At 40.3% G+C, this 144,179-nt stretch overlaps 1 long non-coding RNA gene across 1 annotated transcript; it reads left to right on the forward strand.

Moving 5' to 3' along the window:
• The first annotated feature begins 20,205 nt into the window (after positions 1-20,205).
• LOC122465638 lies at positions 20,206-97,253 on the forward strand. Its single transcript, XR_006290625.1, has 3 exons — positions 20,206-20,310; positions 34,962-35,051; positions 97,025-97,253. It is a non-coding gene; the product is annotated as an uncharacterized LOC122465638 (long non-coding RNA).
• Positions 97,254-144,179: the final 46,926 nt, after the last annotated feature.

Consider the following 144,179-nt stretch of genomic DNA (forward strand, 5'->3'; position numbering starts at 1 on the left):
TATATGCTAGCACAGGCTCCTAAAGGTACCAACTCCATTGCGCCTGCTAAATAACATGGTTGGCAAACAGGAGAGTGTAACCCGGCAACCCAGTCAGAGAGTGGTTGGATTGCAGGCTCTAACCCTAAAAAGAAATGGGCCTGCCACTTGAAAGGGGTGCACTTGACAGACTGGAAGATGGTTTCAGCAAGAGTAGGCTATCCAGGGACTGTGACAGTAGCAAGTAAATGAAGCCTGATCAACTGAGAGGGGGGAAGCATTTTTAGTTAGACTGCTTACATTGTTTGGGCCAGATCCTGTTCTGTACCAGAGCACTGCTAGGCCCATCTGAGGAGTAACAGGGGTGGTAATCTCAGTGATCTCAGGGACATTCTGTGCTGGCTACAGTCCCCAGGGCAAAGCAGAGCAGCCTTGTGACTATTCTACATTACTTCATATGCCTGCAGGAACTGTTCTGCCAGGCAGAGATTCCACATGGGCAGGGGCATTCCATCCACATCCCCTTTAACCCATGGCCACTACACCGGCACCTACTATAGCAGTCCCACACTAAGGGAATGCTTAAGGCAGGTTTAAGTTTGCTTCCAAGGTAGAAGTAGCACAAAGCAGACTAGCCCTTTGATTTTTGTTCTTTTTTATTTTAAATTCAAACATCTAACAAACAGGTGGTTGAAAAAAGAAGATTTGATATAGCTTTGCAAGCCAATGCCAAAATGCTACAGCCAACTGAGTCCAGTATGTCTGCATATAGACATGCTAGATAAAATGCGCCCCCCCAGGACAGGATTGTCAGTGCTAGCTGCAGGCAAATTCAAAGTGATTGAGCATTGGCTGTATGTTTGGGTTCATGTGTAGCTAGAACCATCTACTACTAATGGGCCAAGGAACCAGCATCAGCTGAGATAGTGTGGCAGAGGAGAACTGGATGTAGGAAAAGATAAGGAGGGGGCACATATTCTGTTTCTTCTGAAAACAAGTTGATGTTTTCTTTTTGAAGTCTCAGGCTCTTTGGGCCTAATTAAATTTGAACATGGAAATGAGGAGTAAGCAAAATTCTTGAACAAAAGGCTGTATTTTTCATCCCTACTGGGAACATAAGGAGTGCATGAAAGGCAGTGTCAGGTGTTAAAGCAAAACAGTGTATGTTTTAGCAGCAGTGAAAGAATTATGAGCAAAAGGATGCAAATATTTCAGGAATGTAATTGTTTTATGAAAAACATACTGTTCAAGTGCTTTTACTAATTCTGTTCAATGTTACTTTGTGATTCGTGCCTTGTAAATCTTGCTACAGAGAGAATATACACTTGCATTTGAGATGATTAATATTTGCTCCATAGCGTGTCCTAGAGTTCTTAATAAGTTATACAAATACAAATAAGTCATACAAAGAGTTATACAAATAAGGGTAAGATCATGGCTTGTCCTACACTGCCCAGGCAAAGGATTAAGATGTACCTTTACTGTCTTGTGTGGGCTACCTTTAAATGTTGTTCACAGCACAGGAGGAGGAGAGGAGTGTATGTCCTCCTCAATGCATGGGGCAGGAAGGAAGCATGAATGGGAGGTGTGGGGGCAGAGCCTGGGCTCCAACCCACAGTGAGCTGAGCATGGAGAGGGACACAATCTACTATTGGTCCATGCCAGAAACAGATCACTTCGTTCCTTGAGCAAGAGGGGAATCAGAGACCGAACTATGATTCTCTACGTCACAATTTGTTCCCGGGTGTGCTCCACTGGTAGTGCAGCTACACACACACCCTTACGCAGGGCTGCCTTAAACTGACAAGCTAGCTCTAAATTATTAAGGAACAGCTGAGCCAAAAAATTAACTTTCAATTAGAAATCAACTTACTAGAGACTTACTGTATGTGTTTTGCAGGTTGCACATTCATTTTAAACAGATGAAAGACAAAGAGAGATGATTTGGCTAAAGCCTTTAGCATGCTTTTGGCAAGACCTAATGCAAAAACATTCAAGGCTTTTTGTAAGTGCCCTCCAGAACCTGCCTGGCATTAGTTCTACCTCTCTGTCATTCATCCCAAGCCCACCATCAGGGTATGAGTGCCCAGTGGAGACTTCATTAACTTTTTACCAAGAACAATAACAGAAAGGTGCCAACCTGGATTTTTCTGTGAATGCTTGAAATGGGTTCCAGCTATGTCACTCCAAACACAAACTGACAAATTATCCTCTCAGTTACACTGCTCCTGAGAGGAGAATTTAGACCAGGATGAATACTTTGTAGTCGCTGGAATGGAATGTGGAAAATGAGAAGGAAAGGTTGTGACAGCTTGAACCACTAATTAAAAAAAATTATAATCCTTGCTCTTATAGAAAGCTGAGACAAAGAAATGGGCTTGTGGGTAGACCTGATGACAGTGAGATTTGAAGTCCCTAGCTGCTCAGGACTCAGGTGTGAAGTCTCAGGAAGTCTGTTCTAATTCTATAAGATCTAAACCAATGTCACCTGCTGTGGACTTATTTAAGACTTGAATGTCAGTCTTAACTATCTTCAGTGACTATTTCATCTGCTGTTTCCATGTTTCTCAGAAATAAACACTTTAGCTACATTTTAAATGTACAGAAGGAAAATAAATACTTTAGCTTCCCTTGACAATGTTTTGTTTCAAAAGTTACATTTCTTACAAGGTTTTACTACTGCCACCTCATCAGCTCCCCCCTACATGCACACAGAGTTGGGGGTTTTATCTAGCTCTACAAGTGCAAAAACAAGACTAAAGTACATGTACCTGGTTTAAGACTGTCTGAAAATTGAATGTAAGTCCTTCTTTACTGAAAGGACATCTGAATTTGTAGTGCAAGGGGCACTTAGCCCTGACCAATGGTATATTAAAGCATAGGTGATGGTCCAATAGTAGAAAAGTAGTATAGCATTATTCACTTCAAGTAAAAAAAATTACTGGTCCTTTAATGACATGTGTATGTTTAATAGAAGGGGCCTACTGTCAATGTATTACTATATTTCAAACTTTTTAAATAACGTATAATTCATCTGAAGAAAGTTATTCCAGCCTGAAACCTGGCATCTAAATTAATAAAAGTATATATTTTTCATTTATAAAAGTGCTCTAAGATATAAACGTGTGGCCTCTAAGCTCTGTACAAAACCAAAAAAAAAAAAAATTAAAAGCCAACAAGGCCTCAAAAACAAAATAGCAAAATGAGCACAAAGAAACTGAACAAAAAAATACAAAGAGTTCCCCAGCCTCTCCAAAATGCAAACTAAAAAGGAAATATCTTCAGACATCAGGTTAGCTTGAATATTTTTGACTAGCAAAAATGTGAAAGCTGATTTTTACTGATCAATTTTTAAAAAGGCTGTATCTAAAATTACGGTATTTTTTCCCTTCTTCAGACACCAGTGTCACCCTCTGCTAAACAGATGCAGAATGTTGTGGCCTTGTAGGTCAGCTTCCCAGTAGAGAAAAAAAAATAGTGAATAGGAGTCTGGATGTAATTTGCTTTATTTACACATATCTACTACTCCTGGAGCAGAGGAATTGACAAACATACAGGCAAGCCCTTCTTCCAGAAATCTCAGCCCAGGCACCAGTCATGGTTCCCAGGAAGCTATACTGCTGGAGAAATGCCTCCAAATGTTGAGACTAAACAGAGAGCAAACTCTCTTCTATCTGCCACAACTTCTCTCAAAAGACCATTGCATAACAAAACTAACAATACAGCATTTCTTCAAAAACTAAAAACTTGCTTTCATATTAAGGAAAATAACTTGCAAGACTATGCGTAACAGCACCATCTAGTGACTTCTGCCATAACAGTATTATTGTGATAGTACTGATGGCGGATATCATGGTACTAAAGTGTGTATATATATGCAGACTAAGAACTTTCAGGAAAGTGAACTATTTCAGTCTCCAAGTGAGAGCTAGAAAGACCTATTCACCTACTTCTTGGATCTTCCCGTCCTAACTGCCTCAAGAGGTCTTAACTTTCAGAGGTTACAAACACAATTAAAAGTCTACCAAATGAAGGGAGTAAGAGGAGAATTACTGGATCAAGGGACATCTTAGCAACCATACTAATAGACTTTAATGTAATACATATTTCTTGAAAGAAAAAGAAAGGAAATTCAGCTCATCGTTATTAGTTTGTCCTATGGAGAAGGGTGTTCAAACTAACTAGAAACTTGGACTTTCTTTAGGGACCCATATTCAGAAATAAGCTACTTAGAAATGGGAAAAAGTTTGTCTATTTGTGACATAACAGATCCTGTGGGGGGCGGGGGGGACTGCAGAATACAGTTCTGAGGTGAAAAATTATCCCTTCCTAGAAAATATAGAGTAATCCTGATTATATGATAATATCCTGATGAATTTCATGCCATACCATTACTAATCAAAATAAGATTTTATCATCAGTCCTGCATGATTACCTTAGCTTATAAAATTCAAGATGTTTTCTGCTTTCATACATCACAGACAACAGCCAGATAATAGGAAACGTTCCAAATCCCCAATGATTGTTTTGCATGTGAACCATAAATAGGAAATATTAAGAAGAAAGACAACTAAAGTTTCTAAACTTAGAGAAATATGCAGGGTAACAAGGAAAAGTATGTTTTGACTACAACATCCATTAAACTGCACAGAGGGGAGAAACCATAAAAAGATCAGGCATGAAAATTCAAGATGAGTTTTTTTCCAAAGCAAGTTTCACTTCACTGGACTTTGAGTAATGAATGGTTTCTAATCACCTTTATAGGAATAATCCTGGGCTTTATTCTTAATGAGGGAGTCTCTCTGTTGTCTATAATTGCGTACATGTGACTCTCATTAACATTAATAAGCATTAGGGAGACACATATAACCTTAATGTAACCAAATGCAACCCAAGTGACTTTGAAAGGGTTGTGTCCTCTTACACCACGTCTGAATTTGACCCATGGTTTCTGATGAAAGAGAATTCTGAGCATGCAAGAAATTCAAGTTTGTTCCTTGGTGGTGCATCAAGGCCAGAATTACCTCCTAATGGGGGAAAATCCAAAGAAAACTGCAATCACTCAAACATTCTCAAAATACAGTGCAATTATGATGATGATAATGGCTATTGCTCTAATTTCTGTAAAACTCAGTCCTATAATCACAGGGAGAAAACACTTATTGAAACCTAATGAAGTTTTATAGGAGTAAAGATTCAGCTGTATTAGTCATTTGTTATCTTAAATACCGTACAGTCAGACAAGTCATGAAGTTTTATAAACCAAATTTGATGATTAAAAAAACAGTTATTCAGGATATTTCTGCTATTTGTATTTTCACCATTTTTCATGTTATTTTATGGTAATTATTTTAAATAAATGCAACTTGCAGAAAAATCCCAGTGTACTGAATATATGCAAGATAATTCAATATTTTAAAAATGATTTATTGCTGGAAATTTCTGAAACACTGAAAAGCTGCATTGATTTTTTTTAAAAAAAGAGGTTTCCGTAAAATACATCCCCAAGCCTAATTACTCACTTTGACAGAGCAAGCTCGAAATGACAGATATGTTCTTGTACATTACCAATGGGCCTGAGAAGTGAAATTCAGAATGGGATTTTGAACAATACTAATCTTGAGGGTATGTGAATCTGGGATTTTGGTTTGATCCATTATAGTGAAGAAGGCTAGATGTAAAATTTGGTTCCAGATCCAGGTTCAAATCCCAAACCTTCTCAGAGTTCACGAGTTTTGGGGCTTTTGTTCAGCCACACATCATTTAACTTCAATAGTCTACAATAAAAAGGCTATTTTGTGTTTAAAGTATCAATTCTTCCTGAGATCATGGGAGTTTTCCATTATTATTTTAAAATTATATTTTATTTTTTAAATAATATGCATCTATTGTTATACTTTGTGATTTTGTTTTTCCCCATTTTTATCTTCCCTTTATGGTTTTTCCCCATTCCCCAATTCTTTTCTGGTGGATTTTTTTTTTTAAATGATTTCACCAGACAGCCTAATCCACATGGATTTAATTTGCAGTATGGAGACAGTTTGCTGTATTTTCATAGATTTCAAGGCCAGAAGGGACCACTGTGATCATCTAGTCTGACCTCCTGCATAGCACAGGCCATAGAACTTCCACAAAATTGTTCCTAGAGCATATCTTTTAGAAAGACATCCAATTTTGATATAAAAATTTCCAGGGATGGAGAATCCATCATCTGTACCACCACTAAATTGTGCCAATGGTAATTTACCATTATGGTTAAAAATTTATGCCTTATTTCCAGTATGAATGTATCTAGTTTTCAACTTCCAGCCATTGGATTGCGTTATACCTTTTATACCTGATATACTGAATAGCCCAAATATTCATTGCCTATGTAGGTTTTTCAGAGTAACAGCCGTGTTAGTCTGTATTCGCAAAAAGAAAAGGAGGACTTGTGGCACTTTAGAGACTAACCAATTTATTTGAGCATGAGCTTTCGTGAGCTACAGCTCACTTCATCGGATGCATACTGAGAAAACCTGGATTTGTGCTGGAAATGGCCCACTTTGATTTTCATGCAGGTTGTAAGGAGAGTGGTCACTTTGGATAGGCTATTACCAGCAGGAGAGTGAGTTTGTGTGTGTGGTTTTTGGAGGGGGGTGAGGGGGTGAGAGAACCTGGATTTCTGCAGGAAATGGCCCTCCTTGATTATCATACACATTGTGAAGACAGTGGTCACTTTGGATGGGCTATTACCAGCAAGAGAGTGAGTTTGTCTGTGGGGGGGGCGGAGGGTGAGAAAACCTGGATTTGTGCTGGAAATGGCCCAACTTGATGATCACTTTAGATAAGCTATTACCAGCAGGAGAATGGGGTGGGAGGAGGTATTGTTTCATGGTGTCTGTGTATATAATGTCTTCTGCAATTTCCACAGTATGCATCCGATGAAGTGAGCTGTAGCTCACGAAAGCTCATGCTCAAATAAATTGGTTAGTCTCTAAGGTGCCACAAGTCCTCCTTTTCTTATTGCCTATGTAGGTACTTATAAACTACAATCAAGTCACACCTTAACTTTCTCTTTGTTAAACTAAATAAAGTGAGCACTCTCTCTCTCTCTATGTGTATGTCTAAACTGCAATTAGACACCTTGGCTGGCCTGTACCAGCTAACTCAGGTTCATGGGGCTCAGCCTAAGGGCTTATTTAACTGTGCTGTAGATACTCAGGCTTGGGCTGCAGCCAAAGCTCTGGGACATTCCCACCACACAGGGTCTTAAGAGTTGGGGCTCCAGCCCAAGTCCAAATAGCTAAATCACAGTTAAACAGCCATTTTGCTCAAGCCCTGTGAGCCCAAGTCAGCTGACACACACCAGCTGCAGGTTTTCAAATTGCAGTGTAGACATACCCTATAAGGTATGTTCTCTAACCTTTTAATCATTCTCTGAATGCCCTCCAATATACCAACAACCTTCTTGATTGAATTGTGGACACAAGAACTGGATAAACTATTCTAGTAATGGGTGCACCAGTGCCAAATACAGAGATAAAATAACCTCTCTACTCCTACTGGAGATTCCCCTGGTTGTGTATCCCAGGCTCACATTAGTTTTTTTAGCCACAGCATCACACTGGGAGCTCTTGTTCAGCTGATTATTCACTACCACCTCCAAATCTTTTTTTTTTTCTCCAGAGTTACTGTTTCCCAGCACAGAATCTCCCATTCTGTAAGTCTGGCCTTTGTTCCTTGATGTATACATTTACATTTAGCCATATTAAAGCACATATTGTTTGCTTGCACCCAGTTTACCAAGCAATCCAGATCGCTCTGTATCCGTGACTTAACCTGATTATTTACCACCTTCTCCTAATTTGTGTCATCTGCAAACTTTATCAGTGATGATTTCATAATTTTCTTCCATATCATTGATAAAAATGTTAATAGCGTAGTGCCCAGAACAGATCTCTGCGGGACCCTACATTTTTCTAACTTCCATGTGAATTTTAATATTGTAATGGTTTCCATTTTTAGAAAGCCATTTTCTGAACTATTATTCAGATTTGAATCATCTGTAGATAAATATGGTTTTAGCTTGGCATCAGTTATTTTCTCTGTAGCACCAGACTTTGTTCTTGCCCTAATAGCTTCTCAGTCATAATTTTCCCCAGATTCTGATAATACTAAATTTAGATCACAACAGATTGTTTTTATTATATTCTCTAGCATCTTTTCACCACAGCTGCTACCTTATTTTAGCCCCTGTGACTTAGTAGTAGGGCTGGCTTGAGGGGATTGTGTGGGGATTGTGTCTATGGGGATGATTAGATATCTTAGATATCTTTAAAAAAAAAGTGGGTGTGATTGGATGATTATCAAAACTGAACTTGAACATTCAGAGTTTTCTCCATCTGAAAACCTTCCATTTGTGCATAAGGCAACATGAATAGCATCTGGATTTTGGTTTGTTTTTTAATGTTGTATATGTGTAATGTTTTTGCAATGCTGATGCTGGATTTTCTGCACAGTTTTATGTGCAATAGCAGTACTGAAGCCAGTGTCCTTCATACTTGTACATATGCTTTTGGAGTGCTTATTCCCCCAATCCTCCCAGCCTTTTATGTTATTCTCTGGTAGTAAAATTGAGCAAGGAATACTTGAAGGGATCAATAAGAGATTATTTGTTTAAGTTTGAGAATCTCAAAAATCACAATAAGCAGCAAAATCCTAGAAAACAAAAAGTATTCAATGTTCTCAACTGTGAATCACAAATCCAAAACCCACAAATGGCTCTATTCACTTTAAAAAAAATGATTTTTTTCAAATTATTCTTTAATTTAAAAAAAAATTAAACCATTTTATTGTTTCAGACTAATACTCTGATCCAAAGATCACTGAAGTCAACAATGACTTCAATGGGCTTTTGGATCAGGCCCTAAATATTTCAATACTCTTATTTTTTTAAGCATTTCTTATATGTTATTTTCTGTTATGCATTCAAATATTTGAAAACAATATTTCTTTCTTAACTGTTTTTTTCCTTTTCCTTTAGTTTCTTTATATCACACCAGCCAACCCACACACTTTGCTTCCTTATGAGCAGAAACCTTGATGATTCCATCAGTGTTATTACTGCAATTCTTAGAATCAGGTTTATTTTATGGTTCCTCTGATGATTGATTGTCTTTAGAGCACACTAGCAAAAATATTGTTAGGTTGTTTACATATAAACAGTCCCACTGATTTTTATAAAAATACATTTTGGTAACAAAGTGATCAATTTAAAAATGTTAAACAATTATAATGATCATTTTTAAACCAAAGGTACTTGATGGTGCCCCCTACCCCTTTAACTAAAAAGGTACCTCAAAATATGTCTTATGATTTTATATTGCATGGAGATTTTTCCATTACTCCCCATCCTCTTGGAGATCTTCCAACCCTCCAGTCTTCTCATTTCCTTTCATTCCTGGAGTAAAATATGTAAGGGAAAATAGTGGATAGCATATTACATTATTTGTATCAATACAACTTGAAGCTTTATTCTTGTGAATGATGGATAAACCCTACCACACTGGATAAAGTGTATAAGATAGATGTTTCTTTAAAAATAATCAGCAATGAATGTCACAGCATGCACCACTCACTGCTTGTCTGGCACCTCCTCCTGTTCATTCTCAAGTTCAATACCCCGTTCCATGGTTTGTATGCCATCACGCCATCTCTGCAGCTCCTCTCTCATCCCAGGAACCACAATGTCGTTTTCATGACTTGGCCCTCCGGCCAGGTCACTATCTGTGTTTCCCCCTTCTGGGGTATATCAAAGTCTTTCTTTCAGAGTCCTAGGCAGTCTTCCCATTCACTGTCTCAGGTGCCACTGACTGCTGGAGAACTTGGGCCCACCCTCTACTCCAAGTGCCGGTCCATGTACCTTCAACTGAGAGTTCTGGGCTTTCTCCTTCCAGCCCTCATTGGTCCTTCCCTGGACTGCTTCCTACCACTCTGGTTGTCCTCCTCTCTGAGTGTACCAGATCCAAACTCCATTCCCTCTTGCCAGGGAGTGATTGAAGCCTGTATGCTTCTGCAGCTTCCAAACACTACTACATCTTCCCAGGGAATGACTGCCCTTTCCTAGCAGCAGCCCTGGTCTGTTGCCAGTTTCTTGGCCTTATATGTCTCGCCTATTCCTGCCCAGCAGAACCTGCTTGCAATCAGTTCCTGCTCCCTGGCTCTCCCTCCAGGTGCAGCCTGTGTAGTTAAAAGGCCTACCTGGTCTACTACTGTTTCAGTCATTATAGTGCCAGTCTTTTTCAGTGAAATTGGTTCCTCATAAATGTTTTTCCTATCTTGGTATGATAATAATCAGACTAGTGCCTAGACCAGGGATCGGCAACCTTTGGCACATTGCTCATCAGGGAAATCCGCTGGTGGGCCAGGCCTGTTTGGCCAATCACAGCTCCCACTGGTCGCAGTTCGCTGCTCCAGGCCAATGAGGGCTGCGGGAAGCGGCGTGGGCCGAGGGATGTGCTGGCCGCCATTTTCCACAGCCCCCGTTGTCCTGGAATGGCAAACCGTGGCCAGTGGGAGCTGCAATCGCCCAAACCTGCAGACGCTGCAGGTAAACAAACCAGCCTGGCCCGCCAGCAGATTTCCCTAACAGGCCGCGTGCCAAAGGTTGCCGATCCCTGGCCTAGACGCTTCATTGAGAGACTAGTTTCCCAGGGTTTATACTGGATATACCTTTCGGACACATAGTTACTCTTTGGATCTGAAACTAATTGATATCATGATTGGTGTTCCATAACAATAGTTTCTTTGCTATATCCAACACTGTCAATGCTCAATGATAACAGCAATCAATAATGTAGTCCATTCCAATAAGCTATCCTTTCCTGAAAACATTTGATATTTCTCTTCTCTTGGCTACGTACATGACAATCAGCATAATGACTGTAAGGGTCCCTCTGTTTCTGCATAGTAAGTAAATGTTTTATTCCAATAATTCTCAAACCATGGAAAGCTAAATGATACAGAACAAACTCAGTTGCTCGATAGACACTATAAATCTCTCTCTTTCTTTTCTTTTGCCAATATTCTCATCAGCGTGTTTTTGATCATACCTAACTCACGACACTTTTATGATTTTTCCTGAGCTGGTTTATTTCCACCATAATTAATCTTTCTTCCTCTTTGAGGTTCTAAGACTCCCACTATTCAGTAAAATTGATGGCATCCACACTTCTTGCAAACTGATATCGATCTCAAAGATTCTCATTTACTTTCCAGATGTTTTTCACCAAATTGCTACCTAATCAGGTGATGTTTTTATAGCCAACCAAACATTTTCTTTAAAGGGGAGTCATTTCCACAAGAAACATTGGCAGATACTTCACAATTTCTATTTTTGTATGTAGTCTGTAGCGTATTAGTCAAAATAATAAAACAATGACTCTCTTATAGTGTAGTTTTTCAGCCTTTGACCTTGAGGTGTCTACAGACATAAAAGCTTAGAAGCATTATCCTAGAGTTTTATTCCTTGGCTTCTCTTAGGGTTACAAACTCTGGGTCTGGGTTTCTATGATATTTCAGGGTGCTCAGGAAGTTGCAGGAGGGGCTTACCACCTAGCAGGTGCACAGATAATGCCTCCAATCTGCACATGGAGGGATCTTACTTGGAGGCCTCTCTTCAAAGTTCAGGGATCTGTGCAGAATGCAAGGATGATGACTGTGAAGGCAAGGGGATCCTGATGGGGATTTTCTTCCCCTGAGCTTCATCCCAAGGGTTTTACTACAGAAGAGGATGATCTGGACCAGGGTCACATCCTCAGGAATGACCAGTCATTTATAAGGAAGGATATACCAGGCCTGTGGTGTGTATGGAACAAAGCTATTTCACAAGGGGAGCAGATGCGTCCATTCTTGATTTATAAGTATAGCTTTTTTTCTTCCTCAGACAAGTGGTAAGATTCATATTAACCACCATGGACATCATTATGTAAATTTTTAACAAATGAGTTAGCTGTGAGCAGGATGAATACTAGGGCCACAATGCTTTTATATCACTCCAGGAAATTCTGCCTTTAAGAGATTTGGACATTTTATATATACAAGTTTTTCTTTGCTTATTGAAGCAGTCCACACACCTATATGTATTTGCATGGGTACACCAATGCAATGATGATTGAGTTTTTGGTCATAAGCATTCTATACAGATAAACATCACTAACATATCAACGGTTAGCAAGGTCTAATACTATTAATATGGTTGTAGATATCAAAACTCTCCACTGACTCATTTAGCAACAAAAATTCTCTGGTTACTGGTAGCACAACATCCTGTACAGTACCATCCATCAGGTCAAGAATTCTGAATCCATTGTCTAAACTACAGTCCATTGTTACGCCTTTGTTTTCTAATGTCTAAAGCATCCTGCAATCACAGATTAGAGGAAAGTTTGAAACGGAGCATTGTCAGGCATCAACAGTATAGCGTCACTCCCTCTGCATCAAGATGTCCTTCTGGAGACAAGGCTGAATCTGATATTCATAGCTAAACTATACCACAGTACAAGGAATTACCCTTCTATAAAACCCCATAACGTAAATGATTGAGGATTCAGATGCTGATGCTGGACCAATTTTTGCCTTCAAGTACAGTCATGCAACATCAGTTTTTGTTAAAACAAAGTGTGAGAATTGACTAGAGGCACCAGTTTCTCCTGCTCCACCCCACCACCACCAAGAGATCCTTACCAGCCATCTTGCACATCTGTAAGCCCCATAAAGCTCTTGAGGCTCATCCTTTTTCTTCATATTTAAAAAACAAACAAACTCTAAAGCGTGCTTTGTTGTTCTTAGCCTGAGTATTTTGGCCCTGTTGGAGCACTAAGATCAGTGGAACTCTGCTCACTGAAGTTAACAATGTTCTGTTGATATAAATCTGGCCCTCTAAGTGTTCAGCTTGATCGTAAAAGGTTTGATCCAAAGCCCATTGGGGTCAAGAGTCTTTCCAAGTCAGTGAGCTTTGGATCAGGCCCTAAGTGAAAATCCTGTTTCAAACCAAACAACTGACTTCTGAAATGTAACATACAAAATAGGGATATGGGTGGGGAAAAAGGCTATGTTCTAAGGATGCCTTGTTTACCTTCGAATCACTACTTATGGGTTAGTTTGAGATGGAGACTGGTCAGACAAACAATACAGTGAACCTGCATTTGGTTCTGACTTATCCTCCGATAGTAAACTTGGATTGAAGGCAGCCAAGATGGTTGCTGCCTTTGTAATCTGTAAAGTGATTGGTTAAGAGTAACTGAGAGTTTTTTCCCCCCTGTCATATTTGACATTCTGCAAACTATACTTTAACGTTTTTTATTTAGTTGTGCTTCTGCCATCTTAAAACTGGCATACCATTTTATGAACAGGCATAATGCCATTCTAGCAGATTGCTTAACAAATTGAAGTCACATTAGACCCCATAATCTTTTTTCTTACTCAAGTGCTAAGTGTGACACTAAGAAGAAACCACAAACATGTATTATCAAGAACTCTATTAGTGCGGGTCTGCAAAAATATTGGAATATAGCAGATGATGCTGACAAGCTTCAATCTATCAAAATCATAAGAAAACTGTGAATATTGAGATAAAGATCTGTTTAAAGCTTGAGGCACAATCAATAGAAGAGAAAATCAGAAAGATAAACATGTTGAAATACTTGGACAGTTAGGTATTTTGAGGTAAGCTAACTTAGCTCTGAGTACTCTTTGAAACCATGAAAAATACAAGCACATCATGCAATGTCAGAAAGCATTTATTAAAAAAAATCTCAAGATTATAGCATACATTATGGATAATGTTACAAAACTACTATATAAAATAAAAGTTCACAAAGGGTAGATCATGAAAAAAGTTGCAAAACAATAGCTATTCTTATGTGCTGTCAGTCATCTGAAAATGTCCATATCTTGAATACCATTTCACTAACCATAATCATTAAGTCCGTGATTTATGCTATACGTACAGGGAACATCTCACAGATTATATACGGCTTCAGGGAACTTGGAAGGGTGCTGAAGTGATCCAGGTGGGCCCAAGTGATCTTCTCAGAGATTCTTCCTGTCCCGCAAGTGAAGACAGACAAAAGGCAGAAGACTTTGGAAGTGTATTGCTAGCAAGGTGTATGGGATAACATAAAGGGCTTTGGTTTTGTGAAACACTGGACACTTTCTATGGGGCAAAGGGTCTGCATAATTTGTGTAGCCTCCATTTCAGCAGAAGGGGAACTAATCTTCTCAGAGACAGACTGGCTAAAGCAGTCAGGAAGGCATCAAACTAATAACAAAAAGGGAGGGTGAAAAGAGGGAACAAATGAGCTGCGTGATCATGGGGAACTTCAATCTGAATGACATATGCTAGAGGTCTCATGCTGCCAGTTCTAAAACATCCTCGGAATTTCAAAATGCTATAGAGGATAATTTCCCAACTCAAAAACTATTGCATCTGACGTGGAGAATTTTATATTAGACCTCATCTTGACATTTAAAGAGGAATTGATCGCAGACCTAAAAATTAGTGGTGGCTTAGGTACAAGTGATTGTAACTTTATCACATTGGTTATGTGCTTTAAAAGGCCCAATTTCACAAAGCTGAAAACAATTATGACTCAGATTGATTGGCAGAAAGAATTTGAACAGCAAAATGTGAAAGATTATTGGGAATTGTTTAAGAACATTTTACTGGATGACCAAATAGTCACAGTTCCACATTCAAGAAAGAAATTTGCACTGGTTAAAAAAACAATATGGCTTAGAGGGAAGTGAAGGCTGCTATAAAAAATAATATAGAACAAGTGGAAGAATGGAGACATTTATAGTAATGAATATAAATCAGAAGCTATGAATAATAGAAATTTTACAAGGAAAATAAAAGGTCTCATGAGGAAATCTATGGCAGTAGAGTTAAGAAAAATAAGAATATTTTTACATATATTAAAACCAAAAAGAATGATAACAATGGTATTGATCCATTGGCAGCTAGAAATGGTGGATTTGTCCATAATAATGTAGAAAAGCCAGTAGTTCAATAAATATTTCTTTTCTGGAAAAGCCAGATGGTGTAGTCATATCATATGATGATGAAACGTTTTCCATTCTTATACTAACTTAGGAGGATGTTAAATAGCAGCTACTAAAATTAGACATTTTAAAATCAGCAGGTCCAGATAATTTGCCTCCAAGAGTTTTAAAACAGCTGGCCAAAGAACTCACTAGACTGCTGGTGCTGATTTTCAATAAATCTTGGAATACTGGGGAAATTTCAGAGGACCGGAAGAACTCTAATGTTCTGACAACCTTTAAAAAGGGTAAACAGGATGACTCAGATAATTATAGGCTTGTCAGTCTGACATCAATCCTGGGCAAGATAGTGGAGCAGCTGATATGGGACATGATTAATAAAGAATTAGATCTTGTTCAACTAACCTGATATCTGTTTTTGATGAGATAACAAATGTGGCTGATAAAAGTAATAGTGCTGATGTAATATACTAAGATTTCTGTAGAACGTTTGACTTGCTACCACACATTTTCATTAAAGTACTAGAGCAATAAAAAATTAACATGACACCCATTAAATTGATTAAAAACTGGCTAACTGACAGGTCTCAAAATATAATTGTAAATGGGGACTCATCATTGTTTCTAGTTCTTCAAACTAGGCCATTTAACATTTTTATCAATGACCTGAAAGAAAACAAAATCGTCACTGATAACGTTTACAGATGACACAAAGATTTGGGGAATGATACAGAATGATCTGGACAGATTTATAAACTGAACACAACCAAACAAACGTGTATTTTAATACAGCCCAATGCAAAGCTATACTTCTAGGAACAAAGAATGAAGGCCATATGCCAAGGTTCCTCCCCCACTCTGAACGCTAGGGTACAGATGTGGGGACCTGCATGAAAACCTCCTAAGCTTATCTTTACCAGCTTAGGTCAAAACTTCCCCAAGGTACAAAATATTCCACCCTTTGTCCTTGGATTGGCCGCTACCACCACCAAACAAATACTGGTTACTGGGGAAGAGCTGTTTGGAAACGTCTTTCCCCCCATATACTTCCCAAAACCTTGCACCCCACTTCCTGGACAAGGTTTGGTAAAAAGCCTCACCAATTTGCATAGGTGACCACAGACCCAGACCCTTGGATCTTAAGAACAATGAACAATTCTCCCAACACTTGCACCCCCCCTTTCCCGGGAAATGTTGGATAAAAAACCTCACCAATTTGCATAGGTGACCACAGACCCAAACCCTTGGATCTGAGAACAATGAAAAAGCATTCGGTTTTCTTACAAGAAGACTTTTAATAGAAATAGGAGTAAATAGAAGTAAAGAAATCCCCTCTGTAAAATCAGGATGGTAGATACCTTACTGGGTAATTAGATTCAAAACATAGAGAATCCCTCTAGGCAAAACCTTAAGTTACAAAAAAGATACACAGACAGAAATAAGAAAAGGAGTACTTGTGGCACCTTAGAGACTAACCAGTTTATTTGAGCATGAGCTTTCGTGAAGCATCCGATGAAGTGAGCTGTAGCTCACGAAAGCTCATGCTCAAATAAACTGGTTAGTCTCTAAGGTGCCACAAGTACTCCTTTTCTTTTTACGAATACAGACTAACACGGCTGTTACTCTGAAACAGACAGAAATAGTTATTCTATTCAGCACAATTCTTTTCTCAGCCATTTAAAGAAATCATAATCTAACACATACCTAGCTAGATTACTTACTAAAAGTTCTAAAACTCCATTCCTGGTCTATCCCCGACAAAAGCAGCATATAGACAGAGAGAGACCCTTTGTTTCTCTCCCTCCTCCCAGCTTTTGAAAGTATCTTGTCTCCTCATTGGTCATTTTGGTCAGGTGCCCGCGAGGTTACCTTTAGCTTCTTAACCCTTTACAGGTGAGAGGAGTTTTCCTCCGGCCAGGAGGGATTTTAAAGGGGTTTACCCTTCCCTTTCTATTTATGACACCATACTTTATCTTGGGAAGCAGTGATGCTGAAAAACATTTGGGGATCATAGTATTCTGCTGAACCAGTGCAACACTGTGGCAAAAAGAGCTAATGTGATCCTTTTATGTACGACTACGGGAATCTCAAGTAGAAGTAGGGAGGTTAAATTACCTTTGTATTTGGCACTGGTGTGATTGATAGTGGAATTTCATGTTCACAGTTTAGACAGGATGTTGGTAAATTGGAAAAGGTTCAGAGAAGAGCCAGGAGAATGACAAAGGGTTGGAAAACATGTCCCTACTGATAAATTGACAAGACTGAACTCCTTGAGTCTAACTAAGAGAACATTAAGGCAGGACTTGATCACAGTTTATAAGTATCTACATGGGGAACAAAAGTTTGATAATGGGATCTTCATTCTAGCAGCAAAGGTATAACAAGATCCAGTGGCTGGTAATTGAAGTTACGCAAATTCAGACTGGAAATAAGGTGCAAAGTCTTAACAGTAAAGGTAATTAACCGAGGGCTGTGGTGGATTCTCCAGCCCTGGAAATTTTTAAATCAAAATTAGATGATTTTTTTCTAAAAAAGATATGTTCTAGATCAAACAAGAACTAAGTCAGGGAAGTTCTGTGGCCTGTGTTTTACAGGAGGGTCAGGCTAGGTGATCCCTGTGGTCACTTCTGACCTTATCATCTATGGCTGTAGTGAAATACATCCACTGTGCTGCATGTGCTATGGTCAAATATTCAAATATGGGTCAAATATTCTAAATGTCAGGCATGTCTCCCAATATTTAATCACCTAAATAACTGGCCTGTTTTTTTTAAGGTACTGAGCAGCTCCCATTAACTTTGGTGGAAGTATGGATGCCCAGCACCTCTGAAAATCAGGCCAGTTTTATTAGGGTGCCTAATTATGTATTTAGGTGCCTATCTTTCAGCAAACAGGTTTTCAAATTTTGTCCTGCATATCCAAACATATTAATAATGTAAAAGGACAATCCCAATGGAACATCAATAGCACAGCAGCTACCATGGAAGAACACAATAAAAGAGTTGGCACCCTGCACAAAATGTGCACATGAAGGCTCTGAACAATGAATTTGAAATGGGGGGTAGCATTTGAAGAGGAAATTTCAAGCCTTCTCTAATACATAAGCAGTAACATCAGCATCATTCTGAGGCTTCCAGGAAGTATCTTTTGTTGAGTAAAGTTTTAAATTGATGCAGAAATATACCATATAAAGGGGTGAGTTAAGCAAAAGAACAAGTTTAGAATGGTAGTGAGTGGTGTCTAAGCAGAAACTAGAATCTAAAAGGGGAAGGAGAAACACTGAAAGAGGCAGAAAGAAGTAAGAGATAGAGAAAAGGGAAAGAGAGGAAGGAAAGAAGTAAGGGATGTCTTGAAAGGGAGAAAAAGTAAAAAAGGGAATGGGCTCAAGAGAAATGAGAGAGAACCTGAAGCAAAAAATTAGGTTAAACTGTGGAGAAGAGGCCCAAATTAAAATGTAAGAATATGCAGGAATAGAGAGAAGAGAACTGAGAGGATATTGCCGTGATGAGAATGCTCAAAGAAACAGGAAAAAAGGTGGAGCTAGAGGGAAGAAAGCCTAGGGAAAAGGGGGAAAGAATGGATTGGACTCTAGCAGAACAGAGGCAGATACAAATCATACTTCATCAGATTTGAATGAAAGTCTGCACTAGCAACATACCAAGAGAGCTGGAAAAGTGTTAAAAAGTGAAATAAAAATGCCATGACCAAAGGTCACTTTGGGGATTCAACTTTAAGCCCCAAGCTGATACCATGGATGTATTATTATTATTATTAATAATTATTATTTGTATTATAGTAGTGCCTAGAGGACCAATCACATTAAGACCCTATTGTGATAGGCAAATATGAGCTTCTTTAAGAATGTTTATAGTTTAAAACAGTGTTTCCCAGACTTGGGACGCCACTTGTTCAGGGAAAGCCCCTGGCGGGCCGGGCCAGTTTGTTTACCTGCCGCGTCCGCAGGTTCGGCCGATCGCAGCTCCCTCTGGCTGCGGTTCGCCGCTCCAGGCCAATGGGAGCTGCGGGAAGTGGCGGCCGGTACGTCCCTCGGCCTGTGCCGCTCTTGCAGCCCCCATTGGCCTGCAGCGGTGAACCGCGGCCAGTGGGAGCCGCGATCGGCCGAACCTGCGGACGCGGCAGGTAAACAAACCAGCCCGGCCCGCCAGGGGCTTTCCCTGAACAAGCGGCGTCCGAAGTTTGGGAAACACTGCTTTAAAATATGAATCTATTTAGACTAAAAAGGTTTTATTGTATTAATATTGAAGAACAACTATATATGTTTAAAATAACAATTTTTCCCTAAGTGCCTAAAACCTTTCAAGGTTCTGACATCCCTATAATGAACACTAATAAAAGGTGAAAAGGCAGCTGTTGTGAATGCTTGGAACTAGTATAAGCAGCAAGAAGAGAATTTCCTTTTTCTTTTTTAAATAAAGCTGGGAAGTACGAGGCCTTCTAAATAATAAAAGAACGTTCACCTCCCACCTTTTTTCTTCTAACAACAACCCTGATGCTGCATGAGAATAATTCTGCTCCTCACAGGCACATTTCAGCTGAATACATTGTGTTCAGCGGCCGCAGGAACATTGAGTGGCATGACGCCAATAAGACTTGTCTACAATTTTTGGATGGAAAACAGACCCATAATTCACCACTGGTACAGCAACACCAGTGACAGCTGTAGCTGAACCCTGCCCAAGGGTTAGATGACTTGGTGCAAAGCACCTAAGCCACACAACAGCTTTCACCATTGCTGCCACTGGTGGCGAATTACAGGTCCATTTTTGCCAGCATATGTTCAGCTTTAGATGGCACAGTAGTGAGAGGACTGTGGAAAATGGTGAATTCTTTGTATTATTTTTCTAAATATCATATGCCCTATAGCATATCTATGTTATTACCCTGCCCGAATGCCTAGTTAACGGAAAAGGAGGTTGTTAAAGAAACCAGACAGGAAAAGTACAACCATGGCGTAGATAAGAAGTATCTCCTAAAAACGCAATAGCCAGGTTTATAGCTGTGAAGTGGGACTCCTCAGCCCCAACCCTGGTGACAAGGCTGTTTGAGTAGGCTGAGAATCTGAAGATGAAAAGACTCTAATTGGTTAAAGGATCTGCCCTACAAAGGAGGAGGAGGAGGAAACTGTAAGCAGCTGCAGGCTGACACAGAGATTGACTGGGAGTGAGATGTCTGCAGCAAGCAAGTGGTAACTTGGTGCCCTGAGAGAATGGAGAGGCATTGGGGGCTCAGTCAGGTCTACCCAAGGGCTCGAGGGGAATGCCAAATGTGAGTATGACAATATGCTTGTTGTTTTTTGTTATTTGAAATCCACTTCTCTAAGCTCTATATACCTTTTGGCAAAATAAACCATACTTTGTCTGGAAGGAGCTGCTTCTGTGTCACTGCATACTGTTGCTATCCACCTGCTCCTGGAGGAAAATTCTTGCAGGTGCCAAGCACACTGAGCCTGCTAAATAACATGGCTGACGACCAGCAGAGTGTAACCCAAAGAGCAGTGGCGGCACAGGCCAGCCATTTGGAAGGGGAGCACTTGGGGAACTGGGAAAAGGTCTCAACAGGGGCAGCCTACCCAGGGAGCATTACAAGGGTAATAATTAGTAACCTTTTAGTAAATTAAGGTGGCCTCTGCTCTTTCCAGGTTCATTAGAAACTGCCATCAGTCAGTTGCTTTCGCTTTTTGGTCCTATTTCCGTTATTTCATTCAGTATTTTTTTCAGATTAGTTTTCATATAGTAATGTTGTATGCAAACCACAACTTGCTTCCTTTTTATCTCAGTATAACAATCCTTATGTCCCCCATTTAAGTAAAATTTATTGGTAATAGTTTGAATACAGCATCATTTTTCTCTGATTTCAGGCAGTGTAATTAAAATGGGGTAAAGTATAAAACAGCCTTGAATGCATTTTTATAGGGAAAAAAATAATTAAATAACACAACTTACATCAAAGGATGGAAATACAATATTGTTAAGCTTTGGGCCTCACAAGGTATTTTCAATTAAGAATTACTTTGCATATGTTATTTAAATACGGCAAGGCCCTCAAGTTGGAAGAGAGTTCCACTGAGAATGCCCAATGGGAGAAGAAAACAAGTGAACACTAGCCAGCAAAAGATTGGCTTACTTAAAAACCATTAATAAGAGATCTTGTGAAAAGGGCATCTGTCTGCAGAGTGAGTAGATACAGAGCATTTTCATCAGATACTATTTTTTCACATAAGTAAATCACTAATGTAAACTGAGACTGGAAAAATACTGGTTAGCTAAAGCAGCTCTGGTCCAAAATTAATTAGTAAAAATAACTTAATTCTACCTCCCATAAACTTGTGTTTATGTTAAAGTTTTTACCTATTTTCTAAATGGTCCCAAAAAGGCAAGCAACCCCACAGTTTGTTACGTGAAGTGCCTGCTGAAACATGCAAGTAATAACATTGTGAAATTACATTATCTGACAAGTATCAAAAGCTTATTGAGGTAAGCCAATGAAATCTGCAGGGAAATGAAGACAGGATGACTTTTCACTAGTGAAATTCCATAGCAGTTTACTGAACACTGAAAGAAATGTCAGCAGTAAAACAAGTGTCAACAAACTTCATGCTTCGGTGGAGAAAACTGCAGCTACTAATACGGTAACATCAGTTTATTACAAATAAACCATGAGATAGTCTCAAAAGGAGTTTATTGTATCAATATGTGCAGTCAAAATAGCTAAGGCATCTTTGTTGCAGTCCAGAAATGATAAAACAGAAAAGGTTTTTACCACATGCTATGTGAAATATGCCTGTCAGGTCCAACTGCCAATATACACACTTTGAAGGAAACCACCTGAATCTTCCATTATTTGATGGAACAAGCAGACAACAACAAGAATGTCTAAGTGTCAGAGCTTTTTGTAGAAGAAATTAATATTCATCAACACATCTTAATTCAGTCATCAACTCAGGCACTGGAATGAAGCATGTCATTCAGTCTAGAAGATCTCTAGTCCAAATCAAACAAACTAGGAGGGAATGTCTGGTTCCAGCAAGAGCTCTTGTTAAAAAGCTTAACTGATGTTTTCTCAATGGCAGAAAAACATTTTTATCACTTGATCAAGACCCAATTCTTGTACAAATTAATTCAGCTCAGGTAACACAATGAAAGCAATGTTTAGTAGTAAGAAGCAACTGAAGCACAAAGAGGGCTTGTACACATGCTGCAGCAGAGATGGATCAAAAACTGATGTGATGCTTAACACCTACAAGTTGAGCTAATGGCAGTCACATGTGACATAAATAAAACAAGGCCATTCAAAATGCACCATATCATTGCCCCTTTCACATTGTAGCATCAGTGATCCTGCTCTCAATTGCTTAATACCAGCCCAAATACGCATTCATTTCACACCCAAAACTGCCAATGAATGGAACAGAAGTTTTAGGTCACAAGGATATTATATTAAGCCTGCAATGCTTTAAAGGTTGGATGAGGTTGGAAAAACATAACTAAAGTAATGGTAAGCATAATTACTTCTTAATATTTTTGAAGTATTCTTCCAAGTTGCCTCAAGTGTTGCCCTCCCTAAACCTAATTTCCCAAGCCACCTTCACTCCCCTTCTAATTCTTCCTAGAAATCACATTTGCTGCCTTGTCTACAAAAAATGAGATGGGGGAAAAAAAACCAAAAAAAACAAAGCAAATGTAACTTAGCCACCAAGACAGGTACATGACTAAGATATATTATTGCAACTCTTGTCCCGCCTCTCCTTGTCCTCTCCTTTTGTCTGTTGACATCTCTCACTTGTTATTTCATTCTGATTGAGGGCCCTGATCCTGGAATGAAAAGGTACAGCAGCATCAAGGCCTTAAACTATAAGACCTCGGGAGCAAGGACTGTGTCTTTATGTGCATGTGCGAAAGTGAGTGTGAGAGAGAGAGAACAGTTGGCACCCACTTGGGTCAATAATACATAATAAAACTGGTTGGAACATTTTAGATTACATAAATTTTTGATGAAATATACTGTTTTGTCGAAGTTGAAACGTTTTGCTGAGACGTATATATTTTGGTTAAGTTTTTGTGGGGAAGGTTTTGAGAGTCAGGGAGCAAGACATGATGGTTAGGGCCGTGGCCAGGGATGTGGGGTACCCAGGCTCAAGTCTCTTCTCTGCCTGATTCAGAGAAATCTGGGATAAAAAAAATCTCTACTCTGAATCAGGCTGAGAACAGACTTGAGCTTGGGTCTCGCATTAACCACTAGGCTGCACCTACAGGTACAACCTTCCCAACTGAAAAGCAGAGGTTTCAGTCTAAAACAATACCATTTATGTGAAAAGATTCAAAAGGTTTAATTTTTGTACCAATGAATAATGAAAACAAATGTCAAAACCTTGAAAGCTGCCATTCAGCAGAATTGTCATCTCTAGGCCAGCTCTAATAAATTAAAAAAAAAAAAAGAAAAAAAGATGAAATGTTCAAAAATTTGTTTCTGATTTGCCATTTCTTTTTATAAGTGCAGTTGGAAGGGGCTAATGTAACATTCACAAAATAAGAATAAGCCATCTTATGTAAATGTAATGATTTATGATTCTGGAAAAAAGTATTTATATTCTGCTTTGCCCATTCTTTCCTCAGCAGCCTCCCAGCCCCAGATCTTGGCTGATTCAAAAATGCTAAGAACCAAAACAGTATTTTCCACCCAGTAATAAGAGCTGTGTAGTGAAAGATGTAGGTGTACAGCTGCCATATCTACCACTGCCTCTTGCTCCTTTCCCTTAGAAATCATTGTAGGTTGTTAAATTATTTTGCTCTTGGACATATTCATCATTCTCTACTTCCTGCCATTTTTCTGTTCTACATGCTTCTAGTTTTTCATTTCCAGTTCTTTGAACATTCCTTCTGTCAGATAAACCAAATACACAACCCAATAAACAAGCTGTAACACAATAAAATGTTCCTGTTTTTTTTAAATGGTGAAAATACCTGTTTAAACAGGGCATTGTAGGTAATTTCTATTAGGAGCAAAGGGAAGAAATGTGTGTTTACTAAAAAGCAAAGAACAAAATCCATAAGGGATCTTTTCAGACTTCTAAGAGAGCATCGTAAAAAATAGTCAGTAAAATACTAAACTTAAGTACAGATATCAGGGGTGCTGGAACAATTTGTATAGTGGGGGTGCTGAGAGCCACTGAACCAAACTGTAAACCCTGTATATGATGGAAATCACTTCAAGTCATGGGGTGTGGCAGCACCCCCACATGGCTACTTCTAGCACGTACGGTGGGTAGACGGAATGGAACAAGTCACCTTTGCCCATTCTGCTGTGCAAAGAGAGAACACAATCACATCTTCTGTGCTCCCAGAGTGCAAGAGTCATAGTGCCTCCTGCAGACTCCCCAAACACAGCAATGCCACGGCCTATGATTCTGCTCCCTTTTGCACCAGCCAACAGAAAGGGGAGTTTATGCTGAACACTCTGTAAGAGTGTATTAGTGGCTACTGTACCACGTAGTGTCTCTGGGACCTGCTATTGCATCAGAGCTCCTCCATGTCATTGAAAGCCCCAATCAAGCTCAAACCAGAGAATAGTAGCTGAAGTTGCTTTAATGTCAGAATAAACACAAATCAAATATGAAGCCTCACTTTCCAACTGTATTTTGCAATTACCTTTTATAGGACATTATTTCTATTTGCAACAAAATGAAATACCACATGGTATGTCTGCACTGGAGCTGCAGGTGTAATTTCCAGCTTGGTTAGACATAGCTGTGCTAGCTTTGATTGACCTAGCATGTTAAAAATAGCAGTGTGACTGGAGGGGTGCAGGTGATGGGAAAGACTTTCAGACAGGATTATACATATCTTGAGTTTCAGACAGGATTGTACTTGGGATGGTTAGTCTGTCCCAATGTCCTTGCTCCAGCAGCTACACTGCAATTTGTAATGTGCTAGCTCCATCAAAGGTAATGTATGTATGTCTAACCAAGCTGGAAATCAAACCTCCAGCTCAAGAGTAGACATACCCTAAGACAGAAATGCCCAAAATTCAGTCTCAATAACAGGCAGAGTCCAAACCTGCTCCCACAGAAACAGATGAAGATCAGACAGAGCTGAGACCACTAAAATCTTCCCTAGCATCGTCATCTTCCCTTTGCTGGTATCCAGTGGAAATAAGAACCAGAAAGACAGAAAATAAAAAAGGGTATTGAAAAAAACCAAACATTTTGGATTCTCTGGACTGATGGTAAAAACAATTCACCTATGGACACAAATAGTGCTAATTAAATAGCAACATTTGGTGGTTATGTAGATATTAGTGGATAAATAGCTATGCCTTATATAGAGAACAGGACTGAGCCCAGAATGTTTTGTTTATTATATTTTCAATCCTCAGGTATTGAAGGCATTTTTTACAGTACACCTGAAATGAGGTGTACCCACTGCTGAAACCTCTTTATGGAAAGAAGCTTCCATTTTGTGACAGCATACCATATGACATCAGCACCAACATGAACAAGTACCATCCTGTGCCACATTTCTCTTGGCATTCATTTGTATTTTCACACTTCCACTTTTAGAAGTGATGACAAAAAGGCTGAATATGAATTATGATGCTATTCAGCAAAACAGTAGGAACTTTGGGGGAAAAAACTTGTGGCATGGAAAGTAATTCCCATGTATTTTTAAACATTCTCCCCAAGCTCACTGACTTTGGATAAACTTAATTACACTCACTGAGAAATTAAGAGAAAGAAGAAAGCTCTGATTGAGATAAAGAATTGAGTCAATCATTTAATATATTTATAATCTGAATGCTCAAAATATGTACACATTGATAAAAGAAGATATTAAAAATATTATGAACAATAATGTATAGTGCAATGTTGGCTGCTGAAATTGGATAATGCTAATTGTCGCTCACTTAGAAGACATAGAATCTGCATTTAGGGATTTAGTTGATACATAAAGGTCATAATTCACCACCTAAATAGCTACTTTGATTGTTAGTTCCGGCAACTTATCTGAAAGAAGAGAAGCAGGAGGAATTCCACACAGCTAGAAGCTTCAAATTGACACCAGGTCCTCAATGTGCAAACTATGGAAGATACCTCTCAGGATTCAGCACGTCCAAGAGAACAGATGGATGTATGGGATACACATGTCGATAGCCCAATCTGTAAGAAAAAAAAATCAAGCTTCTCCATAAAGAGTTCTCCAGCCATCCAAGGAAGACTGGTCCTTGTTGGAGATTTAATACTCAGAAAAATCAAAACAACATGCTGCAAGGCACAGGTGGACAACAGGACAATATGCTGCCTTCACAGAACCAATACATGAGAAACCAGTCTACAATTGGGATAATCTTCTGAAGTCTATGAGTAAGGATTTATTGGTCATGGTTCGTTTCGGACACTAATGACACTGCTTCGCAGGATATCTCACAGGTAGTAAGAAACTCAGAAGTGTGCTGAAGAAGAAGAATGTCCAAGAAATCATCCTGTCCAACAAGCAAAGAAAGATAGAAGGCAGAAGATTCTGAAAGTGAATTGCTGGCTAGGTAAGTGGTGTAAGATGCAGGGCTTTGATTTTGGAGAACATTGGTCCACCTTCTATGGAGTGAGGGGGCTGAACGGTTTGGATGTCCTTCACCTCAGTAGAACATGGGCCAATCTCCTTGGGACAGGCTGGCTAGAGTAGTCAGGAGGGGATTAAACTAATAGCAAAAAGGGAGAGTAAAAAGAGGAAATGTTGGTGTTACTGAAACATGTTAGGATGATTCACACTATTGGAATGTTAAAATCAATGGTTATAACCTATTTAGGAAGGATCAAGTGGGCAAAAGAGGAGAGGAAATGGCACTCTCTCAAAAAATGGCATTACCTGTTTCCGAGTCACTGATAACTCAAAGAAAAATATCTTGAATGCTTATGAATCAATGTCCTAACAGATAAAACACAAGATGCAGTACTAGCTAATGTCTGCTACAGATCACCAAATCACATTAGAGAAAAGGATGACCACCTCTTTATGCATCTATGTGATCATAGGGGACTTCAATCTGAGTGACATATGCTGGAGGTCTCATGCTGCCAGTACTAAAATATCCTTGGAATTTCTAAACTGTATAGATGACTATTTTCTAACCCAAACAGTGTTGCTACCAACAGAAGGGAATTCTATATTAGACCATGTCCTAATAGATAAAGAGGAACTGATCACAGAACTAAAAGTTAATGGTAGGTTAGTTACAAGTGATCCTGACTGGATCACATATATAATGTGCAAGCAAAATAAAGTCCAGACAGGTGATATATACACCTGGTCCTTTAATAGGGCCAATTTCATGAAGTTAAAAACAATTCTGAGCCAAATCAGCTGGGAGGAACAATTTAAATAAAAAAATGCAAATGATAATTGGCAATCATTTAACAACATTTTACTGGATGCCCCAAAAGTCACAATTGAGGGGAAAACTGGTGCTAGTTAAAAATCCAACCTGGTTTGGAGGAGAAGTGAAGGCTTCCAAAAATGCCATAATAAAAATAATATACAACAAATGGAAGAAAGGGGAAGTTAATAGTAATGGATATAAATCAGAAGCTAGGAAATGTAGAAAATTGATAAGGGAAGCAAAGGGACACCAGGAGATATCTATGGCAAGCAGAGTTAAGGATAATGAGGTTTTTTTTAATTATATTAGGAACAAAAAGAATCCTGATAATGGTATTGGTCCACTATTAAATAGAAGTGATAGAATGATCAGTGCTAATGAAGAAAAGGCAGAAGTGTTCCATAATATTTCTGTTCTGTATTGGGGAAAAGATAGATGATATAGCCTCATCAAATGGTGATAACAAGCTGCCCTTTTCACTAGTATCTCTTGAGGATGTTAAACAAAAGCTACTAAAGTTAGACATCAGGTTAAGATAACTTGCATTTAAGAGTTTTAAAAGAGCTAGCTAAGGAGCTCGCTGAACCATTAATATTGATTTTCAATAACTTTTGGAACACTGGGAAAGTTCCTGAAGACTGGAAAAAAGTTAAAGTTGTGGCAATTTTTAAAAAAGGTAAACAGTATGACCCAGATAATTACAAGTCTGTCAACCTGACACCAATCCCAGGCAAGATAATGGAATGGATGATACGGGACTCAATTAATAACACAATCCAATGGCTGAAAGCTGAAGCTAGACAGACTCAGACAGGAAATAAGGTGTAAATGTTTAATGGTGAGAGTTATTAACTATTAAAAAATTATCAAAGGTTGTGGATTCTCGATAACTGGCCATTTTTAAACCAATATTAGATGCTTTTTCCAATTATTCTGGGGAAGTTCTATGGCCCAGAATAGAACTGTGTTGTACAGGAGGTCAGACTACGTGATCACAATGGTCCCTTCTGGCGTTAGAATCTATGAATCTGTAGAAGAATTAGGGCCTAATCCTGTTCTCATTTAAATCAACTCCAACAGGATATTGGTAGGGACTTAAAAGAATATAGGTCTATAACTCTAATTTTCAATGAGTTCTCAATAAAAAGGAAACAGGACAGGCAGAAATGTCGGTGACTGTTAGAATATAAATATCACAGTTCAGTGTACACCCACTTCTCCACCTGCATGAGAATCTCTGATCTCACAGGAAGCAAGGAGTGTTCTAAAACTTTCCAGTCCTGCTTTCCTCTATGGGACTAAGATATGGGAAATCTGCAGACTCTGAATTCAGTGAGTCCAGCAGAAGAGCTGCTAGATCCTTCTGCATTGGAGCATGCTATAGTCATTTTAGGAAAATATGCATTTTTTTTCCATTTTATCTCTCCAGCGTGCTCTGATAATCTAATTAATTTTAAAGATGGTTGCCTATTTTTCCTCCCCAGTGCTCTGTATTTCTAGTTTTCAAGTACTGTCAGGGGTCCACTTTTTCTTTCAAACTATAATAATTTTAAGATAAAACATTAGGCCCCGATCCTATAATCCCTCTATGCAAGTGGTCCCATATTACCTTATGGGGTATGTCTATATTGCAGCTGGGAGCAAGCCTCCCAGCCTTGGTGAACAGACTCACATTAGCAGGGTTTAAGCTATCATGCTTAAAATAGCAGTATGGAGGTTGCAGTTCAGGCTGGAGCTAGGGCTTTCAAGTCCAACCAACCCCGTAGGCTTCAGAGCCCAAACTCCAATCCCAGATGCACTGTCTACACTCCACAAAAAGGAAAGGAGTACTTGTTAAGGTGCCACAAGTACTCCTTTTCTTTTTGTGGATACAGACTAACACGGCTGCTACTCTGAAACCTGTCTATACTCCAATCGCTCCCAGATACAGTATAGATATGCCCATGAAGACCGACTTGCTTCAGGGGTCTGCCCACACAGAGAAGCTTGCAGAATTTAAGCCTTCGTATGCTAAGAGAAAGAGAGACATCAGCAGGGCCAATCTCCACAGTCTTTGAAATATATCCTTCAACCGCCAGTGGTTCCTAACAACATTTATCACTCATACATTTATCAGAATACTACTGCAGACTTTCAAATTCCAGTGTTGCTATGTAAAAGAAATTTTCAGTGTTTTTGTATTTTATTTCCAAGCATAAAAAAAAACCACGTTATAATTCCAAATTGACTGAGAACCCAAAACAAACAGAGTGGCAGTAAGACTTTTTTCCCTTAGCCAACAATATCTTTAACCAAACTTTCCATTTCCTTTGTTTACAAGTTCCCACTAATTCTCTTGTTGCCAGTTAATATAGATTTTGAGAGCACCCGTCATCTAGAAAATTACTCTTAAATGGGATAGAAAACATTTTAATCTGCAATAAAATTGCCATTGATCACTGGTCTCCATGCTTTCTCCCATAACTGTTACGTATGCATGTAAATAAGTGAAAGTGACAAAATAAATGTGGAGAGATTTGGTTCAATTTCTTTTTCTATTCTGCACTAAAGTCTGAGTTTTGCTCTTCACAAATATTTTCTGTAAGAAAAACTGAAATGCATATGTTGCAATTAAAATTATACAATAAAATTACAAATAATTCCTTTAAAAATAGATTAAATTAAGTGTTTGTGCAAATGGCAGGAATGGAAAATGAAGATGTGTGTTTAGCCTCTGAATAGCTAAACAGCCTCCAACATCACCTGTCAGCTGCCAGAATCCTGCATCCCTCTCAGTCAGGCTTCTTTTCAGGACACTCTACTGAGACAGCCTTTGTTGCTCTGAAGGATGTCCTTGTGACCATAGACAGGGGAAGTAAAATCTATATTCATCTTGCTGGGCTACATACCTGATACCATCAACCACCAAATATTCCTGAGCCACCTCTAAGGAAGTTCAGGGATGAACAGAAATGCCCTGAAATGGCTCATGGTCTCCCTCTCAGAATGGCTGGGCAGGCACCCCTTTCAAGGGGTGCACTAACTTACTTTTCCATGGGAAAAAGAGGGCAAAAATGGGAGGAACTGGGCCTCAGAGAGATGTCTTGATGACACAATGCTCTCCATGTGCTTCTGAATCACCACTCTGATGCACAGTACTCCCCTGTTGCCGTCCTATTCCAGAGCTGATCCTAAAGGTATACGCTAACCCTGAGTGGGGACAGGAGAAACACAGATATAAATAGTATTTGTGAACACCAGGCTTTTCCCTGAATTGAACAGATTCACTTGAAATGGAAACAGAATACAAAAAAGTTAAGGAAGCCATGAAACCACCACAAGCACTTCAAAGCAAAAGCTGGTTCGTTACCATACCTCCCCTCACCTATTCATGTGCTCAATAGTTCCCTTCAAATTATATCTAATTTAGCATCTTGTTTTTACCATCAAACCAATAAATAATGCTATATGTAACCAAAAGAAATGTAACCAAAAGAGTATCTGATTGCTGATTTTTACTGATGCTATGACAAAATATAAGAGGGCACATGATTAAAGCATAGAATTTTACAAGGAAAGTAGATCAGGAACTTCTATTTTCCTTGCATCAGAACACCAGAGCCAGGGGGCATTAAATTAAATTAAAATATGGGAAATTCAAAACTAACAAAAAGAAATACCTTTACATAATGTATAATTAGACTGAGGAACTCATTGCCACAGGAAATCATGGTAGCCAAGATTAACAAGGTTCAAAAAAGACTGGATGTTTAGAAGGTATAAAATGTATTCATAGTTATAATTAATTATAATAAAAATTTGCAGAAGGGATATTAAACATCATGCTTCAGTATTTACGCCAATCTCTAATTACTGGAGACCAGGATGAGACCTAAAATTGGGGCCAGATTATCCCACACCTTGCCAACCCTGGGGTTTTTCCACTTTCCTCTAAAGTAGCTGGTACTGCCCACTGTCAGAGACAGGATACAGGACCAAAATGACCTCGGTATGATCCATTGTGGTAATGTCTATGTTTCCATGTTCCATGTTCCTTTCGATAGGCCCTAAACACTGCTTTGGGGTATTTCTAATATAGCTCTTTCTGTCCCTACAGATAAGAATAAAATTGTAGCAGTTTCTAAATAAGAGCTAAAATGTGAAGCAAATGCCTTTGCCAAAAATATAATAGCTACCTCTGAACAGCGCCTTTAATTTAATCTCTGACTTCTTTTTAATAAAAACAATATTCCTCTCCCCCACTCCCCATTAAAAGCCATTTTGGCTTAGATCTGCAGCAAACACAAAGCAAAAGGCCCAAGCTAGGGTTGTTACTGAAAAAAACTGCCATTTCATGAACACAGAGGCTACACTGTCACCACACTATGGCATTCATCACATTAAATTTCATTAATCTGTGAGGTAATAAAACCCTATATGCTGCCTATTCCGCAAGAATTAAGAGTATTCATGCCAAACCATAAAGTTTTTTCTTACTTAATGTTTTTCAAAAGTAGTAATCCAGCAGCATGATTATCTCTTTGCTATAAGCATCAAAACTAAAATGACTTATGGCTCTAATTACAACCAGTTTTTAAAAATTTTTCACTAAAGGCACAGATGCTTTATAATGGGATTAGCCAGAGATGCTTTGTAGTGGGATTAACCAGTATAATCTTTTCATTCACCAAAGACAGGATCTCAGTGTTGCTTTAATTCCTTTCACCTACACAACAGTTTGCACCATAATATTTTGTTGGTAACACAATCTGTTCATTCCCATTCTATAAGTAGTGATTTTTTTCCTGTGGAATTAGAACAAGGGAAAGGGGGAGGAGGGGAAAAATTATGTTTATACACTGTTTTGGGATAGGTATTTGGGGACCTAAAAATCTTGCCAACTTCCAGAACTTTAGATTTTATTAGCACTGCTTGTTGTTCCTTAAAAGGTTTTAGGGCTTCATGTCAACTGAGCTAAATAAAAAGACCTCAGACTCTCCAATTAGTGTTCAGAAAAAACCAACTACTGGAGCATTGAGACATTTTACCTGCAGAGAAATATCTGGTTTCCATAACTGAATAACCACATCTTGCTTTTGTTTATTGTGTTTTAGAGGTTTATGATAAACAAAGTTGCTTGATTTCAGGAGAGTTTCACCAGGCATAAATTTGGCCCTCTAAGGAAATAATTTAGGCCCCGCAATTTACACCATGCAGACAGATTGCTGTAGTGACTTCATTGAGTTGCCTTGTGAGTGTAGCTGTCCATTCACTCATTGCAAATTACAGGACTAAAGCTTTAGAACTTAGATTTTAATTATTTCACTTCTGCTTATGTCACGTTGTAACATCAGAATATGTAATTATCATGGAAATGATGGCTGTGGGGCATTGTATTTGGTTACATTGCTGCTTTTAAGGACAAAACTCTCAGTCATCTTGATGGGAGCAGGAGCAGGCACTAAGTACTGTGGGCAAGAACATCCAAAAATGTGTCCATTCCAGGTGTCACTTGTAAGCGATGTGGCTTACAGCGTATTTCAACATATTTATGTCCTGGAATCTCTCCTTTCATATTTTATGGTATTGTTTCCTTTTTTGTTCTTTTGTGCCCCTCTTTTCATGTGGATGTACTCTTTCTCTAGGACAGAAAAGGGTTTTTTTTGAGGGGGGGGGGGTTGGACTAATTTAGCAAATTATTCACATTTCTGTGAAAGAAATAAGCTCTGTATCAATAGCCAAGTGAAGTAGCCCTTTCCTGGCAGCAGTTAACACCTTATTTTTTCTGCCAGAAACCTCTTTATGGTGATTCGGAATACAGTCATCTCATTTGCAGTGAGATAGTTCTTTCTTTGTTAGAATGAGAAGATGGTGTTTTAGTCTAGAAGAAACTTACACCAAGCACTAAAAATGTTGTGAAAAAAAAATCTAACTACTGTATTTTAATGTTTTTACTAATGAATGGAATATATGCCTAACCCACCCACCCCCCAAAAAATCACAAATTTTCCAGCCCAATGATGTAAGGATCCCCCAAATCAGTGCAGTATCCACTCACATGTTAAGCATTTAGATTCATTGATTGTGAATCTCCTCAAAAACATGAATATTGGATAAATCAGCCAGTTTCAAAATATCAGAGAGCAATGCTGGGTGGGGAGAAGAGTCCAGAAAGAATAAAAGGAGGAGTGCAGGAAAATAGGGTCCTGGACTAGGGAAAGAGATGTGGAATGGGAAGAGGAGAAAGGACTATAGGAAACTTGCAGAGGGAAAATGGAAGGGTGTGGGACCAGATGAGTGAGTTGGCTAACCTTGAAGGTTTCAAAACTCCTTGGGAGCCAGTTCCCAAGGGCTGAAGGAATGAGCTAGGCAGTCTTGAATTATTATCATCACCCCTGAGACATGGAGTAGTAGACCTTAAAGATGCCCATCCCTTGCTGAACCTCAGAAAGACAAAGTGATGGCATAGAGAAATAAGTGGAAGGGAAAAAAAATCCAGAGGGCAAATGGTCAGAGAGACAAAGACATGGAAGAAAACTACAATAGTGGTGGGGAGAGAGAAAGTGTGTGTATCGTGGCCAGAAGGGAGTTGATAGGAAAATTTTAAAAAATAGTACAGTCCAAAAGGAGGAAGAGAGATAATATGCAATAATATAAAGACCAAATGGAAAGAAATGAAGGGCAGAGAGGCAGAGAAGTGAGGAGAGACAGAGAGATATGAGAGAAACCAAGGGAGGTATGAAAGATTACATAAGTTTAAAAATTATGTACCATTTACTAGAAAAGCCAAACACTAGTCTGTGGTTCCAAAAAAAGTCAGCTGCAAAAGTTCATCTGCTAGAGCTCAGCCTTGTCCTTGTATATTTTAGCAGTTTTAATTAAAATGTTACATAATCCTAATTCTAAGTAATTTAACTATATTTTCTGTTCCAATTTCAGGCACTTAGAGAATGTGGAATCCATCTACTTCTGACTCATACTTCTGAAACAATCAGAAAGCTCAATGTAGAGTGTACTGTCAAAAGGCCAAAGCCATAAATCTCATGAGTCTGTAAGCAGTCTGAACAAAGCACCGGAAGTTACACTGTAGGGAACTGGCAGGAAGATGGACTGGATGACCTAATAAGTGTTTTCCATTAATTTCTATGAGGCTATTAATATAGACTAGTACTTGACCTTTCTAGTAAACTGTGTATCTACTGCTACATGGGTAGTCTGAAGAGCATTCAATTGCTTTTTAGTTACCTTCAAATTTTCACAGAAGTAATAGGAGGATAGAGTATTGGGCAGTTTGCCCCAGTCCCTTGTTGAGGATTGAAGGTGTAAAGAACTTTCTCCCACCCCTTCTATACTTCTCAGAAGGTCCAGGGACAAACTCACTCCTTGCATTCAAGGCAGCACACAACTGATCCCTCAGCAGTTCACTTTGTCCCAAAGAGGGCACGAAGGGACTATGGTGAGGCCATGCCTCCCCTCCCACATCACAATATCTTGTTGAACTGACTGCCTATAGAAAGTGAAGCATATTGCACTATCCATATTGATCCTCCTGTTCCTTTCATATGCAGGTGCAGAGCTCAATGTCCAGGTTCCATAACCAGAGTATGCCTCTGTATCAAGGGAGGCTAGGTATTGTAAACCACCCTCCAGATGTCCAGGTAAGCACTCTTCCACCATATGAGTTATTGCCTGCAACACTGATCATAGCACGGAGAGGAAACTAAACCAAACAGGTGCATAGTTGCAGGAACTCTGGACAAGCCAGAGAATAACCTGTTGATCCTGAGTGAGGATCCACAATCAAGTGGACAAAGAGGCAAATTCACTGAACTTAGTGAGTGTTAGACTCTTTCCAACGAATGCCTCCATTCTATAAGAACATAGTTTTCAGCTGCTTGGAGGCACCGATTGTCTACACATGGTAAAGTGACAGTAGCATTCTTGTCCAGGAGTGCATGAGCTGCCATAGCAAAGGGCTATCATGAGATCAGCTGTGGTGTCACACCCCATTCCACAGGAGTGGAATTCTTCCCCTGAATACAAAGAGACCTTCGAGTTGGTGCTGCATATTGTGTCCTGTCTGAAAATGAGATGTCAGCTGGAGATATAATAAATTGGTTTAATCTGTCACAGCTCTCCAGTCAGATTTAACAATAATGGCATCTCATCAAAGGCCTAGCAGAGCTGTGTGTGCTTGCACATACAAACTGGAGGTGGGTGTATAATTCAAGCAGCTGCTAACAACATGAGTGTCCAAATTCAACTCTGTCTTAACAAGCTGAGGATGGTGGCTGCGCCCCTAGACTGCGGAGCATTATTCATCTGGAGCAAATACCAGAGCTAATACAAATGTACACAGGATCAAAGGGTCTGCTCCCCAGGAGGTTCCTGATAGGACTGAGGTGTGTGTATACTCCCTAAACCCACTTGGGAGTTCCAGAAGTGACTCATCGCTTCAATATATTTGGATACTCTGTACATTTGTTTAAAATGTACCCTCCTTACTAAAAGCAAAGGATGTTGCAGACCTTCTTTGCACAAACCTTGTCAACAGTGGCAGTTGACAACCGAAAGAGAAACATTGTTCACCTCAGGATTGACAATCAATGTATCTTTTTCAAAAGAACACAATCATTCAATTGGTCTGAAATCAACAAGATTAAATTTAGTAAAGACAAGTGCCAAGTACTACACTTAGGAAGGAAAAATTGACTACAAAATGGGGAACAGGTAGGTGGTAGTATTGCTGAAAAGGATCAGGGTATCATAATGAATCAAAAAATAAATAAGAGTTAACAATGTGATGCAATTGTGAAAAAGGCTAATATTCTTTGGGGTGTATAAATAGAAGTATTGTAAGTAAGACAGAGACAATTATTCCACTCTACTCAGCACTGGTGAGGCCTCAGCTGAAATACTGTGTCCAGTTCTGGGTGTCACACTTTAGGAAAGATGGGGACAAAGTGGAGACAGTCTAGACGAGTGCAAAAAATATGATAAAGGGTTTAGGAAGTTTGACCTATGTGGAAAAGTTGAAAAAACTGGGCATGATTAGTCTTGAGAAAAGAAGACTTTGGGGGGACCCAAGAACAGTCTTCAAATATGTTAAAGGCTGTTACAGAGAGGACAGTGATCAATTGTTCTCCGTGTCCACTGAAAGTAGGACAAGAAGTAATGGACTTAATCTGCAGCAAGAGAGATTTAGGTTAGATATTAGGAAAAACTTTCTAACTATAAGAGTAGTTAAGTTTTGGCAGAGCCTTCCAAGGAAGGCTGTGGAATCCCCCCCTCATTGGAGGTTTTTAAGGACAGGTTGGACAAACACCTATCAGGGATCATCTAGGTTTACTACTTCAGTGCACCAGGCTGGACTTCATGACCTCTCAAGGCCCCTTCCAGCCCTCCATTTCTATTATTCTAAGATTTTCCCTTTCCTCAACCTCCACATGCAAAATAGATAAGTAGAAGTGGATGAATAATTCAAAAAGCAAATTCATGTCAAGAGTATTTGCCACATTCTAGAAATAGTTCGTAAACTTTTTTCTTCCCCCACCAGAATGTTTGTGGGAAGCAAAAGGTTTCTGAATATTTGTGCACATGTGTTCACAGGAAAATTCTCATCAAAAGTGCTAGGGTGGCTATCTTGAATTCTCATCCTGTGAGTCAGCACAGAAATCATAGCATGTGTCCTACAGGGGATGTCATTCACAAACCACAAATATCAATTAATTATTAGCTAAACAGTTGAAGATACAGGGGCAAACTCTCCACTCACTTATTTCTGTTCATTTAAATGGAGAGAATTTGGACCATGGCAAATAATTCACCAGTAACCCACAGGCAGAAATATGTTCACATAAAGTGTTTGTTGAACCAATTTGAACAACAAACAAACAAATTAAAATCAAAATTTATTTACAGATAATTTCCAAACAGGAAAAAACCTAATATTTCAAGTGCATTATTGTCTATGTAGAGTTCATCTAGCACCATTATTATCAACATATCTGTTCAATTTAGAATTGTCTCCCTCCATTAAGATGAACTTTCCTTAATAGCCTCTATCATGGAATTGTTTTGCCCTCACACCCCATGACTCAACTCCCCCACATCCTGAAAGGAAAACAGCTTCCTCACTCCAAACCCTTTTTACTGATCCAGCAAAATTATCGTATGTAAGTCCAGAGTTTTTTGTTGTTGTTTGATTTGGAGACCTAGAGAAGTTTATAGAATAAACCACCTTCAGTTTGAGCCTCTTGAGATACAGTTTTGATTCCTTGTAACCACAGAGAGTTACAAAATATCTTACATGAGCAGTTCTTGGTGGATCAGCTATCGGGCCAAGTGAGCAAAGAGGAGATTGAATTAAATGTTAGAACTCAAAATATGAAATTTCCTCAGCTGCCCACGATTATTTCCTCACTGCTTCCAAGTGAAGGCAGAAAGATAATTCCCCTGCAGACTGCTCTATGAGGGCTGGGTATGCAGCTGGCAGAAATTCAAGGCTATATTTAAAGTCAGGGGAGTGAGGGTGCTGAGGTTGAAGGGCTGTTTGGCGTTGCAGAGAGGCTTTTTCACCCAGAAAAACTGTTTTCTGAGGGGAGAAGGGGAAAGGCTTTACAGAGCACTCTTTCCAAGCAATAGAATCTTAAAATATGTAAAATCTGAAGCATGCATAGAAAGAAAATAAATCTTCTAAAACCCTACTGGCATTGTGGTGGTTTCTCCTTCTGTTGTGTAAGACAAAATCTGCGTTGGTACTACTAACATAAGCACTTCTTGGCTAGGAATAAAAAGGATGTCTTGGAACAATGGATGTGATTAATCAGTAGGCATTTGTGTGTGTCCAACACTCATTTACTGAGGATCTGCAAGTGGTTCGACATTAATTATTTGTTTAGATTAATCTACGTGGTATAAAAGAGTGTCCATCACAATCTTTGGTCAAGCCGTGACAAACTCTTAAAATATATTCAAATACGAAGTGTGAGACTAAAAATACAAAATGAAACAAGAATGCTACTGCCCAATGCATTGCCCTGGTAGGAATTTTCATTCTATGTACAAAGGTCAGTGAAGGTCTCTCCTGTATAATGTTGACCCCAATTGTACAGAACAGTAGACTACAGTAAATCTATGAACTATTCATAACCCAGCCTAGTTTTTCATTTATTAGACCTGAATTTACTGATCTTAACTTAAAATGCATGTAGAGTACTTAAAATGTAGTTCAGTGTATATCTTTTGTAACTGTTGCCTTATTTCCCCATGAGATTTCTGGAGGGAGTATTAAACTACCTGTGCTATTGCAAGATGCATAATATAAGAATTACGTGATCCTTTATATTACAGGAAAATCTTTAAATGGTCTCAGTAGAGCTGGGAGTACTCCCAGAAAACCCTTTGAGTGAATAAGGTTGTCTTTAATGAAAAGTTTTTAAAATCTTGCCAAATTACTCATAAGCCTATTCATACTTGTTTAAAACCAATTGAGAATTTAAAAGTGAAAGGAAAATTAATTTTGGGAGTAACTGTTCACAATAACTTTTAAACATTAGATGAGGAAGGGTCTAGTGACCTGAGGATAGTCTAGTGACCTGAATGCAGGTGGGGGAATTGGATACCAATGAGTTCTAATCCCAGCTCTGATACTTACTGTCTTTGAGCCTGCACAACTCACTTAACCTTTCTGCCTCTGATTTCCTGTCTGTAAAATACATCATTATACTAACTTACCTACTTGACATGAGTGTAATGAGGATGAATTAATGTCTGGAAAGGATTTTGAAGATGAAAAGAACTATGTACAAAGCTCTAACTATCATTTGAGAACTCTAAAGTAGCCCAGAAGAAGCCAGAAGGACTTGTTACCACAGACTGAAGGGGTGGAATAGTAATACAGTATGGAAGGATATGTGGGAATTCCAAAAAAGAAAAGCAGCAGGGAGTAAAGGAGGGAGATCCTGAAAAGACTCAATCTCTTATTTACAGAGATCCTGGACATAAGCTTGTGTTCCCATTAGTGCTGGAGGAATAAGAAATGCTGCCAATATATGTGTAATGTGAACAATATTTTAAAATACAACTTTTCCTTCCTATGAGAAGCATTTTCCAAACCCTTTATTGAGTTTCTTGCATTTGTTCTCTACTGTTCTCTGTCCTGCTTTTCCTATTTTTCCTCTGTTTGATACTCTTTCTTCCCTCAGGCTGTGCCCATTCCTCTGGTGTTTCTCTTTCAGGGCAAAGCTCCAGATCCAACTGAAGTCCATTGGAATTTTGCTACTGAGTTCAGCCAAAGCAGAATTAAATCCTGTTTCCATTGTATTATCCCCCCTTAAAACCATTAGTTAGTTACAATTATTTTTTCCCATTCAACTCTGGGGTGGAGTTTCCCCTGAGACATGTACACTGGACTTCTCTGTGCAAAACACTTAGTGGGAATATAATAAATAATTCTGCAATTTCCATGTTGTCTGATGCAATGAGGTTCTTCCTTCGGGAGAATTTTCCTTGAGATTAGGATTCCTTGGATGGCAGACTTACTTTCTACCTCTACCTTCCTCCCCCACAAAAAATTAGAACATGCAAGAGGGCACTGCATGTCACCCAAAGATGAAGGGCAAGAGACAGGCAACAAATCCTTCACTCTTAAACACATCAATAGTAAGCGGGGAGTCAGGTTTCACCAGCAACCAGAGATCCCAGGTAGATGATAGGTGTTGCCAACTCTCAACATTTTATTTCACATCTCTGGTACTTAATGGTTTCTTAATGCTGCAATTCCTGGAATCAGGTCATTACTTAAGAAGTTCAGCTTTCATTCTTAAAGTAAAAAGTGAATTTCTAGATCATACAGTTGCAGAGAAAAGCCTGAAAAAAAATTAAGTGCTCAAAAATCATTAAAAAGAACACCAAATTTATTATTATTATTTTAAATCTCAGGGTTTTGCAGGCCTGACTCATGATTTTAAATACTTGGGGATGGAAATATTACACACATCTCTCCAATGAGAGATGGTTGGGCAAATGCTACTTTATTTTTCTTCGCACTCCTTCCCAACAAGGCGAAGCGTAGAGCAACAAGCTGTGGGTCATCCTCTTCGCCCTTTCTACTGGATCCTCACACTAATTTAGTTCAGCACAAAACAGATTCACCTGTGCCTATTATCTTAAAAGCTGGGGATTGAGGAGTTTCCCAGACAACTCTGAGCTTGTTAGTTCTCACAAGTGAATGAGACTATACCCAGTGCATTAAAAGTGAGCATTTATGAAATGATGATGAAATAAAAAACCATAGGCTGACACCCAGGAAATTTGGCATCTCAATGCTCTCAAATACAGAGCTGGTCAGGGAGTTTTTGACAAAACATTTTTTTGTCAAAAAAGCCAATTCTTCAGAACTGAAACTGTTTGCTAAACAAGTTCTGTTTCAGTGAACCTCTTAGCTCAAAAAATGATGAAAAATAATTACAAAATGAAAAAAAAAACAGTTTTCTGATTCAAAAGATTTTTCATTAGACTAAAAAAAAGAAAAAGAAAAACAGTTGAAATACAAACAAATCATTTTGAAATTATTGAAACAGAACATTTTGATTGACCTGAATTTTTTTTCCAAATTTACAGTTCATGAAAATATTTTAGATTTTGAGTTTTTCCTCTTAATTTTAGACAGAAAAAAATTGTGAACTCTCAAAAATACCTTTACCTACTCTCACTCATATTCAGATAGCATACTCGTCTACCTATTAACAAATACACTGAAGTGCTTCAGAACAGTGGAGGAAAAGAGGATGGGGACTGATTTCATGAAAACTATTATGTGCCCATTTATGTTTAACCATCACAAACCAGAACAGTCATGGGCACAGAGAAATGAAAAATCAGTGAGAGGTCTAGGAAATCGTGCCCTGGAAATAGTTGTGGTTTGCAGTGATTGACTGTGGTGTTGGGTGCTGTGGTTTTTTTAATTTGTTTTTTGGCTTTTTTGTTTTGTTGTTGTTTTAATTGGCACATTTTACAAAAATAGAAATTAAAAGCAGTTGAGTGTCGTGGGCATATACTGGGCTTTCTAAGGTGGAAACAATAAATAAGCTGCATTTTGCAAGAAACTGTTTTTAAGAAGTTTGAAAGGGGCTCCCTGACTTTATACTTTATATATTCTCCCAATGTAGGTACTTATAGGCCATGCTAAAGTTACTTTTTAACCTTCTCTTTGTTAAAATAGATAGATTGATCTTCTTTAGTCTCTCACTGTACATCAGGTATTGCAGACTTCAAATCATTATTGTCACTCTTTTCTGAACCCTTTCCCATTTGTCAACATCCTTTTTAAAGTTGAAAGTAACAGACATGATCAAGTGACAGTCACATGATGACAGTCACCTGTAATTATGATGGAGGTATAACTAACCAGGAGGAAAAACCCTGAAGATGAGTAAAAATAATACCGAACAAATATTTTACCACAGAAATTGCCAACATCTAACTATTCGACTACAAAATATCCTAGATGCCAACTACAGCCGCTCCCAATTTATGGACAGCAATATTAATGTAATATATCTAAAATAGCCAAATGTATCACATATTAAATACCAGCAACATGATTGTTTCCTTTACCTTATTCCATCTGGCATCTGGATAGCTTGCTTGGTAATTTGCTGGCTGACTACCAGCATTCTGACTGGCAGAACAAGCTGCCTCACTCCAGATTGACCGATGGCCAACTGGTAGAAATTGCAGCCAACTTTTCATCTCCCTCTTTTCTGAATTCCCTTAGCTGTTTAGGAAACAGCAACACAATAAAGCAATAAGACTCCAATTCCCCACATTGGCAATATTCTGCCCTCTCTGCTCCCCAAAATGTGGGGTTATAGGGTGCCTTCCAGGGAATTATAATAAATAAATAAATATCAGCCGCTACCCTTATAAGTCACTGGCATCCTTTCCTGTTTATTCCCCTGGTTAAATTTCTTTATTCCCTTCTACATTGCTCTTATTCCAATTCCATCTTCAGTTTCCACCTTCTCCGCATTTTTGTCTTTTCTCCCTTTAAATTTAGTCTCTCTTTTTCTGTGTGACCAAAATATAATATTGTTTTACATACCAAAGGGGCTTGAGCTCTTCTTCAGTTTTCCACTGTAGTACTCTCTCTTCAAATTTGATCCCTACCCATCCCCAATTCGGTTCCCTCCTGTTTGTTCAGCCTGTTCATTCTGCTATATTGCTATCCCTTCTTTTCATCTTCCTCTTTCTCCCACCCTTTGTTTTTCTGTCCTTTTGACACTTCCTTCCCATATTCCCTGTTGTTCTTTTTCCCTTTCACCTCACTGATTGCTGGCAACCTGGGAGCACTTCACACAACTGGCCTGCTTCTTTCCATCAATCCCTCTTACTATCATCACTCCCTGATCTCCCTAGAACACAACACCAGAGTGGGCAGCCATACTCTGAGCAGAACAGCTCTCTCTTATGTTAAACAGAGTGAAGTGGGTTCCTCTGATCAGTATTGAGCTCTCACCCTGGGCCTGTGTTCCTGGAAGAGCAGGTGGCAATGATGATCAAAGGACAGAGGAAAAGAAACAGCTGGAAATGTGCAGTTTTTTCTGTACAACCAGTAAGTATGGGAAGATGAGGAGAAGCTTGGGATCTCTTCTTAATCAAGAGATAATGAAGGTCAGGAATTGGTCTTGCCTGTGAGGTAATTTTTCTTTCATGAGAGTGTTAGGTGGTGGTGTGTACACCCCCCCCACACACACACACACACACACGCCACTGCTGCCACCGCCACCACCTGCATTCCTGACTTGTCCAAGTTTCACATTAAATTCACGGGGAGATTTGGATCAGGCAGGAATGGGTCCTCCATTTCCACGTAAGGCGAGTGGAGCCCTAGAGTAGCCCCTACCAGTGTTGATGGGATTATCCCTAGGAGTTTCACATATTAATCAAGAACAGGGTATAAGTGTGGATTGTAAAGACGTCCTTTAGAATATGGGGCATATGTTTATATGAAGAATCCCATTCTTTTACTATTTCTACCCTATACCTCCCCACAGTGCTTTCGACTAATTTTAAAGAAGGCAAACGCTCCAAACGTTAGTATAAAATTCCTCCCAGCTTAAAGAGCTTCTCTAAATGAGCTGCTGGACAATCAAATAGAGCCAAATATTTCAAGCTGCTAATAATACTTTTACATTTTTACTGCTGTCTCTTGTACTGGCCCATCTTGGGAAACATGCATGTACTCCACAGCAAATACATTTATACCTTTAACAAGAAAATACAATACACATACTTGGACAAATTGTGGTTTCTCATATATAAAACTACTTGAAGTCAATGGAGCAATGGGTATAAAGATTGTATTTGGTCCTCTACATAAAAAAAAAAGAGAAGGTTGGTCATGTAGTTAAGGCACAAGACTGGAATCAGTAGACCTGAGCTCTATTCTCAGACTTCCTAATTGTGTTGGGCAAGTTATTTAAGGTACAGACGTGGGTATCTAAATTTAGGCACCTAAATCGATAGTGTGGGCCTGATTCAAAGCCCTTTGAAGCCTACAGCAAATGATTTTCACAGGCAATAAGCACCCCTATCTCCCACTGAAATCAGTTCAGAACCTCTAGCTGGCACTCACATTTGAAATTTTTGGCTTCAAATGTAAAGCACAACTAGTAGTATAAAGGAGGAGAAATCCTCCAAAACCTCAGAAACTTTGCTGTAGTTCTAACGACCAAAGATTAAGAAAAGCAAAATCTTTTAAATTTAAAAAGCTTTAAATTTATTGTTTTCATATCATGTGCCAAACATCTATCATGAAGTCATGGAAGTATAAAATAATGGTTTGCAGTTGCACCTTCCCAGATGATGAGGCAAGGATATGGCAAAGAGAGCAAGCAAGTTTTACTGAAAACATAGACCCTACCTAATTGGCCAAGGATGAGCAAACACTCCCCAATGGAATCTTGCAAACAAAAACTCTGAGCTTTTTAAATACAGCATGACAACATAATCACTGTTTCCATCACAATCTTTCCTATCAGAAAACTTGATTACTGAATGATAATAGATTGCAGTGTTCCACCTAACAAGAGAGCCAAAATTGCTTGGATCTTCTGTATCCAAAATTTACTGCAGGCTAAGCAGAGCTGAAGGCCAGTTGTCCAGGAATTTTTTTATTGTTAAAACACACTGAAACTATTGTTTAATACTCCTGCTTTCAGAATGGCTGGCTAAGGGGATAGAAATCCCCAGTCATGTTTATCTGTTCCTGGATCCTTCTTATGAGCCCCTGTAAATGCAGACCAGCATTATCACATTTTAAACACCTAGGCAACCTATCAGAGCTCCAGGAAAGTAACACACATGCTGTAAAGTCAATTGTGAAAAAAAATGTTCCTAATAGAAAAGACATGAGTCCTTTTTTTTATTCCAACTATTCCTTTTTAAGGAAGAGTCTTGTGGAAAAGCCATTTTGGAATATCAATTAGAAATAAAATCAAGTTACTGAGTGACATTTGGGTTCTACACAGCTGGAGAAAGAAATGCTTTCACCTGTGCACAGTCAAAAACAAAGGAGCATATGTTTTACGGTTAGTTTTACGTTTAGAGGGAGAGTACAAGGAGAGATGGGTTTGGAAAGAGTGTAAATTCAGGGACCAAAAGCCAAAACTGGGAAGAACTAGGGAAAGGAAATTATAATAGTCTGGGGAAATTGTCCCTTCTCTCCTCGTGAAAAAGGGACAATTTTCCATGACACTTACATCACATCTGAGCAGAGTAACAGCTGGATCCTACAAAATGTTAAGTCATCTGGCCCCATTCCAGTAAAGCACTTAAGCACGTACTTAACTTTAATCGGGTGCGTAGGCCTATTAGACTAATCACATGGTTAAATACTTTGCTGGTTTAGAGTAAGAGTTCTCAGACTATTACAGCCTAAAAGCCTGTGTAATCTCCAACAGGCAGGAGTAGTTACTGCTGTAATTAGAGCAGGGCAAAACATTTCATTGAAAACATGGCAGCTTTTCAAAATCAAAAACAACTTTCATGAAAAGGTTTGGCCTGTTCACCAAAACCAAAAATTCAAAGATAAAACTACAAATTTGTTTCCCCCCCATTTCTCGCCCTCTTTCCCTTTTTGCTATTAAATTCAGCAGAACAAAGAAAAGCTTTTGGAGGACAGGGAGAGTCCCACTTTTGTTTTCCTTTTTTCACTCTAATTTTTCAAAACTTCATCTATTTTTAATAAGTTACACAAAGGAAGAAGGTGGGAAAGGGGGAACCCACCAACCTGGACATTACTCATTTTACTGCATGCAATGGTAAAAGAGGAGAAAGGGGGAAAACTCCTCAAAATTAAAAATTTCAAAAATTTGAAATTAAAAAATGTGGAAAATCATTGCATTTCAAGCTCTGCAAAATGGGAACAACTTCAATTATTTTTGTGATTTTTTTTTATCATTTTTTGACCAGCGCTAGTTGTAATCATGATTGTAGCAAACTTTAATTAAAATGTACTATGAAATAATAAATATTAATAGCAAATAGCAACAGCACAAGAAGGATCTAGGCCCATGACTGCAACTCTGAGTGCAGCAAAAGAAACTGTCACAGGACCTGCAGCTTCTCCGGCAATTACTAAGCAGAGCCAGGAGCAACAGTTAATCCTTGTGGATTCAGATTCTCAGTCAACAGACATTTTTCCTTCCCATCATTCCACCAGCAGCTGATAAGCTGCCCTATCTCCTACCAGCCTGGGGGTATGTAGTTGCAACATAAGAGGGACAGAAACTGCCCCCTAAAAAGTCAATATGCTGATACTTCAGTATTTACATATGTAGGCAATGGGTGCATCATTGGTCATCTTCTGAAAAGATTACAGATGAATTCCATTTTATGTTCACTAATTATTCATAAGATACCCTATGACTATGTCTTTTCTAAATGGAGCTATAGACCAATAATTTAATTGTCCACCTGGGTGGAAGTAGAAGATGAGAAAAGAAATCTGCCAACCCCTTCTCACTCCAAACTAGCTGGTTTCTGCTTCTAAATGTTCAGCCGTCTACGAATTTCTTTCCTCTATATATTCTCTGTGGTTTGCATTAGCAGATGTTTAAATAGTATGACATATTATTCACTTCAGTCCACAGCTCTGAGAGTTTTGCATAGCATTCCCCCTTGCTAGCACTGTCACAAATAAATCATTGCTATAATCCATAAAATAAGTGGACCTATGGAGCATGTACATAGTGTTTTAAATTAATCTTTTAGGGGGAAATGTCACAGTAACCACCCTGCTTATAAAGTCACACACTATTCTAAATGGAAATGTGTAGTGCAAGACAGCGTGTGACATTACAATCCAGATGTGGAATTTAACTAGCACAGCAGCTATTTCTATAAGTGCAACATCGACCTCTTTACAAATTCCAAAGTCATGTCCAGGACACTGATTGCTTCTGACATTTGATATGGAAATCACAGAAGCCATTCACAGTTAGGGGTCCTTCGCCCCCATAGTTCTCTCATTGTCTATGCCGCCTTGAAATATTTAGGAAGTTTATGACTATGCTTTCAAATTTTTCGGGTTCAGTGGTAAAAATGTGTACTGAATCTTGGATTCTGTCTTTGAAAAAACTCATTTTGTAAAGTGACGTACGGATATGGAGCACAATGAACAGTCACGTTTTAATGAAAAAAACATGAAACAGCAGGACATTATTTTAATGCAAACAATCATGATTGGCCTAAGATGTAGTTATATATAATTTTTAGTATGATGTTGGATAATTTAGCTTCATGTGAATTCAATCTTCTGGGGTATTTGAATCACTTTTGATCTACATTTGGTTTGATGACATATTGAGGCAAAAAACTCTTAAATGCTTCTCTAAAGGAAAAAACTTTTTTACATGCTCTTCCAGCAGTCACTTCTCTTTTAATCTATTTATTTTCCTAGGAGATTCATTTTTGTGATGCACGTGAAATGGTGTTATTTAGGGATAAAAGCTACATGAAAGCATTCAAAATGTACCTGGGTAAAAACCCACAGGGCTAGAACCCAGGACCATAATCATTCTGGGCTACTGATGTGTCCAGACTAGACTCTTCTAGAAAGACCCTATTAGGCTGGGCTCAGCAGGAAGCACCATCCAGTAGGACATACCATCCAGCAGGCTCTGAGTGGCAGTTCCTCATAGCCCACTGATTGGCTGGCACCAGTACTTAAGCCAGGAAGCCATGATAAGGAGTTGTGTGAGCAACAGTACATACTCCCCACCTTTCTTGCTTCAGACCCTGTGTGAGAGATACTTCAGCTTCTGACCCCAGCGAGCCTCCTGGTTTATCCTCTGGCCTCTCTTGGACCTCCCACTAACCTGACCCTGCCTGCCTACTGACACCTGACTCCTTGCTTGCCCTCTGGCCTCTCTTGGACTCTGACCCTCTGGTACCTGACTTAGCCCAACTGCTGCTCCGACCAGTAGGTCTGACACTGCCACACACACACCTGGTCGCGACAATCAGGTTATCAGCATATTTTGTGCAAATATTTTCAGATTGGATGACCATTCTCTGCCAAAGAGTGCTTTGAGTAGGCAGACCACACTTTTGCCATATGTCGGAATGAGTTTGAGATCTGCAGAAATCCCTATCTTTTATTTATGTTGAATACTTCACAGTGTTCTAACAGAAACCCCTGGGGTTTCATCTGTTGTGCTAACTTGACACCATGTAAATATTAATATTTATTCATTAAGTTATAATGTTGCCAACTCTCACAATTTTATCACACGTTTCACAACATTTGGTGCTTCCTTAAAGCCCCAGCTCTGGGAGTCAACTGATTATGTGAGAATCAAAACTTTCATTTACTTTTTTTCCCAACCTTGATGATTGCAGAGAAAAAACTGAAAATATGACTTGAGTATACCCTATAAGCTCAACCATAAAACAGAAAAATAAACCCAAAAATCATTTTTAATCTTATTTTTAAGCCCTCCTCATGATTTCTGAATGTTTAGAGCGACAATATTGAGTTATAACAAAATGAAAATTACATTTTGGCCTCACTTGTATTCTACTTCTTTTTAAATCAATGGTAATTTCAATTGGTATATTCAGGAATGGTATATCAAAAAAGTACCAAGCAAAGAATCTAAAGCCTCTCTACTCTCTGGTTTTAGGAGTTTCTGATTTAATGCATTCCAGCAATGAAGCCTGATTGGTTCATGTGTAACTTATTTGATTTATTCCATAATTCACTTATCTAAAAATTCTTCACACATACACACACCCTTTCTGAACAGACAATTCCATGTTTATGAAAATGTTTAAACAGTTTGGTTTTGTTCCAATACAGAATGTAAACAATTTTGAAACCTCAAAAGTTGCTGTGAAACAGAATTGTGGTCCTTTGGTCAGCTCTAAATCATTGCTTCCAAGATCTTCGTTCAGCATAGTATTTGTCCTGATATTTTATATTCACCTAACTTACTAAAAAACCTTTTTCAGATCAGATGTGTGCTATCTGAAGGAGTTTTATTTTGGCCATCTGCCAAAAATGTTTGTGTCAGGGTTTCATAGTATATCCTGACCTAGAGAAGCTCAGTGATTCGGAACTGGATTTCTTCAAGGGTTCAAATAAATATAGTGTTTGTGTCTTTCTACCTCCTACAGATCTATGTGGCAAGCCCACATGCTCTATTTTGCTGATGCAAATGAATTGATGTTGTGAAAATTTAGTTTTATGTAGTGTTTTTAATTACAGTAATCATTCATGCAGTGAATCATTTTGATTGTAAAAACAAAACCAAATGCTAATGGCACAATAAAAAAATGAATCCATAAACTTACCATTTAGCTGTTCCAGAGCAGAAATATTCAATTGTAGTGCAATGAGATACATTATCACAGTTCTGTTCCTAGTACCTACTCAAATGCCATATTACAAAGTTTACCCTTTTCTTTCACCTCAAAGTGTGTGTGTGCATTTGTGTGAGAGAGACATACATAGATTCTCCTTGTGCTTGGAATGTCTCCTTGTGGTGGGTGTGATATTCTCAGGAATTCTACCTCAGTTTCCCACAATGATCTTCAGCCTACCCTGGCTGTCAACCACTATAAAAAGTAACAAGTCACTTAATCCAAAGCCAATAAACATACCTAACAAAAGAATCCCTATCCCAGGCAGGCTCATCCTTCAGCCCCCTTCCTCACAGTTGGGATTCCAGCTACAATGGTTTGCCCTCCTGCTTAGCGAGTGGCTCCATGGCTCTTTTCTAATCAGCCATCTGTCTCTGGTCTATTTTCTTCTCAAGGACTCAAGCCACAGTCCTCCTGAATCTAGGGACCAAGCCAGGCTCCTTTCCCCATGCAGAAGCAGCATGTCTGCTCTCCTTCACCAACAGCCCTCAAACTGCTTAGCTTTCTTCCTCTTAAGTCCAATGGCGTGTACAGGTGTAATGGGGTGGGACTAATTGCACAGAGCTCACTAGCAGGCTGCCCTATTACAGTGTGCTCTTATATAAGTGGATACTAACAAATTTCAGCTCAAAACAGAGACTGAGAATGCAAATTGTGGCCAAAGTGCCTTGTTGGAATTTTGCCCTTTCCTTTCTTTCTGGTCACAACTGCTGCATTTTAAATCTCTTCTTTACCCTTTTCTCCCTGGCTAGGAAAGAGAGTAAGCAGCCTTCTCTAAAAAATATGCTAATAAGCGAACTTTCTAATTACTGCCATATTACCTTCTCATTCGCTCACTAAGGGAAAAAGTCTTAACACAGGGCACATTCTGAGTAACTGGGGAATACGCTGGGTGATTCTGCAGGGGTTGGAAGAAAACAATCCCTCCCGCTCCCGTCTCTGAATTGACAGGACCATAGCCTGAAGTCAACAGTAGCTACTGCTCCCCTCTGTGCAGTCCCCTGCTGTCCCCTCTGTGCAGAATTTTGACCAGAGAACATGCTTAGCTATGTGCCTGCTAGTATCACCTCTGCTTCTACTTGACCCTTGCTTACCCTGGTCCTCTGACCTTCTGACATGGCTTACTATGCAGAAATGTACTCTGTTGCATGCAGAGGACCACAGAGCCTACATGTGAGCTGCTAGCCACATCCCACTACACAAGTTCTGTTGTGCTCAGGGCCCTTCATGCTTGAGGAAGTGTATGTGTTTGTGTATATACATTCTGAAGGGGGAAAACTGGCCAGATTTGCTAAGTACAGATCCAGAAGCAACTGACACTCCCATAAAAGCCTGCCCATCTTGCATATCCAAACATATCATGCTTGCAAATGTCACATTTCATCACAATGTGTGTCTATCAGGGGAAGGTGCAACCCACATTTTTGTTTTTGTCTATGAATATTTTTGATGCTAGTGTCACGATACCCTAAATTATTGTTTGTTTGGCAATATTTTTCTTGGTTTGTTTTTTAAAGATTATTTAGTCATTGCTCTGTCAGTGTAAGGATAATTTTCCTGGCAGCCCCTGACACTGTACAGTGCTGCTGCCTTGCTTAGGATGGGTAACTCATTCCTCAGCCACAAATGAAAATGATTGCCAAGATTATCATGACACCATCAATTCTCTATCAGAAAAAACAAATAAGCCCACTTACTTTCCTCCAGTATGACAGATGGACAGCTTCTATGATTGTGTGTGAAGCAGTCAAACCCCGAGACTTCATAAAGCTGCACAGGAGACAGGGCATGTATCTATTTTCTTTACACATATATAGTGCAGGGGATCAAGAACACATTGCCTCCTGAAATCTCAGTATCTAGGATCAACAGACAAATGTCATTTCCAAATCGCAGACAATGTTCTAATAAACAGTTATACTTTTCCAACTGCACTTTTAAACCCAATCTCCTCCCTGTAATGGTCTGGAAAAGACTAATGTATAGCACAAAGAAACATCAAGCTCCTCTGAAGTTTCTGCTGTGGAGAGCTCTGCATGGTTGGCATACTTTCTGTGCTGCTTGCACAGCAGCAAGCATCTCCTTTTGTTGATGATGCAGATTGTTTCCAAATTGCTAAGCATGACTTTTTCCTCAGCCACTTGCTCCTGAAACTTGAAAGAAAAATAGTTCAGATTTAATCAGAAAAATGCTTCACAGATTTCATAGGGACGTAGAGGGGGAAAAAGCTGTTTCACAGTTTTATTGGGGCCACGAGTGAGGGGCTAAACGAAACCTTCAGGCACTCTGTCACAAGTTATTTTCACTTCTTACAATTTGCACAACCAAGTGAGTGGCAACATGTCTATCTTCTCTTCTTGTTTTTCACCAAATGAAACTAGCATGACTTTTAAAAAAAACCATGTTTTTAGCTAATAGCACCCATCCCTCTATTATTTTCAGATTGATTCTATGTGCAACGGAACCAGTTTTCTCATTAAATACAAAAATAAATTATTATCCAAATGAGATTTACCAGTTGTTGTGGATTATGTTTGGTATGCTCACTGCATGGAAGAAGGCAGCGACACATGGTAGTGGTTTTAACTAGGCCATGTCTTTATTAGTCAAAATACATCCAAGGTTCCCATTGGGGGACAGCCCAGTGCAGTCACTCACACCCCATTGATCCTTTGCCAATTCTTGGGGTACTCCCACTGCAGGGGAAGCCAACTATCACACAAGGTGGTTTTTTGGGCGCCTCCACCTGTCTACTAACATCCCTCCCCCTTTTGGGGGTTGAGGCAAGGGGGGACCTTGGCCCCCAGGCCAGCACTGCCATAGAGCGCATTGGTGGGATTGCCCAACAAGTTCCTACACTGGGAATCTGCCTCAAGGAGGCACCAGCATCAGCTTGGCTGCCTCCAACCCACCCCACGTGGGCCACCTCAGAGTTTAGATGATCATCCAGGAACAAACTGGCACCTATGTCAGAGAAGTGAACTCCATCCTCTTGATCAAACTCAGCTGCACTCTGAATTATGCAGTCATATCAGATAACCAAGCCATCTCAGAACTCCAGACATTTCAATACTTTCCAGCTGGCCTTCCTCCAGGCTCTATCCACTTTTTGTGGGTGGACTGCAGTTCACCAAACCCTGCAGGCCAGCATCTTCAATCATAATATCCACATGCTGGGAGGCTTGTTTCCCAGTAGTCCAATATCCCACTTAGCCTTCCAAATCCATTTGAGCCTAGAGCATGTGCTCAGGGGGTTCTCGCTTTGGTGTATAACAATGGCGTCCAGCATGTCCTTACAGAATGCCAGCCCACAGAAAAGAGGCATTTACTTTCTGCAATGCCAAGACAAAAAAATCACATCCAGCACTAGGCCCAACTGCAAACCTCTCACTGAATTACACACTCTCTTGTAAACCCAGTGCACAGTGCTGTGCCCACAAATTCATGTGCTCCAACACATTTTATATAATAGATATGGGAAAGGAACTCAGTTAAAAACTGTGGCACTTACAGCCCCTCCAACTACCACCCTGAATAGCCAATTAGCTGTAGTGAGACCAGTTTGGGGTTCTGGTGCTAATGCTTGGAATCTGCTGACCTGCAGTGGAGAGAGCTTCAGCTATGCCGGTGTACAGCCCAGGCATATGCTTGGCAGTGAAAAGAACATTGCATGCACATTTCTGTTTGGAAGCATTAATTGTTTAACATTTCTAGACATAGGCATAGCCTTAGTCAGATTAAGGATTCTTTGCAGGTGAGTCACTCCTTCCCCTCTCATAAAAAGAGACAGGGAAGAAATTCCAAAGTTGAGCCATTTCCTCCATTCAGGAATCTGGTAATGAGTGTTCGGTTCACCCAGCAACTGACTAGTGCACTCACACTGCAGCAAGTCTGTGGGTCCAGGAAACACCCATCTTCCTGGAAGAATTCTGCGCTGGCACTGAGTGATGTGCTCCTGCAGGATTAGTATATAAGGACAGAGATGGACACACTGAAAGCCTTTTAAGGAAGAGTCTTGGCTGGGGTGGGGGATTAAGCTCCAACCTACACCAGTGCCTTGCATTGAGGCCCCAGTTAGAACATAGGGTTCAGGGGAACTACCACCAAAGTTTCCCATTTACACAAGACCAGACTGCAGCTGTGCAAAGCTGCAAGTTGCATCATGCTTTGAATACATGGCTCAGTCTCATGAGCACTGAGGGACAGAGATATGTCAAGGACTGCTATGTTTATCCACATCCCCACCATGGCAGAGATTCTAGTGCAGAGGTGGTGCCTTACTCAACAAGCAGAGTAGCTTAACTTTATAAGTGAGAGTTCAGTGGAGGGGAAGGTGTGGGAATGTCTCTGTTGAGACATTACACCAGCCAAAATAAGCTAACAACCAGTTCAGTTCTGCACAGCATCACATACAAGCCTATTCCCTGCAGCCCATACTAGTGTTTGCTCAATGTACAGTTCACAGGGCTGTTTTGGCTTTTCAAGCACCTTCCCCAAGATGATCTATTGTCTTGGCTTCCCTTGAGAGGGGTGGGGCTCAATAAGGTGTGGGAGTAGTCATTTGTCTTCCAATCACAGATAATAGTCCTCCCACAGCTTCTACATTAGAATTTCAAAGGTTGAGTTCTCATGGACAAAGACTTCTGCACCTCAGAGGGGGAGCAGAGACAGAGAGGAGACAGGCCCACTATTTTTTTGCGGGGTGGGAGGGACAGGGAAGCAGCTGTCATAACCTCTACCGTGCAAGTGTTGTAGGGACCATGGGATTTATATGCACTGGCAGACGAAATCCTGAGAGCTCAGTTGAAAGTTATGAACATAGTATGTTTAGGAGTGGAAATTTCCCATCTTCAGGACAGAACAACCATAGAATCATAGAATCATAGAATATTAGGGTTGGAAGGGACCTCAGGAGGTCATCTAGTCCAACCCCCTGCTCAAAGCAGGACCAATCCCCAACTAAATCATCCCAGCCAGGGCTTTGTCAAGCCTGACCTTAAAAATATTTAAGAAAGGAGATTCCACCACCTCTCTAGGTAACGCATTCCTGTGCTTCACCACCCTCCTGGTGAAAAAGTTTTTCCTAATATCCAGCCTAAACCTCCCCCACTGCAACTTGAGACCATTACTCCTTGTTGTGTCATCAGCTACCACTGAGAACAGTCTAGATCCATCCTCTTTGGAACCCCCTTTCAGGTAGTTGAAAGCAGCTATCAAATCCGCCCTCATTCTTCTCTTCCGCAGACTAAACAATCCCAGTTCCCTCAGCCTCTCCTCATAAGTCATGTGTTCCAGTCCCCTAATCATTTTTGTTGCCCTCTGCTGGACTCTTTCCAATTTTTCCACATCCTTCTTGTAGAGTGGGGCCCAAAACTGGACACAGTACTCCAGATGAGGCCTCACCAATGTCGAATAGAGGGGAACGATCACGTCCCTCAATCTGCTGGCAATGCCCCTACATATACATCCCAAAATGCCATTGGCCTTCTTGGCAACAAGGGCACACTGTTGACTCATATCCAGCTTCTCGTCCACTGTAACCCCTAGGTCCTTTTCTGCAGAACTGCTGCCGAGCCATTCGGTCCCTGGTCTGTAGAGGTGCACGGGATTCTTCTGTCCTAAGTGCAGGACTCTGCACTTGTCTTTGTTGAACCTCATCAGATTTCTTTTGGCCCAGTCCTCTAATTTGTCTAGGTCCCTCTGTATCCTATCCTTACCCTCCAGCGTATCTACCTCTCCTACCAGTTTAGTGTCATCTGCAGACTTGCTGAGGGTGCAATCCACACCATCCTCCAGATCATTTATGAATATTGAACAAAACCGACCCGAGGACCGACCCTTGGGGCACTCCATTTGATAGCGGCTGCCAACTAGACATGGAGCCATTGATCACTACCCAATGAGCCCGACAATCTAGCCAACTTTCTATCCACCTTATAGTCAATTCATCCAGCCCAGACTTCTTTTACTTGCTGGCAAGAATACTGTGGGAGACCGGGTCAAAAGCTTCGCTAAAGTCAAGGAACAACACGTCCACTGCTTTCCCCTCATCCACAGAGCCAGTTATCTCATCAGAGAAGGCAATTAGATTAGTCAGGCATGACTTGCCCTTGGTGAATCCATGCTGACTGTTCCTGACCACTTTCCTCTCGTCTAAGTGCTTCAGAATTGATTCCTTGAGGACCTGCTCCATGACTTTTCCAGGGACTGAGGTGAGGTTGACTGGCCTGTAGTTCCCAGGATCCTCCTCCTTCCCTTTTTTTTTAAAGGTGGGCACTACATTAGCCTTTTTCCAGTCGTCCGGGACTTCCCCCGATCGCCATGAGTTTTCAAAGATAATGGCCAATGGCTCTGCAATCACATCCGCCAGCTCCTTTAGCACTCTCGGATGCAGCGCATCCGGCCCCATGGACTTGTGCTCTCCAGCTTTTCTAAATAATCCCAAACCACTTCTTTCTCCACAGAGGGCTGGTCACCTCCTCCCCATGCTGTGCTGCCCAGTGCAGTAGTCTGGGAGTTGACCTTCTTCGTGAAGACAGAGGCAAAAAAAGCATTGAGTACATTAGCTTTTTCCACATCCTCTGTCACTAGGCTGCCTCCCTCATTCAGAAAGGGGCCCACACTTTCCCTGACTTTCTTCTTGTTGCTAAAGTACCTGAAGAAACCCTTCTTGTTACTCTTAACATCTCTTGCTAGCTGCAACTCCAGGTGTGATTTGGCCTTCCTAATTTCACTCCTGCATGCCCAAGCAATATTTTTATACTCTTCCCTGGTCATTTGTCCAATCTTCCACTTCTTGTAAGCTTCTTTTTTGTGTTTAAGATCAGCAAAGATTTCAATGTTAAGCCAAGCTGGTCACCTGCCATATTTACTATTCTTTCTACACATCAGGACGGTTTGTCCCTGTAACCTCCATAAGGATTCTTTAAAAGACAGACAGCTCTCCTGGACTGTCCCCCTCATGATATTCTCCAAGGGGATCCTGCCCATTAGTTCCCTGAGGGAGTCAAAGTCTGCTTTCCTGAAGTCCAGGGTCCATATTCTGCTGCTCTCCTTTCTTCCCTGTGTCAGGATCCTGAACTCGACCATCTCCTGGTCACTGCCTCCCAGGTTCCCATCCACTTTTGCTTCCCCTGCTAATTCTTCCCTGTTTGTGAGCAGCAGGTCAAGAACAGCTCTGCCCCTAGTTGGTTCCTCCAGCATTTGCACCAGGAAATTGTCCCCTACACTTTCCAAAAACTTCCTGGATTGTCTGTGCACAGCTGTTTTGCTCTCCCAGCAGATATCAGGGTGATTGAAATCTCCCATAAGAACCAGGGCCTGCGATCTAGAAACTTCCGTTCGTTGCCGGAAGAAAGCCTCGTCCACCTCATCCCCCTGGTCCGGTGGTCTATAGCAGACTCCCACCACGACATCACCCTTGTTGCTCACACTTCTAAACTTAATCCAGAGTCTCTCAGGTTTTTCTGCAGTTTCATACTTGAGCTCTGAGCAGTCATACTGCTCCCTTACATACAGTGCAACTTCCCCACCTTTTCTGCCCTGCCTGTCCTTCCTGAACAGTTTATATCCATCCATGACAGTACTCCAGTCATGTGAGTTATCCCACCAAGTCTCTGTTATTCCAATCACATCACAGAAAATCTGTACCACCGGGAATATAAAAAAACCACCGAACAAAGTTTTCCTTGGCTTAATACAAAGAAAATTATGCACAATATGCACTAACTGCAGTACATAAGTCTCTAGTACAAAGATAAGATAAGTAACCAAATAGACTGATGCTACTGCCAGAACCAGCTAAGAGAAAACAGTGCTTACCCATCTCAATTTTTTTTTGAAAGAAACTCCCACTCCTGCTTACCTGTATATATTCTAACATGTCGGGTTAACTGACTTGGTTTTTGGAATGTCTTTCCACAGTGTGGACACGAATATGTAAACCCACTTCTGTCAATGTTTCGGTTGTAAGATCTAGTATTGGATACCCTTATGATGCAGTCTCTGCAGTCTCAAGTCCTAAATACATTAAGGGAGTTTGCACTAACAATGCAACTACGTAAGTGTGCAAACCTCTCACTAAAGTGCATCAGTCTGAAGCAGGGTTTTAACCAATTTAATTGCTGTAAGAAAGGGCCTTGAGTCTGTATTTGAAGTGTAAATGGACACTTCTCAATAGGTATCTGATTTTATCAGTCTTGCTGACCACATTTAGAGGGACAAAATCATCAACAACTCAATACTGGACATACAACCCATTACCAGTGATTGAAGGTTTCCATTTTCACTTCCAAAAGAGCCAGTTTCTATGCCGTACATTGGTTTGTAGCTAAGAACTGAGAGCCAGCAAGGCAGGGTACCTGCATTTGGTGCTCTGCTCAAATAAAGAGGACTCTGTACCACGAGCAAGAGCCAAGTCAGGGAGCATCACATTTAGTCCCAGACCAGGGTGATCAATCAGTCACACTACCACCTTACTGGATCAGTGATGGGCACAGAGTAAGAACTGACTAGACTAGCACAATAAGGCAAAGTGATCAGAAAAAATCTGCCCCACTGCAGTGGGGGCAGACTGGGCTCACTCCTGGGGGAGTGTTTGGCTGTGGTGAAGTCAGCCATGCACATATCCAACAGCTGCTGCTGCTGCTGCCAGTTCAGGTCTTTCAGGCCTATGGGCACGGCCCACAGCTCAGGGCAGTCAGAACTCCCTAGCAGGTCTCTGCCCAGGCCATGGGGCTCAGCCCTGTCCTCCCTAGGAATTCCTAATACCCACCACCACAGTGCCCCAGGGCTCATAAGGGAGAGGAGGTAACTCTTAACTTGGCCCAGGACTTGGCCCTTGAGCCAAGGGAACCATGAAAGTGAATTGCGGCAAAATAAAGTCATCCAGGCATGGTTCCGCTGTCTTGTTCAGCTGCCAATCCACCTGCACAGCAGCAGCTGGAAACTAGCAAACAGGAAGTCGCCCAGGACTCCTATCACTGCTCTAAATCTGATGCCAAATGATGTAAAACCTCCAGCCCACCTCCAAAGTCCTGTGGGGGCTGGAAATCTTGCAGGGCACTGTCCATCCAGTCCTTTTTTGTCATCCCGCCTTGCTTGGCTTAGGGCCCTCTTCTACAAGGAGATTTTTATCTTTCATTTTGCTAATAAGAGATCATGCTCCCACTTACACAGATTATGGAACCAGAGTTTCAACATCAAGCCAAAATACCAATCATTGTCTATGGTATTTCAGTGAAAATAGATGGTATTCTTACAAGGTTGACAACAACAGTAATTAATTCCACTGAATCATCAGCCACATTCCATTTTTCCCTCTCTCATTCAAGCACAGGTCAAGACCAGCATGATCATAGAGGTTTTTTTCATATTTAAGTTGCAGTATGTAACTATCAATCTCCAGCTTCCAAAACTATCCAAGAGAAAGGGCTTTTTTTCCTTCTTAAAGATGCGTCTTCACGCATCATCTAACTACCAGCTTCCTAGAGAATAGCAATGTTTTCTTCCCATTCTTTATTGTCTTTGTTCCTGGGCTACCTCCCCAAAAATATTCTCCCCTGGTGCATCTGCAACAATGCTTTGTACGGAGCTAGGACCCTGTTTCCCATTCCATTGAGTGCCATGAGGAAAAGACTAGGTAGGATAGTTTCCTGTTTCCGCTGGCTAGCAGCTAATAGAACTGTAGAAATTTGATACATTTTGTTTTCTACTGAGCTTTATTTTTATAAAGAATGAGAGTAAAGGGACATATTGGTCACTGGATCTCAAAGGGTGTTCATTGGATGTATTGTTTTAGTTTTTTTCTTCCTCTATTAAATTTGTTCATTCTTGAACAATGAAATTTCCTAAGGCTGTGCTGCTTAGACTGTTTCTAAGTTTATGCTAACTAAATACAGAAGTCACATGAAAACATTGAATAGTCTCAACTGCAGAAGAGATGATGGTGACCTATGTTGGGAGAACAGGCCACTCATGGTCACCTACCAGGCCTTCATTATCCCCAACATATGCAATTGCTCACTCTGTTAAAGAGGGTTCTTTCTCTCTGCCTACTCATTGGTAATATCACTTTAAGCAGCTCATCAGCTTTTTAAAGTTTTATAATAATGTATTGATTTCAGTGGGAGTTTTCCCTGAGTTGCAGGATTGGGCCTTTGCAACTGTCACATATCTTGTACACAGTTGGTTGCAGGGCTGCTACTAGAGAGGTCCTGTGCCCGATATGGACTGGCCACAGAGCTTCCGTCTCAGAGATATCAGTTCAAGATACTTTCACTAAAAGATCGTTTAATTATTCTGACAGGTATGGCAGAGGTTAGCTTAAATAAGGTATGTTATACACTGTGCCATCTCATGGCTGAATAGTAAGTTCTACATTCCTAGCAGTTGCAAAAATGTACGCTATCACACTCATTTGAAGTTCAGTATGGATAAGTCTGTTAAGTGTCTCTGGTTTTCTAATGACATGACCTGAACATGTAACAACTTGGACATCTGTCTGGCCATTAATTGCAACAACTTCTTCTGGTCAGTTTGGAATCCTTGAGTCGTCGTTTTCTTGTTCTGCATCCACCATTTGTAGAGTTTGCTCTGTTGATTGCTCTTTCTGTGGAAAGAAACTGTAGAAGTCAATGGTTTCTGTTCAGCATTCCACTGTCAGCCTCAATCACATATGAAATGGGCACTGAATTTTTTTTGTTTACAACAGCAGGAATTGTCCTTTTTCTCCATCCAATATCATATGAACGCAGTCGACAGCTTCTAGACTGGCAATTTTCTAACTGAGTGTCAACTGTTGTAAAAGTGTAAGCTCGGTTTGCCTTTTTATCCAATTTGGCTACTCTCTTCTTATCTGCCCACTTTGGAGAAAGATTTTTTTACAAAGTTGGAACAGTAGTTCTGAGTTGCCTCCCCATGCTATTGGTATGGATCTGTAGTTCAGAAGAGCAAGGAATTGATCTTCCTGCTGCAGGATTTTTTTGGCTGTCTGTAGAGGAGTCTCAGGTTCTCCATTCAGGTAATGTGCATGTCTAGTAATACAATCAAAATCATATTTCATTTGTAATTACTCAAATTCTACTGTGGTGCATTGTGGTCCTTTGTCTGTGGCTAGTTGTTATGGAATACCAAAGTGAGCAAAAGTGCACTTAAGTTTCTTGATAACACTATGACACGTTATGTCTTTCAAGTGTATTATTTCTATATACCTGAGAAAATAGCCCACTATGACCAGGTAATGATGTCCTCTGAATTCACATAAAGCTGCAACTAGTCTCTTCCACAGTCTGTCTGGTAGAGCCGTTTGTACGCTGTATGGTTCACCATTGTCTTGAGTTTATTTGTACTGTTTCTCCTTTCAAAAGTCCAATATCATCAAATACTCCATAGAGTTCTTCCACCTTTCTAACCAGTCCCACCATGGCTGCCATGCTGAGGCTGAGAAGCTGTTGGTCTTTGATCCTTTGATAACAAACTCTCTGAATGCATAACTTTTGTCTTTGTAAGTTGTTTTTGTGGTGAACTGTTCAGAATACCTCCATTGCTACTCAGAGCTGTGTCAGATGACTTCAACTCTGGGCTGGGTTAAAGGTGATTTTAAGTCCCTTCTGAGATGACTGTAACATCTGCTCCTGAGTCAATTTTAAAATGAATAGTTTTTCCATGAATATTCAGTTTCATTCCACAGGCAGGCTCTTTGCCATCACACATGATAGATCCCAGAAACAATGGCTCTTGATTGTCTGTAATATTAGTCAACTCCCCAACTGCCTTGGCATGGCAAACAGTTGCAAAATGTCCATATTTTGTGCATTTATTACACCTTGTGTGATCGACTAGATATGCATCTCTTCTTGGGCTGTGAATTTTTCCACATCTTGTGCATTTAGGCTGAAAGGCTTTGGTGTTTGCCTGGAATTTGTCCCTCTTAGCTTTAGGGGTCTTATGATAGTTACTTGTACCACTCATGCTGCATCTGTTAACAGCTTCTAAGCTAGTTTCTTGTTTTTCAGATTTGGCAAGTTTCTATAAGTTTTGCTGTTTCACCAGCTCAGACTGGTTTGCTATTTCAATAGCTCTGCACAGGATTAAGTCTGTTTTTAAGACTGCTGTAAAATATTTTTATCTGTTAACCTAATAACCAGCCTGTCGCTGATATTTTCATATTTTGCAGCCCTAGAAATAAGTTTTTGCCAATGTATGAAGAGCTTTTATAAGACATTCAACATTTTCCCCTGACCCTTGAATTCTCTGGTGAAAACATACTTTTTCATAAGCCACATTTCTCTGAGGTATAACGTATGCATCAAAGATAGCTAGAACTCTTTCATAATCATCTTTGTGACTGTCTTCAGTAAAGTCAAAGGATTTAAAGATATGCTCTGCCTTCTTCCTCATAGCATAAATTAAAGAGCATATCTGTATATCTCCAGTTTCCACGTGGAGTTCTGTAGCAATTTGACATCTTGCAAAATACTGTTTCCAGTCTGCCCACTGTGAAGGTTTGTCAAAGCTGAAGTTCTCTGGGCATTAAAAAGTGGCATGTTGATGAGATTCTGCAACTTTGTTTCTTCCCCCTCCGCCCCCCATCCATTTTGTTGTTTTGTTCCTTCTGTTTGCAGCCTTTGTTGTTGTTTTCCTTCTGTTTCAGTTCTCCTCTTGCAATCATTTACTTCTGACACCATGTCATCTATACCTTCTACACAATAGGTTGCAGGGTTGCTACTAGCAGCTCAGGTTTCTGTACCTGAGTTGAACTGACAACAGAGCTTCCTTCTCAGAGAGATACTCCAGAAGTGTATGCTACAAGACTCTTTAATGTTCCGCTAGGTATGGCTGAGGTTAGCTTAAATAAGGTACATTACACACAACACCACCTAGTGTCTGAAAAGTATAATACAATCTAGTATTCCAATACAGCAACATTATCTTTTCTGTGCTTGTGTTGTCTTGTCCACTTCACGATTTTCACTCATTCTTCACGAGGAGGCACCTGACCTTCACAGAAAAAGGTAACTTTATGCAAGACAGATGAGCCCTTGCAAATTAGAGTTGTTTTGCGTCATAATGTTATTCCCATAGGGACTGCATTCTGGAAGCGGCACTTACAAAAGATAATATTGCAACATGAATAGGTGACAAAAATCTCTATCCCATTTCTATGCTTTTGGACATCTCCTTCATATGTAGGGGAATAAAACCCTTCATCGGAGTGCTCAACATCTCTACCGGCTATACAGAAAAAAATAAAGCAAATCAATGTATTAAGATCTGTGGGGTATTTTTGTCTTGTTTTGTTTTTGTTTTTTGACATTTTATTTTCTGTAATCTTAAGATACATATCCTATAAATGCTTTACTTTAAGAATGATGAGTTGTGAAACAGTGGAAAATTAAAAATAAAAGCAAGCAGTCTCATTATTGTAAGGGTCTATTATTCAATTTAGTGTTATGGTTCCATACTAGATTGCTTCTTAACATACAATAACCAATGGAATTCCTCCTACACATCATACCTCTGAAATGTTCTACTTGAACTGTATAGCTTTCAAAAGTATAAAAAAAACCTCAAAACAATGGATTTGAGGAAGGAGCTCCTCATCTATTGTCCAAGACTTGAGACCAATAACTCTGATTCTAATAATTAGAACATAAATGTTGGATTTCTTTCTCTTTCATAGTTATCAATGGCATTTTCAAATTTTCTGAGATATTAAATTTATTTGGAAATGTATATAATTGCCTCTGTTCTTCATAAGCTTAAAATCTATTCAGTTTTGCCTCTCCTCCCATCCCTCCACTTGGGGTTTTTGCTCCACAAATAATGTAAATGACTTTCAAGGTTCTCAAGGACTACAAAGACAAAGCCATAATATTGCAGACTCTTATTGCTGTCCCTTTGAAGAATATTCACTGTATCACCAGTTACTGATGCACCACCCCGGTGGTTTTTGTACTACTATCATTATCACCAAATTTGTTTGATGGCACCACATTTTAAAAGACTGCAAACAATATCAATCTGCTTTTCTAATTATATAGCCTTCATAAAATGTACACACAAAAAACGATATTAAAAAACTTTAAGGTTGCAAAGTTAAGCACTCAAAACTCAGGAATGCCAGAATTGAGTTTGCCTGTGCAACTTTAATTAGCCCCCCTTATGAATATGCATTAAGATATGTCTTTAACGACACAATCACTTACTATTTTTTCCACAAGATCCCTGTCTCATTCCGGGCTCAATTAATGAGCAGCTATTCAATATTTTGATTTCTCCTCTTTGTTCAATGTGTGGCCCCAGACGTTACTTACTGTTCACTATTCAAATCCTGTTCTGAAGTCAGAATTATTAGTTTCCTTGTGAGCTTTTCTGTGGGGTTTATCACTATAATATAAGTGCTTCACAGACATTAATTTATTTATCTTGAGCTCACTGCTGCAAGGTGAGATGATATTACTGACATTTTACATCTGGGGAACTGAGGCACAGAGAGAATAACATCCAAAGTATTGTGACACTTTAGGAGTCCACCCAGACCAGTAAGGAGTGGTGTAACCACCTGCCCTGTAATTCTGGGTGCTTCTATGCTGTACTGCTTTGGTTCAGAACCCTGACACCAGCAGCCTGCTCACAGGGATAGAAATGGTTACCAACAAACAAAAGAAAAAATATGCTTCTAAGACTAAAACCTAACTTAACAAACTAGAGTCTTTTGTTCAAAGCAGTTTTCTCACGACAGTCATTCTTCCAGTATGGCTGATCAGTCCTGAGCCCGGATCCAACACAGAGCCCAAAGCTCTTGGTTTCATTGTCTCTTGAGGTGAAGGATGCCAAAATGGCTTGCTCTTTCTGTTTATATTCTCAATAATTATCTTTGTTTTCAAAGAGACGAAACCCTCTTGGGGGCTTATCTTGCTGTGTCCAGAAGGGAGCTGCTGCCATGTTAATTTTTGCAGTCTCCTCCCCCCAGTGTGATAGTTAAGTGGCTATCACCCCCACTTGCTAGTTTGATGGCTTTGTTTACCTTTTATGCACATATACTTCCATTGTCTCTCCTTGCTCAGTTTACATAGGAGGCACATACAATCAGGAGGAACCACATTCCTTTGTCTAGGGCAGGGTGCCTTAAGTCCTACCTCCCAAACACACTGTGAGAACATTTTTCCAGCACATATTTATAATTCCTTATGTTAACCATACAGACATCATACAAGAATACGAATGATCAGTGGATTTCTAGTTTTCCAATAATATATTACAAGCCACCTTTGAAATAGATATCATGACAATAGTGTGTAGGGTGTTCTGAGCTGGTCAGGCCAGCTAAGACTCCGTGTAACATACCAAGAAGCCCCTTCACCTCTGGCACGGGGGTTATATTAGGGTCACAAGTATCCACTAATTGTAAGTGCCCAGTTTGAAATGCCATGGGCCTGTTTTTTCAGAAAACTTAGTATTTTACAGCACATTATCTCTTCAAAGCACGGCTCCATTAACTTCAGTTACAGCTCTGAGGGCTCAGCCCAGGGTCTCAAGCGCTCTGCACTACAGCTAACAGGGTAACTGATAACAGTAGTAAACTGCCAGCCTCTGTGTGGACCAACCACTGGAGGGGGATGAGAGACACATTTTGCCAGTGGGTTTCACAGATGTTTGCATAGCAAAGGAATGTCAAAACTCAAGAATCTTTGGTTCGATTCCAGATTCTGGAGGCCACATTCTGCTATAATGGGTATAGATCCTTTAGTCCCTGCATGACCCCTTCTGCCCATGTCCTCTTCATGCAGTCTCTGTGCCAGTCCTGTCTCTCCCTCCACCTCATCATCCAAGTCCCAGTCTCCTGGTCTAATCAGTCCCTGCCTTCCCCACACCTAGTTCCCTGTCCCTTTGGCCAGCCAACCCAGTATGATTCCACCAGCTCCTCAGCCTATCTCAGTCTCTCCCAAACATACACGTACACACAGGCTCCCAATACCACCCACTGTCCCACACTCTTTGCCCAGCCAGTAACAAGCTCTCCTGCCCCACCCCCACCACCTGCAAGTCCTCATTTGATCTATCTTCCCTTCCTCCAACTGGTGACCAGCTCTGCCTATAATAACCTAGCGCATGCCAGTGACTAATGAAGCCTATGCTTTGTAGCCCTGGAACACTGTGTCAGATGTTTACCTGTGAAGTTACATGATAAACTTCATTATCTCAGTTTTATGAAACTCCATGCTAACCGAAATAGGGGCATATCCCTGAAATCTATAAATTACACTGAAAAAATGTCCTCTGAGCACCTGCCCTCTGAAAAATCAGGTCTGTGTAAGGTGTCCCAAGCTAGCCACCCAAAGTCACTTTTGAAAATTTAAGCTAATACTACTACCCATTTCTGATTCCTTTCACAGTCCCTCATTGTGCCAACAATCATCACTTCATCACAGCAGTCATTTAATTCTAGAATCATCATCATCTTGGGGAAAATATATATTTAAAAGTAAATAGAAAAAAAAAATCATCCCTACTGATGACTCTTTCTGATCCTCAGTCTGTGGTTCTATTTGCAATTCTAACTTCTGACTTTTGTGCTTTGGATTATAAAGTAATCTTATTAATGAGTTGGGAACCCACATATAAGGACCATCATACAACTGCATATAAGAGAGGAAGAGTTAAATGCACCACAGTAATCAACAGAGCACAGCACAGCAACTAGTCAAATGTCCTCATCTTTTCAATCAAAATCTCTAGTTGAATGCTTCTTCTTTGATATTCTATTCTTTCCTAATCCTTCTTGTTCAATAGCTACATCTGATTTCACCTTGACTTTCACGCAATTTATCCTGACCTTCAACAGCACCTAACTTGCATCATGGCACATTAATATAATTGTTCTGTAGTCTGCCAGATCTCTTCCTCACACTTTTTTTTTATAAAGGTACTTTAACTCATATATGCCAATATTCAGGAACATACCCTGTTTCAAATACAGGAAAAATTTGCAAAGAATGATGATTGATTTTACCGAGCAATCAACTTGCATTTTTATTAGCTCACAGTTATAATGTTAGTGAAATCAGGTGTATTTCACATTCTGATGTTTTTATTTTACATGGTAAAGTTTTAGCATTGGCTATAAAGTTAGAGATTTGTATAGGCTGTAAGGATAACTGACACCTTCCCTATTTTCACAAAGCCTTCAAAAATTCCTCAGACTCAAATGCATAGCTGCAATTGTATTAGTGTACTTGTAACCTTAGTTAATTTTATTTAATAAAAAGTTTGGAGCTTTGGTATCCCTTTTTGGTAGGTTTGTAATTGGGTACAATCTGAACTAAATTTTCAAGTTATTTTCACATTATCTTCAGGTTTAAAGCACATTTTTACTACTGTAAAATATAGAACACATTTTCTGGAAGTGACCTTGAGAGGCCATCTACTTTATCTGTCCCACTGAGGTAGAATTAAATATACCTAGATACTCCTGCAACCCCCCACCCAAGAGGAGTTTGTCCAACTTGTTCTTAAATACCGCCAGTAGTGGGGATTCCACAACCTCCCTCACAAACCTATCCCAAAACTTAACTACCCTTAGATCTGGAAAGTTTTTCCTAATATCTAACCTAAAATCTCCCTTGCTGCACAGTAAGCCCATTACTTCTTGTCCTATCCTTGGTAGACACTGAGAACAATTGATCGCTGCACTCTTTATAAGACATATGTCCACCCCATTTTTTTCCTCAAGATTAAACATGCCTAATTTTTTTTCAACCTTCAGGTTTTCTAAACATATTTATCATATTTGTTGCTCTCTCTCCAATATATCCACATCTTTCTTAAAGTGAAGTGCCCAGAACGGGACATAATACTCCTGCTGAGGCCTCACCAGTGCCAAGTAGTGTGGAACAATTATCTCCCAAGTCTTATGGATGACATTCCTGTTAATACACCTCAAAATGATATTTGCCTTTCTTTTCATCTGCATCACATTGTTGCCTCATATTCAATCTGTGAACCACTACAACCCCCAGATCCTTTTCAGCAGCACTACTGCTTTGGCATTTATTCCCCATTTTGTAGTTGTGTATTTGATTTTAACTTTCTAAGCGTAGTATTTTGCATTTGTCTTTTTTGGTTCAATCTCCAAACTGAAAAAAATTCACTCTGCTCTAGATGGCAGTGAGGGCAGATCCTAACGGATTGTTACAGTGAGCTCTTGGAGAGATGAACCACTGAATAAATGGACTGCCACACTGCATACCCATTTCAGTTTCTGCGTTGATTTAAGGTGTCAAGCATTCCTGGCTTCTCTCTCTCTCTATATATACACACACACACACACACACACACACACACACACACAATTTAAATAATATTGTTCATTGTTCTTTTAACTTTGTTTACACAGAATTACAACAATGTACATTTATCTTTTATTTCATGTTACCCTAGCGGACCACTGCATAAAGATAAAAGAAATAGAAAGACAAGTATATATGTTAAATTTGCCTATATCATGCTATGTTTCATGCTATGTTTTAAAAAAAAAATACACAATGGATCAGGGAGTTTACTGTGTCCTGAACAGCTGCAATCATAAAAAAGTAGTGGCACTATACTCATTACATCATCTTTTAAGAACCTCTTATTAAGGACAGATTTTTCACCTGTAGGAGACATCCATGATATACACATTTGGCTATGCATGGCTTTTTTCCATCAGAACTTTGAACTATATTGTTATAGCCTGTATACAGAGTTACTGAATGAATACAGGTTTCAGAGTAGTAGCCGTGTTAGTCTGTATCCACAAAAAGAAAAGGAAGACTTGTGGCACCTTAGAGACGAACAAATTTATTTGAGCATAAGCTTTCATGAACTACAGCTCACTTCATCGGATGCATACGGTAGATACCAGTGAGGGAAATGAAATGCACTAAACTATCTCCTCTGGAGACATGAGGTTAAATGTAGCATGGACAAAATGTGTAATGAGTCAGGACTTTCAAAATGTGTGTCACTCTCAGTTACATTGTCCATACTATGGAATGGGCAGTTAAGTCCTCTTTGAGGAAACCTGGCACTTCAGACAATGCAGGGTAGCATTTGAACCCACATTGAATGGGTAATAATTTATCTGTCCAAGCCATACTTCAGCTCCTGATAAGTAACTATAAAACTGAGACCAATGTAATATGCCAAGAAACAGTGGAACAGCCGAAAACAAGACATTAAGAAGGATTAAGAAAGGGAACAACCTCTTTGGCATGTCTAACCTAGATAACATCTTCCAGACATTAGCATGAAATTAAAAGGGAGTTAACCTAAACAGAGAGGGGTTGAATCACCTCCAATTTATAGATATTCTTGTGAAATGTGACATGACCTACAAAGTCAAAGAAGCACTTAAGTGTAAAAGCTAGAAAGTGGAGCTAGAAGTGTAGTGAGTAAAACAAAAGCTGTACTCAGACACATGCTAAAAGATATATTGTCATAATGCAAGGAAGAGGGCGGGGAGGGAAGAGAGAATGCAATCACCCCAAATAGCTGCACAGTTGAGATAAAAAATAAGTCATATGTAAAAAAGAGAAAACAGAGCCATGGTAGCCAGGATTACTTTCAGAAGAATGAAAGACTATGGAAAATAATCACCTATAGTGACTGAAGCTGAAGTTCTTTGAACAATTTGCTACATAAGGATATGTCTACACTGCGAAGTTTTCAACACAACTTTTGTCTCTCACGGGTACTTTAAAAAGCTCCCCCACGAAAGGCAAAAGTTTTGCCAACTTGTGTGAATGCGGCTTTGTTGATAGGAGCGCTCTCCTGCTGACAAAGCTAACGCCACTCGCGGAGCTGGAAGTATTTTGTCGGCAAAAATGCCAACAAAGAGCATTTACACACGCTGACTTTTAATGAGAAGGCTGTGTCGAAACAGCCTTGTCGCTAAAAGCTGCGTGGTATAGACAAGCCCTAATTCTAAAGAAGGCAAAAGCCCTGACTAAATGACAAAATTGTCAAAAATTGTCAAAAATTTCCTATCTTGGTTTACGGCAGTTAAGCTCCATCAGTGTTAGCAATGGTGGGAGACCTAGGCTTCTGCTACTGTCACTATGTTCAGCGTCCTGTCAGTCGGACCAGCTCTGAGAAGGGGTACGATGGTGTGGTGTTTACAATGATGGCAGCTGAAGGAACCCTGGCTACTTTAGAATTCCAATATTATTAGCAACAGTGGGAAATTTCTGAAAGATTTCCCTAGTTTAGACAGGACCTTGTAGTTCAGATACATAGCTCCCAACAAAGGAAATGGAAGCCATATCTACACTAGGATCACTTTACCAATATCCTCTACTGGCAAAGTGTTCATCATGTGGACACAGCTTATACTGAAAAAAATGTGCTTTTCTCAGTAGATGTTATACGATCCCCCTGGAGCAAAACAGTTTTGCTGGTATAAGCTGCATCTACACTAGGGGTTTTTGCCAGCACAGCTATCTCAGTCAGAGGTTTGAAGATGTGTGATCCCTGACTGACATAGCTATGCCAGCAGAAGTCTGTAGTGTAGACATAGCTCAAACAGAAAGGAAAAGGATGATGGTAGGAATTAATTTCACATCTTGGTGATACACACACTCAACCCTAATAGTAATGTACATAAGTGTGCCTTAAAATGTAATTCTACTCTGAAAAGTGTGTCTGTAATAAAGGGATTGTGGAGTTCTGCATTTGTTGTCTCAAAGATTTCCATATCAAATATGTTCTGTGATACATTTTCTGACTAAAAATCAAGCAAGTTCTTTCCTTCTCATGAGTCAGCAATAGTAATAAAAGTTCTGCAGGACAAATTACGCCTTGGTCACATCTGTGTAATTCCATCGCCACATGGTTTTGCACATATGGTGCTTACTGGTCACATATATTAGAATTTAAACAATTCTGTAAACAATGCACAAGGGGGAATAGAATACAGGTCACTCTCCCACAGCTATTTTGCCTCTGCTGTTCTCACAGGGATAAAAGGAAGTAAAACCCTATTTTAGGCCCAAAGCAAACAGATATGACTGAGTATACACAGGGAGCAAATCTATTGTGAAAGAAAGTGCCATTTTCTGAACAGAACTGCAAAATTGGGGGGTTGGACTATATGGAGATAAGAAAAAAAAATAAGATAAGGGTCCTAGGTCAAATTGTAAACAGTTTTACACCTCACATAACCTCTTTATTGGTGTTGCATAGTATTGTAAATCAGGAGATAATCTGATGAAGAATTTGGCCTCTTTTAGACATAATAAGCAGTATTGCACTGAGCTTTTATTATCATCAATCATGTATATTTAGAAGCATCTAAAGGCCTGAATCAGGATTGGGACCCCTTTGCACTGGGCAAAGTACAAACACAGAGGAGATGTTGGTTCCTGCCCCAGAAAACTAATAATCTAAATGACACAAGGAACAGATGAAAGCAAGGATGAATATATAACATGCAAGTAAATGAACATGGCGATGTGTCTTGTAGGTTTAAAATTGGGGATATGGGTAGGGTGAGGGGAATAGCAGGAATGGGGAGAATTAAGAGTAAAGGATTGGAGAAATATGGTACAGTCAGTGGGACAATCACAGCTCATTATCAGCCTAGCCATGGTCAGCTGACTTTATAAACAAAGTACACTTATTCTTTCACTGAACTTCTGAATGGAACATATAGGGGACAGACCGGTCAGAAAAAGTAATCACAAAGGAAGCTTTTGCTTGTAAAATCTCAAAATAGGGTAAAAAAAAAAAGTTTTGATTAACGCTGAGACCAAGGTAATTCAGTTCCAACATTAAAACAATCATGGATGACCTGTGCCAGAAACAATTAAGAATCAATGGTGTTAAGGTCTATTTAAAGTTTTTACCTTAGAAACTCACACAAAATCTTTGGAAAACCTTTTTTTTTCTAATTAATCCAAGACACGAATTTCTAAACTATTAGTATCTTAACTGCAGTTCTCCTCTCTTGAAACCACCCGCTGGGATGATCAAAAAGGAAATAAAATTGTATGGAAAGAACTGATGTTGGACATAATCTATTTACTCAGTATCATACAAATGTCAATGTGATTCATTCTCTTAGGGAGCCTCCAGGGTTGATCCTCTTCCCACTAAAGTCAAAGGCAAAACTCCCATTCACTTCAGTGGGAACAGATGCAAGTTCTCAGTGAGGTCTAACTCCATTTCCTTTTCTTTTACCATTTCAAAAAAGAAAAATATATACATCCATGCATCTCCATATGTTTTCAGATTGACATGGAATGGTGTGTTCCATCATTATAGCACTTCTACCTGTATGAGTTTTGCATGCCCTTCATTGTGTCTGGAATAGAGTTAGTGCCTTTGACCTATGTTAAATGTGCTGGAATAGAGGTGCAGGAATTTTGTAAAGAGAACTGATCATGCAAAACATTTGGCACTCTCAACTCTGTCTAGAGCTAGGGTTTTAAATCCCTCCAAAGCAGCACTGAAGTATCACATCATTTTAGAATTAGAGATTGGCCTAAGCCACAAAGTTTGAATCTGGATCAGAACTTCTTCCAAGGTTCAAAAGGCATTCGGGGGAGAGGAGAAATAAATATTAATGCCAGGGAACATAATTTTGATTAAGGCAACAATTGTTTCTTTGTTTTGTCTGTAAACTTGACAATCTTACTTTTGAGCAACTTTCCTCTTTGGATCAGAGGCATTTCATGATATAAAAATTTATTTAATTGATTTTATTTCTTCTAGATGCCTCAGTAGCAGATCCACTGCATGTAGTAGTGTGAGTTTTGTAAGGGCAATGATGGGGCTAAAGGATCAGTGAATACTGCTGAGAGGTAGTGTTGGTGGGGAACATGTCTTGAGCTGCTGGGTCGGAATGACTAGGACTAGCAATGAGGCAGAGAGGAAATGTGAAGCTGAGTAAGTAAAAGGCATAGACAAGGTTGCCTGGCTGTACATGTTACAATGCCCGGCTTGTAACCTGACTGAGCATCCAGACACAGCCTTATTTTGTTTGCATTCTTGCAGAATATCTTATAACAACCAGGCAGCTGGAATTCCTTATAGTTAGCAACATGCAACTCCATTTTAACCTTTTGGTTAGATGACCACAATTTTAATGTCATGGTTTCGTTGAATGAAATACTGTTAGGAATCCCTCCTTCTTTGTAGTGTACTGTCATCTGACTGTGTTGTCCTTGTGAATTTCAAAGCTTCCTTCTGCACATTCTTGAATCATTATTTGTGGGCTGCACTTCCAGATGGAACTATTCACCTTCTGTGGAATCAAAGTCCGATTCTGATCTCTCACTATACCTCTGTAATTCCATTGATTTATCTGGAGTTACTGGACTACTTTTCTGGATTTACACTGGTATAAGTGAAATCAGATTCAGCATCATAGTTTTCTAAAACTAAACATTTTTAAAAGTTGAATGAAAAGATTAGTTAAAAAATCTTACTTCACTTTGATACCACACAGAATTATCTCCAGGCACAAATACTTTAAGGGAGTTGGAGCTTTATTTTCCTTTACTCTACCTGTATCAATGTCTCCAAGTGAAGTACACAAATATATTGGTTCTTATTTTTATTATATTACCACCACAACTGCTCCACTCATGATTTATTTCCTGGAAACCTGGAGATGTTCTAAACATATTAAACCCATCGCTGGCAGTAGAATTAGTTTTGCTACCTGAGATAATTCCAAAACAGACAAAGACAGAGTATTCAAAAAGGAGAACTAGACCAACATTTTCAAACCTGGGTGCTCAAAAGTAGACTCTGAAATAAGTTACCTAAGTTTCAGAGGTGGCATGTACCTCCCAGAACCTCTGAAAAGCAGGAGATTTATTATATAGGTGCCTGAATCCAGTTTTGCACACCCAAGAGCCTTTGGCCTTGATATCGATATGACTAACAATCATAACATGCATGTATATTACAGATAAGTAGGGAAAAGCATCTTTCCCAGCTTTGAAAGGCATTTGTACATCTCATTCATAATTTTACATGAAAAGTGGTGGAACCACATCTCTCATTTGAACAACTGATATATGTACTAGAACTGGTACGTCAAGCTTTCGTGATGGGGCTTTAAGTTCCCCTCCCTATTTTAATATTGAATCTTTCTATAGGCTCTTACTGTAGCAGTCTAGCTCCCACTCTTCCTTCCCACTGAGGTGGGTAGGCACTAACCTAAAGCTTAAGCTGTTTGGGGACTGCAGCAGCCTAAGGTCAACTGTGAGCTTGTCAGGGTGAGGCAGCATACATTGGCTGACAATTAATAAGAGTGTCCATAGAGGGGTTTGCACCTGTTAAACCAAAATCAGTTTCAAGTTAAACCAATACAACTTTCTAATGTAGAAAAAACCCTGAATATATCAATAGTGCAAGACCATGTTCATCCTGTCTCATTTGAAGGTGGTGGCAGGGGGGAATGAATACAGTGTCCTGGGGGTCTCCTCCTGTACAATTTTATTTTTCAAATCCTTGTCAACATCTAGTCAATACCATGGGTCATTCCAAAGGCCAAAAAATTTACTCATCTTCATTAGTTGTACAAGACCCAGGGATAAGTCACGTTTGGCAAGAAAGGTAGAGCAGATTCTGGAGAGAAGGTGACTCCATTCAAGGAACGAAAATTGTCATAATATTCTAGAAAGTTTGAAGGCAGAACTTTAACAGAGGGCTGCAAAAAGGTTGGGAGCCATCGCCCTAGAAGACATCCTGAAATCAAAACTCAGGCCAGGTCTACACTATAAGCTTACATTGGTATAACTGTGCCACTCAAGAGTGTGAAAAATCCACACCCCTGAACACCACAGTTATACCAGCCTAACCCCCAGTGGAGCCAGTACTATGTTGATGGGAGGGCTTCTCCCACTGGCATATCTACCGCCTCTCACAGAAGTGGATTAACTAAGCTGAGAGGAGAAGCTCTCCCATCTGCATAGCAGCGTCTTCACTGAAGCGATACAGCAGTGCAGCTGCACCGCTGTGGCATTTTAAGTGTAGACCTGTCCTCAGTCATGTGCAAAGCATATATTTACATGCTTTCTGGGTTTATTACTCTGACTTTGGCTGATCTAAATTGCTGGAAGGTTGATAAAGGTTCTGGAAACGGCAAAAGTAAATCTATTTTTTATTAGAAGTTTTGGCATGAGGATAGGTGCGTGCTTCACATTAAAAGAGAAAAAAACAGAGTGCTGAAAAACATCCAGTCACAGGACAGAGTTCCAGCACATCTGCAGGAGCAGTGAGCTCTGTGATTTCTGAGCGCCTTGTGGTTAACCTCATGGTACGGAATGAATTATCTCCCAATGCCGTCCTTCATTAAACTACCCATTCTATAAAATGTGTCAACGAAATCAACACATGGGCAGCTACTAATCAGCAAAATGATAGTCCATCCCCAAGTTGTTTTCTTTTTGGCCAGAACAAAACAGAACAGTTCATCCCGTATAATTTTCAATTGTTTATATTGTGTCCTGCCTAGAGGTATCAACAACTATCATATTTTAATTTAAACAGCCTGTATATATGTATATTAATGTTGGATGTCATGCAACATGCCTTATAAGTGCAAACAGCTTTCAGTTCCCCACAACTGCAATTGCACATATAAATCGGACACATTACTACAAACAAGTAAAGATGTATTCTTGTAAGTGTCCTAATTTTGAAGGGTAAGTATAAACTTATTGAACATTTTGCAAAGCAAAACAAAACAAAACAAAACTTAATCAAACCATCCAGGCACATTACTCAAAGTATTTCTGTGAGAAGGCCTTAATATGTAAGTGACTGGAAGGCTCAAAGAATTGATAAGGGGATATAAAGGCTTTTTACCTCTTTTTCTTTGCAAGTGCAAGTTGGATCAAAATATTAGTGACCTAAAATAACTGCGATCATGTGACAATCATGTACAAAAAGTCAGAGTCACTTCCTTAAATGCTGCAGGAATTTTATTTTAATCACATATAAAAAACTACATTAAAAAGAACACATTATGTTATGTTGGGCAAGTCACTTAAAAACAAACTTTTCACAGGTAGCCACAAACTTCTGTCTCATTTTCTGGGTACCCAGCTTGACACACATGGGGTGTGATTTGCTGGAGTGCTGAGGACTAACAACTGCAACCAAAATCAACAAGAGCTATTCTCTGATCAATAAAGTGCTAAAAAATGCCAAGCTCTCAAAATTCAGGCCAAAAGCATCTGAGATGGGCACCCAAAATTAATGTCACCATGCCTAAGTTCCCCATCTGTAAACCACCTCTCTTTATAGGGATGCCAAGATAAATTTTTTTAATGTCCGTGAAACACTCAGATACTATAGTTATGAACTCCATAGAACAGCCCATGAGGGGAGACCAGTTCTTTACCCTTCTGCATTTAAATCAGGCTGTTTCTGCCTCTTCCTGGGTACCAGCAGCAGGAGCACTGAGAGAACGGAAGAGACAGCTACCTGCTCTCAGTTCTTGTGCCCAACACTACCACTGCTCATGATTGCTGGGAGGAGCAGTCTTGCTCAGGCCTTGCAGCCCTGGGACTCAGCATGGTTAGTCACTGTGTGGGGATCGTGCATGCTCAGCACAGATGGAATTGTAGTTTGGCAGCTAAACTGTCTCCACTGATTATGTGCAAACTGAGACTCTCAGAGGCTTATAACTTGACCAAATTTGGACAGATTTTCACAAAAGACAAATCCCTGATACCAGCATGCCCCCCTACCAAATTTTAAGGTCCTGCTGCAAAGTATGGTGGTACTTAGAGTTTCACAATGAAATGGTTGTAGAAATTTTTTAATCTGAGCAAAACAATGTATTGTTTTTATTTCCTAACCTTGTTCAGAAATACAGCTGATTCATTTTTGCTGAAATTTTCCAAATCTAGTCAACCTGAGGAAGACACTGGGCATGGAAAATGTCAGCCCAATCAGTTTAAGTCTGGCAAAATTATAAGCAACTGAAACCATGGCTCTTAATGGGAAGTGTCAGGCAACCTTAGATATAACTGTGCCTCTGATAATAAAGAAAAAGAGCTTTATCCCTAAAGCTATTTTCTCTGTTTTGCTGTTGAAGTCTTGCCAAGATGCCTCCCCAGATTCGTTGTGCCTGGTTTCCTACTACACTTTTAAAGAGACAAACAATTGGCCTAATTTTTTTTAAATGACTAATAGTTTTGGGTACGTCAATTTTTAGGTACCCAACAAGAAACATCTTAGCGGCCCCTGGGTTTTCAAAGGACATGTGCTCAGGGTTTTATCAAAAGTCAGACCCTTTCAAGGTCTCAGGTTGAACACCCAAAAATCACTAGTCACTTTTGAAGTGAAATTTAGGCTTAGACTTGCATATATATCTTCACAATAATCATCTATCATTACTCCTCCATGTGTCCCTCCCACCCTGTCCCCTCTCCTCTCACTCTCTCCTGCAGCATACAAGCACATTCTAGTTCCCAATCATTGATCCAATATGCCTCGACAACTTCTGTCCTTTCTTTCTTTTCCATTTCATCTTTAATCTTCAAGAGACTGCTTCTTGAACAAGACCTGCTAATGCTAACTCTCATTATTTAAATATCCTCTCTACTCATTATATGGGGGGGAAATACTGAGTAAGAAATGTTTTATTTTTAAAATGAAGCAGTAGTACCATCAAGACATGCACATAATGAACCTAAGTAACCATATAATCTCATTATTATGGTAAGCCTAAACCCCCCCTTTCTCCGTTCCTTCCCTCGCCTGCATATACATACACACTGTTGCTTTCACTCATTGAGTCATGTCTAAAGTTAGCTTTTAACACCTCAGGGCTAAGACCATTTATTTTATTTGTTCTGTAAAATGCTTAGCACAAGCTCTGTATAAATAAAGAATATGTGCAATCGTCTAATAGCTGTTCAGTTGCCTGTGTGAAATGACTTTTAGTCCAACTCCTAGTGGGCAGGTAACCAACTCACCACAATTAACACTCTTGTTGGCGGTCTCATCAGAAAGGTCAACAAGCCTCACTTACCTGAGAGATCATCTCTAAAGATGAGAAGGTAAGGACTGAGGTACAGGGATTAGCCTGGTGCAGTGTGAGGAAAATTATACTACTTGCTACTTCTCATGATATGTGTGTTCTGTGAATATACAAGTATATGCCAGGGCTGTCACAAGCGCTGGATTTCACATTAAAGAAAACCACTTGTCTTATTTTGTCCATTCTAACATACGTTAAAATCATCCACCCACTTAAGACATTTGTAAGTAAACAAACATACTACTGTTTGCAGTTATTTAATAACAGGAAAAGAAAATTGGCTCTCACAGGCCTAATTGACTCAATAAACTGAGCAACTCAGTGAAGAAACAAGCCTAGATACTAAGAAAGTAAAACCAAAAAACACATATCAAAGTGTCTTGTACATGGTGAAGTATCATCCTCATGCTTTTCCTGAGCCACTCAGAACATTTCTAATATGGCATTTCTGGTGCTACTAATAATATTAAATAATAAAATGTGTTTCTTCATTATAGACAGTGAAAGATCCATGAAGAATGTTCTGGATTCCAAGCTCTTGCATCAGAGAAAGTAATTTGATCAGAAGTTTTTTGTCCCAAATATAAATTCACATTAAGGTGGAGGTAAATCTCAACTGGTTCATGTTTGATTCTGGGGTATTTCAGGACACCACTATTGGCACCAATATACATGGTTGCTCTCGGACTTCAAAATGCCCAGTACTAAGCAACAGTTTGAGGCAGTGCAGGCTTCAGGACCATTAGTGAATACTGAGTGTCCCTGGTGTACTTGTACAGCCTACGCTGAAACCCGTGGTGCCGCACCTAGACTGCTATTTTCAGTCATGTTAACGTGGGTCTGTCTACCGAAACTGCAATCACACTTCAGATTGCAACATAGACATACCATAAGAAACATGCAGTTATAAACATAGATAGAATTAACCTGGATCTTTTCATCCAAAACTCTTTATATTTCAAGTTGAGGAGGAGGGTTAGATTCCCCTCCCCAGACTGAACCAATACTTATTGTTTTGATTCTGGTTCAGATCTGAGCAAAAAGAACAGTTCTACTTTCCACTTCTGTCCCACGTGCTGAAAAATGTCAAGAACTGATTTTGTGATATTTGCACCATTTTGTGCAGAAACCTTGAAAGAATAGATTGTGAAAGTCAAGCAGTGTTAATCCCAAAGCTAAACTCTAGTCCTGATTTAGACTCAGACATGAACTCTACCCTAAAACTTAATCCAGACTGGAAAGCCGCCTCTTCGGCCCATCTCCAGTTATAAGTGCTTTTGTTCCTTGAGTCTGCTGGGCCCACATCCAGTTATAATTACTTTTTTTTCCTTTCTGTCCATTTAATGGGATTTTTGGCACCTCAAATTTGTACTGAGCTGAAAATAGCAAATGGGTTTTGTTGTAACTTTTGTGGTGTAGGCAGACATTTGGCCAGTGTTTATTGTGTATCATCTCACTGCCTTTGGCATTTGTATTATTTCTATAAAACAGGTCAAATTCTTGTTTCTTTTTCAGTTCCACTGTGTTTTGACTAGGAGATACCAAACCCTTGCTGTGTCTTTTGTGAGTTTGTCAGAAGGGACTAGATAATGGGTACAGATCCAGATAACAAGTGCTATCATGTTCTCATGTTACCTCAGAAAAGCAGAGGCTGATGCGATGCTTAAACAGAGAATGTGTTTCTAGTAATAAATAGGATAAGTTACAATAAACACACACAGACAATATCCGCAGTAACCTCTAAAGATGGAGAGGCAATCTGAACCATCCACAATCTCCCAATCCATAGTAGATTCTATATCTATTTCTATTGGTATTAACTGGCCATATTCATGTCTCACAACACGACAAAGCAATATTCAGTTTGTGAAATCTCATAACAAGTAGTATATTAAGCTATGTTTCAACAATGTACCCATCGTCAATCCCCTCAAGAAAACAGCAGTTTGTCACTTTTGTCTGTCTTAAAGCATGTATTTTTTTCAAACAATAAATAGCTTCATTTGAGCCAACCACTGAAATTTTCATCATATTTATTGAGGGACAGAAAAGGCATCAAGAGTAGAGGTGTGATGGTATAGCATAATGAAAATTAAATACAGATATTAGTTACTACAAGAAACTTGTTTCCCTAGGCAGGAGCTCATTCTCAAAACAGCGGCACCAAGGGGTACTCCAGAAAAGCATAGAAGGTCTATCAAAATTTTCATTTAAATTCCCTTCATAATTTCCAGTAGACACATTGGGCTAAGAGCTGGATTCAGTCAAAAAGTATGTTTGTCTTCTGTAATGTGGAAGCAAAGTTTTCAGGGATCCCTCATGCTGGCATAGACTTCCATGGCATGGAGCACAGCTAAAGTTTGGAGAGAGTCCAGATTGAAAAAAGATCTATTTTTATTTCTCTTCACTCTGTTTTAATGTAAATTGTACTAAGATGATTTAATCAACACACTAGAAATGAATGGTATTCAAATACCTTGTATCCCTTGATACCCACTCACATCCACACCATCTAAAAACATGCAAAAGTGCTAAATTCCTCCCAAAAAAGTGTGACTCATCATGCTTTTATGTCATTCCCTAAACTACCAGCTCCAAAAGGGGGATACTTCTGGAGAAAATCTCAGAAAACAAGCCAAAATACTTTTTTGTTTCTGTTTGCAACATTATTTGTCCAAGTAACCATCGTCAAATCCCTCCTTAATTCTCATATCTTCCACCAAGCCTGCCAATATGGACCTCTCCTCTAGCACAGTGTGTTCTCACTCTTCCATCTGTTCCTTTATCTTTGCACGACGTCTTTCAAAATCAGATTATCAACTCCTCATGGCAGGGATCTCATTTTCCTATGTGTTTATAAAGTGTCATTTTGAGGGACATGGAGCTGCTACGTAATACCCTGAGAATACTGAGATGTAATCATTTTATCAACACCGTATGTGATCTGGTCAATGAGGTGAAGCTTTTGTATATTGGGTTAAGACTTTTCTGTATGAATATATTGATCTAGCTTAATAAGGGGCTGTGGAAGGAAGAGCAGGAAAACACCATAATAACTATAGATAAACAATTTCCAAGCAAACATAAGGGGGCAGTTATAGGACAAATGGCTTAATTCCAAGCCTCATGTTGCAGTGACACAGCTGTTCTGCCACTGCTGGGAACTAATAGATCAAATGGCTATGAACAGTTAAAACATTTTTCTCAGGAGAGGCAGGGGGTGGGGCCGGAGAGAGAATTTATTGTCAGGGGGATAGTGACAGAGAGAGAGGCTCTGCAGACAGAGTCTAGGGAAAGGCAGGCATGAATATAGACTGGATTATTGTTTTAAAGATCTATTTTATCTGAAATGATTTGGTTCTAAATAAATAATACTTTGTTTTAAGAAGGGTAGTACTGTCATTGCTCTGAGAGGGAAGAGAACTGCAGATACTGAAGATAAGTGAGGCCTGCTGAAGTAATCCTGGTTGATCACTCTGTATTCCAGTCCAGGGCCTGGTCTGGGAGTGGGAGTATCACGTGATTGCACCCCGAGAGAGTGGATGGTTTGAGGCCTGAGGGAGATGCACTCAAGAAACCAGGAGGAGTACGGAGATGCAGTTAGCCCAGTCACTGACATCTATGTATACACAGATGACATGATCACTGTCCGGAATCACATCTCCATTATGACTGGTAAAAGACATTGTGGGTTTTGGAGAAGGTCAGAGGTCCTGTAAGTCAGGTGTGCAAAACCAAAGGCATGAAAATGTATGAAAATGGTTGATAGTCTGGCCAAGTTGCCCTTCAAGAATGCCCTAGCATTCAATAAGGAGAGACTGAGCAGCATCAGAGAGTAGCCAGATCTCTTTGGGGGCACATGGCAGAGCACATACTCATTTCTCATCCCCTTATATCAGCAGGGGGTATGGCTCCTTCACATCCTCAGAGGGTCCAGTGCTATCAACAGTTCCAGATTGTGAACGTTTGGCAGGGTTGGAAGGTTGACTGTAGGGTGTTCGACGTGTGGTGTGAGGTGTAACTAATTAAAACTCAGTTGGGGCAGACAGGAGACTAGAAACATAACAGAAAATGAAGAATATTTAAAGGGACACAACTTGAAAATTACATTTCTGGCTGAAAACTTTGTACCTATTATTGTAACTTGTAACAGATGTATACTAAGGTACTGTCTCTTTAAAATTAGTTATTTGAAGTGAGCTGTAGCTCACGAAAGCTTATGCTCAAATAAATTGGTTAGTCTCTAAGGTGCCACAAGTACTCCTTTTCTAATCACCAGAGGGTTTCCCAGTGTCAGAGATCTCTCACATGATGCAAAGTCTGTAGGACCATCTTGTTACATATCTAATAAAGAGAGTTGAGGTTTAAACTTTATATCCCTGGTCTCACTCTGGACTCCTGAAGTACAAAGGTTGCTGTACACTCATAAAAAAGACACTCTCAGCTGCCTGACTGTGCTGGAAAGCACAGTATCAGAAGTGACCATGTTCTGCATGAAGCAAGAAAATGGCTGTTTTTATGAGGAGAACAGAGCATCAGTAAATGATGCAAATAGCTATACATAGACAAGAAACTGCAATCCACAGACCAACAGGAACCAATAGAAGGTACAGAATACAGAGACACAGTGAGTTCACGAAAGTGACGCCAAAAGTAAAGCAGTTACATAGAAAATGGTATTAAAAAAATCTGAACATGGAGGATTGCAAGCCACCCCACCTTTATCTTTACTTGGTAATATTGCTGAGAATTGGAGAAGATGGGTGCCATGCTGTCTGGATTGACTCATGACCATGAGTGCCAGCCTCTGGACAGACTGTCAAAAGCTAAGCAGACTCTCCAAACTGGTGATATTTCACCAACCCAGTAACAAATGTCAACTCCTGAATCACCGTCTTACCGTTGAATCACGGATAGTATCCTTGGGCACTCCAATCTATCTTGCCATCCAGGCATGCTCGACTTAGTGATAAATGGTTACTTATGCCAAAAAAAAAACCCAAGCAAAATATTAACATTAACTCAAAAGACCAGTCAGTTACCCTGGATCAGTTTGTACCTTAGATCTCACACCAAAGACAACTCTGGTAGCCAATCCTATAGTAACCTAATTAAGGATTTATTAACTAGGAAAAGAAATGAGAGAGTTATTTACAGGTTAAGGCAGGCAACCTATATACAAAAAATGAGTTCAGTCTATGGTTCCAAAAGGTGACAGAGATGTGGTTATCTATCAACACTGAATGTTTTCTAGGGCTAACACAGGTTGACTCTGGAGATCTCTACTTTTTTGTTTCCTAGCTCCAGCCCTTGTTTTACCCACTTCACTTTTTGAAAAAGATACCAGGACCCATACAGATAAAACAGTCTGTTGTTGTGCTTATAGCATACAGCACTTCCAGAAGAGACTCTGAAGAAGTCAACCTAACAATAGCAACAGCCAAAGCTAATGTCAGTCTTTAGTTCTTCATCACCAAAGCATCTACAAGTTAGGCAGAGAAATTTCCACACAGCTGAACTTAATGTGCAGGATAGGTATGGTGCACATTACAGAACCCAGAACTAAAGAAGACTTGATTGTACAATACCCAGAAGTTTTCAGGGGACTACGAGAGTTCAGTGGGAAGCATTCACGCATCAGTCACACCTGTTCTATACAGTTGCAGAAATATACCCTTTGCAGTGACAGACTGAGACAAATAGAAAAGGAAAGGCTCATAGCTAATGTGAACACACCCACTCCATGGTCATAACTGACAAGAAAAATGGCAAGATTAGAATTTGTTTGGATCCAGAAACCTTAATAAAGCTGTGCTGAGAGCATTACTCCATCCCCACACCAGCAAACATTCAGTAAAAGCATATTCACTATCCTAAATGGATGTCACCTTAGATAAGATCTGAATTGTACAGTTTCAATATACCTTGGTGCAGATACAACTTTCTCTGTCTACCTTTTGAATAAAGTCAGTTAGTGAAGTGTTTCAACAAACGAATAATGAAATATTTGAAGATATTTCAGATATCAAATTAATAGTAAACATGATAATAGTAGCATCAGCTCAGGCAGAACATGATCAGATACTGAAGAAAGTGATGGCAAGGACTAAAGCAGAGAATATCAAGTTCAACCCACATCAAATACAATTCAAAGTAAAAGACATGAAATATATTGGGCACGTTCTCTCCTAAGAAGGAATCAGACCAGATGACATTAAGGTTGAAGACATAGCTAACATGAAACCTCTGCAGGACAAGAAGATATTACTGAGGATCCTAGAGATGATTATATTTCTTGCACAGTACATCCCAGGTGAAGCATCGTTGACTGCTCCACTGAGATGATTGCTAAATGAGACCGTAACTTGGCAATAGTCATTGGAATATGACAAGGCAGTTCAACAACTAGAGACAGTGCTCTGTAACATAGCAGTACTCAGATTCTATGGTCCCAACAAGCAAGCCACTATTCAAGCAGATGCATCCAAAGATGATTTAGGAGCTTGTCTACTACAAGGCAGAGACCCTATTTTATAAGCATCATAAACTCTGAGAGAAGCGGAACAAAATTATGCCCAAATTGAAAAGAACTACTCATTGTTGTGTTTCCCAAAAAGAGGTTTCATTCTCTCTATATATTGAGTAGAGGTAGAGATAGTCTGATCATAAACCACTGGAGATGATATCCTCCAACTTCTTGGAAAAGCACGCGCAAGGCTACAATACATGTTGGCTGAAATATTATCTTAATGTCACCCATACCCCTGGTAAAGACATGTTAATTGCAGACACTTTATCAAGACCTGTAGTGGCACTTACCACAGATCTAGATGATGAAATCACTGATAAAAATGGTCATCATGTAGTTGAGGCCACCTCTATATTAAGCACAGATTTCTTAAGCAAACTGGAGGATGCACAGAAAGATCCTGTAATACAAGCCTTATATGATATTGTATGTGAGGGCTGGCCACACAGAAGACAAAAAGTGAATACCAGATGGCAGCCATACTGGGCTGTGAGAGACACTATTTCATTACAACAAGATTTGTAAATGTCTGGTGACAAGAAAATTATTACTAACAATAGAAGGCAGGAAATGCTTAACCACTTGCAGGAATCACACCAAGTCATTCAGAAAACCAAAGCAAGAGATAGGCAGATAGTGCACTGGCCAGGTATGACCCAACACATAGTACAAATTACAGAAAGATGCAGGGTAATCCAGGAATATAGGCCAAGTAACCAAAAAGAATAATTATGGTCTCAAAAGATTCCTAATCTACCAAGACACAAGATAGCTACAGACATTTGTTATTTCAGCATACACTCATATCTACTTCTAGTGGACTGTTTTTCCAAATTTCTAGAAATTCTGTATCTGCTAGACAAGTCAGCACATCCTGTTATTGCTAAACTGAAAGCTGTATTTGCAAGGCATACCATCTCTAAAGAGTTAGTGAGTGACCATGTTTCCTTTGCAAGCAGAGAAATGGATAAATTCATGAGATTTTAGGGAGTGAAACTCTGTAGATCTAATGGAATGGCTAAGAGGACCATTTAGACAATAAAAAGTCAACATTTCAGAAACTGGCTGCATCAGGAAGAGACCCCTACTTATCTCTTTTGGAGTTGAGAAACACACAACTGATAGATACTATCTGGTACAGTTGCTTATGAGGAGGATGCTGAGAACTACTCTACCATCTTCACACGCACTGCTATAACCCAAAATACCTCAGAGGGCTCACCCCAGATTAAAGTAGCTATAGGAAAAACAGAAGAAATATGATTGGACAACTAAGCCACTATCTGTGTTACATCATCAAGAGTTAGTATGCATGGAAACAATACAAGATTGGCAGCTGGCAAGGGTGGAAAATACAGGTTTGGAGCCACGGTCATATTGCACTGAGACACCTAGAGGAGAAAGGTACAGACATAACAGAAGGCACCAAAGATCTTACTGTACAATGCCAACAACAGATACAAATCAGACTTCTAAGTCATAGGAATCACATGTGCAGCAAGAGAAACCTGTACCAGAAAACCAACAATCAAAATTAACACCAACATCTTCTGAGACACAGGTTGCATCAGCACCATCAGAAGGTAAATTCACAGGAAGTGGGATGTCAGGAGAACATTCCAGCACAATACCAAGACTTGTATGATTTTTTTTTTTTTTACCTGAAATTACTTGTAGGAGTAGACTGAGCCAATGGTAAAGATTGAGTTCCCATGGAATAAATGTTAACAACTTCTGACCCGCACAGATTAAAATTAAACAGCAAGTAGTTAGCAGTTCTGTAATACTCTACTCAGGACTCAGGCCTAGTGCAGAGGACATTGTCTGAGATGTTTCAGAGTAGCAGCTGTGTTAGTCTGTATCTGCAAAAAGAACAGGAGTACTTGTGGCACCTTAGAGATGTATCTGATGAAGTGGGCTGTAGCCCACAAAAGCTTATGCTCAAATAAATTTGTTAGTCTCTAAGGTGCCACAAGTACTCCTGTTCTTGTCGTTTGAGAAGTTATTTATGAGGAGGGATTTCACTAACAAGGTCAGCTCCCAGACTGCTGCGCTGGGCATCACAAAATGGGGAAGAGATGGCCAGCCCTCTGTGGAGATAGAGGTGGTCAGGGACTATTTAGAAAAGCTGGACGTGCACAAGTCCATGGGGCCGGACGAGTTGCATCCGAGAGTGCTGAAGGAATTGGCGGCTGTGATTGCAGAGCCCTTGGCCATTATCTTTGAAAACTCGTGGCGAACGGGGGAAGTCCCGGATGACTGGAAAACGGCTAATGTAGTGCCAATCTTTAAAAAAGGGAAGGAGGAGGATCCTGGGAACTACAGGCCAGTCAGCCTCACCTCAGTCCCTGGAAAAATCATGGAGCAGGTCCTCAAAGAATCAATCCTGAAGCACTTACATGAGAGGAAAGTGATCAGGAACAGTCAGCATGGATTCACCAAGGGAAGGTCATGCCTGACTAATCTAATCGCCTTTTATGATGAGATTACTGGTTCTGTGGATGAAGGGAAAGCAGTGGATGTATTGTTTCTTGACTTTAGCAAAGCTTTTGACACGGTCTCCCACAGTATTCTTGTCAGCAAATTAAGGAAGTATGGGCTGGATGAATTCACTATAAGGTGGGTAGAAAGCTGGCTAGATTGTCGGGCTCAACGGGTAGTGATCAATGGCTCCATGTCTAGTTGGCAGCCGGTGTCAAGTGGAGTGCCCCAGGGGTCGGTCCTCGGGTCGGTTTTGTTCAATATCTTCAAAAATGATCTGGAGGATGGTGTGGATTGCACTCTCAGCAAATTTGCGGATGATACTAAACTGGGAGGAGTGGTAGATACGCTGGAGGGCAGGGATAGGATACAGAAGGACCTAGACAAATTGGAGGATTGGGCCAAAAGAAATCTGATGAGGTTCAATAAGGATAAGTGCAGGGTCCTGCACTTAGGATGGAAGAATCCAATGCACCGCTACAGACTAGGGACCGAATGGCTAGGCAGCAGTTCTGCGGAAAAGGACCTAGGGGTGACAGTGGACGAGAAGCTGGATATGAGTCAGCAGTGTGCCCTTGTTGCCAAGAAGGCCAATGGCATTTTGGGATGTATAAGTAGGGGCATAGCGAGCAGATCGAGGGACGTGATCATTCCCCTCTATTTGACACTGGTGAGGCCTCATCTGGAGTACTGTGTCCAGTTTTGGGCCCCACACTACAAGAAGGATGTGGATAAATTGGAGAGAGTCCAGCAAAGGGCAACAAAAATGATTAGGGGTCTAGAGCACATGACTTATGAGGAGAGGCTGAGGGAGCTGGGATTGTTTAGTCTGCGGAAGAGAAGAATGAGGGCGGATTTGATAGCTGCTTTCAACTACCTGAAAGGGGGTTCCAAAGAGGATGGCTCTAGACTGTTCTCAATGGTAGCAGATGACAGAACGAGGAGTAATGGTCTCAAGTTGCAATGGAGGAGGTTTAGATTGGATATTAGGAAAAACTTTTTCACTAAGAGGGTGGTGAAACACTGAAATGCGTTACCTAGGGAGGTGGTAGAATCTCCTTCCTTAGAGGTTTTTAAGGGCAGGCTTGACAAAGCCCTGGCTGGGATGATTTAACTGGGAATTGGTCCTGCTTTCAGCAGGGGGTTGGACTAGATGACCTTCTGGGGTCCCTTCCAACCCTGATATTCTATGATTCTATGAAAGGGAGATGTAGTATAGGTGAGGTATTGTCTCTTTAAAATTAGTCATGCATAAGGCTACGATTTGGGTCACGGAGGATGCAGAAGTCACGGAATCCGTAGAGGCTGGGAGCTGCAGGGTACCCCCACCTCCCATGGTGGCCGGGAGCTGTGGAGTATTCCTGCCACCTGGAGTGGTGGGGGTCCCCCACAGCTCCCCAGCTACTGTGAGTGCAGGGGTCCCCTGCAGCTCCCCAGTCCCGTGGGTGGCGGGAGATCCCCGGCAGCTCCTCAGCTGCCGTTGCCAGTAGAGGAATCCCCCGGAGCTCCCCAGCCCCCCCAGGTGTGGGGACCCCCGGAACTCCTCAGTCCCCGCGGGTGGAGGGGGATTCTCCAGAACTCCCCAGATGCCATGGGCAGCAGGGGGGATTCCCTGCAGGTCCTCAGTTGCCACAGGTGGCAGGGGGGATCCCCCAGAGCTCCCCAGGCCCCACAAATGTGGGGGACCCCCACAGCTCCTTAGCCACTGCAAGCTGCAGGGGAACCCTCGCAGCTTCTCTGCCTGGGGGGGAATCCCCCAGAGCTTACCAGTCCCTGGGCAGCAGAGGATCCACTGCAGCTCCCCAGCCACCACAGGTAGGGGCCACGGGGTAGGGGCCACAGCTCCCAGCCACAGTGAGGCAGGGTGATCAACCCGCCTCCCTTCCTGTTATGTCATGGACATTTTTAGAAGTCAGGGACAGGTCACAGCTTCTGAGAATTTTTGTTAATTGCCTGTGACCTGTGCGTGACTTTTACTAAAAATGTCCATGACAAAATCATAGCCTTAGTCATACATAATCACCAGGCAGCCTCCCAGTGTGAGGGGTTTCTCACATGTTGCCAGCATACTAAGGGTCTGCATACTCAGTCTATAGGAGAAATCTTGTCATATGTCTAATAAAAAGAGTTGTGGTTTAAACTTTATATCCCTAGTCTCAATCTGGATTCTGAAGCTGCAGCATACTCACAAAGACGATGCTCTTGGTTGCCTGACCTTGCCGGACAGCACAACACAAACCACTTGGACTACTGTAGCTGAAAGAAGTTAGCAAAAACTGTGGCTATTTTTCCATTTGTTTACTTTGGACATTTAACAGCCCTTTACTTAATAGTCAGTTTCACTATTTTTCTGTATAGCCAGGTAGCAAGGGAGAAAATAACTAACTAAAAAGACCTTATAAATATAAACAGGGGAGCAGAAAAAAACTATACAACTTTTAAAAAGATTTTAAGTTAGGCTATACTGACTAAAGCAATTTTTTGATTATCAAAAAAGTTCAAGTTGATAGGATCTTTAATTTTTTTTCTACAGTTCTGGTATAGAGAGTTTAAGATTGGCCAAGAGATTTTTCTTTTCTTACCAACCAGGCAGTTGAAATGAGCCTTGCAAAAGGACTCACAAATCTGTAGAGAAGCTAGGTTTGGCGGTACATGAGATTTAATTTTCAGGTCATCGAACAGGGACTCTTGGATATTGTGAATAAAATGCTATAGCTTATTCACTGAGCTGAAAGTTTCTCTACTAACTGGGTTAAAGCTAAATGTATTTTATATTCTTCTGAAGAAGTGGAAGAAACAGGCTCTGAAGAAAGAATCCAAGAAAGATTTGATGGCTTAGCTAGTTGAAGCAGCAGATAAAAACATGCTACATCTGGGGCCTGGTGGCAATTGGTTCCAGAGTCAGATTTCATCAACTCTTAGTACAGATAGTCACACAGGAGAACTGGGAACCACTTTATGATAGTACATCATGCAAGGGGATTTAATCAACCAACAGCCTTCACTGGCATAAAGTTTTTTGGGGAGTGAAGTAATCTTGTGGGCCTGAGGACAACCTCAGTACTACTTGTTAGGGTGAGAATACTTTGGTTATTCCTACACCGCCTGCACAGTAATCTCATGTCTGTGGGACCCATGCCTGCAGATCTGTTCTTTCCAAGATCATACTTGAGTACCCACACTGTATTGCTGTTGAGTCTCATACCCATGCCAATGCATTCACACTGCCCTACACAAACCCAAGTCAGATCTTGTTTCTGGAACATACCCCAGGATTCTTAGAGCCCTTAGTAGCTGTGCCACTACAGGGCTTGATTCATAGTGTATCGTGAGAGAACTTGTCTGTTCATCTCACTGGACTTGACTAGAAGTTTGAGCCTATGAACACATCCAGACAAGCCATTTTGGGGGTCTGCACACTTCCAGCAGCCAGAGTAATCAACATGGATCCTGACCGCGTAGAAGAACTTCTCTAGCTCAAACTTTCACTCATGTTTTGGGAATCAGGCAGAGCATCTATGAGAACCTCGTGGATATTTTGGCAGCAGTATTTATCCTACCAAAGACCCCTCTTGGAGGGTGACACTGACATGGCAGCTGACATGCAGCTCATGCCAGTTGCCATAACCACACGCTCCCCACATGTAGACTGATGTTTCTGCAGCAGGGTCACAAGCACAGACTGGTGGGATCACATTGTCATGCAGACTTGGGATGACCAGCAGTGTCTCCAGAACTTTTGTATGGAGAACCAGACATTCCTGGAGGTTTGTGACCCTCTAACATCAGGATGCATACTTAAGGAGTGGGGAGGCTTATCAGTCCCGAAGTGGGTTGCTACAGACAGCTGGAAGCATGGCTACAGGTCCATGGCTAACCAGTTTGAAGTTGGCAAGTCAATGCATGTGCTGGGGGAGTTGAGTCAGTTTGTGAGGAAATCAGGATTGTGATTCACCCAAAGGTGGTGGGCATAATAAAAGTTCCTGAAATAATTGCTGGCTTTGAGAAAATGGGCTTTCCAAACTGTGCTGGGACCATCAATGGGACTTGTGCAAGAAACATGAATACATAAACTACCCAGGGTACTACTCCATCAATACGCAGGCCTTGGTTGACCAGAGAGGCAGATTCATGGACACCAGTGTGGACTGCACTGGCAAAGGGGGCTTAAGCCTGGCAAGGTGCATGATGCCAGGCTTTTCTGATGATCAGGACTTTTCCTTCATGGACAAGTTGGGACATTATTCCCACCAAATGATATTGTTATAAATGGAGTCACTGTCTTTCTAGGGGATCTTGCCTACCCCCTTTTGCCATGGTTTAAGAAACTGTACCCCGATTTCAGAAGACCTGGCAAAAGAAACTTCAATTGCCATGCTTAATAGCTGTAAAATAGTGGTGGAATATGTATCCCCAAGTCTGTCCCAAACAGGTCCTTTGAATACAGACCCAGAATGTCCTGTAGCTACTCCAGAAGCATAGCCTCTTCGCGGACCAACATCACCACCAGAGTCACTTCATCTGCTTCATCCATGCAGGCTTCCCTGTGGTAGTGCCTGTGACTGGTGTCTTACAAGGGTGTTAACCGTGCTCAGCCGATCGTCATGCAACACTGTGTACTCAGTTCCCAGCACATGGTTCAATTCCTCATAAAAGAGGCAGGAAAATGAGGGAGTTCTCAGAGTGCTGTTAGCATCCTTATCAAGGTTCCTTCCCCACTCTGAACTCTAGGGTACAGATTGGGGACCTGCATGAAGACCTCCTAAGCTTACTTTTACCAGCTTAGGTTAAAACTTCCCCAAGGTACAAATTAATTTTACCCTTTGCCCTTGGAATTTCCACTGCCACCACCAAACTTTAACTGGGTTTACTGGGAAACGTAGTTTGGACACATCTTTCCCCCCCAAATCCTCCCAACCCTTGCACCCCACTTCCTGGGGAAGGTTTGGTAAAAATCCTCACCAATTTGCATAACTGACCACAGACCCAAACCCTTGAATCTTAGAACAATGAAAAGCATTCAGTTTTCTTACAAGAAGACTTTTAATAGAAGTAAAAGAATCACCTCTGTAAAATCAGGATGGTAGATACCTTACAGGGTAATTAGATTCAAAACATAGAGAATCCCTCTAGGCAAAACCTTAAGTTACAAAAAAGACACACAGACAGGAATAGTCATTCTATTCAGCACAATTCTTTTCTCAGCCATTTAAAGAAATCATAATCTAACACATACCTAGCTAGATTACTTACTAAAAGTTCTAGGACTCCATTCCTGTTCTGTCCCCGGCAAAAACAGCATACAGACAGACCCAGACCCTTTGTTTTTTCTCCCTCCTCCCAGCTTTTGAAAGTATCTTGTCTCCTCATTGGTCATTTTGGTCAGGTGCCAGCGAGGTTACCTTTAGCTTCTTAACCCTTTATAGGTGAGAGGATTTTTCCTCTGGCCAGGAGGGATTTTAAAGGGATTTACCTTCCCTTTATATTTATGACAATCCTTGATTTCTCAGTAGTCAGTCTTGAGCCACTTAATTCACTGTATGCATTGATTGCTGGTCTGGTCAAGCCCCAATGCCACCAGCCACTCTGATATAGCTTTGTAGACGTGATCATTTTTGAGCTCTTGCTGGTATTGAATGTCTTGCTTGCCTTGCATTAGAGATTAACCAGAATCTGGCTGTGTTCCTCTGGCCAGCTACAAATATGCTTGATGTGGGATTTCTTGTTAGTGCTGGCCATAGTAAACACATGAGAGGGTAACTATGTTTCCCTGTGTGCAGTCTGTGTGGAAATGAAGGGTTAAATGTTAAGCAGCTGCATTTGAACCAAGAGGTTGCTTCCAGTTCCTGGGAATTGGGTGGGAAGTTTTGGGATGGAAGGCCTGGGAAACACAGGCTCAGGGGATTGTGGGATGGCATTGGCAGACTTTCCAGCCATGAGTCTGGTAACCTGGGCTTGAGCTGAGTCCATACTGAAAAATGCCAGGGCTTGGACAAGCTCAGACCCATAACTCTGTTTGGGTCCATGGGCCCAAGGGCTTTCGGGCACAACTGAGAGAGATTTGTTTATGGACAGTGGAGGATTTGAGTCTGAGCCCAGGGTTTATTATGCAGTGTATACATACCTTATATAGCTATCCCCCTTTCTCTTTCCCGAATTGCTCCACACTTTGAAATGAATTAACTTTATTCTTCAACAGCCAAAGGGTCACCAGAGTAAGGTAAATGCTTTCCTATCCCCTATGGTTGACATCTTGTATCCACAAGAAAGGTGTTTGGTTTATCGCCACTGCATGGCATAGAGACCTGCATGCTCTAAGCCAGGATCAGTTCCTAGATATGTGAAATGAATCTCCCTGTTTATCACACTGAGGTTGCATTGGTGTAACAGAGGAGAATGTGGCCCTCTGTAAAGAGACTTCCCATTTCAAAAAATAACTTTAACTCAGTTCTTGGCTAGGTTCCAATTACCAGTATAGTTTCACTGAAAGAGCTCTGTCAAAATGCACACATACTGAGGCTTTTATTCTGAGTAGTCTATTAATAAGAGTAGTGTTATATGATACAAGTATTATGGTCTTTTGAGATGCATCTATTACTATTTGAATAAGTTATATGTCAGCACAGAGTTGCCATATTAGCTGGCAGGAAATGAACAGAATTTGAAAAATGGCATTTAGATATTCATGATACTTATTAAGTGCTGAACAGTATAGGGGAAAGGAAGAGAGGTGTACTTCATAAGCTGCTTTTAGCTAATTTCGTTTCCACTCCCTTTTACATTTCTACATGGACATGCTGAGCCCAAATTATTCACCTATCAGTAACAAAAAGGCAGTAAAAAAGCTCTTTGTGAGGCATTTCAAACTGGAATGTTCAGTCGGGAACTGAACAACAACAGATTTTGCTTTTACTACAAATACCTGAGACTTTTGGAACTAGCCAATGGATAACTTGTCTCATCTAGAGAGTCTTGGAGTTCTTCAAAAAGAATTCATAATGAACCCAAAATGAGTTTTTGGACAATCTTATAATACTAGATGCTCTAAGGGCATAGAAATATGCCAAAAGGCTTGGGCTGAGGTTCGCAGTGCTTTTATTAGTCTCTGGCTCTGTGCTAAAATAAAATTAATTGCAGAACGGTTTCACAATTTTTTTCTCAGTTGTTTCAGTCACACTGTGGATATGGTAATATGCGTGTGTGTGTTTGTTTTATTGAAAACAGTCAGGCACATACTGGTCCCCATCTTCTTCAGCATTCAGAAAGCAGTGTTGCTTAGACATAATTTCTAAAAATAAGGTGAAGTGCATAAACAGGACAAGTTCTTTACCAGGTAATTTATTCTTTACAGTTTATTCTACTATTCTTTTTCATGTATGGACCTTGGAAAATGTACATGTCAACGTCCTAGCCATGGCCTATCCTAATAGTATTCTCTAAGGGCTTGTCTTCACTACTGGGGAGATTGACACTGCTGCAATTGATACAGCAGATGTCGATTTAGCGGGTCCAGTGAAGACCTGCTAAAATCGACGGCAGAGCACTCTTCGGTCGACTCCATTACTCCAGGCCCCCGAGAAGAATAAGGTAAATTGACCAAAGAGCATCTCCCGTTGACGCAGTACAGTGAAGACACCGGAGTAAGTCAACCTAAGATATGCCAACTCCAGCCAGTTATTCACATAGCTGGAGTAGCATAACTTAGGTCAACTTACCCCAGTAATGAAGACAAGACCTTAGTTATTAAATCCAGGTACAAATGATTTCTGATATGTGTAGCCAAGTTGGGTCAGAGGGCAAAAGGTTTAACTCTTAATATATTAATACGATTAATATAGTTCTTCTATTCCAGTTTCAAGGGGATTTCTAACTCTTTTTTCCAAATTTTAAGTCTCAAAAATCCCCCAAGAAGAAATGTTCTCCTACACTGTATTGAATGACCCCCACTTGTACTTCCATCTCACTAGGAATTTCCATACTGGATCAGACCAGTGGTCCAAATAGTCGAATATTCTGTCTGACAGTTGTCAGTACTGCTTCTTTAGAGAAAAGTGCAAGAAACCCTTCAGTAGGCAGTTAAGGGAGAATTTGACCCCATGGAAAATTTGCTTTTAATCCTCAAAGGTCAAATGTTGTCTTATGCCCTGGAGCAAACACTCTTCTCCCTCTCTCTTTCAGTAAGCTTCATAAGCTGGCTATAGGCCTGTCTTTACAAAAAGCCTGGGAGAAATAACTCTGCCATGACTCAATTGAAGAAGCTAGCACCTAGACCTTTATTTCTGTCAGAGGGCAAAACTCCTGTCCACTTCAATGGCAGTTTCACCTCTGGACTTCAGGATTGGGCCTGACTAGCACAAGTGAAAAAACTTTAAACACAATGATCAGCAACAAGTTTCCTATCCCATACATGCTGTAATGAAGTCTGCACTTAATGACATAGTATTGTCTAGGCTGCCACTGTGTGTAATAGAGCAGAAACAACAATATACATGAGACATTCACACAGAGAACTGAGAGTAAAACCAGACCAAACATTTGTGTGAATAGCTACTGATACAGCAATTAGCTTTCCTATGGAACTTGGCATACAGTACCAATAGCTAACATCTGGTGATAAATTCACAGAGAATAAGTATAGTCTACCCAAAATTATTTCATAGACTATGGCATCAATACTGAGTAATACTTCATATAAAGTAATCCACAGTGCAATATCCTATTTTCACAGTTCAATGAACTATAAACTTTAATGTAACCAAATAATATTAGGAATCCATTATGTAGCAGAAACATAAATGGTGTGGATCCTATTCCCTTTGAAAACAATGTGAATTCTGCCATTGACTTCATGGCAGGCCTTTCATCTATAACCCCTGATCTACATATCATGCATTGCTTTGCTTAGTGTTTGTTTATGAGTTGCTTTCCTCTCAGTAATAGTTTGCCAACCAATTCAGCTCTGAAAAAAACAACCGCTGTTATGTTCCAGTAGTGTGCTCTGGATTCCTTATTTACTGCTACAATTTTGTTCAGGAAGATGAGGAAATTAGGAGTAGTTCATATTTACTGAAATCTAAGTCAAACCTGAATCTCCCCTAACCACATTACATAAATACAAATGAATATTCTTCCCATTTCCTTGTCAGCATTTATAGTATACCCATTACAGTGGTGTCGCAGTACTTGCTCTGCATCTAGCTAGAGATGGGTGCAAAATTAAACAAACTCTCCCCCACAAAATTTGGGAAATTTTGGATCCAGATCCACTGTGGCTTGGTCCAATCTCTGCTTTTAACTATATAAGAAAACGTAACAAGAAGAAATAAAGTACAAAAAAGTGGGAACTAAGAAGTGATTGCAATGAGAAAAAGTGAGAAATACAGGAGACTTATCCATCTGGAAGTAAAGACATTTCTCACTTGGAGGTATTCACCTTGCTCTATAATTGAGGTCAGGTGTAGTAATGCAGATCTGCTGTTCATGTATAAAGATCTCTGCGGGCTCACTGTCAGTCACTTACCTGAGAACCGCAGCTGAAATTTTCACCTGACCTCTTCAGAGGACTTGAAGACTTTTTCCTCTCTCTCATGAACAATTTCTCTTGCAATACTGGAAGGTGTACTCATTTTATCACACTCCCTCTAAGTTAAACAGACTGTTCGATTTTGGTGAATTCAGTGGGATTCTTAGATCAGGACATGAACTCACGACAAGAGATAATCAAACTGATTCATATGAAGACAGGCAACCCTTTGTCAAAAACTCAAACTGAACTTGTATCAAACCTCCACAGAAAGAATTAAGAACTTTTTATCTGACAACATGGTACCGGTCATTAGGGATATTACTGCCCTAGTCTATTATAACAATATCTAAATACTACAGTGAGGAACACAATACACAAGTTATGCTAAAAATAAAGACAAGAAATTTAATGTTACACAACAATATTTCTTTCCTTTTCACAGCCACTACACTACCATTTCTTTTCAGCTTTCCACTAGTAATAAGTAGTAACTGGAAGTTCAAATTGCTTTAAAAAAATTCATACAAGTGAAAGTTTCAATAAAAATAAATGAACATTTTAAAGAATTTTTGGAAGGCCCATACTAGCATCAGCTCAATCTCTGAAGTGACATCTGTCAATTTGTTCTTTATTATTTGGCTTATTTCAGCTACATGGGTTGGTGGGTGAACGAGTGGGAATTTTTTTCTTTCCATCTTTGGTTTTCACTTAAAAAATTCTCATGAGTATGTGAGCAAAGAGTCCCTTTATTCCTGTGTTTGGTTGGTTGATCTGGTCTTCTGCAGGCCCCTTACTGATTTTCTGATTCATTTGTTCAAAAAAACAATATATTCATCCTGTGGGGTATCCAACAGCCTTTCCAAGTCATTTGTCTCAGCTTTCTGTGGCCTCTGCTGCTCTTTGCTTCCCTCTTTCTTGCTGAAATACCAAACAGCCCAGTGAGAGTCTCACAGGGCCCACCACTTGCTGCTCTAGTATTCATGAAAACACAAAGATGGGAATATAGTTCTTTTGAAAAAAGGTTTTGCTTGTTTGTTTTTTAATTCACATTGTTTATTACGTTGTGAGGAGTTACAAATGGGACCTGCCTACTTCAGTGACTGCCTTTCTCTTACAGACCATACTGTTCTATCTGCAATCAGAGGAGGCACACAAACTGGAGTCTTCACTGCTTAAAAAATAAGGGTCTGCAGTAAAACCTTCTTCATATGAGGCATTCACCTTCAACCTACTCCTACCCTCAATCCGGAAGAGCCTGGGACCATGGTCAAGGTCTTTTTTTTTTTTTTTTTTTTTACCCAAGCTTTTCATAGATTCATAGATATTAAGGTCAGACCATTATGATCATCTAGTCCGTCCTCCTGCACAACGCAGGCCACAGAATCTCACCCACCCACTCCTGTGAAAAACCTCTCACCTATGTCTGAGCTATTGAAGTCCTCAAATCGTGGTTTAAAGACTTCAAGGAGCAGAGAATCCTTCAGCAAGTGACCCATGCCTCATGCTACAGAGGAAGGCGAAAAACCTCCAGGGCCTCTTCCAATCTGCCCTGGAGGAAAATTCCTTCCCGACCCCAAATATGGCAATCAGCTAAACCCTGAGCATATGGGCAAGATTCACCAGCCAAATACCCAGGAAAGAATTTTCTGTAGTAACTCAGGTCCCACCCCATCTAACATCCCAGGGAGGAGTTTGATGAGGGATGATATTTAGTTTTTCTTGGGAGAGGAAGGTTTTTGGTTTGGGGGTCAGTGAAGGGTTAACTACTGATGTGAGACTGTTTTCTCCAAATATCTATAAAAAGGTATCTAGAGTAATATGTAGATGCTTTGTTGTATATTGTGTGGTTTCTGTCATAAGCCTAAATAAATACATATAAAAATGAGGGCAAATGTGACTTGATGGAATTAAAGATGCAATGGGACATTTTGCAAAAATAAAGATGTTAACCTCATTGTCCTCCTGGCCTTATGTGAGTGAAGTACATTCTATCTAGCTAAATTCCCCCTGCAGTTTCAATTGGATACATGTTCAACTTTGTGCTCTAAATTGCTATGCAGTATTGCTGCGCAGCTACTGCAATTCACTCCACAGGCAGCTGCACTTCATTGGTGAGTGAAGTCATTCCTGTATGTAGTGTGATTTGTAAAATCCTTTGTAATAAAAGGGTCAAAAAGATAATCAAAGATAAAAATATGTATTTTTCCGGCAGGCTATTGTATTGTTACCTCTCACTGTTATTGTGTGTATGTATACTATATAAAGTTCTATGTGCATTGTCAGTGGAGTATTCTGCATGTGGTTTCCATTCTGTTGCCTTCAGTGTTTTTGGAATCAACTGAAGCTGAAACATCCTGGAAGAAAAGTTCACTTTTTGCTCTCCCTGGTTTCAATTATTTTTAAATCTGACGCACAAACACTGCTTTTAAAGATATGTGACTGAAGAGCCAAATAAGGATCTTTTGATATTTTGAAATACATGTGGTTGAAATCTGAGACCCGCTTGCTGCCAAGCCACACTATTTGGAATAGAGTATTGGCACAAGAAACTAAGCCATTGTTCAGAGTATAATTTCAAAAGGGACTATCCTACAAAAAGGAAAACGTAAATTCTCATACTTTAGCTCATGGTTATAGGACAATCCCTTAATCCTTTGTTAAACACTTAAAGTTGAAATACAGACTCTAGTGCTGTTTAGTCAAGATCTCAGAGGTAATCTCATGATATAAACTACACTAGACTCTACTTAGATTTTTCTCTCTTAAAGGAAAGGATCAAAATTATATGAAATCACAACAAAGTGATGGAAGTGACCATCATATAAATGCTTCTAGATCTGTGCTACATATGTTAATATTGCCTTATTATGGCAAAGCTCCTGAAAGGGCTGAATGCAATAGCTTCAACTAAAACAGTATTAGGCTCACGGTGAAATGAAAACACCTTGTAGGAAAATACAGTGTCATTAGGGAAGGATGAATATTTTCATAGTACCACCATCAAGTGCCAACACATGAGGTTTATTGTGGGTGAAAAGTAAGATTTAAACTACTTGTGTTAATGGTTGCACAAAAATGAATTCAGTTGCAACAACTATTCCTGGGACCGACCGACCGTTCATGAACAAAAATGAGACCAAAAGTGTGAAGTAAAAAAACATGGGGAGAATTAGCTATTTATAATGCGTGGGCACAAGATTAGAAGAAAAGCAATTGCATACCATGGACATTCATATGAAAGAAAAGGGTAATCAAAATTGAAAGATTAAACTAATAGAAAAGAGAAAGCTACAGCCTTGAAGATGGACAGCTTGCAGTGGTTTATTTCTAATCCTAAATAAAATGAAATGTGAAGGGCAGCTGTGAGAACATGAGACAAAAACCAAACCATCTTGAAGTCAATTAATTGGCAATACAGTCCCAGACAGTTTGTAATTGTGCAGTTATTCTAATGCCAGATCTAAGGTACCAGTTGATAAAAAGCATATTTGCTATTTCCTGGCAAATTTAGTTAAAAAAAAAGTTATTGATTCTAGTAAAGAATTTATCACCAACTTGCAGCTATCCTGATTGAAATTAGAGGTGGACCAAGCCACAAAATTTGGATTTAAGTTAATATACAAATTTCAGCTCCCCTAGACTTGGAGTGTTGATTCAGCCAAATTTGGATCCTGGATGAGTTCTTGATTTCAATCCCCCTCCTCCCCTTGTTGCTGTCCTTACCCTCATTCCTGGTTAAATTTTGGTGTTGCTTGGAGTCTGAGTCCTGGTTTGGACTCATCTGGGACTTTGATTTTTAGTAACCATCTTGTTCTGTTCTTCTCAAGTTATTGATTTCTGACAGTTGTTAATGGCCAATGCAACAAATCGGTGGTCTTGGTCCTCAACACAAAACCAAACACATTTAGCATTAATTGGAGGCCTTGGTGGGAGTCCTAGCAAAGCATACAAGAATTGAATCAGGACAAAATGATCCTTTCACCTCACAGATCAAAAGCTACTTCAGTCTTGTCAAATTATCCAAACTGAGGTTGCTGTCCCCGAGCTCTCAGTCTTACCGCACACCTTCAGCCTGTGTTCCGTCCCTAGGGCAGCAGTAACAATACAGTCTCTTGCATTTTCCTTGATTAATGGGATCTTAGCAAAAATAATTCCATATATTGTATAGTAATTTCCAGTCTGCTGAGCAGCTAGACATAAGCTATTTGAAGTGTTTTCTCAAATAAATTAGGAAAACCAGCAGTTCAGCTGACAAGGAAAAGATAATTCCCTGAAGAAAAATATTCTCTACGGAAAAGGTTAGGTGCCAAATTCTGCCCTTGGATACATGTGCATGACTTTCACTGAAATCAGCAGTTTCTGCCTATGTACATCTGAGGGCAGAATTTGGCCTGAACTGTGAAGTGCCGAATCCTGCAAGCACATTCATGTGATTATTCTCAACGAAGTCGATGTGTATTGTGTTAAAGATTCTGTGGACCAGTCTTCAAAAGTGGGCATGCAGTTTTGCATGCACCCAACCTAGGCACACAAATTCCCTGGTGTGCATATGCAAGTCACAGTTTGGCACTTGCACACCTTTGTATACTCCAAACTCTTGACTTGTACAAACATAGGGGCATTTGTGGATGTGTACTTTTGAAGAAAGTATATTTATTGCACATAAGGATCAAACTATCACAAGTTAGTTTAAGATAACTGTCAGAGGGTAGGTCCTCCCCATCAGGGGGATTCAGGTAATGGGGAAATTAAAGTATAGCTTGGGTGGCCTAAGTGGCCTAGTTTCCCAAGTCACCACAGCAACCCTGGCTCTTTTCGCAGCATGGCCTAATAGTTGGAGTCTGAGCAGCACCTTTTGGTATCGGGCAGTGTGGCCCGAGTCACTAGGACTACCCTTCTAGGTAGGATAATGTGGCCTGGTGGCCAGAGCCAATGGGACTATGCTTCATGGCAGGGCAGTGTGGCCTAGTGGTTTGAGTCAATAGAACCCTTGTGGCAGGGCAGTGCGGCCCAATGGCCAGAGTCAGTAGGACTGCCCCTTGTGGCAGGCCACTGCAGTGCGGCCTAGTGGCCAGAGCGGGTGGACGACAGCCAGGGCAGGGGGACCTGGGCCCTCCCTATTCCACCAGTCCAGGGCCATGTCTGCAGCGGAGGTATCTGCCACAACTCAGCAGGGATCCTTCTGAAACACGCTGAGTCTAACACAGTTCTACGACTGGATCAATGTTTAGGTCCCCTGAGCTACCTCCTACCCATCCTTCCACAGCTTGTAGTCTCAAGGGTTTTGCGGTCTCTTCTCCATCTGCGGTGTCAGTTGGTTGGGGTTCGGTTAGCACCACAGCCCAGCTGGCCTCTGTGTCCGAGAGCGCTGGCTGTCTCTTTGCAGGAGCTGGCAACACACCTCTGCTCCCTTCAGCCATAAGGTGCTGGAACTAGGGGTTCTGCAGCAGCACCCCCTGGCTTGAAGTGTTTTCCATTATATACAAGGTTTACAGTTTGGTTCAATGGCTCTCAGCACCTCCACTATAAAGGCCAGCACCACTGCACCGAGCTGCTCCCTTTTATACCTTGGTTCGAGCCGCAGCATGCCCAGCTGAGATGAGGGGACATGGCCCACTGAGTGTGTTTAACCCCTGCTGAACCAGTGCAGGGTAGGTACAGACCATAGACAGCATATGAGTCTTTTGTATGGGGAACCTATGCCCAGGAGTGCCAGACACTCCCTAGAAGTGGGAGGGGGCACCAGTGCCTGGTCTGTGGCCCTGCCCCACGGAGGCCTTGCCCCTGCTCTGCCCTAAGGCCCCATCCCCACTCCGCCTCTTCCCCTGAGGTCCCACTCACCATGAGGCCCCGCCTGCCAGTCATTCCTCTCTGCCATCTCCCCCCATCTCTCGTACTTAAAGCAGGAAAAAAGTGGGAGGGCCACTTTTAAAGGTGATGGAGCCATGGTTCCCCCCCCCCGGCCATGCTCCATTCAAGCACCCAAAAGCTGAGTTGCTCTGGCATCAGCACAGCCGGAGAAGTTGTCCCACAGCTGAGCCACTCAGTGAGAGGCAGAACCTGTAGCATCTGCCACCACAGGAGAAAGAGTCCTCTCTGCCTCACTGGCTGACCCAGCTGTGGGACTCTTCCTCCTGCTGTGCTGTTACTGGAGCAACTCAGCTTTATATCTTCAGGGGCACTGGAACAGGGTGGGCTAGGGCCCCACCACTTTTTCCCCCCGTCTTAAGGGTGAGCAACGGGAGGGAGCGGGTGGAGAGGAGCGAGCGGGTGGAGAGGAGCGAGCGATGGGTGGGGCCTCAGGCAGAAAGAGGTGGAGGTGGGGGAGCCGGTTCCCCCTCACCCCCCTTTATAGGGAGCTTCTGGTTCTCCTGCTCCCAGGGCACAGAGACGGCAGTGGCGGGCCAAAGGGAGGTGACTCACATTCGACATTTGCCTCCTCCATGGCCAGCCTTTTTTATTTTGGGGAAGCTTAGCCCCAAGCATCTTATATGCACCACCCAAGCACCTTATATGCACCACCCTGTCACAGTAAGCCAAAGAAAATCTGTAAAAAGGCAGAAAGTCTCTCAAACTTCAATTTAGCATGCTGAACACACATTCATAAATGCTGATGCTTGCCAGTGAACTATGGAGTATACTAACTTTACTAAGCTTCGTCTGATAACTGGTTTAAGCAAAGGCTCTCAAGAACTAAACTGTGTGACCAGTGCTTATGTTTTCTATCAGTGGCTTTTCCAAAATTGCTTTGTTTTATAAATAATTAATTCTTCCTGTTTTTCTGCTCATTTTTCATTCATATAAGCTATGCTCCAAAACAGCAGCAAGAGCAAATTTTTAATGTCAAAATTACCACCACTAAGTAAGGGACCTATCATGCATACAGCGACAGTGTCATGTAGTGTCACTGTGTTCTGACACAGTATGCATAAAGCCCACCCCAGACAATCATTAGCAAAACCTTTCAAATTTTCATGCTGAAGAGAAACAGAACTGAACTGATGGTGACGCCTGTCATCTAGCTTCAAGCCGTCATTATATCAATACACTGAAGTAATCTCAACCAGAATATTTTCTTTTGATGCAGTAGAAACATTAGTGCTTGGCACATACATTTGATAAATATTACTCATTAAGGATTCTCTAAATAGGAATGATTTGCAACACAAATTATACAAAAAAAAAATCTGAAAACTGCTAAGTTTTTCAGTCTCTGAAGTATTAACATTTTTGTTAATATTCTCTAAGTAAACAATGTGAAAAGAGTCATCTAATATAAAATGCCCATAACATGTACAAAGAATAAATTGGTTTATAAGAAATTCTTCAAACACACTTTTTTTTATAACTACCTTCCTTTGGCAAACTCTTTTTTTCCCCTATAAAAATTAATTGTGAAAATTTGTTTGTTTAAACTAGGAGTGTTTCTTCATGCATGCATAGAATATCGAGTAGCTAAATGAAATGCAGCTGAAAACACTAAACTGAGGACACCAAAATGAGTCACCAAGCAGCTGTACATAGTAAAGGATTTGAACTAACACAAAAACCTACTGCAGAAAATGGGTGATGATTGTATCTGCCACGTTCAAGAGGCATGAGACAAAAATCTAAGGCAAGCAGGCTCTGGTAACTGTACTCTCTTATTTAGTGTGAGGAAGACTAGTTCCCTTTCTGTACATTAGACATCAACACCACTGCCTCCAATTTCTATCTTAGTGAAGCTTACTAAAATGTGTAACGTGTGACATTCCTGTAGAATTAATATGCAAACATTGAAGCTAAGAAAAATACAATATGCACCTTTCAGTGCTTTACCAACTAGAAAGTCAATGTTACCCAGGATGAAAAGTGATTCGTTTTACAGGTGCATACTTTCTCTACATGAGGTTTTTGTTTGTTAATTCAGTGTTATGATCGGAAACATGCAGTTTGGTCAATCTGGGTTTCATGGAACAATTTCTGTTGTCTACTCTAACTGGGAAAAGAAGTAATCACTAAGGCTAAGATTTTGTCATGGATATTTTTAATAAAAGTCACGGACGGCTCACGGGCAAATAATGAAGAATTCACGGAAACCAGTGACCTGTCCCTGACTTTTACTAAAAATATCCATGACAAAATGGGGAGCCTGGGCAGATGTAGGTGGGCTGGGAACTCAAAAGGCTTCCACCACCCCTGGGGGCTCAGAGCTCCAGGGTCTCCCAGCCGGCACTGGCTGAAATCACAGAGGTCTTTGGAAGTCACAGATTCCATGACTTCCATGACCTCCATGATTAAATCGCAGCCTTAGTAATCACACATCAACAGAAACAAGTGGACCTCTGTGCATAATTTCACAACCCCATCTTCACATAGTTTTACATCTTATAGGAAGGGTTCTGCAGGTTGATTGTAAATATCCCATTTTAAATGTATTGTTAATGAAAGAAATAAGATTGTTTGAAGGAGTTGTTAATTAAAATTTCCTTTTTATGATAGATGAGCCCTGTAAACTCTGCAAAGAAGAGCAGCTCTCACCAAAAATCCAAGGAGAAGCCTGGAAAATCTTGCTCAGTTTCAGGTTCAGTCCTACCGGTGCTAACAAACGTGATTTATTATTACAATCCTGGTGTTCATTGGCTGAACAAAGTAGTGTTTTGACATCCTGGATGCAGAAAAGCAGAGAGAAAAATCCAGCTGGCACAAAATCAGCTATTCAAAATACAGTAATGTGTGAGCAAGAAGTGCTCTTAAGAGAATGAAACAAAAATACAGAGCTTCATGAGCGTTTTTGGCCATAATTAAACCATCACCAATGAATCCATGTAACTATGTATTGCAGCTTTAACTGAGACCCCATGTGTTCAATTGTTCTGGTTATTGCTATCACTTTAATAAATATATTCACAAAGTAATGTTTTCCATCTCTCCATTCAAATGTTTTCCATGTGCTAAGGATGTTCACGTCTGACTCTGAACTCATATCTTGTAATATAAGGAGAATTTAATATGAGTAAGACCATACTGTAGATTGCAAAGCCAAGGGCAACCTGTCAGGTTTGCTGACAGGATTTGTGGATTCTTACAGAAATAAATATGCATTCCTACCTTGAAAGACAGGCAGCTAGATCAACTGATATGCTAAATAGTTATACCTCCCCTGATACTGGTTTATACACTGATCTGACTGGGAGATTCTGATTCATGCTGAGTATAGATTTCTGTACTTAAATTATTACTAATAGAAGTGGATTGAATAGGTTCAGATTAATTCAGGTTTAGCTATGTAGGAATATACAATGTCATTCTGCACTGATAGCACCTTTCATTCAAGGATTTCAAAGTACTTTACAAACATTAGTGAGTTTAGCTTCATGCGCTTGTGAGCGAAGGAAGTATTACAACTCCCATGCGATTGACTAGGAAACTAAGACACAGCTGTTAAGTAACACACCCAGGGTTGCACAAGTCAGCAGCAGAGTGGAGCAGAATCCAGATTTCCTGCCCTCTGTCCTTTCACTACAAAACAAGAGAGATATTTAGGTCCCACACAAGATGGAGTTTGGCTGTTTATATAGCCTGCAGCTGGCACTGTAAATGCTTGCTGGCTAATAAGAACTCATATAACTTTACCAAGGGAAACATTTGAGGAGGGTGAGGGTTTCTTTATAGAGACACTTACTTCTCTTTAAAAGCTGATATACTACTTTGACATCAACAATACTATCCAGGACAGACACTGACTTGGAGTAGTAACTGGAAGAACAATAACTTAATAAAGATTATTCAGTGGCATTGGTAAAACAGGATTTTACAGAGCCAAATTTATCCTTGAAGGAACTCCACTGAAGCGTGAAAATGAAGAAAAGTCAGCAATATGGAGCCAGCAAAGTTACACTATTGAATAATGTAACTCAGTCACTTTTGCTCTGCCTCTCTGGCTATGTAGTCTCCCACTCAGTCCCTTCACTGGCCCTACATCAACTTTCATGTCAAATTCAGACCTTAACATTCAAGGTTTTACTCACCTGTTCTCCTGGCTACCTCATGTTGGATTCCCACCACACTCTGGTTCAGTCACTGGATCGTGCTAGTTCCACTTCTTTGTTTCCTTCTCTCACAACCACTTCCCCCTGCTATTCCCTACAACTAGAATGTCCTCCTTGTTTGCTGAACACTACATGGGTGCTTGTTCAAACCTTATGCAAATGTGAGGTTCACAACTCCTTCCATCCTCACTCTGCCTTCAGCGTTAGTCCTGCGAGTTGGCTCCTCCCCTCACTTCCATTGTCCATAGAAGTCTTTGGAGGAGAAGGCTCCATCCCAGGAAGATGAGTTCAAAAGTGTTTCACTCACACACACAGTGGCAGAATGGAGAGGTAGGGCTAGTTGAAAATTTTCCATCAAAACCTTTTCCTGATCGAAAACTCAGGTTTTGACTCAACAAAAATTTTCACAGAAAGTGTCTGCTTTTCTCAAAGTTTTTGATTTCTCATTGGAAAAAATCAAAAATTCAACACTTTGTGGGGAAGGCTGGAAAATGGGTTTTTGTTTCAGTTTAAAGCAGAAATTTTCCCGAGGAGAAAAAACATTTCTGACCAACTGTAGTGAAAGAGTTTGTGACCCTCCCTGCCAGCAGGAGGAGGGAGCAGTGTTGGGCCTATTACTGCCCATTTTGAGTTTGCCGTACAATGACCTACAACTTTAGAAACAGTCCAGAATAGATAGCTTACCTGGGAACTGTTATGTTCACAGCAAAAAAAAAAAAACAAACACATAAGTTTTTTAAAAGCAAAACAACAACAACAACAAACTTTCAACACAACACTATTTTTTTTGTTAGAATCCAGAACCCTAAAACACAAGAACCAAAAAAATTGAGAAAGACAACACAGGCTGCTCTTTAAGGCAGAAAGGCACAACTCTATTCATCTTACTGTATACTGACTCTTTGCAGACTGACTGCTGAAGTCTGAGATTGCATGGTGCCTTACAGACCCCACCCTAGCCTGCAAGCAGGACCTGGAATATCCTTAAAATTACAAGCTATCACTTTAAGAGTAACAGTTGCCAATGCACCACAGGAACAACTATTACCATGGAAATTTCTGACTGCCACAAAAGCAGGTAAGGAGAGAAGAAGAGTGGAACATTAGTTAACAAAATAGACTTCAGACATGGAAAAAATAAAGTGTGCATTGGGTAGTTCAAAACATGGGTGAAAGTTCAGACCATTTTTTATTTTGGATTAATTTGCTCATTCAATCCCTGTATGTTTCAGCAGAGGTTGAGCTAGCAATGGGGAGGCAGAAAACATGCCCTCCAAAACCCTGTCCATAATCTGAAGCTGATTTTCAGTTTTCATTTAAAAAAAAAAATCTAGAAGAGAAGGTTACTTACCTTGTGCTGTAACTGAGGGTCTTAGAGATGCTTGTCCGTGTGGGTGCTCCACTTTCGGTGAACCTGCACCCCTGCACTTGTAATCAGAGATTTTTAGTAGCAGTGCCTGGTAGGGTCACATGTGCTCTGTCCCTGTCTTGTGCCACCTCATAGCACTGTGCAACCAACACCCTCAGTTCTTTGACTACCTCAGATTTGCTAGTGGCCCAAGTAAGGCATCTCAACACCAGATTGAGATCCCATGATGAAGTAGGGACTCATATTTCTGGCTAAAATTTACAAAGAAACCGCTTGAGAAAATGCTTAGTGGTCAGGTGAGTGAAGATCGAGAACTCATCCACTTTACGGTGGAACACAGTGATTGCTGTGATGTATACTCTGATTAGGGTGACCAGACCTCCCGATAAAATCAGGACTGTCCTGATATTTAGTTGTTTGTCCTGACTGATGTACAGTTGGGACGCCATTTGTCCTGATATTTTACTTCAGCAGTACTCCGGCTTTTTTTTTTTCCTTGGGGCGGCAAAAAACCTAGAGCTGGCCCTGGTAGCGGGGTGAGCCTGTGGCTGCCCCCTCTCCCCCCACCATGTGTCCCGATATTTTGTTCTTGTCATCTGGTCACCCTAACTCTGATTAAGCTCATGGAAAAGCCCAATTTCTTAAGTTCCAACATATAGTCCAGTACCAGTGGTAAAGGAGAGGAAGTCGCCATGATTTGTCTATTTTGGCACCATGTATTGAATCTCTTCCATTTGTGTAGGTATATGTGTCAAATAGTTGGTTTTAGACTGTTTAAAAGAATGTCCCTTACCTCCTCTGAAAAGGTCATTTTGCTGTCTCAGAGCCATGGAGTCGCCATGTCCTGAGGTGGAGTCCTACCAGGTTTGGGTGGTGGACCTGGCCCACCTCCTGAGACAGGAGATGAGGTAGAGGTGGAAGAGTGTGTGGTGGGCACACAGCACTCTTTAGGAGATAAGGAAACCACGTTTGTCTGGGCCATGTGGGGCTATCAAGATGACTCAAGTTGTCTATCCTGATCTTGTGTATGACCCTGGATAGGAGAGGGCGTACAGTAGGGGTGCATCCCATTTGAGGAGAAAGGGATTGCCTAGAGAGCAGGGTTCCGATCCCACTCTGGAGCAGAAGTGTGGGCACTTGGCATGTGTCACAGAAAGGTCTCTAGTTAGTAACTCCCATTGTTTGAATATGTTCCATAGTACTCTGGTGTTTGTTTCCCCACACATGATCCTGGGAAAAATTTCTGCTCAGGCCATCTGCAGAGGTGTTTTGGCATCATGGCAGGTAGGAGGATGAGATGTCGATGTTGTGGCTGATGCACCAATTCAATAGTAGTGTGGCTTCTGTGCCTAGGGAATGTCACCATGCCTACCAGTTTATATAAAGCATACTGTCAACATTGTGAGAATCTTTATGGCCTTGTCTTCGATCATGGGTAGGAAATGTGAGCATGCATTGCAAATTGCCTGTAGCTCCAACAGGTTTATGTGTAGTGTGGATTCCAATGGGGGCCAGTGGGCCTTGAATTGTGTGATTGGGCAGGTGTGCCCCTCAAATTTAGCAGAGAAGTGTCCGTTGCAAGTATCCTCGATGGAAGGTTCTGTGCAAAGGGGACTCCTGGGCAAAATATTGTTTGGCTGCATCCACCAATGTCGAGTTTTTTTCTTTGGTTGACATTGTGGGACATTTGTTTATGCTGTGTCTGTGTGGAACACACATTGTCCATAGCCAGCCTTCCAGACATCGTATGTGCAGTCTGGCATTGACAACAAATATTGTTGCAGTATAACAGTTGTCATGGTCTAACAGTTGGAGGCAGGTCCTGGCCGATGTCTGGGGACCGGCTTGTGTCATTAGATTTACTAAAATGGTAAATTGGCGTCAGGGCAGTGAGGCTGTAGCCTGTAGAGAGTCGAGGTAGGCCCTGATTAACTCCACTCTCTGCACAGGTATGAATGTTGATTTCTGTTTGTTTGTAAGCCTAGACGTGTGAAGAGAGGTACTATCTTTTGAGTAGCTTCTAGTGCCTCCTCTCTAGTCTATGCTTTCAGTAAAATCAATCGTCCAAATACGGGAATATTATGACCCCTCGTCTGCGGAGGTGGACAGCCTCCACTGTGAGAACTTTTGAAAATACCAATGTGGCAGTGGATATTCTGAAAGGGAGTACTTTGTACTGGAAATGGTCTGCTCCCAGAACAAACCCAAGGAACCTCCTGTGTGTGCAATGTATTATTATGTGAAAATATGCATCCTGGAGGTTGAGGGCCAAGAACTAGTACCCTCTTTTCAGTATTTGAATTATGGTTGCTAGTGTGACCATTCTGAATCGTTGGGTCTTCACAAATTTGTTGAGTCTTCTTAAGTTGAGAAGGGGCCCCCATCTTCCAGCTTTTTTCTTGCTTAGAAAATAATGGGAATAGAAACCCTTCCCTCTGTGTTGTGTTGGTACTAATTCTACTTATCCTAGGGATATGAGATGGTTTGCCTCCTGTCGCAGTAGATGTTCGTGAGGGGGGTCCCTGAAGCAGGATGGGGGAGGGAGGGAGGAGGATAAAGGTAAATTGGATGGACTAGCCAGTCTCAATGATCTCTAATACCCATTTATCTGACATGATGGTCTACCAAGCTGGTGGAGGAGGTCAGACAGACAGTCTCTGAATGGATGGGTGGTTGTAGATGTTTCCAGCACTTGAAGATGTGGGAGGTATCTTGAGCCCTTGACCAAACCCTCAAAACTCTTCTTTGGAAGCACATTGCTGGGACATCGAAGGTTGGGAAGGGCGTGGTCACCGTCTTGCGGGTCTCTGCTTCTGTCTTTGAGGGTCATATTGTCTCTGGGGTTGTGTATAAGATGCAAAACTAAATCTTTGCACCGAGTAATACTTGCCTTTTTCTTCTGTGCAGGAGTGTATATATCCAAGGATTTCAGAGTTGCTCTGCAGTCCTTCAATGTGTGAAGGGACTCATCTGTTTTGGCTGTGAACAGCATGGGGCATTCAAATGGGAGATCCTAGACTGTTGATTATACCTCCTTGGGAAAACCAGAGCAAGGTAAAGTCAGGAGGCTCATCTCACGACTAAAGCTGTGGTGATGGAATGTACTGCCATGTCTGCTAAGCCTAGTGAGGCTTGCAATGCTGTTTGAGAAAGAAGGTGGCCCTCCAAGATAGTGGTTTTGAATTGTTCTTTTTTGTCTTTGGGAAGAAAATCAATAAATTTAGAGATTTTGAATAATTCCTGTAATTATATTTGGCCATCAATGCCTAATAGCTGGCGATCATAAATTGTAGGGTCACTGAGGAGTAGGCCTTACATCCAAAAAGGTGTAATGTCTTCTACTTCCTGTAGTATGGAGAGGTTCTGGAGTGATGTTGTCTGCCCCTTTCCTTCATGGCCTCTATCACCAGGGAGTTTTGTGTCAGTTGTGAAAACAGAAATTCCATTCCCTTGGAAGGAATGTAATATTTTTATCTGCCCTTTTACAGGTGGGTTGTTGCCAGGGTCTTCCAAATGGTTTTGGCTGGGTCCATGAGAGCCTCATTTATTGGTAGGGCAATCTTGTAAGAGGCTGATATCTACAGGATGTCCAACAACTTATGCTGGGAGTCCGCCACTTTTTAGTGGTATCTCCAGAGTCTGTGATCCTCTTAAATAGTTTGTAGAACTGTTTAAAATCTTCCTCAATGGTGGGGGCATGATAGATTCATCTGGAGAAGAGGATGAAATGATGGCAGCTGGTGCAGCTTCCTGGTCTGAAGTCTTGTCTAATTCCTCACCTACCTTTTTCAGAGGTTGAGAGTCTGGGTACAGAGGATGAGGGAGAATGACTGGGTGGACTGGGAAGCTTATGGTATTGTTGGGGGTACGCTGCCCAGTAAAGTGATGGAAATGGCATGAGTGGTGACATCTATGGGTGTCTATACCAGCCCTGAGTTTCAGGTCCTGGGTGATATTCATGGTTTTCTGGTGGACCTGTTCTGGCAGCTGCGTGGATAGGCAAGTAGTGATGGGAAGAGTATGTTTCCACTTCATCCTCATGGTCCTTGGTGCTAGACAAGGGATGAGCTGATTTTTATGGTGTGGTGAGTTGGTTCGGTACCAAGCATGCTGGAGTGAGGTCGGTACTGAGGAGTGGTGATTCCAGCACCTAGGAGATCAGAACATCCTTGTGGCAGAGGAATTGCTACAGTACCGAGAGCATCGGTACCAAAGAAGGTGTTGTAAGCAGTATCGATGTCTTTGCTGCGGTTGTCGGTGCCGAGGATCAGGTGCTATGCGCAGTGGAGGCAGAAGGTGGCGCCTTAGCCTGGAGCAGTGCCAAGCTGCTTGGCGACATGTTTTATCAGCTTCAGCAGTACCAAGGCAGAGGCTGCTAAGTCTGAGAATGCTGCTTTTTGGTGGATTCCCAAGGAGGGGAGGATGGAACCCACTTCTTTGCGCCTTCTTGGCAGAATGCTCTTTCCCATGAGTGGGTAGAAGGGAACCTATGTCAGAGGCTGCCATGGGACACCGGGCAGGCAGCATGATTCAGGCTCAGATGCCAAGTGCACAGACTTCTCCATCATGAGAACCATTAGCTGCAGGTCTCTCACATTCCTGATGCAGGCTTACAAGTTGTGGCAGTGTGAGCACTTTTAGGGAATGTGCGTCTCGCCAAGGCAGTGGACACACTCCGTAAGAAACCAGGATAGACAGTCTGCACGTGAAGCAGCATTTAAAATCTGGGGAGTCAGGCATGCCCCTCACAGAAGCATTTTCAAATGTGAGGGAGGGTAACTATGCTACCCTAAGGGTATCCAACAACTTAAACTTAAATTCCCTAATATAAGAAAAAAAGGTTTTCTAGGGTAAGTAACAATTCACCTAACTATCAACTAAGTATTAACTAACCAACTAGTATCTTAAGTAAGAATTAAAGAAAGCCAAAGTACAGAGGCGCTGGTAAGTGCTCCATCTGAAGCCGAGAGTGGCACAGAAGGAACTGCGAGGGGATCAGTTGCACAATGCTATGTAACTTCCAGAGGCAGTGTGAGATGGGGACAATGCATGCCTGACCCATCCAGGCACTGCTACTAAAAATCTCCAATTACAAGTGCAGGGGTGCAGATTCCCCTGAAGTGGAACACCCACAGAGACACTCCTTGAAGAAGAATTTATGGTTCCAAAGAAAACTTTCAGAATTCCTGACACTGAGCATATTCCAGAGTTTGCAAATAGATGGCCTTGGAGCAACAGCGCAAAGAGGATTGGCCACGGGCCCCAGTAAGGCAGGGTGTTAAATCTGTCATTTTAAAAGGCAATGATTGCTAACTATTTTATTTCTGAATATGCAGCTTCAGAAGGTTTAAATATGTGACCTGGATTATGAACATTAGTTAAGGTCTTGTTTATCACCTAACCTCTCAGTCAAGACTACGTGATGTTCCTTTCCACCCCAGAATAAGGTGGAATAGGAGGGAGCACAGACGGTCCCCCTCCTATCCCTGGCTTGGGTGTGCAGTGTTCCCCCACAACTCCCCGTCTTCATTGGCTAGTCCACAGAGTGCTCTCCCTCCTCTTGTAATCTACTTTAACAACTGTTCCTGTTCATCCAAAATACAATCACATAACATCCCACTGCCAATTACAGAAATTGCTTACAAGGAAAGTAACATTGGGAAAACAATTGATGTATTTTTAGCTGCCTTTAATGCAATTTAGCAGCTGCAAACAAAGAAGGAGAGCCAACAACATGTGATCAGCCAAGCTTTCCGCAGAGCACAGTTTCTGTGCTACCGTACCAGATCTAGCAAATATGCTCAACCATTGTGCTTGGATGAAGAGGCAGAGTTGTCAAAGTGGGGTAAAACTCAAAGGAAACAGAAGAGAATGGAAGTAATAAGAGCCATGAGGGTACGTTTATAGGTGACAGAGATAGAGGAGACTCAGAGAGCTGAAAAGAAGAGTGGAAGAGACAGAGAAAACGAAGACTGGGGAAATACAAGGGGAGAAAGGGAAGTGGTGGAAACAGAACCTCAGCAATTGCAGGGCTGAGTAGTTGGTTGGAGGTGGAAATATTTTCCATCCCCTGCCCTACAAGCTGGACCAGAATGGGAAATGGCCTACTCACCACTCCCAAAAAATCCTTAATAGGGAGGTAGCAGTTTACCAGACTTTCCCCCATGAAACAGGTAATGATAACAGCAACTGTGTGCTGCTATACTATGGTAAGCAATAAAGTCTATAAATTGTATCAGCTTTGGCAGCCTGTAATTGATATTCACATAAACACAAACACAAACATTAACTTTACCAGAATTATATGCAAGTTATTTGGAGATTTGTCAAAGGGGTTACTTGGGCATTAACTAGGGAAAGGGAAATGCCAACTTATTGACGCTCAGCATTTCTTTGGGAGACATCCCAGCCATAGTAGCATGAGAGCATAACAGCCTTGGAAATTGAAGGGAGTCTGTTTCAGTGCCCCTCTAACAATATTCTAGACAATTAAGGCTAAATTCACTGTGGTATAAATAAGAAAAATTCTACTGAGGCCAATGGAGCAGCACCCATTTATATCAGCAAGTAATATGGCAGTTAAGCTGAGAGGACTTAAATAATTCCACCCCAGAGTACCACAAACATGACACTGCACATAAAGCAAAAAAGATTTTTTTTACAAAAAATATTTAAAGAAAATAAAGTGAGAGATTGTTTTTTTAAGTTATTAGTAGAGATGGTCAGGAATTTTTCAACCAAATTGTTTTTCAGCAGAAAATTGGAACATAAGAATGGACATAATGAGTCAGACCAATGGTCCCAGTATTCTGTCTTCCAATAGCGACCAATGTCAGGTACTTCAGAGAGAATGAAGAGAGCAGATAATCAAGTGATCCACCCCCTATTGTCCATTCCCAGCTTCTGACAGTCAGAGGCTAGGGAGACCCAGAGCACAGAGTTGTATCCCTGATGATTTTGACTAATAGCCATTGATGGACCTATCTTCTATGAACTTATCTAATTCTCTTTTGAACCCCATTATAGTTTTGGCCTTCAGAACATCCTCTGGCAACAAGTTACACAGGTGGACTGTGCACTGTGTGAGGTACGTCCTTGTATTTGTTTTAAACCTGCTGCCTACTAATTTCATTGGGTAAACCCTGGTTCTTGTGTTAGATGGAGTAAATGGTGCTTCCTCATTCACTTTCTCCACACCATTCATGATTTTATAGACCTCTCTCTTATCCCCCTTAGTCATCTCTTTTCCAAGCGGAAAAGTCCCAGTCTTTTTTAATCTCTCCTCATATGGAAGCTATTCCATACCCCTAATCATTTTTGTTGCCCTTCTCTGTATTTTTTCCAGTTCTAATATATCTTTGTTGAGATGGGGCAACCAGAACGGCACACCAATTTGAAGTGTGGGCATACCATGCATTTATATAGTGATATTATAATATTTGGTGTCTTATTTTCTATCCCTTTCCTAATGGTTCATAATATTTGCTTTTTTGACTTCTGCTGCACATGAACAGATGTCAGAGAATTAGCCACAATGACTTCAATATCTTCTTCTTGAGTGGTAACAGCTAATTTAAATCTCAACATTTTGTATGTATAGTTGGAATTATGCTTTCCAATGTCCATTACTTTGCATTTATCAACATTGAACTTCATCCGTCATTTTGTTGTTTAGTCACCCAGTTTCGTGAGATCCCTTTGTAACACTGTCTGCTTTGGACTTAACTATCTTGAGTAATTTTGCATCATCTGCAAATTTTGCCACCTCACTGTTACCCCTTTTTAAGATCATTTATTGAACAGCACTGGTCCCAGTACAGATCCCTGGGGGACACGTCTATTTTACCTCTCTCCATTCTGCAAGTGACCATTTATTCCTATCCTTGTTTCCGGTCTTTTAACCAGTTATTGATTCACGAGAGAACGTTCCCACTTTTCCCCCATGACTGCTTACTTTACTTAACAGCCTTTGGTAAGGGACCTTGCCAAAGACTTTCTAAAAGTCCAAGTACACAATACCCACTGGATCACCCTTGTCCAGATGTTAGTTGGCCCCCTCAAAGAATTCTAATAGTTTGGTGAGGCATGATTTTCCTTTACAAAAGTCATCTTGACTCTTCCCCAAAAAATCAAGTTCATCTATGTGTCTGATAATTCTGTTCTTCTCTATAGTTTCAACCAGTTTGCCTGGTACTGAAGTTAAGCTTACTGGTCTGTAATTGCCAGGATCACTTCTGGATCATTTTCAAAAAAATTGGTGTCACATTAGCTATCCTCCAGCCATCAGGTACAGAAGCTGATTTAAGTGACAGGTTACATCCCAGTTAGTAGTTCTCCAATTTCATATTTGAGTTCCTTAAGAACTCTTGGGTGAATACCATCTGGTCCGATGACTTATGAACGTTTATCAATTTGTTCCAAAATCTCCTCTATTGACACCTGAATCTGGTACAGTTCTTGAGCAATTTTTTTAAGTGACAAATCTGAATTATGGCAATCTTATCTCCTCTGCAGTGAAGACTGATGCAAAGAATAAATTTAGCTTCTCTGCAATGACTTTATCTTCCTTGTTTGCTCCTTTAGTACCTCAAGCATCCAGTGGCCCCACTGATTATTTGGCAGACTTCCGGCTTCTGATGTACTTTAAATTTTTGCTGTTATTTTTTGAGTCTTTGGTTAGTTGCTCTTCAAATGATTTTTTTGGCCTGCCTAATTGTACTTTTACACTTGACTTGCCAGAGTTAATGCTCCTCTCTTTTTTCCTCAGGAGGATTTAACTTCAGTTTTTAAAGGATACCTTTTTACCTCTAACCACTTCTTTTACTTTTTTGTTTAGCCATGGTGGCACTTTTTTGGTCCTCTTACTATAATTTTTAATTTGTGTTATACATTTAATTGGAACCTCTATTATGGTGTTGTTAAAAGTTTCCAGGCAGTTGACTTTTGTGACTGTAGCTTTTAATTTACATTTAACTAGTTTCAAGGTTCCTTCCCCACTCTGAACTCTAGGGTACAGATGTGGGGACCTGCATGAAAACCTCCTAAGCTTACTTTTACCAGCTTAGGTTAAAACTTCCCCAAGGTACAAACTATTTTACCCTTTGCCCCTGGACTTCCACTGCCATCACCAATCTTTATCTGGGTTCCTGAGAAAACGTAGTTTGGACACGTCTTTCCCCCCAAAATCCTCCCAACTCTTGCACCCCACTTCCTGGGGAAGTTTGGTAAAAATCCTCACCAATTTGCATAACTGACCACAGACCCAAACCCTTGGATCTTAGAACAATGAAAAGCATTCAGTTTTCTTACAAGAAGACTTTTAATAGAAGTAAAAAGGAATCACCTCTGTAAAATCAGGATGGTAGATACCTTACAGGGTAATTAGATTCAAAACATAGAGAATCCCTCTAGGCAAAACCTTAAGTTACAAAAAAGACACACAGACAGGAATAGTCATTCTATTCAGCACAGCTATTTTCTCAGCCATTTAAAGAAATCATAATCTAACACATACCTAGCTAGATTACTTACTAAGTTCTAAGACTCCATTCCTGTTCTGTCCCCGGCAAAAGCATCACACAGACAGACACGGACCCTTTGTTTTTCTCCCTCCTCCCAGCTTTTGAAAGTATCTTGTCTCCTCACTGGTCATTTTAGTCAGGTGCCAGCAAGGTTACTTTTAGCTTCTTAACCCTTTACAGGTGAGAGGATTTTTTCCTCTGGCCAGGAGGGATTTTAAAGAGGTTTACCCTTCCCTTTATATTTATGACAACTAGCTTCTTCTTTTTTTGCGTAGTTCTCCTTTCTGAAGTTAAATGCTACTGTGGTGGGCTTCTTTGGTATCCCCAAATACGATATAATTAAATTACATTAGGGTTGCTATTACCAAGCTGTTTAGCTATATTCACCTCTTGGAGCAGATCCTGTGCTCCACTTAGGACTAAACCAAGAATTGCCTCTCTTCTTGTGGGTTCCAGGACAAGCTGCTCCAAGAAGCATTCATTAATTGTGGCTAGATTGGGATTCGTCAAAACTGAAACATTTTGTGGGAAAGGGTCAGTTTTGACAAAACTTTCAAGGGAAAGGTTTCTCACGTCCATGATGGAATTTCTGGTGAGACACCCATCTAAAAATCAGGCAGAGCAGAAGCCTCAACTCAAGACTCCCATATCCCAGCCTATTTGGGGGTGGGGATTTCAATCTCCCCTATTGGCCCTGTTCCACTTTGTATAAATAATTAAATATCCATTAAGAGCAGGGATTTGAACTTGAGTTCACACACACGTCACTAGGAAAAGGCAGGTCTATGTGATTGGGGACTCTTTACTGAGAAGAATAGATAGGCCTGTAACCAGAGCTGATCCAGAAAATAGGAGGGTGTGCTGTCTTCCGGGTGCTAAGATACGGGATGTAGACCTGAGGTTGAAAAGGATTCTAAAGGGAGCGGGAAAGAATCCCCTAATTATCCTTCATGTGGGAACAAATGATACGGCTAGATTCTCGCTGGAAAGGATTAAGGGAGACTATGCTAGGCTGGGGAGGACGCTTAAGGAAATTGAGGCTCAGGTGATCTTTAGTGGGATTCTGCCTGTTCCTAGAGAAGGGCAACAAAGGTGTGACAAGATTATGACTATCAATAGATGGCTTAGGCAGTGGTGCTATAAGGAGGGCTTTGGGATGTATGGCCATTGGGAGGCATTCATGGATAGAGGACAGTTCTCTCGGGATGGACTTCATCTGAGTAGGGAAGGAAATAGACTTCTAGGATGGAGGCTGGCACAACTGATTAAGAGAGCTTTAAACTAGGAATTTGGGGGAGATGGTTGGGAGATGTCCAGGTAATCTCCACGCCAGAATTCAGCATAGAGTGGAAAGAAAATGAAGTAAGAGTGGATACAGCTGTAGGTAGGAGGAAGGGCAGTGTAGATACAAGTCTAATAGGTTATACTGGTAGTAAAATAACCGTGCCTAATAGGGTACAGAATGTGAGTGAGGCTAAACAGCAAAAATTAAGATGTTTGTACACTAATGCAAGGAGCCTAGGTAACAAAATGGAGGAACTAGAGTTACTGGTGCAGGAAGTGAAACCAGATATCATAGGTATAACAGAGACCTGGTGGAATAGTAGTCATGACTGGGCTACAGGTATTGAAGGGTATGTGCTGTTTAGGAAAGACCGAAATAAAGGTAAAGGTGGTGGAGTAGCACTGTATATCAATGATAAGATAGAATGTAAAGAAATAAGAAGCGATGAAATGGGTATGACTGAGTCTGTCTGGGCAAAAATTAAATTGGGGAAGAAAACTATTAGAGCCTCCCCTGGGATAGTGCTTGGGGTGTGCTATAGACCGCCGGGATCTAATTTGGATATGGATAGAGCCCTTTTTAATGTTTTTAATAAAGTAAATACTAATGGAAACTGTGTGATCATGGGAGACTTTAACTTCCCAGATATAGACTGGAGGACGAGTGCTAGTAATAATAATAGGGCTCAGATTTTCCTAGATGCGATAGCTGATGGATTCCTTCAGCAAGTAGTTGCTGAACCGACTAGGGGGGATGCCATTTTAGATTTGGTCTTGGTGAGTAATGAGGACCTCATAGAGGAAATGGTTGTAGGGGATAATCTTGGCTCAAGTGATCATGAGCTAATTCAGTTCAAACTGAATGGAAGGATTAACAAAAATAAATCTGCGACTAGGGTTTTGATTTCAAAAGGGCTGACTTTCAAAAATTAAGGAAATTAGTTAGGGAAGTGGATTGGACTGAAGAATTTATGGGTTTAAAGGTAGAGCAGGCCTGGGATTATTTTAAATTAAAGCTGCAGAAGCTATCGGAAGCCTGCATCCCAAGAAAGGGGAAAAAATTCATAGGCAGGAGTTGTAGACCAAGCTGGATGAGCAAGCATCTTAGAGAGGTAATTAAGAAAAAGCAGAAAGCATATAGGGAGTGGAAGAAGGGAGGGATCAGTAAGGCAAGCTACCTTATTGAGGTCAGAATATGTAGGGATAAAGTGAGACAGGCTAAAAGTCAAGTAGAGTTGGACCTTGCAAAGGGAATTAAAACCAATAGTAAAAGGTTCTATAGTCATATAAATAGGAAGAAAACAAAGAAAGAGGAAGTGGGACCGCTAAAAACTGAGGATGGAGTGGAGGTCAAGGATAATCTAGGCATGGCCCAATATCTAAACAAATACTTTGCCTCAGTCTTTAATAAGACTAAAGAGGATCTTAGGGATAATGGTAGCATGATAAATGGGAATGAGGATATGGAGGTAGACATCACCATATCTGAGGTAGAAGCGAAACTCAAACAGCTTAATGGGACTAAATCGGGGGGCCCAGATAATCTTCATCCAAGAATATTAAAGGAATTGGCACAAGAAATTGCAAGCCCATTAGCAAGAATTTTTAATGAATCTGTAAACTCAGGGGTTGTACCGTATGATTGGAGAATTGCTAACATAGTTCCTATTTTTAAGAAAGGGAAAAAAAGTGATCCAAGTAATTATAGGCCTGTTAGTTTGACATCTGTAGTATGCAAGGTCTTGGAAAAAATTTTGAAGGAGAAGGTAGTTAAGGACATTGAAGTCAATGGTAAATGGGACAAAATACAACATGGTTTTACAAAAGGTAGATCGTGCCAAACCAACCTGATCTCCTTCTTTGAGAAAGTAACAGATTTTTTAGATAAAGGAAACGCAGTGGATCTAATTTACTTAGATTTTAGTAAGGCGTTTGATACGGTGCCACATGGGGAATTATTAGTTAAATTGGATAAGATGGGCATCAATAGGAAAATTGAAAGGTGGATAGGGAATTGGTTAAAGGGGAGACTACAACGGGTCCTACTGAAAGGTGAACTGTCAAGTTGGAGGGAGGTTACCAGTGGAGTTCCTCAGGGATCGGTTTTGGGACCAATCTTATTTAATCTTTTTATTACTGACCTGGGCACAAAAAGTGGGAGTGTGCTAATAAAGTTTGCAGATGATACAAAGCTGGGAGGTATTGCTAATTTAGAGAAGGATAGGGATACCCTACAGGAGGATCTGGATGACCTTGTAAACTGGAGTAATAGGAATAGGATGAAATTTAATAGTGAGAAGTGTAAGGTCATGCATTTAGGGATTAATAACAAGAATTTTAGTTATAAGCTAGGGACGCATCAACTAGAAGTAACGGAGGAGGAAAAGGACCTTGGAGTATTGGTTGATCATAGGATGACTATGAGCTGCCAATGTGATATGGCTGTGAAAAAAGCTAATGTCGTCTTGGGATGCATCAGGAGAGGTATTTCCAGTAGGGATAAGGAGGTCTTAGTACCGTTATATAAGGCACTGGTGAGACCTCACCTGGAGTACTGTGTGCAGTTCTGGTCTCCCATGTTTAAGAAGGATGAATTCAAACTGGAACAGGTACAGAGAAGGGCTACTAGGATGATCCGAGGAATGGAAAACTTGTCTTATGAAAGGAGACTCAGGGAGCTTGGCTTGTTTAGCCTAACTAAAAGAAGGTTGAGGGGAGATATGATTGCTCTCTATAAATATATCAGAGGGATAAATACCAGAGAGGGAGAGGAATTATTTAAACTCAGTACCAATGTGGACACAAGAACAAATGGATATAAACTGGCCACTAGGAAATTTAGATTAGAAATTAGACGAAGGTTTCTAACCATCAGAGGAGTGAAGTTTTGGAATAGCCTTCCGAGGGAAGTAGTGGGGGCAAAAGATCTATCTTGCTTTAAGATTAAACTCGATAAGTTTATGGAGGAGATGCTATGATGGGATAACATGGCTTTGGTAATTAAATATTCATGGTAAATAGGCCCAATGGCCTGTGATGGGTTTTAGATGGGGTAAGATCCAAGTTACCCGGGAAAGAATTTTCTGTAGTATCTGGCTGATGAATCTTGCCCATATGCTCAGGGTTTAGCTGATCGCCATATTTGGGGTCGGGAAGGAATTTTCCTCCTGGGCAGATTGGAAGGCCCTGGAGGTTTTTCGCCTTCCTCTGTAGCATGGGGCACGGATCACTTGCTGGAGGATTCTCTGCTCCTTGAGGTCTTTAAACTACAATTTGAGGACTTCAATAGCACAGATATAGGTGTGAGGTTTTTTTTGTGGGAGTGGTGGGTGAAATTCTGTGGCCTGCGTTGTGCAGGAGGTCAGACTAGATGATCATAATGGTCCCTTCTGACCTAAATATCTATGAATCTATGAATCTATGACAGCCAATGTGAGTATCCCCATCACTTTTGAGACTTTGGCTATTCTGGGGGAGGTGGGTATCTCTCCCTTGTGCTTTAGCTTTGCCCATTTTATTCCAGCTAACAAAATCTCCCAACCAATTGAGAATGTAACTCAGTGATGGAGTAGCTCAAGTGTGTTATAAATGAGGTGTCAAGTACATCCTCTTCCTCCCTATTCTCATAATCAGAATATATGGCTCACATTGGGCTACCTAGTAAACAGAAAAATCAGACACCTATGAGACAGGTACTGCACATGCAGCTGTACGTGTGGCCCAACATACCATGCACATGCTAGTTTCTTAGTTCAAATCAGTTTTTAGTACCTCTGGGAACCAGAAGTAGTTACTTCCACTCCAACTCTTCTCTACTGTTCTTACTGACACATGCCTCACAGTCAAGGAGCTGCGGGGCTGCCTTTTTTTCTAAATTGGCTTACTCACTCCTAATTATTTTAAAATACTTTGCACTTTCTGTTACATGACATTTTACTGAATTATGAGCATTTCAAAATAGATGCTTGGTATGAAAACATCTGATATTAAAAACATTTTTCCCCCCAATAGTAGACTGTGCTCTTCTGGGAAGCAACTTTATATGAATCATCTGGTTGCAGAATGTTGCTTTAGGGCTGGAGCACTGGAAGCATTTAACATATTTTTGGTCTCCGCACTGTAGAAACTACCATCAAGAGAATTCCAGGACTTTCAGAACTTGCTGGATGTCAGCAAAAGCTATCAGGGATATGTAACAAGACTATATTAAAAATTTTGAAAGACTATATTTTAAAAATGGCCAAGTCATTTCTTATAATGAAAACTTTGTAAAAAAAAATCTCTTTTGTAATGAATATTAATTGTTTTTAGCTTTTTAAAAAAATATTGGTATTTATCAGCTAGATCTTGTTATTTTCTTTTATTGTCTTACCAACATAGCAAATTGCCCTTTTCTTACTAGCTGTATTGGTGGTGGTTTTTTTTTCCTAGTATGAGTTTTAACTCTTATCAATTATTCTGTATTATTTGCTTTCTAGAACTAATACAGGTTTTGTGTATTTTTGGTTGTAAATATATTTCTTTCATTTTTAGAGGTCATAATCATATGCCTCAAATTTCATCAATATCAACAACCAAAATAATTATGCTAACTGGATGTGGAACTCATGTTGACATTTGAAAAACGTGAAGATGAACAAAAGAGTAGTTTTCAGAGTAGCAGCCGTGTTAGTCTGTATTCGCAAAAAGAAAAGGAGTACTTGTGGCACCTTAGAGACTAACAAAAGAGTAATTGTTTCTTTTCCACAAAATGCCACATAACTTTCTAATACTTCTGAAATTTCCAATTAACTGAAGTACTAATAAACACATTCCCAGGTCACAACGCCACAGTAATAAACTTTACAGTACAAAGTCAAAAGGTCAGCGTTCAAATCTATTTTCTTGTATTACCTTTTGTAAATTAATCCCCATTTTTACTGTGGTTCAAAGATAATGCTTGAGTCCATTTCTGTGAACTGATCTCCAAAAATCCAGTTTGAGATTCATGCACCACACCTACATTTGTTATATGCAGAATGTGTCAGATTATTCCAATAAAATTAGCAAACTGAAGAGTTTCACTAACTTCCTGACACACACTAATGTTTAAGATTTATGACCTCATAAAAGAGGTAAGATTACAGCCTTATATAAAACTTCAGATTACTGACAAAACCAGGGTGGGGGGGAATCATGTTTTCAATGGATTTGCAAATAAACTCATAGCATTTTCCCCAATTTCATTTTCTATTGCCACATGTAGGCAAAAACTGATTTTTTCTACCCATAACACCTTTTTCCTGCCCAGTAGAACACTATGCAAGACCTGGCCTTGTGAATAAAAAATCAAAATATTCTCTTCAACTTCTCCCTCCATACCCCCTTGTATCCTTCCCCACCCCCATTTGGTAGGTCAAGGCTTATACCCTTGTGTGATACCTTTCCAGCTATTAGTCTACTCAGTATTGAGCTGCATTCTAACGTACTGCAACTTTGTTACTTTAGAAATGTATATTGTCCCCTCTTTTCTCATCATAGAAGCACATAGGGGTCTTTCATCTACAGAAACAGTCAATTATAAAAACAACAAAACATAATACTTTGCTCCCTAAGTTCTCTGTTCTGCAAACACGTATACACATACTTAACTTTATGCAAATGAGTACTGGGGCTATTCACTTGTTATTGCTACTCACTAGGGAATTTTTCCCACGACTTGAATGAGAGCAGTTTCATGCCCAAGGGCCCCAATCCAGCAAAGCCAACCATGAAGCCTATTCATATACTTAACTTTTAGTATATACTTAAGGGCTTTCCTGGATCTGGGCCTGGTATTCCACATTTCCTTATTCAAAAACTTGATCAAAGAAAACCACACCATTGCCCTGAATTTTGCCAATGCTATGGTAGGGTGCTAAAGACAGAGTTCCAGAGACACTCCTAAAAAGAAAAGGAGTACCTGTGGCACCTTAGAGACTAACAAATTTATTTGAGCATAAGCTTTCATGAGCTACAGCTCACTTCTCCTGGTAGTTTTAAAAAGTTCATTCACATGGACTTACAGCAACCATGACTCAAGAGATAACAATTCTCATGATGAGATATAGATTGGAGGAGTTATGACTTTATGGAAGTTATGGGCAAAGAATGGAAAAATAATTTGCAAATATTCACTTGAATCTGAAAGTGAATTTCACCTCAGTATTTGCAACTTTCGTGTTTACTTTTCCTGAATATTAGACTTTTCTAACACAAGTATTCACAAAAAGCAAACTTTAAGCTTGAATTTTGCAACTGTTCAAATTGTATATATGATTGTAAAATTCACAATTAGCTCTATGTTGGTAAGCTGCATAAGTCATCCAGGCAAGGAACAAAATCAAAATAATATGATTTATAATACATAAGCAATAAACAGAAAAACATCTTGCAAAAATTTCCTAATGTTGCTACCATCAGCTCAATGTCAATGGTGTTAACAATGTTGTCAGTCCTAGTATAAATGTGTCACTGACATTTAAAGCATTTTGTCATTTAGACCTGTTCTAAACAGTTAGATAATACAGTACTGAATACAACAGCAGCAGCAGCTGGTGAGCTGTCTACCCCGGGGCACCCAATAACATTGGTGAACCAGAACTGTCAGTAACAATGGTGAGGAATTTATGCAAAAAAGCATTCCTAGCATATACAAGGCTGGAGTGACTTGTGAGCACGCACAATTCATGGTCAATCTCCCAACCTACAACTATTCTCTGAAGAAATTCCAGAAATAAATTTCAAATGATGAATAAATTTGAGAATTCCACAATCTGTTCAAAAGCTACAGACAGAAAATACAATTAGTTAGATTATTCATTATGAATTACTCACCTCACTGTATTTTATATACTGTGACCAACACTTAGAATAACATGAAGAAGAAAACAGATGGCCAACAGAGCATGGAACACTGATGTGTTCTGAATGGCTCAACTCACTCATGATTATACTCCACATTAGTTGAAATTCTGCATCCTTTTTAAGGTCAGAAGTACATGGCACTACACTAGTCTTGAAATTATGAAGGCATGGATCACTGAGGCACACTCTGTGTAACTGTTGAAGCCTCCCCAACAATTGAGATGGAAGGTGTTGCATACCAAGACAGACATAAATACACTCAACTCCTACCCATTGTTCTCAAAGATTCCACTCTAACAGCACGATGAAAGTGAGATCTGGATCCATACCGATCTGTATCTCAGCAATACTGTACGGAAAACTTTCTATTTCTCAAAAACTTCCACAAACTACTGGTGCTGTTTGAAGCTTCAGTTAGGTTTCTTTTAAAAGAACAAATGCTTAGAGTTTCAGAGTAGCAGCCGTGTTAGTCTGTATTCGCAAAAAGAAAAGGAGTACTTGTGGCACCTTAGAGACTAACCAATTTATTTGAGCATAAGCTTTCATGAGCTACAGCTCACTTCATCGTATGCAATGCTTAGAGTGTGTCTTTCTAAACTAATATCTGCAAATCACTTCAACCACTTTGCAGGAGAAGTTTTTTATTTTGGCTTCTGTTCTACACTTTCCATTGTTTTTTCCACTAAGAATGGAAATATTGGTGCAAACTTCCTTCGTATTCCCAGTGATGACATTTCTTTAAAGTGATTTTTGTTTTTGCAAACTTTGTATTTTTATTTCAATATTTTCCATACAAAATTACTGAAGCAAAAATTGGAGGTTTCACATATTTTAGATAAGAATTGTTAGCCATGGATTCTGTGCTGTTAATATTATCTGATGCTACGGAGTATTCTTATCTGTGATGGTAACAGGGAAACCCCCATAGCTAAGTCTGTAAAATAACCATCTTCCTCTGATTTCAATAATGATCACTTAATAACATTACAGGGATGAAAAGAGTCTAATATAATAAGTTATTGATTTTAAATCCTTGCCTCCTCACCTGCAAACTAACATGCAAATTCCTAAGGCTATAAATCATATTATCGAACTAGAAATGCACTTTTTTGATTACAGCCTAAGCCCATCATTATCAAATACATATATCTCATGTCAACATTAAAGGGAGTTACACATATTCACTGATGTCAGAAAAATCCCAAAGTGATAGAGTGTATGCTTTGGCTAATGGCTACTGCTTCATTACCTGCTGTCACTGGGCCAAGTGGGTAAAGAGCAAGAGGAGGAGCATGGGATAGCTTTTTAGCATTGCTCACTATAGACTTTCTAATATAATTAAAAATGCAATAAAATATTTGATGTATAGGAACTTAAAAATACATATTGTATGGCAACATCTTCAAAGGAGAGCACCCAGCATAAGTACAGAAACTTTTTGAAAAGTGCACAAATAGAGCACCAGCCACCATTTGTGCAAGCAAAATGAGTGATTGTGTGCATGAACGGAAACGATCTGAGGCAAAACATATTTTGTTCATGCACTTGTTTGTTCAAATGTCTGATCCTGGCTATTACTGCAAGAAAATGTTCACTTCTACTTTGTGGTTATCTCCGCCGTATACCATGCAACGGAACATTCTTAGATCACAAAGATGTGCACAACTATGTCGAAATGCTAAAATACTTCAAAGGAGTGAAACAAATTTGAAAAATTGTGTGAGGGTGGGGTTTCGAGACACCTAGAAGTTTCTTAAAACACAAACCCACTCACCACCTTGCTTTACCTTGAGGAAATTATCCAAGTGTGTTTTTCTAACTAACTAGAAGTGTATGGCATGAAAAATTAAAGAAAACCATGATATATCTTCATGTTACTGATTTTCCTGCTGTTCTAGTCTCCTACAAGTCAATAAAATCAAGATTTGTTGGGCTTTAAAAATCTGTTAATTAGCTATTAGTAAAATATATCACATGAAATCTATATATAAATTAATAAAAAAATTCAGTGCCACTCAATCCATCCACCCTCCCCATTATATATATATATATTCTGGCAATGAAGATGTTATTGCTGTCACAGTCTTGCCACCTGCTACCCCACCCCCAAGTCGTTTAGTATTTGTTATTTTCCAAATGATCTTTTAATGTACTGTGATACATCATGAGATGTCAGGCAACCAACAATTCCATTTCACTCAGTAGAGCTGTAGTGTGACATCTTCTGACATATTGTAGAGTATCATTATAAATATCATAATAATTCAGGATCTCATGTCATCACTTAAGAATTCTGTCTCAAGCCAAACACTTAGAGAGAAGCAACAGCTTAAGTCTCTGGGGTTGAAGAGATGGTCTGGAGATCTGGGAAGGTAAAGTGATGGAAAAGGTGGTAGAGAACAGGAGTTCAAATCCCCCACTCCCAAAGTTGAGGTTAAGCAGAAGAGGGACTATAGGGGATGGGAAGAAAGACTCCTCTTGATAAAGATTAATTCAAATATAATAGAAGAGCTTCCTCAAGGTCTAAAAGAAGTATTTTAAGATCTGAAAAGGAAAAGTAAAATTCTAAGGTCTCACTGCATGTGTGTAACTTCACTCTGATGTCCAAGATATGCACCTGACTAAATGTTTTCTGAATCAGAGTCGAAGCGGGTAAAAAGCAACAGCGGAGACCTAACGGCATAGAGGAGTTTTCATTTGACTGAGATGAGCTGGTATCAAAAATGTTTTTTTTAGAAAATTGTCATGTGGAAAGAAAAGTGAAAATGAAGGAGGGTATTGAGGTCAAGTGCATCATAGTAAAGTTACTCTTTAGAGACCGGTTTCAGAGTAACAGCCGTGTTAGTCTGTATTCGCAAAAAGAAAAGGAGTACTTCTGGCACCTTAGAGACGAACAAATTTATTTGAGCATAAGCTTTCGTGAGCTACAGCTCACTTCATCGGATGCATTCAGTGGAAAATACAGTGGGGAGATTTATATACATAGAGAACATGAAACCATGGCTGTTACCATACACACTGTAACCGAGTAATCACTTAAGGTGAGCTATTACCAGCAGGAGAGCGGGGGAACCTTTTGTAGTGATAATCAAGGTGGGCCATTTCCAGCAGTTGACAAGAACATCTGAGGAACAGTGGGGGCTGGGGGGGGGAGGAATAAACATGGGGAAATAGTTTTGCTTTGTGTAATGACCCATCCACTCCCAGTCTCTATTCAAGCCTAAGTTAATTGTATCCAGTTTGCAAATTAATTCCAATTCAGCAGTCTCTCGTTGGAGTCTGTTTTTGAAGTTTTTTTGTTGAAGTATTGCCACTTTTAGGTCTGTAACTAACTGACTTTATATTTCTCAGTTGGGAGGTAAACTGTTTTAAACTTTAACAATATTTATGAAAGCTTAACTGTATAATAAGTATGTAGTTTGCAGAAACATATCCAGCTATTAAACCTCCGTAAGTATACTTTAGTAATCACTTAGTATTAGATGTATACAATTAATTCTATAATTAAATCTTTATGAATAAATCTATTTGCATTACTTTTATGCTATTTAAATACCAAATAGTATAAACATATTTGTATCTAGTACATAGCTGTTAAACATAAAGTAATGTGCTTTTAATAAGCACACATATTTAATTAACAAACAGTCCTATCAAATCTAAATCAAATTCTTACTCATTAGACTATTTTAAGTGCAACCACAATTTTCTTCTAATGTTCAGACAACTATTTAGTAAACCAGTGAAAATTCCATAACCATGACCTATATAAGGAGATACACACAATGAAATTCAAGACATACTCAGCCTCTATTTGTAAGATTTGTATCAAAAATGCAAAACAAAAAAACAAACAAAAAATCCCACACCCACAAACTTGTCCCCTGCTACTTGTAGTATTTGTTTATTTCATTCAAACATCCAGATTGTATATGGGTTTCTCATTTATACATTGTACAGGTCACTCCTTAAATCAAATTCCTGGACGCCAGAGCACGAAAGCATGACATTTTTCTTTTCCTTCAGCATATTTCTCTAATGTATTCATCTATTTGGGTTCACTTTAAATAAAGTCATGAGAAGGTTTACAGCTAAGACCCACATCAACACACTGGAAGTAGGCTTTGCCCCAGTGTTTGCATGCAAAAAAATTCTAGCCATCAGCTGTTCTTGGGTTCTGAAACTGTTAATGTGCTCAGCACTGGGAAATGTCTGCTGGAAGGAAAATGCCAAGAGAAAGACTTCTCTGATTAAATCCCTATTGTGAATAACGTTGTCTCATTGGTTAAGGATGAATTATCAGATTTGAAGATGACATCAGGTGGGAATGCCAAAAACTGGAAAAATCCCATTTAATATGTATTTTATTTTCTTCAGATGCAGCCAAGAAAAACTAGCTTTGTATGCGTGTAGAACAGCTTTGATCAGACGTTTGATTCCCAGGTGCTCTTAGGTAATGAGAGTACTGAACCACCTCCTTTTCTTCCATCTGACTAGATAAATCTTCGTTTCATAAAACATCAAATGCGCGTAACTGTAAAGTGTAAATGCAGATGGAGTACCTACAAAATGTACCATGCACAGTCTGATTAATAACTCAGGCTATTATATACAGATGTATAGAAAAGAGGCAGACACTTACAGTACATACTCTATTTGTAAACTATACAGAAAAAGCATCATATTAAGTAGAACATAAAAGAACAGGCTACCACAGCAAGGAAATTCAGATTTAAGACTAACACTCTTAATTCCATTATTTATCAGTATTGTAGTGCAGCTGATTTTGAAGATAGCACTGTGCTATGACCCCTGAAGTACCAGCACAAAATGGTAGGGATGGAGTGGTAGCCTTAATTCTATATCTCCTTACACTCTTCAGTGCAAATTAATCCCTGACATTACTATAATTGTCCATTTTTGTTTGGGGGATGGGAGGGAAAGAGTTTGTTGAGTGTTTTTTTTGGGGGGGTGGTGGCAGAGGTTACCTTTTTAAATAGCAGTATGAAAATACCCCAAAATAGAATGACTTTTGTTGTTGTTTTACACTGATCTCAAATTGAATTGAAGTAGGTGGTTAAGTTCTTTATTGAATAAAGATGGGTCTTAACAAGGTGTATAAGACCTTTGCTGTATCGAGGCCTAAATGAGCAAATAAAGAAACAGGTAAGAAAATACAGAAACAAAATGCCCAGGATGACCAGAGAACATAATGTTCTAATTTATAATTTATAATGTTGCTCCTTAAAAACATAAAATAAGTATTTTTCAACGAGGCGGATAGTGATTGGTAAGGGTGACAGGAGAACTGTCTTTATGAATATTTCAATGAAGAATGCAACCTTATAGCAAGAAGAGGGAGACTGTTGCATCTATAACAGCGCAAAAGAAGAAACAAAGACAAGAATGGAAGCAGCCAAGAGAATAATGAACCAAAGGGAGCAAGGGAAGGCTGGAAAAGCAGAGCCATAAGTAGGAGACAAGATATACATGGACCTGAAGTGTCTAAAAGAAGCCTGAGCCTGTTGCAGAAGGCATGGGGAAGGAAACTAGATGGTAACGGCATGGTCCAAGTGGCATGTGAGAAAGATTATATTAATGGTAACATTTTTGATAGTGTGAAAGAGAGTAAGGTATGAATCTGGGAAGCTGGAGATGAAAAAAAGTGGCTGCAATGCAGGAGTTGGTAGCTGACCAAACCATAGAGAAGTTCTTTAGCCAAAGAAATGGAAAGGAAAGAATGAATTTTAGAAATTCTGTAGAGAAACACAATGTTACAGGTTTTATATGGCAAAGATCTGGTCTTGGATATCTGGAATTTCAGGCATTTTTGCTATAAAGTTGTTTTCTCTCTCAACTAACGGCTGTCTCACAGAGGCTAGTTACTTTTATATACACTCTTGTGCTTCCTTCATACCGTAACCAACACCTGACCAGGCAAACCCATTCTGTGGTTAGAGGATCTCCAGTTCTTGAAATACCATTCACATACCTTCCATAAGGACTCTTTAATTTTTAACATAATATTTCTTCTAGATTTTAAAAATATCATCCTGTATGTGGTCTGAGAACCTATGTGCCAGGTGTCAGCACAATTTAATTATAGCAAGTTATGTCTCAAAAAAATACTCCTGAGGGCATTCTGCACCAAAAAATTTAAAAATTCTGAGCACAATATTTTAAAATTCTGCTAAATTCTGCAAATTTTATTTGTCAAATAAATGTGGAAGCTCCAGCCTGTCATTGGGAAGCACAGGCAATTGGCTGCACAGAGGTGGGAAATCACTGTGCCGCTCCCCCTCATTACATGGACTCAGCGGTGAGGCTACATGCAACCCTGACACAGCGCAAGGACCAGGCCTGCCCCAGAAACACCCCACTGCCCTGCCCCTCCATGCCAGGTGCACCAGGTGTGGGCAGGCAGCCTCAGCAAGGCAGGATACAAGTGTGAAGGGGCCTAGTGTGGGGGGATCCAGGTGTGGGTTGAGAGTGCTCTGTGTGGGGCAATCTGGGTGCAGGCAGCTCAGTGCGGGATCTGACTGCGGGGGGATCTGGATGCACAGGGGCTTGTTGCGGGGTTCTGAGTGCAACAGTAATGGAACTCTGCAGCAGGGACCAGGTGAAGATGGTTGGGGCACATTGGCAGGCGGGAGTGGGGAGGGGGATCAGTGGAGGGTCCAGATGCTTGCATAGTGGGGCTCAATCGGGTGGGGATCCATGTGCAGCTGGTTGGGGCTCAGGAGGATGGGAATCCAGGTGCTGGTTTCTCATCAGGGTGGTCCTGGTTCAGGGGGAATTGGGGCTCATCAAGAGGGTTCTGGGTGCAGGGGGGCATGAAGCTTGGCGGGAGGGTCTGGGTATGAGGGGGTCTGGATACATGGGGGTTGGGCAGATGAGGGAGCAGCTCCCTGTACAGTTATACCTCCCCCTGCAGCTGAGCAGAGATGGGTGCAGGAAGCATGGAGGGATGGAGTTTGCAGAGTTCCCTACAGCTGGGGGAGAAATCTAGGGGTGGGTCTCACAGGGCCCTGGATGCCTTGGGGGAAGGGGAAGTCCTGTCCTCCCCAGCCCAGCTGGGACTAGCAGCTGAGCCTGGTGCAGGGTAGGAGCCACCAACCATGTCTTCCCCTGTCCCACCTCCTGCTCCACAGTGATTTACCTCTCTGCCAGCTGGGCACCCAAAACATACTGCTTGGGAGGGTTGCACAACCACTCTTGTGGCTGCCCTTTGCTTCCCTGTCAGAAAGTCATTTTTCTGTGGGGAAGCAAAGAAATCTGAGCGGGACATAAATTCTGTGCATACGCAGTGGCTCAGAATTCCCCAGAAGTAGAAAATAGATACATGATCCAAGAACCACCAGTCACTGCAAGAATTGTTAATCTAGAAAATAGTTTGTAATAAATAGCAGAGCTGGTTGGAAAATGGGGGGGGGGAACAAAGGGTTTCCATTTTTTCCACTGAAAATTGTTTCAGTAGTAACTTCTAACCCTTCATAAAATACAAGCACTCGCTATAATCAGTAATCTCTAGCTCCATAAAAATATTTTAATATTGTGTTAGGTCAGGTATCAAACTAATATTCTTTTTCATATCACTGAGCATAAATTGGGGCTCATGGATACATTGAAGGTATAACCTAGCATTGTACATTTAATTAGACTATACGCACGGGTCATATACTGCCTCACTTGGTAAAACTTTCACAAACTCCAAATGAGAGCTGTGTCAATATTCAGCAGTTTAGTTGACAAGGACTCATATAAACATGTGCATTTCTATCCAAGTATATTTGCAACAAATAAGCTTCAAAAAGAAAAACCAAGAACACAACATATTTCAGTCAAAGCTGCTGATTATCACCTGGGTTTGTATCAAACCCTCAGAAATCCATGCATACTGTTGTGAAACCATAAACTGCCCCACATTTTTCTCAATACTGAGCTATCACCCACTAGAAAGTTTCACAAATCTTGCCAGGCAGGACCCAGCCATATATTTGTATTAAAAAAATACCAACAATGAATCATAAAGGGATGTTCGCAGCTGCACTCAAGACTTCTTTTTGGAGATTTGCTGTAAGTATCTTGGTTGATGGGAAACACTATTGGCTCCACAGCATCATAAACTGTTGTATTAAAGGCTCTTCCTAAAATTAATTAGCATGTGTTCTGCAGTAAGGTTAGTTACATTTCACCTGTGTTCATCACCCATTGACTACCTACAATTGTACATAATTATTTTACAGAAGACCCCAATGCAAATGAAATTTAATTAACTGTGCTGTGATTTTCTACAGCCTACAAGAAAAAAACCGAACACTCTGTTAGAACAAGTTATGAGTTTCCAGTAAAAAATGTCCCCAAACATAAAAACAGCCTTTTTTCCTATTAAATGCCACAAAGACCAGCAGCAGTTTCTCAAATTGCCTTGGTCAAAAATTAAGGATACTGTGGCCTAATGTTTCTTTATTTGATGATTGCCATGTGTAAATATCTTGAGCATGTTATCGTAGTCAAATATACAGCCATATAAGGGTTACAGTGAGTTTTCCTAACATCCTTCCACAACTTGTGACTATGGAAAAAAAATGAAAGAGGAGATGTGCAGAGGAACAAAAATATAAAAGCTATAACACTAATTTAAGTGTGGCTGTATATGGCTGTTCACTTACATGGAATAGTAAGGCTGTGAAAAGGGAAAGGTTTTTTAATAAAGGTCATGTATTAATTCTGTTCTTAGTTTACTCCTGAAATTTTCAATAAATTGATTAGCTTTAGGGGAAAAAAAGAAGGGTGGGTGGGATGTAACATCCCTATGTTATGTTGTTATGGGTGTTAACCTAGCTTTCACAGATTCTTTAGTTCAACTGTGGCTTGCATGCATCTGGTCTTTTTCAAAATGTATTCATAGCATGCGGGGGGGGGAGAATCTTCTAAAGTCACGACACAAAGATTATTCAATATGTATTCACTCCAAGGTAAAATAAAATATTTAAACTGTTTACACATTTTAATAGGCTTGTTTAAAAGCAAAACTAGATACGCCAATAGAAACTATGTTTGACAACAATCCTGCACTGGAAGATTGATGGATTAGATGTCCTAACAGGTCTTTTCCATTTATAATTTCTATTTTAAAAAATTTAGTTTTCTGTTCTAATATTGTTCCAACTTGCCATCCAATATTCATTAGAGAGATTACTATAGCTTAGGATATATGGAGCCTTCTAGTGGTTCACAACCAGATCTGGTAGATAGTCACACCGAGTGGATACCATTTAATAGCTATTCATTGGCATATGTAAATGGAGTGAGTAGACCCAGAAAAGTTTCTAGCCAACAGATAGCCTCATCACAAAAGCCACAATCACAACTGACACTAGAGTTTAATGTAAAAGACCTTATTCACAATAACAGGAGCCCTGATTTATACACTAAACAAAATCCAAACAAAGAAGGACAAGCAGCTGATCATCAGGAAACAGCAGAACTGATTCATATGTTAATGTCTTATGTCCTTATTTTATTAAGTTCACCATCTAGGTCTACACTGAGCGCACTTAAGAATGGGTTTAAGTACTTTTCTTAATAGCAACACTTTCCTGAATCAGGTCCCTAGATAATACACTCATACGAGCTCTGTCAGCACAGGGGAAAGACCAGGTCAGATATCCTTTTGGCAGTTTCAGTAGGGAGACTGAATGGCCATAAAGAGAGTGAACCCTGTCATCACTACAGATGATTCTTCCAAGTCAAATTGTTATTTGCAGGGTGGTTCAAGGAAGTTGCCACTGCATTACCTGTACCATTGGTAAGTGAAGAACTTTGTTAGTTTTGTCACTCTGGTAGTCTTCCCAAGCACTGAATTCCGTTTAAAGGATTTGTATCTTAGCATATAAACTCACTACAAGAAAAACTTGTAATGTAACTTATTTCAATAGCGTTAAAGGACACTAAAATAATTAGACTAAATTCCTCAACTTTCTCCCACTTTGCTAAACTATATTTTTCTACATAAGACATGTCTTTTATAAAGAATTCCTAAAAGTATTTGGATTCTTAGATATTTTTTTAAAAATTGACTGTTGAAAACAGAACAAGCCAAAAGCAGTATATGTAGCCTGTAAGCTATTTTTCTTCTGTGATGTATGTAGCACATCTCTGAGCATTATACAATAATAATAGAAAATATCTCATATGTTCACATTAATCCATTTACTGTACTTTTCACATTGCAAAAAAAATGTTTTGATCAAAAAACAGTCCCCTCAGAGTCACACATCTAAATCCACTAATTTTTAAATTTGGTTTTGTTTTGAATTGGAAGAAAATGTCTCTCAAATGGAAATCTCACAAAAAGAGAAACACCAACACATGGTGTCTCTGAAAAAAGAATGCTCCCTAGTATTAGCAAATGACATTTCTGTCATTTTCTCCAGACTTGGGTAGCATAAGGAACCAGCTAGCCCAGGATTCTGGAAGCAAACATGGTGGGGCTGCCATGGATCTGCACATTCTGGAAGCCCATCCCAGGATCTCCAAGCTCCTGGTTCCATGGCAGGGAACCTACAAGCCTTAGCATGGCAAGGCTGCCCTGGAATCTGGAAGCTAGGGGATCCCTGGACCCAAAGCAATCTGCATGGTGGGCTCTTCTGGAGCTAAGGACCCTATAAACCTGTGCTCCCCAGTACCCTACTGGTCAAGCTGGCAGGGAACCAGAAAGGTTTCTGATGGACTCTGCCTATGATTCAACAAAAGTTCATGGAACTTTAACTGTTTCTGCAAAACATTTGGGGTCTGATGAACTGGCATTTTCCAACGAAAAACTCTTTCACTGGGAAATTTCCAAGCAGCTCTAATGATTATGTCATCATGCTGATGCACATGAACAGGAAATAAGAAGATGCATCAAACTACCCACTCACTCCACACAGGAATTAGTCTATGAAAGCAAACTGTAAAATTGAAAACTAACAAATCCCACATAAAAAATAAATTTCACTTTCTGAGGAGTTGCTAGTAACACAATTAGTGAAAGACAATGATTTTTGCCAAATTCACTTGTGGCAGCTCCATTAAAGTCATAGCAGCTTCCCCCATTTATGCCACAAGGGAAGGATTTTGGTTTTTAAGGTGACTGTGTTCCCTTAAGATGGGGGTGGGGGGGAAGAGCCCAATACTCTTTAGATCCAAAATACAAATTTATGGAATCACAAAAAAGTTGTAATCCATGACCCTTAATTCATAGCTTGATAATTATTGCAGCTGTTCAAAACTCAACTGAGTGGCGATATCTAAAGAGGTCCCTGACCATTTTCTCTCTCCAGATTTTTTTTTCCTTTTTCTGGAAAGAAGGAGATAGGGGAGCTGAATGAAGGAAAACCTGGGGGGCGGGGGGGGAATAAAAATGAAAGCTTGAAGTAATCAACTGTTTTAAAAGGAAAAGAAAAAAAGAAAAAAGGAGAAATAAAAAAGCTAAGATGTTTCCCAACAAGATAATTGGAGCAGTGCAGATTTCCAGGAACTCCCTAACCCATACTTGATACATTCAACCAGAATAATGAAATTCCTTTTTTGGCCATCTCAGCATGGTATTGGCAAACAGTACCAACTCACAGATCCACTGATTCACCTACAGGAACCAGTTCTTTCAGAATACACTTAAATTGTATGATGTGTAATGGTATTGAATAACCTCCTGGCCAGCAGAAGAAATTGGGAGCCAGATAAGAGAGCTATATTATTACTATTTAATGTATTCCCTCACAAACTGCTATAGACCTTTGGATTGTTTGCAGTTACTTGTAATTTTTCAAAGGAAACTTCATCTTTTGTGAAGATGTCCAGCTGCACATCTTCCAGATGCTTTCCCACACTTGGTCAGTTCCTGTCTTTCAGTGACAAACCAATTACCATAGCCCAGTGTATTTATTATATGCGATGTTTAGTGCAAGTTATTTTGTCTGTCACTGTTCCCTCTCAAGTTTATTGTTTAACAAATTCAGACTTCCCTTATCCTTTGCATTAAAGCTGTAGACAACGTGCCTAGGGCTAGTGGCATCAAGAAAGATCTTTTCCTGTGCTGCTAGGACATGGAAGGCATCTTTGGACTGCTAGCATAATTTCCTGTCTCAAATTAACATCCAGAAATTTACAATTCAGCTAATATTATTTTGAGGGCACTGTGGTAGGAAACAGTGAGATGTGTGCATTGCTCCTGGATACAAGAAACAATAACAAAAATAAGTTTAAATCATCCAAGTGAAGCCTTACTTTTAACAAAAACAGAGCCTGGAGCCACTGACCTCTCCCTGTGTGTTGGGGTTTTTGTTTGTTTTTTAATGCTATCAGCTGCTTAACACTTGCCAACTTTCTCTCTCGTTGTTGAAAAAACATATACAGGCTGGGCAACAACCACTTTTGTTCTGGTGTCTCTTAAAGAGCACTCCAATCAGAAAAATACTTGGCTGGATCAGTTTTCCCCCTTCACAAAGCTGGCATTTCAGCATTCTCAGCTACACAAACACTTCTCTCAATTGGGCAGTGGGGATGGGAAGTGTCCATGTACTCCAGGTTTTCCACAGTATTGTCTCCACTCAGTTTCAGCAGAGTGTCTTTCCTCTTGCTTTTATTTAATCCCTCTTGTCAAATTTCTCCTTGCCCAATGTCCAACCTCCCTGCATTCCCTGCAAAATCCAAGAAACATTCAGCAACACATTGCCTAGTGTTATTTTCCTGTGGTCCTTTTACATATGCACCAAGTGAAAGCTAGATTACCTAGCTATGTACTTATGAAGCACCCATCACTTCAGTATCTGAATGCCTCACCTATACTGTATGCATTTATTCTTGAACAAAATTCTACACAGTTTCAAAGATAATTGGGTGCCTTACTCCCTTATGCTCCTATGAAAATCCTAGTTCAAGGTCAAGCATGCAGCAGAGCTAGGAACTGAACCAAGATCTCAGGTCCCAGTTGCCCCTAGGGATGCCAATCCAAACATCCATCTTTACAAGCTTGCTTGGAAAAAGCTACTTACACTTCCATGAGTACCGCCCAAAGAAGGAAAGAACCTTCAGTGACATGGAAGGCAGCATTTAGAGCACCCATGTACAATCTACAACAATTTTAATTCTTGATTTTTTTCCACAAAAGCTTTTCTATCATAGGGAGCAAAGTAATATAATCTTCTCCGACCTAGTTATTTCTTAAATCTGCAAAGCTCAGAAAGCACTCTCTCTCTTAAGGAGAAACTTTAGATTAGGGCTCTGAAGAGGGTACTTAAATTAGATTAAATAAAATTGTTATTGTATATTAAATAAATACCAATTTATTACTCAAAAACTTTGAGTCCTAGACATGACATTTATTGCCTAAGTATTTCTCCTTAATAAATAGGTTTCAGCAGAAAACACTAAATCAAGGAATACTAGTTTTAAAATTAGTTTAGAAACTAAATGAAATATGTATTTGGGAATCATAATTTAAAGGGTTTTTATTTAGTACTTTACTCTGCAGGGGCTAATTTATTCCATTTCCCACCAGCGACGTTGAGCCTTGACTTACACTGTTCCTTTATGATAATTTTTTGTTTATTATTTGGGCCCTGATCTTCCAAAGACACATGCTTAAGTTTAATCACACAAGTAGTCCCATTCACTTTAACAGGACTGCTTATATGGAGTAAAACTACCCACATGTATAAGTTTTTGCAGATCAGGGCTGTAGTGATTTTTTAAATACACATAGTCATAATTTCTAAGCATTCATAGAATATTAAAAAATATGGGCACATAATTCTTAACTGATGTAAGTGGATGTATCTCCACTGATTTCAATCGAGCTGCACCAATTTATACCAGCTGAGGATCTGGCCCACAATGCTTTGTGCAAAGCTACTTGCAATATGTGGCATAAATACTACCACCACTTCTGTAAGCTTAAATATAAAACTTAACAAAGAAATCAGAAAACAAGACAAGCAGAGTTAACCAAATACTAAGTCAAATGAAGCAATTTTACAACTTTCCCTGAATATGAGCAAGGGAAACAAGCTTTTGCACAACTTCAGGGGGAACAGGCAGAAGTCACAGACCACTAGAGAGCACTGCCCTCCAGAGCCTGTAGTAGAACACAAAATTTCTGAGTCTCACAATTCTCCTGCTGGCCAACTGTGAATCTCATCCCCCTCCAGAGCTGGGTCACAGAGGATGACAATCTACTATAGCTATGAGTTATTCCATTAGCTCAAGTGACCAAAGTTTGTGCAGTGGACCTAAAGGTTCCAACCTTGCGAACAAACCACATATTACAAACCTATATGATGTTGCATCAACATCTTCATTAACCCATGTGATACAAGTCACTTAAAACAAACTTTTCACAGGTGCTCACTACTGATGGGTTCCCTCATTTTCTGGGTGTCTGATTTGCAAAAGTGCTGAACAATCACAGCTGCTCCTGAAGTCAATGGATCTGTGCTTTGAACAATAAAGTGCTTTGAAAAATCAGATCTTAGGCACCTCAGATTGGGCACCCAAAATCAGTGGACACTTTTGACCCTGATCTCTCTCTGCCTCAGCTTCCCATCTGTAAGATGAGGATAATATCCCTTCATCTCACAGGGGCGAAGGGGGGGGAGCAGGCATTATGATAAATTAACTAAAGTTTGTGAAGCACTCATATGTTGATGAGCAGTATAGAAGAGTCCATGAGGACATTAATAATCTATCATCTTCAGAGTAGGATTTGAATAGCATGCAGTGAATAAGGCCTAGGCCCACACTGACATTCTGTACCTTGGGGGAGTGCCCTGTAACCCCCATATTCCTCATCTGCATATACTTGTGATATTGCATATAAAGCATGCCATGTGAGGTATAAAAGTCACTGTTCTATCTAAATTACTTCTAGTGCATATGAAGTTATGAGAATTGTGTTGTGTGGCTGTCACTAAAACATGCAGTACATTGGGGAATCAGCCAGATATTAGCTCCCCAGAGGCAACAGCAAGGAAAGTAACCAATGCCCGGGTGGGGTGTCAAACAACCCATCAACAGACATTGTCCAGCAAGGGAGCTACAATTCAATGACTCACCTGCATGAGGCCACACCAGGGGAATTTCTCAACCTCGTCTGGGGACTCAGCAATGCCCACCAGACATGCCTGGACTTGTGTATTCCCCAAGCACATAGGGCTGAGGGTATAAAACAGAACACAGCAGGCCCCTGCTTGGCCTTTCTCCTACCCCCACCTACACTGCCAGCAACTAAGACACTCAGAAGAAAACTGAAGACTCCCACAGAGGAGACTGGTCCAGATTTAAGGGACAAATCTGTACATTAAGGCCTACAATATCCAGTGGGGTGAGAAAAACTGCTTAATCTAGTTGTTGCCCAGTCTAATAGGGTTGAGAGTTTAGAGTGCATGGTTATATTTTATTTTATTTTGGTAACTAACTCTGACTTTTTGCCTAACACTTAGTCACTTAAAATCTATCTTTTGTAGTCAATAAATTTGTGTTACTGTTTATCTTTACCAGCAAGTTTGCCTGAAGTGTGTGGCAGATCTGCTCAGGTTTGCAAAGGCTGGTGTATGACAACTTTCCAGTGATGTAGTGGTGAACCAATTAATAAATTTGCATTGCTCATCTTGAGCAGTGTAAAATGGTATATTCCTGAGGTACAATGCTGGAAGCTGGGAGGATTTGGCTCTGGTGCCTTTCTCTGTGTGATTCATGAGTGGCTCTGGGAGCATTCATGCAATATAGCTGGGTGTGGTACTCCACATGCTGTTGTGCTGAGTGAGCACCTGGAGGGGTTTGCTGCTGGTCACTAGCAAGGCACTGTGAGAGACAGCCCAGGCTGGAGAGAGTTCAGGGAGGCACAGTGGTCCCACACTCCTAGGCTGCACCCTGGGGATCCCGTCACACACACATTGAACAAAGGATAAAATAAAATATTAAATAGTTGCTCGTTAATTGAGCACCAACAGTCCTGAGGCAGGGATCCTGTGGAAAAAAAATAGTAAGTGACCATACAATTAAAGACTATATCCTAGTGCATTCTCACAGAGGCGGCAAATTAAGATTCCGTGGGCAAACTAAATTCTGGCATTTCCTAATTTACGAGTGCTTGACTATGCAGCCTTTGTGTTCTTTTAACATATTTTTTTCTGTTTATAAAGAAGATGTAATTTGAGGAGTTTAACATAAAACTTTAAAAACATACATTTCTCTTTCTTTGGGCCCAATCCCATACTCTTTACACCCCCTTTAGTGATGTTCCACCATCATCTTCAAGCAGATTACAGCAAATAAGGGTTAGAGAGGTCTCCACTGAACACCGGGCTATTTTTTTCCTACCAAAACTAAACACCATGCCCCATCCCTCATTTCTCTGTTTGGAACCAAACAGAGGTTAACACAGCCATAACGTGTCTCTGCAGACCCCTGTTCCCCAGTGGGGAGTGGGACAAAGGAACTGGGACACACAGAGTAAGATGTGGGGCTGTCTGGGACAAAGTACCTCATGTACATATTCTCCCTTCTCTCCACAACCAAGCAACTCCACAAAGCCTATCTGCAAAGCAGGGAGTATGTTGCAGAGATATTTTTTCAAACATAGAAGGTTGATCTGACCAATCCTTAAAAATATCAACCTGGTGTCCAGTTTCCTTATGCAGCACTTCTGGAGTTTCTGCATCACAGAAGGCTATATATGTTGTATAAAGCCTTGGGCTCTTTACAAGTACAGTATTTGGATATAACCAAAAAGCTGTTGAGTTAGACATACAGCTACTGCTACACACTCCACCGAGATCAATGGAATTACTCTGGATTTACATTTGTGTGACTAGTCCACTCCATCAAACACAATGAAACCTGCACTAGCTGTCCAGTAGGCAGCCTTTTAAAGAATCTTCCTGGGAGTTCCAGTACAATTTTTACTTTAAATAATGTTAAAGACCTTCTCAACTACAAAACCAACTTCCAACTGTGCCTTGAGACACAATACTTTTAAAGAGTTTTTTAAAAATGAATAATGGCGTATATTAGGCTGTTGCTTATGTTAAAGGAAATCAATCAGTTCTTATACAACTTCATTAATGTGATCTTATATGAAAGATAAATTATATGCTAGTATTTTTCTCCAGGATAGTTTATTATTAAGGATAAAAGTTTGTAAACTAGAGCTTTCACCATAGTAACAGATTGTGGTCCTTTTGCATATTTATACTGAAAGGTCAAGACTGAATCCTGTTTGGGACAGGAGTCATACTAAGGAGAACTATGTTCCCAGAGTACATACGTTTTTGGCACGCTATTCATATCTTGGGAAGCAGTCACCAGCTAAGAGTGCATTAATCCCCACACCTCCACCCAATTAATGAAAAAATATCTTGTGGCGCAAAATAAAAACAAATGCGTCAGTGAAGGTATAAACATGGCAAGAGCAGGAAATGAATCATGGGAATGAACAGACACACCAATATACTTGCTTTAGAGATGCATAAAGAATCCAAGCAACAAGACAAGAGGAATGTTTAAAATGTAGGTTTGAAATTGGCTACATGATGCTTTGGGGAGATACAGAAAGCATGGAGACAACGCCATGTCCATTGATTAAATGTAACTGCACAATGCTTTTGATTCAAAGTTCTTTTGCTATAGCTCAACAACTGCCCAGAGGTCAGCCCAGGAATGATGGTACCTCACAATTCGAATACTTTTAACTTCATCAATTTCAATCTTGAAGGCCGGAAATGAAAGTATATGGAGTGAGTGATGTGGATGCATTTCATGTTTAAATGTTGCAGTAGGTTTCTCAAAATATTTAAACAAGTAGCGAAATAAATCTCCAAAGCAGAAAGCTAAGAAACATTCACATATACATTTTACTCACCCCAACCACTATGGTAGGTTAGTTATTCCCTTCCTTATGCAGTGGAACAAAATTCAGGAACGATCATCACTGAAAAATATCTGTATGGCTGCTAAAATTTATTTATTTTTGGACTGTTCTCTGAGACAATATTTTTAAAGAGAAAAAAAAACTAATGGCTATTGCATATGTTAAATGAAGTTGTTCTATTCATAGACAACTTCAGTGACATGATGTCAATTTACCTTTCATATACATGCTGTTATTTTCCATGTTTCGCGCACACTTTTAAAGTTATAACAAATGGCTCTTTTCTCTTTGGTAGGAAAGTAGAATGAGAGATTATAAAAAGGAAAGTGTGAGCTGTAGAGAGGGGGGAAAAACAAGAAAATGAGGGAAATCAAGCCAACAAACCAGGTAACAGCAAAAGAAGAATGCAGAAAATGAAAAATATCATAGTGTATTCACCCAAGCACTTCAGTGCAACAGAATTACATGTAGAAGAGTTAACCATATAGTTCCAGGCATGTGTTCATTGTGGCTATGTTCCAATTTCTGATATAGGAATCTCTTCCTACTGTGTGTAAGTGGGGGAATAGTCCCGCTCTTGTGGGGAACTTTCCTGGCTTCTGCACTACCCTGGTGAAGTGGGCTAGCGAAAGGATCTGAGTTTTCGCTCCCACTTCCTTTACCCAGTGGCCTCCCTGCTCTTGAGGGCTCCCCTTCCACTCTCCTGTCTGGCAGAGTCCTCATAACCCCAACAAGGCTGGGCCCAGGATTCCTGGGGGGCTCGACCCCCAACCCTGCTGTGGTCACCTAGGACAGGGGCTAGGGTGTCCCCACTCCGGGGTACTCTCTTTGCACTGGGCACCTATCTGACCCACTGACCATTACATGCAAATTTAAGCAAATGCAAGATATTTAATCAACAATTAATTTTAAAAAGAATAAGGGAAAATGGGAAAGGTTAAAGGAAACACATCAACCCGCTCTGTGGCAGGGAACATCACACACACGGTGTCTCTGGAATGTCAGGGCAGTTCACAGTCTGTTCCTTGTAAGTCCCAGGCCTTCTTCTCAGGCCTTGGCTGTGCTGTAGGGATGCTGTGGGTTGGACACTTGCTCTGGTGGTGGCCACACGCTCTCAGGCTCTAAGTGGTAGGACCCTTCTTCCCAGTGTCGCCCCCACCCTGTCGGGGTTATGATCCAAGCCTGGCCTGCAGAGCCCCTTGGCTGAGGCGTCTCCCTGTGCTGGGCCTGCTGCCCAGGGTCCCCCTTGCTCTCCCCAGCTGCTCACC

Source organism: Chelonia mydas, chromosome 4, assembly GCF_015237465.2.
Source record: "Chelonia mydas isolate rCheMyd1 chromosome 4, rCheMyd1.pri.v2, whole genome shotgun sequence".
NCBI lineage: Eukaryota > Metazoa > Chordata > Testudines > Cheloniidae > Chelonia > Chelonia mydas.